At 48.4% G+C, this 127,320-nt stretch overlaps 2 protein-coding genes, 4 long non-coding RNA genes and 1 gene segment (V, D, J or C); 5 read left to right on the top strand and 2 right to left on the bottom strand.

Annotated features, from left to right (window-relative positions):
* The window catches only part of LOC140418866 (Ig heavy chain C region-like), an 11,142-nt gene extending 7,137 nt beyond the window's left edge, over positions 1 to 4,005 (top strand). The window contains 4 exon segments of the C gene segment in view: positions 1 to 53; positions 249 to 557; positions 1,192 to 1,500; positions 3,557 to 4,005. The exon segment at positions 1 to 53 is cut by the window's left edge and continues 241 nt beyond it. Coding sequence covers positions 1 to 53; positions 249 to 557; positions 1,192 to 1,500; positions 3,557 to 3,948 — 1,063 coding nt within the window.
* A 13,056-nt stretch (positions 4,006 to 17,061) lies between these two features.
* Positions 17,062 to 23,751, top strand: LOC140418884 (uncharacterized). The gene is made up of 2 exons (XR_011945388.1): positions 17,062 to 17,276; positions 22,627 to 23,751. It is a non-coding gene; the product is annotated as an uncharacterized lncRNA (long non-coding RNA).
* A 17,618-nt stretch (positions 23,752 to 41,369) lies between these two features.
* On the top strand, positions 41,370 to 68,353 carry LOC140418876 (uncharacterized). 5 transcript variants are annotated; one of them, XM_072502522.1, is made up of 2 exons: positions 41,370 to 41,503; positions 48,688 to 51,180. In XM_072502522.1, the coding sequence occupies exon 2, from the start codon at positions 49,199 to 49,201 to the stop codon at positions 50,168 to 50,170; it is 972 nt and encodes a 323-aa protein (XP_072358623.1). In that variant the 5' UTR covers positions 41,370 to 41,503; positions 48,688 to 49,198; the 3' UTR covers positions 50,171 to 51,180. The 5 variants fall into 5 exon arrangements, 3 of the variants coding, with proteins under 3 accessions (XP_072358623.1, XP_072358624.1, XP_072358622.1); XM_072502523.1 differs by having other exon boundaries at positions 41,376 to 41,455; XR_011945384.1 differs by lacking the exon at positions 48,688 to 51,180 and adding an exon at positions 67,906 to 68,353 and having other exon boundaries at positions 41,381 to 41,503.
* On the bottom strand, positions 64,951 to 73,257 carry LOC140418886 (uncharacterized). The gene is made up of 4 exons (XR_011945391.1): positions 72,997 to 73,257; positions 70,770 to 71,628; positions 67,240 to 69,617; positions 64,951 to 67,166 (listed from the first exon to the last, which is right to left on the bottom strand). It is a non-coding gene; the product is annotated as an uncharacterized lncRNA (long non-coding RNA).
* A 5,101-nt stretch (positions 73,258 to 78,358) lies between these two features.
* On the top strand, positions 78,359 to 82,545 carry LOC140418885 (uncharacterized). 2 transcript variants are annotated; one of them, XR_011945390.1, is made up of 2 exons: positions 78,359 to 78,399; positions 80,703 to 82,545. It is a non-coding gene; the product is annotated as an uncharacterized lncRNA (long non-coding RNA). The 2 variants fall into 2 exon arrangements; XR_011945389.1 differs by lacking the exon at positions 78,359 to 78,399 and adding an exon at positions 78,418 to 78,576.
* A 3,021-nt stretch (positions 82,546 to 85,566) lies between these two features.
* LOC140418867 (uncharacterized) lies at positions 85,567 to 108,265 on the bottom strand. 3 transcript variants are annotated; one of them, XM_072502505.1, is made up of 3 exons: positions 108,197 to 108,265; positions 94,913 to 95,035; positions 85,567 to 92,281 (listed from the first exon to the last, which is right to left on the bottom strand). In XM_072502505.1, the coding sequence occupies exon 3, from the start codon at positions 92,171 to 92,173 to the stop codon at positions 90,887 to 90,889; it is 1,287 nt and encodes a 428-aa protein (XP_072358606.1). In that variant the 5' UTR covers positions 92,174 to 92,281; positions 94,913 to 95,035; positions 108,197 to 108,265; the 3' UTR covers positions 85,567 to 90,886. The 3 variants fall into 3 exon arrangements, with proteins under 3 accessions (XP_072358606.1, XP_072358603.1, XP_072358605.1); XM_072502502.1 differs by having other exon boundaries at positions 94,920 to 95,035; XM_072502504.1 differs by lacking the exon at positions 108,197 to 108,265 and adding an exon at positions 95,352 to 102,328 and having other exon boundaries at positions 94,920 to 95,035.
* Positions 108,010 to 111,196, top strand: LOC140418882 (uncharacterized). The gene is made up of 2 exons (XR_011945386.1): positions 108,010 to 108,237; positions 110,905 to 111,196. It is a non-coding gene; the product is annotated as an uncharacterized lncRNA (long non-coding RNA).
* Positions 111,197 to 127,320: the final 16,124 nt, after the last annotated feature.

The raw sequence follows: 127,320 nt of genomic DNA, 5'->3' as shown, positions 1-127,320 counted from the left end.
AATCAGCTGTGAGGTTCGACACAGCGGCTCAGACAAGAGCATTGGAATGGAATGTAAGTGTTGTGGAATCTGTGAGAAATAGAAAACCTATGATTATCTTCTATAGGGTATTTGTAATACTCTGCATATTCCTGATCCCTGGGAAATCCAGCTTAGTGTCTATTGACCACAAACATTTTTTAAAGCATATGAACTCATTTTGTTTATCAATTTCTTCTGCAAGAAATGTCTAATTGTGTTTCTTGAAGGTCCCAGAATTTATGCTCCAAATGTTCTCCTCACCGTGAGTTCCAGTGAAGAAATCACAAGACAGAAATTTGCAACCATTGTCTGTTCAATCAACGATTTCCAGCCAAAGTCAATGACGGTGAAGTGGCTGAAGAATGGACAACCCATGGGTTCAGGATTTGTCACCTCACCCCCCTGTGAAGTGAACGGGAACTTCTCGGCGAGCAGTCGGCTGACAGTCTCCGCTGGGGAATGGTTCAGCAAAGCGGTCTATACCTGCCAGGTCACTCATCAAGAGGTCACTCAAAGTCGCAACATCACCGCGTCTGGTAAGAGACACAAACAGAGGAAACAATAAATCATCCTGCACTCTGATGTTAATCCAAATCAGGAATTTACTTAAGTTAGTACAAAGCACAGAATAATTTCTAATTTACTGCCATGTAGTTTGTGTTTCATTCTGATGTAAGAGCTGCATTTGGATTGCTCACCATTCAGGACTTGATCAGGATAGAAATAAATGTTTCCCTCAAATTTGAAGTAATTTAGTGAGTGAGGTGGACTCTATGTCAGCTTCATCCTGAGACAGCTGATTATATTTGAGCGGCAGTGGGTGTCTGAAACACTTAACTGATAACAGCTCCGGGGAAAGTGTTGGAAGGTTCATCCAACCTATTTATGGATCAGCCTTCAGTACTGCGTTCCTGAGATCAGGAATGGAATATTGGCATTGGGAATGCTGCAACACTGGTTCGTTAGCATGGTATCGGGACTGACCATATTTCACAATGAGAGTAGTTTTCACAGACCCAACTGGTTTTCCATTGTGTACAGAAGATTAAAGGCGATCATTAGACGTTGTTATTTCGAATTGATTTAGTCCCATGTAGAGTTCAGGCTGAATACCGCTGTCCTGATTCTGAAGATCAAACTTGGGTTCATTTCTACTTTTTTCATTCGCAGATCCTTCCTGTTGCACTGTTGCCTCAGTAACAATACTGCCACCACCAATAGACCAGGTCTTATTGGAGGCGACTGTAACCTTAACCTGCGTCATTTCGAATGCTCCTTATGGAGTCAACGTGTCCTGGAGTGAAGCGAAGAAGCCGCTGAAATCAGAGATTGCCGACCAGCCTGGAGCAGATACTGAGAGCGTGGTCAGCAAATTAAACATCTCGACACAAGCCTGGCTGAGTGGGGCTGTGTTTGACTGTGTGGCGAGCCATCAGGACCTGCCAACTCCTTTAAGAATTTCAATCCACAAAAAAATAGGTGAGCGGTGAGACTGAAGCAATAAGTGAGTCATTGTGTCTATTTCTAGTGTCAGTGCAGCGGTCAGTATTTAGCATTCAGGGTATTTATGGTCCATTCTGATTGGTAATTCCACTAACTAAATACTCGGGGCATTTAGAGTTTAAGGGGGAAATTGATATGCAGATGAACGAACAATGAATTGAAAACAGTGATATTGGGTTTAGATAGAGCGAGACCATAGACCACAAGACTTAGGAGCAGACGTAGGCCATTGGGCCCATCAACACCGGTCCAGCCTGCAGTGAGGTCATGACTGATCTGATGTGATAATCTTCAACTCCTCTTTCCCGACTTATCCCCATATCTCTTGACGCCTTTACTGATTAAAAATCTGTCTCTCTCAACCTTGAACATACTGAACAACCCAGAATCTACAGCCCCCGGGTTAAATAATTCCACAGCTTCACTACTCTCTGAGAGAGGAAATTCCTTCTCATCTCTATTAAATAGGCGAACCCTTACATTGTGATCCTGCTCGCTGCTCCTAGACGCTCTCACAAGGGAGAAGAACCCCTCAGCGTCTATCCTACGAAGGTCCCTGAGAATCATTCATGTCTCGATTAGGTCGCCTTCATTCCTCTAAACTCCAATAAGTAAAACCCAGCCTACTTAACCTCAGCTCATAAGAAAATCCCTCCATACTCGGGTTCAACTTCGTGATCCTTCTCTGGACTGCCTTCAAAACCAATCTGTCTTCCTTAGATAAGGGTACCAAAACTATTCAAAGCATATCAGGTATAGTCTCACTAAATAATAATAATCGCTTATTGTCACAAGTAGGTTTGAATGAAGTTACTGTGAATTACCCGTAGTCGCCACATTCCGGCGCCTGTTTGGGGAGGCCGCTACGGGAATGCCTTGTATAGTTTTAGCCAGACTTCCCCATGTTTATATTCGATTCCCATTGAAATAAATGTCAACATTCAATTTGTCTCCATGTTACCTGCAGAACTTGCTTTTTGTGGTTACTGCACGAGGACCCCCAATTCCCCCGTTACTTCAGCTTTCTCCATCTAAATAATATTCCGTTTTGTTCCTCCTCCTACCAAAGTGTCTAACCTCACATTTTCCAACATTCTGTTCCATCTGCCAAGTTTTTACTCCAGATTAAAGTCCAACAGGTTTGTTCTGAATCACTAGCTTTCGGAGCGCTGCTCCTTCCTCAGGTGAGGAAGGAGCAGCGCTCCGAAAGCTAGTGATTCGAAACAAACCTGTTGGACTTTAACCTGGTGTTGTAAGACTTCTTACTGTGCTCACCCCAGTCCAACGCCGGCATCTCCACATCAAGTTTTTACTCAGTAACTAAAGCTGTCTCTGTCCCTCTGTGGATTTTCTGTAATCCTCACCACTTGCCTTTCTACCTATTTTTTGTCATCTGCAAACGTGGGTATAGAACATTCATTTATTAAACACAGTTTTGAAATTCATGTAAATTACATGTACTGCCGCCCCCCCCCCCCCCCCTCTCTCTCGCCTTCTCGTTATCACCTCAAATAAGGGCAATGCATTTGTCAGGCAATGATTCCCCCTTCACGAAGCCGTGCTGACTCTGTTTGATTATATTAAGTATGTTTAAATGCTCAGCGATTGAATGCGTTATAATGGACTCTAACCGATTCCCACTGACAGATGTTAAGGTCACTGGCCTATAGTTACCTGTTTTTGTCTCCCTCCCCTTTTGAATAATGGTGTTACATTGGCAGTTTTCCAATCTTCTTGGGGTAAGGTGGGGGGAGTCTGGAGTGGAGCTTATACACCAGCACAGAACAGGCGGGCCGAATGGCCTGTTTCCCTGCTGTAGACTTTCTGAAACCATCATATCCAACATCCATAAATTCTGCGGGAAAAGGCTTGTGTCCACCTCAGCTCCGAGCTGGGAAACCGGACAGATCCCAAAGTGGGAAATGGAAACCTTTAAAATCCAACACAAAACACATTTCTCTCACATCTAACCCGCGGTTCCATTGTCTCCGGAATTCCCCATTTTACTGACATTTTTGTACATTTTCTGCAGATCCCAACCCGCGGGAACCGTCCGTCTCTGTCCTCCTGCCCTCGGCTGAAGACGTCTCCGCTCAGAGATTCGTCTCCCTCAGCTGCTTAGTGAGAGGTTTCTCCCCCCGAGAGATCTTCGTCAAGTGGACCGTCAATGACAAGCCGGTGAATCCCGGGAACTACAAGAACACCGAGGTGATGGCGGAGAACGGCAATAGCTCCTTCTTCATGTACAGCCTGTTATCCATTGCAGCGGAGGAGTGGGCCAGCGGCGCTTCTTACTCCTGTGTGGTGGGACATGAAGCCATCCCCTTGAAGATCATCAACAGAACGGTTGATAAATCCAGCGGTAAACCCAGTTTTGTGAACATTTCCCTCGCTCTAATGGACACCGTTAATTCATGTCAATGAGAATCTATGGGTTACATGTCTAACTGAAATAAAAATAATAAAGTATTTTTCCTCCAATTGTGATTTAAATGCACAGCCGCTTAATTAATGGAGCTTCCACTTTGCTGATATCAAATTGGTTTAATGAGACCCGGATTTCTACAGGTCTCGGCCCCAAGTCTCATACAACCAGTGCTCCCAGCTCAGAAACACCCTGGGTTAGAGACAGAGCACAACTCATTCATAACAGAAGTCAGCAAAATATCTTCACTGACTTTCCCCCCTCTGAGAAGAAATCGGACAATTTCCCATTTCAGACAAACAAACACATCATATTGAGTCCTCGGTGTTCCTGCTTCTCCCATTGTCCGTTCCTTTAAAATTGATGTCAGATTTCATTATCATAGAATTTACATTGCAGAAGGAGGCCATTCAGCCCATCAAGTCTGCACCGGCTCTTGGAAAGAGCACCCCGCCCAAGGTCAACACCGCCACCCTATCCCCATAACCCAGTAACCCCACCCAACACTAAGGGCAATTTTGGACACTAAGGGCAATTTATCATGGCCAATACACCTAACCCGCACATCTTTGGACTGTGGGAGGAAACCGGAGTACCCGGAGGAAACCCACGCACACATGGGGAGGATGTGCCGACTCCGCACAGACAGTGACCCAAGCCAGAATCGAACCTGGGACCCTGGAACTGTGAAGCAATTGTGCTATCCACAAGGCTACCGTGTTGCCCCTAATTAATTTAAGATTTAAGTTGCTGTATCATACCCACTGGGAACTGAATTGAGGGTCACACAGAAACATGGACCAACAATCCTCAGTGAAAGAGAGGGGAAAGTGAAATTGTTAATCCACTATACCCCCACTTCACCAGCAGAGAGAGGGGGAGGGGAATTAGTTAATCCACCATACCCCCACTTCACCAGCAGAGAGAGGGGGAGGGGCTTTAGTTAATCCTCTGTACCCCCACCTCCCCAATAGAGGGAGGGGGAGGGGCTTTACTTAATACACCGTCTCCCCACTTCCCCAACAAAGAGAGGGGGAGAGGCATTAGTCTCCCCACTTCCCCAGACAAAGAGAGGGGGAGGGGCATTAATCAATCCACTGTCTCCCCACTTCCCCAACAGAGAGGGAGGGGGGCATTAGTTAACCCACTGTCTCCCCACTTCCCCAACAAAGAGAGGGGGAGGGGCATTAGTCAATCCACTGTCTCCCCACTTCCCCAGACAAAGAGAGGGGGAGGGGCATTAGTTAACCCACTGTCTCCCTACTTCCCCAACAGAGAGAGGGGGAGGGGCATTAGTCAATCCAATATCTCCCCACTACCCCAAACAAAGATAGGGGGAGGGGCATTAGTTAACCCACTGTCTCCCCACCTCCCCAACAGAGAGAGGGGGAGGGGCATTAGTCAATCCACTGTCTCCCCACTTCCCCAACAGAGAGAGTGGGAGGGGCTTTAGTTAACCCACTGCCCCCCCCCCCACTTCCCCAACAGAAAGAGGGGGAGAGGCATTAGTCAATCCACTGTCTCCCCACTTCCCCAACAGAGAGAGGGAGAGGTGCATTAGTTAACCCACTGTACCATCCACTTCCCCAGCAGAGAGAGGGGGGCATTAGTTAATCCACTGTCTCCCCACTTCCCCAACAAAGAGAGGGGGAGGGGCATTAGTTAATCCACTGTCTCCCCACTTCCCCAACAAAGAGAGGGGGAGGGGCATTAGTTAATCCACCGTAACCCAATTCCACGTCAAAGAGAGGAAGAGGGGCATTACTTAATGCACTGTACCCCCACTTCCCCAGCAAAGAGAGGCGGAGGGGTATTAGTTAACACACTGTGCCCCCACTTCCCCAACAAAGAGACGGTGAGGGCTGAGTTAACCCACTGTACACATGCTTCCAACAATGAGTGGAGCGGCATTATTTAATCCACTGCACCCATACTTCCCCAACAAAGAGAGCAAAGGGGCAATACTGACCCATTTTACCTCCACATTCCCGACCAAAAGAGGCGGAAGGTGATGAGTGAACTCTCTGTATCTCCACCTCCAGCAGGGAGATCCCAAAGGCAATTTGCTGAGCTGACCAGAGAGAGGGAGATTATTAACTCAATATCTTCACAGTCTCCAAGCAGGGAGTTTGGAAGTAAACGGATCTCTAGACTAAGAACTCAGATACTGACATTACAAGACGTCATGTAGCTTACTGGCTGAAGGGTTTAAAAGATCATCATGATAACGATGTATTTTTCAGCACCCTTGTTCCTCTTATCCATCTGCTAAAACCGATTCCCCAAAATCCAAATCCAGATGGTGATTGAATTCTCCCTGGGTTTTCAGTGTTCTCTCCTGAGGCACCTCCTTGTATTTTTGCATTCGGTCAATGATGTCAGCTTGCAACTCACAGAAAACACAGTTAGAAGCAGAAAGTTCAACATATTCTACATCGGTATCAATAATACCCACAACTGGAAAAGCTGCAGGCAGCTGATACAAACACACAGACAGATAAAGACACAGACACTACACACACATGCACACAGACCCAAACATACACACGCTTACACGTAGACACAAACACACACATAGAAACACATGCATAAACATACACCCAGGCACAACGAACCACACATATTTTGACACAAAAACACACGCAAACGTGCGCAACAATTCACAAACATGCACATAAACACAAGAAAGCACATGTTTATACACACGCAGACACACGTGCACATACACACACAAATCCACACACAAGCGGCTACACAAATGTACACAAACAGACACATACAACCACATGTCCACACAGGTACACAAACATATGAAACGAGACAAGCAGGCGCACTGAATAATATGAAACACAAATGTAACCAATAACATGAACATTAGCACAATTTCACGATGACATAAATAATTCCACTCAAACAGAGACAATAATCCACACTAACACACTTATGGTCTCACGTGGACACATATTAGCAGACTCGTACGCACATTAACACGAACACACATGAATACACATGGAGTCATCAATACACAGCAATAGATAGTTATAAACAATCATCTACGCATAAATAGCACTGCTGCCTCACAGCACCAGAAACCCGGGTTCAATTCCAGCCTCGGGTAATTGTCGGTGTGGAGTTTACAGGTTCTCCCGTGTTTGTTCCTGTTTCCTCCGTGAGCTCCAGTTTCCTCTCACAGTCCAAAGATGTGCAGGTGAGGTGGATTGGTCATGCTATATTACCCCTTAGTGCCACAACGTTAGGTGGGGATACGAGGTTCTGGAGATAGGACAGGGGCATGCGTCCAGGTAGAATGCTCTTTCGGAGGGTCGGTGCAGACTCAATGGGCCGAATAGCCTCGTTCGGCACAGTAGGGATTATACGATGATGATTCTATGATGAAATACACGCATCAACAAACACACAAACGCACTTATCCAGACACAAACATTAAGACACTGACATGCATGTTGAACGTATAAAGACACATTAACACTTTTATTACTGGGCAGGGAAGTATAAACTTATATTAACACAGGCATTAATATATAAACATAGACTTCAACAGACAAACACACACAATCAAACACTCATATTTACACATTGACAGAAGATAAACAAAGTTCACATACAGACGCTGACACACAAATACACAGATCAATACTCATTGACACATGAACACACACAATGACACTTATAAAGACATCGGGACACACGAATTTCGCATCTACACAGGCACAAAAGATAAAGAACAAACACAAACTTCAGGCAAGGGCGGCACGGTGTCATAGTGGTTAGCACTGCTGCCTCACAGCGCCAAGGACCTGGGTTGGATCCCACTCCTGTGTCTCTGTCCCAGTGGAGTTTGCACATTCTCCCCGTGACCCGTGGGTCTCACCACCACAACCCAAAGATGTGCGTGGTAGGTGGATTGGCCATGCCAAATTGCCCCTTAATTGGAAAAATTAAGTAACACAGATCGATTTCTGAGTGTCACGAACTCAACAGTAGATATGCAATGAAAAATATTTTAAAGAATGAATTAGCAGCAGGAGAAAATGAAACGGGAATATTAAAAATATATCCTGGATTAATAAACAATCTAATTATATTTATTCGGCTCTATCCTCATAGATACCACAGACCACACCTGGACTGAAGACGATGAGGATGATAACGGGAACATCTGGACAACCGCTTCCACATTCATCACCCTGTTCTTTCTGAGCATTTCCTACAGCGCTGCAGTCACTCTGGTGAAGGTGAGAAGATTCAATCCACTCACACTTCAAACTGACAGAAGCCGTTTCAAAAATCAATAAATGTTTGATTGATTAAAAACTCTAACATCAATGTCCCCGATCATAAACATCTGCTTCATCATTTTCTCTCTCTTTTACAGATCAAGTGATCGGTTGACTTTCGGACGCTGTAGATTTTCCTCAGCTGTTTATTATGATCTGTGTGTGACACAAATACAATATCTCCTCTTGGTGACTCTAACAGTAAAATCCTCTCAGTTTATTATTCTGCATCTGTAACTGAGACAATCATGGGCAGTATTTCTGTTTTCAGTTTAAAATGTACGAGATAATTTTGGCTGTAATGTCATTGTAGCTAATCATGTCCCTAAATGTTATGTCTAAATAAGTAACCTATCTCGTACCTTATTTACAACAGTTGCCTTCCCTTTATGTTGAGCTCCTGTTCTCTCTTTCTGGTGTCTGTTACAGTTGTACATACATTTGGCAGCTCAGAGGGCATGTGGTCTGTTCTCACTGTGACCCTCAATCGTTATATTCCCTTTTGTTAACTTCAGAATAAATTTTTGTGTAATATGTTCTCTGAAATGTTAATAAATATTGAATGAAAAATGAAGAAAGTAAGGCTTTGCTGAATTCCTTTCTCTCAGGTCCATCGGCACCGCTCCATTTCCCCGATTACAGTTTTCTCCCCTTTCCCAGACAGATATTTCTCACCAGTCCTATCTGGGATGTGTCTGAACTCAAGGCCCCTCAGCGAAAAAAACACTGCGCCACCAGGCGGCCCATCCGGGTTAAGACACCTTTAGCTTTGCCATGTTTTTGGTAAACTCCAGACAGAACGCCAGCTAAAGAATTCCGCAGATTCACCACCCTCTGAGAAAAGAAATGTCTCCTCATCTCTGTCCTAAATTTGAGACGCCTTATGCTGAGATTATGCCCTCTGGTCCTAGAGTCTCTCACAAGAGGAAACAAGATGATTTTTCAGGCTGTGTAACTGGTTCAAGCTCTTTCCACAGTCAGTTCACTGGAACACTCTCACTCGGGTGTGTTGCGAGGGTCTCGGGGCTTTTCCAGTCACACTGATGTTTCCACAGTCAGTTCACTGGAACACACCCACTCAGGTGTGTGTGTGTCTCGGGGCTTTTCCAGTCACACTGATATTTGAAATCACTTCCCACAGTCAGAACAGACAAGCACATTGACAGTTTGTGATATTTAGATCCTAATGAATTGAGTGACTGTCAGATCTCGATGTTATATTTGGCTCGAGTTGCCCAGCTGCCAATCCTCCCATTCTAATGCCTGAAAAAGAAGTTTACAAAAATGACCACTGTAAGAATGGGATAGAAATTCACAACAGATCATTCTAGTTTCTATCGAACCTTCTTTCCTCTCTTGCTTTCCCCAAGCATGTGGTCCAGTCAAAATAAAAGACCAAAATCAGCTAGAAGTCCCAACAAAAGTGTCACTGCCTGTGCGGAGTCTGCCCGTTCTCCCCGTGTCTGCGTGGGCTTCCTCCGGGTGCTCCGGTTTCCTCCCACAGTCCAAAGATGCGCAGGTTCGGTGGATTGGCCATGCTAAATTGCCCTTACGTTAGATGGGGTTGCTGGGTTACAGGGATAGGGTGGAGTTGTGGGCTTAAGTAGGCTTAAGTAGGGTGCTCTTTCCAAGAGCCGTTGCAGACTCGATGGGCCAAATGGCCTCCTTCTGCACTGTAAATTCTATGATTGTACCTCTATGATTATTTTTTAAAAAATATATATTTATTAAAGTTTTTCAACGCAATTTTTCTCCCTTACAAACAATAACCCCCCCCCCCCCCCCCCCGCCCCTCATAACAACAAAAAAAACGAGAAATCGCGCAGAGCAAGATATATACATGGCAAAATGATATATTTACACAGCTTTGTACACTGGCCCTCACCCGTACATGCCAGTTTCCCCAACTCTTCATGTCATCTCTTTCTCATCCACCCTCCCAAGCAGTCCCCCCTTTCCCTCCTCCCAGGACGTCCCCTCCACCCCACCCCCCAAGGTTGCTGCTGCTGCTGACCGACCTTCCTCTAATGCTCCGCGAGAAAGTCTAGGAACGGTTGCCACCGCCTGTAGAACCCCTGCGCAGACCCTCTCAAGGCGAACTTAATCCTCTCCAACTTTATGAACCCAGCCATATCATTTATCCAGGACTCCAGGCTGGGGGGCTTCGCCGGTCTACTAGGGACACAAACGCCAGAATGCCGGCCTCTTTCGCATCCTGCACTCCCGGTTCGTCCACTATTCCAAATATTGCTAGCCCCCAGCTTGGCTTGACACGGACTTTCACCACCTGAGATATTGCTCCCGCCACTCCTCTCCAGAACCCCTCCAGTGCCGGGCATGACCAAAACATATGGACATGGTTCGCCGGGCTCCCTGAGCACCTTCCACATCTGTCCTCTACCCCAAAGAACCTACTCAACCTCGCCCCCGTCAAGTGTGCTCTGTGGACCACCTTAAATTGTATCAGGCTGAGCCTGGCATACGAGGAGGAGGAATTAACCCTACCTAGGGCATCAGCCCACAGAACTTCCTCGATCTCCTCCCCCAGCTCCTCCTCCCATTTACCCTTCAACTCTTCTACCAGCGCTTCACCCTCTTCTTTCAACTCCTGGTGTATTTCCGACACCTTGCCCTCCCCGACCCATACACCCGAGATCACCCTATCTTGAACTTCTTGTGCCGGGAGCAACGGGAATTCCCTCACCTGTCGCCTCGCAAAAGCCCTCACCTGCATATATCTAAAGGCATTTCCCGGGGGTAACTCGAACTTCTCCTCCAGTGCCCCTAGGCTCGCAAACGTCCCGTCGATGAACAGGTCCCCCATTCTTCCAATCCCCGCCTGATGCCAGCTCTGGAACCCCCCGTCCATCTTCCCCGGGACAAACTGGTGGTTACCCCTGATCGGGGACCACACCGATGCTCCCATTGCACCCCGGTGCCGTCTCCACTGGCCCCAGATCCTTAGCGTTGCCGCCACCACCGGGCTCGTGGTATACTTTGTCGGCGAGAGCGGCAGCGGTGCCGTCACCAACGCCCCCAGGCTCATTCCTTTACACGGCGCCATCTCCATCCTCTTCCATGCCGCCCCCTCTCCCTCCATAACCCACTTGCGGATCATCGCCACATTTGCTGCCCAGTAGTAGCTCCTCAGGTTTGGCAGCGCCAACCCTCCTCGGTCCCTACTGCGTTCCAGGAACCCTCTCCTTACTCTCGGGGTCTTATTCGCCCACACAAACCCCATAATACTCCTGCCTACTGTCTTAAAAAAGGCCTTAGTGATCACGATGGGAAGGCACTGAAACACAATCAGAAACCTCGGAAGGACCACCATTTTGACCGACTGCACTCTACCCGCCAGCGAGAGCGGTAACATGTCCCATCTTTTGAAATCCTCCTCCATTTGCTCCACCAACCTCGTCAGATTCAGTTTATGTAGGGGCCCCCAACTCCTGGCTATTTGGATCCCCAGATACAGAAAGCTCCCCTCCGCCCTCCTCAGCAGTAGGTCCCCTATCCCTCTTTCTTGGTCCCCCGCCTGTAATACAAAGAGTTCACTCTTCCCTACATTGAGCTTATAGCCCTAAAACTCCCCAAACTCCCTTAGAGTCTGCATGATCTCCACCATCCCCTCCATTGGATTCGCCACGTACAGCAACAGGTCATCCGCATATAGCAACACCCGATGCTCTTCTCCCCCTCGGACCACCCCCCTCCATTTATTAGACTCCCTCAATGACATGGCCAATGATTTGATCGCCAATGCGAACAACAGGGGGGACAGGGGGCACCCCTGCCTCGTCTCTCGGTACAGTCAAAAGTACTCTGACCTCCGCCGGTTCATCACTACACTCGCCAGCGGGGCTCTGTAAAGGAGGTTAACCAAATTGATAAACCCTACCCCGAACCCAAACCTACGCAGCACCTCCCAGAGGTCCTCCCACTCTACTCGGTCAAAGGCCTTCTCCGCGTACACAGCTGCCACTATCTCCGCCTCTCCCTCCACCGATGGCATCATTATCACGTTTAAGATCCACCGCACATTTGTGTTTAGTTGCCTGCCCTTTACAAATCCCGTCTGGTCCTCGTGGATTACCCCCGGGACACAGGCCTCGATCCTCGTGGCCAGCACTTTTGCCAGCAACATTGCACCCACATTGAGGAGCGAGGTCGGCCTGTATGATCCACATTGCAGTGGGTCCTTGTCCCGCTTTAGGATCAAAGAAATTGTCGCTTCCGACATTGTCGGGGGCAGGGTCCCCTCCTCTCTTGCCTCATTAAAGGTCCTCACCAGTAGCGGGGCCAACAGGTCTGCCTACTTCCTGTAGAACTCCACCGGGAATCCGTCCGGTCCCGGGGCCTTCCCCGCCTGCATGCTCCCCAAACCCTTGCTCAGCTTCTCCAACCCAATTGGTGCCCCCAAACCAGCCACCTCTTGCTCCTCCACCCTCGGGAATCTCAGCTGATCTGGGAATCATCTCACCCCCTCTTCCCCCGGTGGGGGCTGGGATCTGTACAGCTCTTCATAAAAGGCCTTGAATACCTCGTTTATTTTCATCGCACTCCGAACCGTGGCTCCCCTTCCATCTTTGACTCCCGCTATTTCCCTCACTGCCATCCTCTTACGGAGCTGGTGTGCCAGCATCCGACTAGCCTTTTCCCCATACTCGTAGGTCGCCCCCTGCGCTTTCCTCCACTGTGCCTCCGCCTTCCCTGTGGTCAACAGGTCAAACTCCGTCTGGAGCCTTCGTCTTTCCCCAAGTAATCTTTCCTCCGGGGCGTCTGCGTATCTCCTGTCCACTCTCGAAGTCTCCCCCACTAACCTCTCCCTTTCCATACCCTCTGTCTTCTCCCTATGAGCCCTAATGGAAATGAGCTCTCCCCTGATCACCGCCTTCAACGCCTCCCATACCACCCCCACCCGCACCTCCCCATTGTCGTTGGCCTCCAAGTACCTTTCGATACACCACCTCACCTTCCCACACACCACCTCGTCCGCCAGCAGTCCCACATCCAGCCGCCACAACGGGCGTTGGTCCCTCTCCTCTCCCAGCTCCAGTTCTACCCAGTGCGGGGCATGGTCCGAAACGGCTATAGCCGAATACTCCATCCCCTCCACCCTCGGGATGAGCACCCTACCCAGAGCAAAGAAATCTATCCGAGAGTAGGCTTTGTGTACATGGGAGAAGAAAGAAAATTCCCTGGCCTGCGGCCTTGCAAACCGCCATGGGTCCACTCGCCCCATCTGATTTATAGACCCCCTAAGTACCTTGGCCGCCGCCGGCCTCTTTCCAGTCCTTGATTTGGAGCGGTCCAGTGCTGGATCCAACACTGTATTGAAGTCCCCTCCCATTATCAGGCCTCCTATCTCCAGGTCCGGAATGCGCCCCAACATGCGCTTCATGAATCCTGCATCATCCCAGTTCGGGGCGTATACGTTTACCAACACCACCCACGTCCCTTGCAGCCTACCGCTCACCATTACATATCGCCCTCCATTGTCTGCTACAATAGCGTTGGCCTCAAATGACACCCGATTTCCCACCAATATTGCCACCCCTCTATTCTTTGCGTCCAGTCCCGAGTGGAATACCTGTCCTACCCATCCCTTTCTTAGCCTGACCTGGTCCGCCACCTTCAGGTGTGTCTCTTGGAGCATGGCCACGTCCGCCTTCAGTCCCTTTAAGTGCGCGAACACTCGAGCCCTCTTCACCGGCCCATTTAATCCCCTCACATTCCACGTTATCAGCCGGATTGGAGGGGCTCTCACCCCCCATCCCCCCCCCCCCCGCCCCCCACGCCCGCTGACTAGCCATCTCCTTTTCTGGGCCAGTCCCGTGTCCACGCCTCCCTCACCCTCCAGTCCCCCAGAGGGGGGACCCCCGTCCCGACCACCTCTTCTGTGTCCCATTCCCTTTCGGCCAGTGCAGCAGCAACCCTTCCCCCCCCCCCCTTTCCCGCCTCCCGCTAGACCCCTGTCTAGCTTTTTTGCTCCCACCATGTCACTCCCGTAAGTCAGCTGACGCCTGCTGACACCGGCTTCCCCCGCTGTCCCATTGACCTCCCCGCGTGGGAGTCTCCCAATCCATATGCATTCCTTCGTTCCCCTTCCCGCCTTTCCAAAGCCCGCTCCGCCCCCTCTGGCGCAGCTCCTGTCGCGGCCTTGTCTCTCTCCCCCAGCCGATGTAACATTTCCTGCGCGTGATTGACCTCTCTTTACAACAACCATCACACATCAAACCCCAAAACATCCCCCCCCCCCCCCCCCACCATCACAAACCCTCAGTTAGAGTCCAACTTTTCGGCTTGTACAAAGGTCCACGCCTCTTCAGGCGTTTCGAAGTAATAGTGTTGGCCCTTGTATGTGACCCACAGTCGCGCTGGCTGCAGCATTCCGAATTTCACTTCTTTCCGGTACAACACCGCTTTGGCCCGGTTAAAACCCGCTCTCCGCTTTGCAACCTCCGTGCTCCAGTCCGGGTATATTCGGATCTCTGCATTGTCCCACTTACTGCTCCGCTCCTTCTTGGCCCATCTCAGGACCCACTCTCTGTCCGTGAACCAGTGGACCCTCACCACCATCGCCCTTGGCAGCTCATTTGCCTGGGGCTTCTTCGCCAGTACCCGATGTGCCCCGTCCATCTCCAGCGGCCTCGAAGGAGCCTTCATGCCCATCATCGCCTCGAGCATCGTGCTCGCGTATGCCCGGCATCAGCCTCCTCCACTCCCTCAGGGAGACCCAGGATTCACAGATTCTTTCTCCTCGACCTGTTTTCCAGGTCTTCGAGTCTTCCCGCCCACCTCTTGTGTAGCGCCTCGTTCTGCTCCACTCTAACCGCCAGGCCCACGAGCTCATCCTCATTCTGACTGACTCTTTTCTGTACCTCCTGGATCTTAGCTTCGTGGGCCTTCTGGGTGATCCCAAGCCCTTCAATTGCCGAAAGCATAGGCGCCAACATCTCCTTGCGCATCTCCTCGCGCTGCTCCTCGAAGCAGCGCTTGATGAACTCCTGCAGCTCCCCTTTGTCCCTGGCCGCCGCCATTTTGTTTTCTTCCCCTCGCTTCTCCCATTGCTCCAGTGCCGCTCCTTTGGCCGTTACACTTCTGGTTCGTTTCATAGAAGTTGGAGGGGGACCTCTCTCTTCCCTTCCCCACGGGCTGCGTCAAATAAAAAAAATAATAAAAAAAGTTCCGTTGGGGCTCCTCTAACGAGCCCGAAAGTCCGTGGTAGCAGGAGCTGCCGAATCGTGCGGCTTAGCTCCGCATAGCCGCAACCAGAAGTCGAGAGGGAATCCTTTTGGCAGTGTTCGCTTCACCAGTCTGCCCCAAAAAGTCTATGGAAACTCCTGAAAAAGGTCTGGGAGTCCATCCAGGCGGGAGCTGCCGAATGAGCGACCTACTCCTCCATGGCCGCCACCGGAAGCCTCGTCCCTGCTTCTTCAATGGCCTTGGTAGATCTTTTCACAGTTGTTCCCTCTGCTGCTAGAATTCACCTTTGATAGAGTCAAGTCAGATTGCAGCTTTAAGCTTGCCCTTCCCCCGCCTGCATGCTGGAAGAGGCCGTTTATCCTGTTGCAGCCAAATCTTTTACTGTTTCTGCCGGGTCTGGTAGCTAAAAGACATAACATTCCTGGGGGACACTGTCAGGGGAATGCTGCAGTCTTCTTGCCACACCGGGAAATGTCAAACAAATGCCGTGGGGCCCTGTTAAAGAGCCCAAAAGCCCGTTCCAAGCGGGAGCTACCGAATATGCAACCTAGCTCTGCATAGCCGCACCCGGAAGTCGTACCTCTATGATTATTGAGCATGATGTGGAGATGGCGGCGTTGGACGAGGATGAGCACAGGACGAAGGCTTACAACACCAGGTTAAAGTTCAACATGAAGAACCTGAGGAAGGAGCAGTGCTCCGAAAGCTAGTGTTTGAAACAAACATGTTGGACTTTAACCTGTGATTATTGAACAATCAGCGAGTCAGCCTGAAATCTGCCTCAGAATGCCCGGGTGATTGATGGCAGCTCCGGACCAATAGGAAGAGGAGGGGGGGAGGGCTGGAGGACCCACCAGGAGAAGCAAGCCTTCCAACCAATCGGAGTGAATGAGGGGCGGGGCCCACTGTGATTGAAGCATGCGCAGTGTGGGTAATGGCGCAGGAGAAGGACGCCTTTTTCAGATCGGAAATTGGTAAGAGGCGATAAACAATATGGAGGGAGCGAGAGATCGCGGGGGTGGGCGGAAACGTTGCGTAAAGTTGTTGAAATCGCCAACCTCGGAAAAGTTTACGGGACCCCGTTTGTACCGAGCGGAGCTGCAGCTCCTCATCTTCGGCTCGGGTTAACGGCCGCCATCTTTATGGGATGTGAATCGAGGCGCATGCGCGGTTGTCGTCTTTGTCGGGGGGCGATGTTTCAATGAGTGGGCGGAACTTGTTCCCCATTGGTCAGAATGGAGACAACTTGTCCATCAAACTGGATTAGTCTTTGAGTCCCAATGTCTTATTGATGATGCAAAGCGGTGGCAGAGATGGAAAGGAAAGGAAGCAAATCCTGCTCTCCGGATTTCACTGTCTTATTAGACATTCTGTCCCATGTGTCCAAAGCTCTGCGACTCTGTTCAGTCACATGAAAACCCAGGGCAGAAATTCACAACCCTGAGTAGACGTCACCCTCAAATCGAGGGACTGCTGATGACAAGAGCGTCAGTGTGCAGCGGGGGCCATGAGTGGTCAACCTGGACCCATAAGCAGGAGGAGAGAAAGGTGTGAATTTCTATCCTGGACTGACGGTGATTAATTTTGGAAACTCCTTTTACAGGGGATTAGTAGAGGAGGATTTACACACAGCAAATTCAAACCAGGAGAAATGTTTATCCTTCCTGAATTTCATTTCTGGCCTGACAGTAATACCTTTGGAAACCTCTTTCACACGGGCTTAGAAAGAGATTCGCAGACAAGAAACCCACAACCAATCCTCACATCAAATTCTAACACCACAGTTCGAGTTGCCAGGACCTGGAGATTATCGACCTTTGTGTGTAAGCATTGAGTTCCATATCATTATCACTCACTGTATAAAATGCCTACCTCCTATCTCCCCTGTAGATCTTGTTCACAATCTTAAATCTATGTTTCGTAATCATTTTACAATCTACTGATGGGAGCAGTTTTTAAAAATCTTTTGCTGGGTTTGCTGTTGTTTCTGGTGCCTGGGTCAATGCCGGGTGGTCTGTCTGGTTTCATTCCTTTTTCATTGTTTTGTTGTGGTTGAATCAGCTTGGACCAGTCCATTTAGGATCCAGAACACAATTGAAGTCTCCAAGAATCAATTGATCTGTATCCAGGATGGATTCCAACAATCTTTTTACAAATGTTTCTATGAGATCCCCTCATTAAAAAAAAAGATAGAGAAGCAGAATTGGGCCATTCAGCCCATCGAGTTTTCGAGTTTGCTCTGCCATTCGATCATGGCCAATATATTTCTCATCCCCATTCATCTTGTATTGTAGCTCTCTTGAAATAAATGCGAACATTGCATTTGCCTTTCTAACGGCCAACTTTCCTTTATTGGCCCAATGTTACGAATCGTAATCAGTTCGCAAAGCATAATTTATATGAAGAATATCAATTTCAATGGCGGGTTTATTACACAACATGCGTTGCAGCTCAGAATGTGCTCTCTCCATATGACAGAAGTTCCTCGCACATGCGCAGAGTCCGGCTGTGACTGGAGCATGCGGCGTTCGGGCTGTGATCGGCGCATGCACAGTTCAGGTTGACGCTGACGGTGCGAGGAGCGGGAAAGAAACAATCGAGCGACTTTCAGGATTGGAGCCGGAGGGTGGCCGGGGAGCAATTGAAGCTGCGGAGTGAGCCGGGAGGTTTCATAAATACCCCGTGGAGGCTTCAACACCCGGGGAAAATGTTAACGGTCCCATCTTAAACAGCACCAAACAGAGTGAGAGCTGAGCGGTGACAGGCCCGGGTTACCGGCCGCCATCTTTACAGAGGACAATGCGCCGCAGGGAAGGGGCTGGTTTAGCACAGTGGGCTAAGACAGCTGGCTTGTAATGCAGAACAAGACCAGCAGTGCGGGTTCTATTGCCGTTCCAGCCTCCCCGAACAGGTGCCGAAATGTGGCAACTAGAGGCTTTTCACAGGGACTTCATTGAAGCCTACTTGTGACAATAAGTGATTAATATTATTATTGTGCGCTGCGAGCCTAGACTGGATGCCAACTCTCCGAGATTGACTGACTGGAGTCTCCAGGATTTTATTTTATTCATTTGTGGGAGTCACTGGCTGGGCCAGCATTTATTGCCCATCCCTAATTTTCCTCAAACTGAGTGGCTTGCTCGGCCATCTCGGAGGGCATTTAAAGAGTCAACCACATTGCTGTGGTTTGGAATCGTGTCGGCCAGTCCAGGTAAGGATGGCAGATTTTCTTTTGTATTCATTCACGGGATGTGGGTGTCGCTGGCTGGGCCGGCATTCACTGCCCAGCACTGATTGCCCTTGAACTGAGGGCATCTCAGGGCATTTTAAGGGTCAACCAGCTGACTGTGGATCTGGAATCACCTGTAGGCCAGACCAGGTAAGATAAGAAGATTTCCTTCACTGAAGGACATGAGTGAACCAGATGGGTCTTTGCAACAATCGACAATGGTTTCATGGTCATCTGTAGACTTTCAATGAATTCAAATTTTACCTTCTGCCTTGGTGAGATTCATACCTGGGTGTCTGGCAAATCATTGGGACAGTACAAAATATTTTTGTGACTCTGGAACATGATGAGGAGAGTAAAAATATTAATTTTGGGTCGCTGGAAAATCATTTGGACAGTAAAACAGATTTTTGAACAATTCTCTTAAGTAGATATAAAAACATTGAAAATGGGATGAAGGTTGATTGACTGACAGTCAATCACTGTCCTTTTAAAAATAAATTTAGAGTGCCCAATTAATTTTTTCCAATTAAGGGGCAAGTTAGCGTCTCCAATGCACCTAACGTGCACATCTTTGGGTTGTGGGGGTGAAACCCACACAAACACGGGGAGAATGTGCAAACTCCACACGGGCAGTAACCCAGAGCCGCGATCGAACCTGGGACCTCGGCGCCGTGAGACAGCAGTGCTGCCCTAGTCAAACACTGTCCTGTAAGTAATGAGTCCTTTTGCTTCCCAATTGGCCGAGGAAGGCTGTGTGTCACAAGGATGGATGTGTCGACCGATTAATGGCTGGAGGATGGGGGTCAGGTCATGTGATCAAACCTCCAGGAATACATTTAATTAAAGTTGGCGAGGAGAGAGTGTTGTGAATTTCTATCCTAAACTGACAGTGAGGTTTCTGTAAATTTACAGGACACAGGATGTGGAGATTTAACAGACGGGAATCTCATACCAAAGTCACATTGCAATCTGACAGAGTCACTTGATTCATTAGAACCTGAATATCAGCAACATCTGGGTGTGGAAGGTAAAAGGTTTGACTGTTCTGTCTGTGAGGGACGATTTCAGGTCTCAGTGTGACTGGAAAAGCCCCGAGATTCACAAACCCTGGTTAGACCAAACCTGGAGAACTGTGTTCAGTTCTGGGCAACAAACCTGAGGAAGGGTAGAATGGCCTCGGAGGGAGTGTAGCACAGACTTACCTGAGTGATATCTGAACCCCCGGGGTTAGTTTACAAGGCGAGATTAGACACAAGTGTCAGAGTCAGCTGGCAGCACGGTGGCATAGTGGTTAGTACTGCTGCCTCACAGCACCGATGTCCCAGATTCGATCCCGGCTCTGGGTCACTGTCCGTGTGGAGTTTTCACATTCTCCCCGTATTTGCGTGGGTTTCGCACCCACAACTTAAAGATGTGCAGGCGAGGTGGATTGACCACGCTAAATTGCCCCTTAATTGGAAAAAATGAACTGAGTACTCTAAATTTGTTTTAAAATATTTTTTTTTACAATAAGGGGCAGAGAAGGGCATTCAGTCCATGCTCGCTCTCTAATCGGCACAGTGGTTAGCACTGTTGCTTCACAGCACCAGGGACCCCGGTTCTATTCCCGGCTTGGGACACTGTCTGCGGAATCTGCACATTCTCCCCCGTGTCTGTGTGGGTTTCCTCCGGGTGCTGCGGTTTCCTCCCACAAGTCCCGAAAGACGTGCTTGTTAGGTGAATTGGACATTCTGAATTCTCGTTCAGTGCACCCGAACAGGTGCCGGAGTGTGACGACTTGGGGATTTTCACAGTAACTTCATTGCAGTGTTAATGTAAGCCTACTTGTGACACTAATAAAGATTATTATTATTAACTGAAGCAATCCAGAGTCACTCTCCTGCTCTGTCTCTGTATCCGCACAGCTTTATTTCTCTCAGGTTTCTATCCAATTTTTAAAAAACAATCATTTATTGTGTCTATTTCCAAACTCCATCATCGGCAGCAAATTTAAGGTCATTGCCACTGGCTGTGTAAAAACATTCTTCCTCATACCTCCTGGACCATTTACAAGCATAGACACGGAGCAACGTAGAGAATAGGAGCAGGAGGAGACCATTTGGCCCTTCGAGCCTGCTCCACCATTCATTACGATCAGAACTGATTAGGCTCAATAGCCTAATCCCGCTTTCCCCCATATCCTTTGATCCCCTTCACCCTTAGTGCTGTATCTAACTGCTTCTTGAAAACATGCAATGTTTTGGCCTTAATTAGTTCCTGTGGCGATGAATTCCATAGGCTCACCACTCTCTGGGGGAAGACATTTCTCCTGATCTCTGTCCGAAGTGGTCTACGCCGTATCCTCAGACTGTGACCCCTGTTTCTGGACACTCCCACTATCAGGAACATCCTTCCTGAATCTACTCTGTCTCGCCCTGTTTTTTTTTAACCAGTAATTTAGTGTGCCCAATTTTGTTTTGCAATTAAGGGGCAATTTTAGCGTGTTCAATCTACCTACCCTGTACATCTTTGGATTTGTGGGGGTCAGACCCACACAAACACAGGGAGAATGTGCAAACTCCACACAGACAGTGACCTGGGGCTGGGATCGAACCCGGGTCCTCGGCGACATGAGGCAGCAGTGCTAACCACTGCACCACCCACTTTTTATACGTTTCTATGAGATTCCCCCCTGATTCCTCTGAATCCTAACCGATTCAACCTAACCTGCACATCTTTGAGCTGTGGGAGTAAACCGGAGCACCCGGAGGAAACCCATACAGACATGGGGAGAAAGTGCAAACTCCACACAGTCAGGCTGGGAATTGAACCCAGGTCCCTGGTGCTGTGAAGCAGCAGTGCTAACCACTATGCCACCCCCTGACTTACAACCCAGAGAGAATAGAAAATCCTCATCTCCATCTTAAATGGGTGACCCCTCACTTTGCAACAGTGACGCCCTTGTTCCAGATTCTCCCACAAGAGGAAACATTCTCTCCACATCCACCCTGTCAAGACCCCTATGGATCATATACAGTTCAATCCAGGTTTTACCCCAAACTTTAAATCTGTGTCTGGGCTGCATGTACGATCAGTGAATGAAAACAGTGTTCCTTTGACCACCCGATGGAAATCTGGCATAATCTTGTGTCCCTGAATCAAATCTCCCCTCAATCTCCTTTGCTGGAACCATTCTGGCAAATCTCCTCTGCACCTTCTCAAGAACCTTCAGATCCTTCCTGAAGAGTGGTGACCAGAGCTTTAGAAAGATTCATAGAATAGAATTAGAACCATAGAACTCCTACAGTGCAGAGGGGGGGCATTCGGCCCATCGAGTCTGCATTGATTTTTTGAAGGCCCACACTCCTACCCTATCCCTGTAAGCCCAACGCCCCACCGAACCTGCACATCTCTGGACACAAAGGGACAATTTATCAAGGCCAATCCCCCACCGAACTTTCCCTTCTTTGGACTGATGGAGGAATCATGAACACCGGGTGGAAATCCACGCAGACCCAGGGAGAATCCACACACACAGACATCAAGGCTGGAATTGAACCGAGTCCCTGGTGCTGTGAGGCAGCAGTGCTAACCACCATGCCACCAGGAGCGTAGTTTTGGTATCGATATTACTGTTTATGAAGCTCAAGATCGAATTTGCTTTGTCAACATATTATGTCTTGTAGATATACAAAATCCCTCTTCGCCTCTTTCTCTCTCCTCCCAAAGAGGACAGTTGGGTTTTTATGACAATCCAGCAGTTTTCATGGTCACTTTTTCTTTGATTCAGATTAGTTTCAGATTCCAGCATCCGCAGTAATTTGCTTTTATCCAGCATTTTCTCTTCCAATTTTTCTTAGTGCCGGCCCCACAAATGACCAGATTCATTCAGCTCAATTTCACAACCTGCCTTTGTATTTTTGTGGGTTCTCTCTCACTCCCTATTTTCTGTTTTCAATCAGTTTCACAGGGTGTTCGAAGGGGAGGCTTCAAAGTCCGGAAACTCAAACCAAGCATCACATCGGGTCTGACAGTCCTCAATTTATCATATCCTGAATATCATCGTTCTTTGAACATGGACAGAAAAAGCATCGTTCATAGTGGGGAGAAACCGTACACATGTGTGTGTGGGCGAGGATTCACTCGATCATCAGGCCTCACGAGACACAATTGCAGTCATACTGAGGAGAAACCGTGGAAATGTGCGGTCTGTGGGAAAGGATTCACTTATCCATCCAAGCTGGAAACTCATTGACGCAGTCACACTGGGGAGAGACCATTCACCTGCTCCAAGCGTGGGAAGGGATTCACTGAGTCATCCACTCTGTCCACACACCAGCGAGTTCACACTGGGGAGAGACCATTCACCTGCTCCAAGTGTGGGAAGGGATTTACCATTTCAACCCACCTGCTGAGTCACCAGCGAGTTCACACTGGGGAGAGACCATTCACCTGCTCAGAGTGTGGGAAGGGATTTACTATTTCATCCCACCTGCTGAGACACCAGCGAGTTCACACTGATGAGAGACCGTTTCAGTGTCCAGACTGCGGGAAGTGCTATAAAAGTTCTGGTGATCTGATGAGCCATCAACGTGTTCACACTGACGAGAGACCATTTAAGTGCTCTCACTGTGGGACTGGGTTCAGACAATCATCTGACCTCACTGTACATCAGCGAGTTCACACCGGAGAGAGACCATTCGCCTGCTTCAAGTGTGGGAAGGGATTCACTAAGTCGTCCGAGCTGCAGAAGCACCAGCGAATTCACACTGGGGTGAGACCATTCGCCTGCTCCCACTGTGGGAAGGGATTCACTCAAGTCAACCAACTTGCTGACACACCAGCAAATTCACACTGGGGTGAGGCCATTCACCTGCTCCGAGTGTGGGAAGGGATTCACTCAGTCATCCCACCTGCTGAGACACCAACGAGGCCATAAGTAACCACAGTGCATGGACTTTGCTGTTAACTCACATTCAGGACTGAACCATGTTCATTTGGGTCTCTTTCTGCTGATAACAAACTCCAGACAATTTACAGGGGCTAATATTCTGGCTAAAAGTCAAATAAATTAGATTTGTGTTAAATGCGCAGTGTTGAAACTTTCTAATATCTCTGACACAAGTTCCTTTTGAAGTACTCTCGCTCTCCCTGTCTCTTCCATCCTCACCTCCAACAAGAAGTGTGAGGAGCTTGTGGAGCTTCTTTGTGACTGAGATTGAGTAAATCCGATCAGCTGCTTCCCTCCCTGCCAAGAGCCCACCAGACCAAACTGTCTCTAAATTTCAACTTTCCCGAGCCCTGAACTCACATCTTTCTCTAGTTTCTCACCCATCTCCCCTCGTGCCCTCTCAGAGCTCATCTTGTCCATGAAACTCCACTCCTGCTCCATCAACCCTATTCCCACTAAGCTACTGATGTGTCCCTGGATATTGTCAACATTTCTCTCTCTTCAGGTACTGTCTCTCTGTCCTTCAAATCTGCCATCATCACCCCCTCCACAATAAAACAAACCCTTGACCCTGCCATCCTTATAAATTACTGCCCCATCTTCAACCTCCCTCTCCTCTCCAAACTCGTTGAACATGTTGCCACCTCCCAAATCCTTGCCCATCTTTCCCAGAATTCCCATGTTTGAACCCTTGAATCAGGTCTCTGCCCTGTCACAGTGAAATACAGGAGACAATCAGAATCTTACCCGGAAAGACAGACAATCCAACATGGATATGTTCATAAGACCAGAAGCAAGGGTAGCAGCACAGTCGTTATCAAGACACAACAATATCTGCTTGAGACAGACAGACAACCAAACAACACACATCACACCAAGCTACCGAGACGCATATACACGAGACAGGAAGGGAATTGGAGACGGAAGAACTCAAAGACTCCAGACACATTAACCACAAACAGATGGAATATCTGAGGGCACAACCAGGAGAAACAAAAAGTTCTACCTGCTCCTTAAAATGCACAAACACATAATAATAATCTTTATTATTGTCACATGTAGGCTTATGCAATGAAGTTACTGTGAAAATCACCTAGTCGCTACATTCTGGCACCTGTGTGGGAGGAAACCCACGCAGACATGGGGAGAATGTGCAGACTCTGCGTAGACAGTAATCCAAGTGGGAATCGAACTGGGGACCCAGGCGCTGTGAAGCAACAGTGCTAACCACTGTGCTATTGTCACGGAATTACCACCAGACACCAATCGGATGAGATTGAGAGAGAGAGAATTCGACTGAATGGTAGAACTAACAGTGCGAAAGGAGGTTATTCAGCCCATCAAGCCTGCACTAGCCCTTGGAAAGAGCACCCCACTCAAACCCATGCCTCCACCCTATCCCCATAATCCAGTAACCCCACCGATCCTTTTTTTGGCCAATAAGGGCAATTTAGCATGGTCAATCCACCTAACCTGCACATCTTTGGACTGTGGGAGAAAACTGGAGCACCCGATGGGAACCCACACAGTCACGGGGAGGATGTGCAAACTCTACACAGCCATCCGAGGCCGGAATGGCTGAAGCATCAACACACTGCTCCTCGTAGTTGATGGTACAGTGGTTCAATAAATATAATTAGTAGATTAAAAAGGTGCGTAATGTCAAGTAAAAACAGAAAATGCGAGATTAAACCAACAGGTCTGGCAGCATCATAGAATCCCTACAGTGCAGAAGGAGACCATTCGGCCCATCGAGCTTGCACCAACCCTACAAAAGAGCACCCCACCCAGGTGCACTCCCCCCGCCCCCCCCCCCCCTCCCCCCGCCCTCTCCCCGTAACACCACTTCATCTTTGGACACGAAGGGGCAATTTAGTATAGCATATCCACCAAACCGGCACATCTTTCGACGGTGGGAGAAAACTGGAGCACCCAGACGGATCCCACACAGACACGTGGAGAATGTGCAGTTACCCAAGGCTGGAATTGAACCCAGGTCGCTGGCGCTGTGAGGCAGCAGTGCTAACTACTGTGCCACCATGCCACATCTGTGGCACGAGAAACAGAGGTAACGTTTGTTGTTCCTTGTAACAGTTCTGTAGAAGGGTCAATGGTCTCTAAAAGAGTCCATTGAAGTGAAAATAAAGTGTTTTACTCAGCGGATTGACACAGGAAGAAGATTCAGTCTGTGTGAAGCTCAAACTTCATTCACACAAAGCCCGTAGTCTGTTTGGCTGGAGTATGTCCCAGTCCTTTATTTGGATATCCAAGACATTTATTTTAAAGTGATCAGGATTTCTGCTTCTATGACCCTATAAGACAGCGAGTTCTAGACTCCCACCACTGAAATGATGACCTCCGAGAAGCCATAGCTTTTGGACTTCCGGTTGCGGCTATGCGGAGCTAAGTCGCACGTTCAGCAGCTCCCGACAGAAACTGACTTTTGGGCTCTTTTCAGGGCCCCCAGCGGAATTTGTTAGACAGTTCCAAGTATGGGAAGGTGATAGTAACATTTCCCCGGCACTGTATGGATCGGACCAGGAGTCGAGCGGTGAAAAAAGTAGTTTTGGAGCAGTGAAAAGTGCGAGGGAGGAAAATCAAGATGGTGGCGGGTGGCGACCAGGCAGCGTGGGCGCAGTGGTCGCAGGAACAGCAGGAGTTTCTCCAGCGCTGCTTCACAGAATTGAAGGCAGAGCTGTTGGAGCCAATGACTGCTTCGCTTGTTCTTTTAGAAGATTGTAGTTTAGTCGGGCAGCATGGTCGGCACGGGCTTGGAGGGCCGAAGGGCCTGTTCCTGTGCTGTACATTTCTTTGTTCTTTGATAGACAAGCTGCTCGTGATCCAGAAGGCCCAAGGGGCGGCGATCTGGGAGGTGCAGCAAAAGGCCTCGGAGAATGAGGACGAGATCTTGGGCCTGGCGGTGAAGGTGGAGGCGCACGAGGCTCTGCATAATAAATGGCAGGAGGACTTCCGGTTGCGGTGATGCACTGCTAACCCGCACGTTTCGGCAGCTCCCGTTCTAACGGACTTTTGGGCTCTTTTCGGGAGCCCCAACGGAAATTTTTTCAGACCAAACCCAGTGTGGGGTGACGAAGGAAGGTGCCCCCCCCCCCCCGGGTGTGTGTGGGAAAGACCAGTGGCAGTGGCCAGATTGCGAAAGATCCTTTGGAGCAGCGGCAGAGAAGAGAAGGAAGAAGCAAGATGGCGGCAGATGGAGCCCAGGCAACATGGGGCCCGGACCAGCAGGAATTCCTCGGACGGTGTGTGGAGGAAATAAAGAAGGAGGTGCTGGCGCCGATGTTATCGGCAATCGATGGGCTGAAGGAAACACAAAAGGTCCAGGCGATAGAGCTCTGTGGAGTGAAGGCAAAGGCAGCCAAAGACGAGGATGAGATACAGGGCCTGGTGGTAAAAACGGAGACGCATGAGGTGCTACATAAGAGATGTATCGAAAGGCTGGAAGCCCTGGAGAACAACTCGAGGAGGAAGAACCTACGGATTCTAGGTCTCCCCGAAGGAACGGAGGGAGCTGACGTTGGGGCTTATGTGAGCATGATGCTCCATACGCTAATGGGAGCTGAGGCCCCATCGGGCCCCCTGGAGGTGGAAGGGGCTCACCGGGTCCTTGTGAGAAGACCAAAGGCGGGAGAACTACCAAGGGCGATAGTGGTGAGATTTCACCGCTTCACGGACAGAGAGGCCGTTTTGAGCTGGGCCAAGAAGGTACGGAGTAGCAGGTGGGAGAATGCGGAGATACGAGCGCGGAGGTGGCGAGAAGGAGGGCGAACTTCAATCGGGCCAAGGCAGTGCTTCACAGGAAGAAAATAAAATTTGGGATGCTGCAGCCGGCGCGATTGTGGGTCACGCATCAGGGCAAGCACTACTACTTTGAAACGGCGCATGAGGCATGGACCTTCATCCAAGAAGAGAAACTGGACTAGAACAGAGAGACTGATGTTGGGGGGGGAAACACAAGGCTGTGGTACAGAAGTGTAAATTGGAGGATGTGGGACTATTGGCGGATGAGGGGGTCTGTTGAAGGGTGCGGGGATGTATTGAGAGATACCTGGAGGTCAATGATGATGGCGAGGGCCAGGTGGGGGTAGTATGGGAAGCGCTGAAGGCGGTGGTTAGGGGAGAGTTGATCTCCATTAGAGCTCACAAGGAGAAACAAGAGGGCAAAGAAAGGGAGAGATTAGTGGGGAGATTTTGAGGGTGGATAAAAGATATGCGGAGGCCCCGGACGAAGGACTATATAGAGAGAGGTGAAGACTTCAGACGGAGTTTGACCTGCTGACCACAGGAAAGGCAGAGTCACAGTGGAGGAAGGCACAGGGGATGAGATAATGAGTATGGGGAAAAGGCGAGCCGGCTGTTGGTCCACCAGCTTCGCAAGAGGATAGCGGCGAGGGAGATTGGGGGAGTTAGGGATGAAACGGGAACTAGGGAGCGGAGAGCAGGGAAGGTAAATTAGGTGTTTAAGACCTTCTATGAGAGGCTATATAAGTCCCAACCCCCAGAGGGAAAAGAGGGAATGCAACAGTTTCTGGACCAACTAAGGTTCCCGAGGATGGAGGAGCAGGAGGTGGCGGGTCTGGGGGTGCCAATTGAGGTGCATGAGGTGACTAAAGGACTGGGGAACATGCAAGCAGGGAAGGCCCCGGGACCAGACGGGTTTCCGGTGGAATTCTACAGGAAATATGTGGACCTGTTGGCCCCGCTGCTGGTGAGAACCTTTAACGAGGCCAGAGAAGGGGGGACTCTACCCCCGACAATGTTGGAGGCGACGATATCACTAATCCTGAAGCGGGATAAAGACCCGCTGCAATGCGGGTCATATAGGCCTATCTCGCTCCTAAATGTAGACGCCAAGCTGCTGGCAAAAGTGCTGGCGACGAGGATAGAGGATTGTGTCCCGGGGGTGGTGCATGAAGACCAGACAGGGTTTGTAAAGGGGAGACAACTGAATGTCAATGTTCGACGGCTGCTGGGGGTGATAATGATGCCCCCAGCGGAGGGGGAGGCAGAGATAGTGGTGGCGATGGATGCGGAGAAGGCATTCGATAGGGGAGAGTGGGAGTATTTATGGGAGGTTTGGGTTCGGGGAGGGGTTTGTCAGATGGGTCAGACTCCTATATGGGGCCCCAGAGGCAAGTGTAGTCACAAACCGGCAAAGATTGGAGTATTTTCGGCTACACAGGGGAACAAGGCAGGGGTGTCCCCTGTCCCCATTACTGTTTGCATTGGCAATTGAACCACTGGCCATAGCGTTGAGAGACTCTAAGAAATGGAGGGGGGTGGTTAGAGGGGTAGAGGAACATCGAGTGTCACTCTACGCAGATGACTTACTGCTATATGTTGCGGACCCTGTAGAGGGGATGACAGAGGTTATGCAGATATTGAGGGAGTTTGGAGATTTTTCAGGATACAGGCTAAATATGGGGAAGAGCGAGCTTTTTGTAATACACCCCGGGGACCAGGGAAGAGGAATAGACGCCCTGCCGTTAAGGAGAGTGGAAAAGAGCTTCCGATGTTTGGGGATCCAGGTAGCTAGGAGCTGTGGAACTCTACACAGACTTAATTTGACGCGGCTGGTGGAGCAGATGGAGGAGGATTTCAAGAGGTGGGATATGCTGCCGCTCTCATTGGCGGGCAGAGAGCAGGCGGTAAAAATGATGGTTCTCCCGAGGTTTCTTTTTGTGTTTCAATGTCTCCCCATTCTGATCACAAAGGCCTTTTTCAAGAAAATAGACAGGAGCATTATGAGCTTTGTGTGGGCAGGGAAGACCCGAAGGGTAAGGAGGGGGTTCCTGCAGCGTAGCAGGGACAGAGGGGGACTGGCGTTGCTGAGCCTGGACGACTACTACTGGGCCGCCAATGTGGCGATGGTTTGTAAGTGGATGAGGGAGGGAGAGGGGGCAGCGTGGAAGAGGCTGGAGATGGTGTCCTGTAAAGGAACGAGCCTAAAGGCGCTGGTGACGGTGCCGCTGCCGCTCTCTCCGAAAAGGTATACCACAAACCCAGTGGTGATGGCAACCTTAAGGATCTGGGGGAAATGGAGGCGACACAAGGGGGTGACGGGTGCCTCGGTGTGCTCCCCGATCAGGAACAACCATAGGTTTGTCCCAGGAAAGACGGACGTAGGGTTCCAGAGCTGGCAACGAGCAGGAATTAGGAAACTGAGAGATTTGTTTATAGACGGGACGTTTGCGAGCCTGGGAGCGCTGGAGGAAAAGTATGAGTTGCCCCCGGGGAACAATTTCAGATACATGCAGCTGAGGGCATTTACGAGGCAACAGGTGAGGGAATTTCCGCTGCTCCCGACACAGGGGATCCAAGATAGAGTGATTTCCGGGGTATGGGTCGGGACGGGCAAAGTGTCTGAAATATATCAAGAGATGAGAGACGAGGGGAAGGCGATGGTAGAGGAGCTGAATGGAAAATGGGAAGAAGAGCTGGGAGAGGAGATTGAGGAGGGCCTGTGGGCTGACGCCATAAGCAGGGTAAACTCCTCGTCTTCGTGTGCCATATGACGGGAGCAAGACTGAGCAGGTTCTTCGGAATGGAGGACAAGTGCGGGAGGTGCTTGGGAAGGCCGGCGAACCACACACACATGTTCTGGTCGTGTCTGGCACTGGAGGGGAGTGGCAAAGGTGATCTCAAAGGTGGTGAAGGTCCGGGTCAAGCCAAGATGGGAGTTAGCGATATTTGGGGTAGCGGAAGAGCCGGGAGTGCAGGAGGCGAAAGAGGCCGATATTTTGGCCTTTGCGCCCCTGATAGCCCGGCGAAGGATCTTACTCATGTGGAAGGAAGCGAAACCCCCCGGCGTGGAGGCCTGGATAAACAATATGGCAGGGTTTATAAAACTAGAACGAATAAAATTTGCGCTGAGAGGATCGGCTCAGGGGTTCTCCAGGCGGTGGCAACCGTTCCTTGACTATCTTGCGGAACGTTAAGGGAAAATAGATCGTCAGCAGCATCGGGGGGGGGGGGGGCACTATTTTTTGTTACTTTGTTAGATCACTATATTATTTAAAGAATGCTATTTATCAGTTACTGTACTATTTTTATGTTGATTTGTAAAATGGAAAAATTCTGTTTGAAAACTTTAATAAAATATATTTTTTAAAAAAAGAAATGGCAGGAGAAGTTCGAGGACATGGAGAACCGGTCGAGGAGGAAGAATCTGCGGATTCTGGGTCTCCTGGAGGGAGTGGAGGGGTCGGATGTTGGAGCATACGTGGTCACGATGCTGAACACTTTGATGGGCGCGGGGGCCTTCCCGGGGCCCCTGGAGCTGGAGGGAGCCCACCGTGTCCTGGCGAGCAGGCCCAAGCCCAACGAGCCGCCGCGGGCGGTGCTGGTGCGGTTCCACTGCTTCATGGATAGGGAGTGTGTCCTAAGGTGGACAAAGAAGGAGGGGAGCAGCAGGTGGGAGAATGCAGAGGTCCGTATATACCAGGACTGGAGCGCGGAGGTGGCCAAAAAGAGGGCCGGGTACAATCGGGCTAAGGCGGCTCTGCATCGGAAGGGGGTGAAATTTGGAATGTTGCAGCCAGCACGACTGTGGGTCACTTTCAAGGACCTCCACCACTACTTCGAGACGCCGGAGGAGGCGTGGACCTTTATCCAGGCCGAAAAGTTGGATTCGGATTGAGGGTCGGTTGCGAGGGGATGATGGGAGGGGATTGATGTGATTGTTGTGTTTTGGGGGGATGTTCTGTTCTGTTTGGTCCTGGTTTTTTTTTGGGTGCTGGGTGGGGTAGGGTGAAATGGTTCGTAGTGGGGGTTTGGTGAGAGTGTGGGCGTCGGTGGTTGGAAGAGGGGGCCCCATTGGGCGGGAGGCGAGACGGGAGGCCTGAGGTGGGAGCTGGGATGAGGCCGCGAAAGGGAGCCGCGCCAGAGGGGGTGGGGCCGGCTTGGTGGAAAGCATGGGGAAGGAAGGGGGAGGGGTGGTGCTGGAGAGGAGCGCCCGCTGATGGACAGGAGGGGGGGGGAGATTCTCACACTGGGGAGGTCGATGGAGTGGCGGGGGGCGGCCGGGGTCAGCTGACATACAGGAGTGCTATGGGGGGAGCAACGCAGCTCGGGGGGGAACCTAGCTGGCGGGGGGGGGACTGGGTTGCTGCTGCATTGGCCAAGGGGGAGCTGGAGCCTGAAGCGCGAGTCGGGGTGAGGGTCTGCCGCTGGGGGGAACGGAGAATGTGGGAGGCGCGGGCACGGGGCTGGTCTAGAAAGGGAGATGGCTAATCGGCAGTGGGGGGGGGGCGCAGCCCCCTGATCTGGCTGATAACTTGGAAGGTGAGAGGCCTGAATGGGCCGGTCAAGAGGGCCCGTGTGTTCGCTCACCTGAAGGGACTGAAGGCAGATGTGGTCATGCTCCAGGAGACGCATTTGAGCGTGGCAGACCAGGTTAGGCTGAGAAAGGGGTGGGTAGGGCAGTTTTTCCATTCGGGGTTGGATGCAAAGAATCGAGGGTGGCGATGTTTGTGGGGAAGCGGGTGTCGTTTGAGGCGCTGAGCATCGTGGCAGACAATGGAGGTAGGTACGTGATGGTGAGTGGTAAGCTGCAGGGAGTGCGGGTGGTCTTGGTGAATGTGTATCCCCCGAATTGGGAAGATGCCGGATTCCGGACCTGGAGGCAGGGAGCTTGATAATGGGGGAGGGATTTTAATACGGTACTGGATCCAGCATTGGACCGCCCTCGGTCCAGGACGGGTAAGAGGCCGGCGGCGGCCAAGGTGTTGAGGGGGTTTATGGACCAGATGGGAGGAGTGGACCCATGGAGTTTTGTTAGGCCGGGGGCCAGGGAATTCTCTTTCTTTTCCCACGTCCATAAAGCCTACTCCCGGATTGACTTCTTCGTTTTGAGCAGGGCGCTGATCCCGAGGGTGGAGGACACGAGTATTCGGCCATAGCCATCTCAGACCATGCCCCGCACTGGGTGGAGCTCGAGCTAGGGGAGGAGAGGGACTAGCGCCCGCTGTGGTGCCTGGAGATGGGTTTGCTGGCGGATGAGGAGGTGAGTGGGCGGATCCGGGGTTGCATTGAAAGATACCTAGAGGTTAACAATATTGGGGGGATGCAGGTAGGGGTGGTCTGGGAGGGGCTGAAGGCGGTGATTAGGGGAGAGCTAATCTCCACTATGGCCCACAAGGAGGGGAAGGAGAGGGAGAGGTTGGTGGGGGAGATTTTAAGGGTAGATAGGAGGTATGCAGAGGTCCCCGAGGAGGGACTACTCAAGGAGCGACGGAGCCTCCAGGCCGAGTTCGACCTGTTGACTACCAAGAAGGCGGAGTGCAGTGGAGGAAGGCGCAAAGGGCGGTGTATGAATATGGGGAGAAGGCTAGCCGGATGTTGGCACACCAGCTTCGGAAGCGGGAGGCAGCGAGGGAGATTGGGGGAGTTAGGGATAAAGGGGGGAACATGGTGCGGAGTGCGGTGGGAATAAATGGGGTATTTCGAGACTTCTATGAGTGGCTGACACAAATCGGAGGAGGTCGGAATACTTTTGGCTGTACCGGGGGACGAGGCAGGGGTGCCCCCCCCCCCCCCCCGCTATTTGCGTTGGCAATTGAGCCTTTGGCGATGAGGGAGTCCAGGAACTGGAGGGGGCTGGTGTGTGTGTGTGGGGGGGGGGGGGGGTGGGGAGGAACACCGGGTATCTCTGTATGCATACAGGTATTAGAAGGGTGGGGGACCTGTTTATAGATGGGACGTTTGCGAGCCTTGGGGTGTTGGAGGAAAAGTCCGGCCTCCCCCCTGGAAATGCCTTCAGGTACATACTATATGTGGCGGACCCGGTGGGGTGGGGGGGGGGGGTGGGGGGGATGCCGGAGGTGTTGCGGATCCTCAGGGAGCTTGGAGACTTTTCCGGGTATAAGCTCAACATGGGGAAGAGTGAGCTATTCGTGATACACCCAGGGGACCAGGGAAGGGGGATAGACGAGCTTCCAGTGAAGAGGGCGGAAAGGAGTTTTCGGTACCTAGGGATACAGGTGGCCAGGAGCTGTGGGGGGCCCTACATAAGCTCAACTTGATGAGGCTGGTGGAGCAGATGGAGGAGGAGTTTAAAAGGTGGGATATGCTGCCACTCTCCCTGGCGGGTAGGGTACAGTCGCTGAAAATGATGGTGCTCCCGAGGTTCCTTTTTATATTCCAGTGCCTCCCCATCCTGATCCCTAAGGTCTTTTTTAAGTGGGTCAGCAAGAGCATCATGGAGTATGCATGGGCGAAAAAGACCCCGAGGGTGAGAAGGGTGTTTCTGGAACGGAGCAGGGACAGAGGAGGGCTAGCATTTCCTAATCTGTGTGGGTACTACTGGGCTGCCAATGTGGCGATGATACGCAAGTGGGTAATGGAGGGGGAGGGGGCGGCATGGAAGAGGCTGGAGATGGCGTCCTGTGTGGGCACGAGCCTGAGAGCGCTGGTGACGGCACCGCTGCCGCTCCCGCCGACAAGGTACACCACGAGCCTACTGGTGGCGGCGACCCTCAAAATCTGGGGGCAGGAGAGACGCCACAGGGGGGAGGCAGAGGCTTCGGTGTGGTGTCCGGTCCGAGAGAACCATCGGTTTGTCCCGGGGAGAATGGATGGGGGGTTCCTGAGCTGGCACAGGGCAGGTATTAGAAGGATGGGGGACCTGTTTATAGATGGGACGTTTGCGAGCCTTGGGGTGTTGGAGGAAAAATTTGGGCTCCCCCCTGGAAATGCCTTCACGTACATGCAGATAAGGGCGTTTGTAAGACGGCCGGTGAGGGAATTCCCACTGCTGCCAGCACGTAGGAACCAGGATAGGGTGCTCTTGGGGGTGTGGGTTGGAGAATGCAAGGCTCGGTGATCTACCAGGAGATGCAGGAGGAGGAGGCCTCGGTGGAGGAGCTGAAAGGTAAATGGGAGGAGGAGCTGGGGGAGGAGATAGACGAGGGAATGTGTGCAGACGCCCTGGGTAGGGTAAAGTCTTCCTCTTGCGCCAGGCGTAGCCTGATACAATTTAAGGTTCTGCACAGGGCGCACATGACTGGGGCAAGGGTGAGTCGTTTTTTTGGAGTAGAGGACAGGTGTGTGAGGTGTTCGGGGAGCCCAGCAAATCACGCCCACATGTTCTGGGCGTGCCCAGGGCTGGATGGGTTCTGGAGGGGCGTTGTGAGGATGGTGTCTAAGGTGGTGCATATCCAGGTTAAGCCGAGTTGGAGGCTCGCACTATTTGGGGTATTGGACGAGCCGGGAGTGCAAGAGGCGAAAGAGGCTGATATTCTGGCCTTTGCGTCCCTGGTAGCCCGACGGAGGATTCTGCTACAGTGGAAAGATGCGAGGCCCCCAAGCGTGGAAGTCTGGATCAGCAAAATGGCGGGGTTCATTAAATTAGTGAGGGTAAAATTTGCCTTAAGAGGATCTGTGCAAGGGTTCTTCAGGCCATGGCAACCATTCGTAGACTTTCTCGCGGAGCGTTAGGAGGTGGACAGCAGCAACCCGGGGGAAGGGGGGGTACTTTGTGTTTACTACTGTGTTTATTATCGTTTAATGGGGGCTTGTATATTGGTGGAATACGTGACATAGCTATAAGATGTTTATTTATGTGTTCTTTGTTTTTTCTTATTTCTGTAAGGGTTTCTTATTCCTGTTTGGTTGAAAATATGTAAAAATTTGAATAAAAATATTTTATTTAAAAAAGGATACTAGATATTATAGACTGTAAGATCCACGAACTCTGTCAAGATGGCTGCAACTTAACAGGTTACAATGGACATTAAACTGGCCAATATTCGATTCTCTGACCAATATTTAGTTAAACATGGACCTGAACAAGGAAACTTTGCATCCACCTGTGAAGTTTAAATGTCTCGTTGTATCAGGATTAACCAGCGTTTGAAGAACATGAAATCTCGGGATTGTTGGTCTCCAAGGGCCGTATTGAACACAGGAGAATGAGCTCGAATTGGGACAGAGATAAGCGTGAGTGAGCATCGTAAACTGCTATTGCATCGGGGTATTCTGGGTCCCAGAGTCTTAACCCTGCAGTTAATTGTCAGGGATGCAGCATAATAAACCCTGAACAAAGCAAATGTGTGTGTGAGACGCATCTGAAGCACCAGGAACCAGCTGAACCAGCAGAGCTGAATGTCTCCCAGTGCAGCCACAGTACTGAACTTATTCCAGCTTCCAAGTCCACCTGAGAACCAACCTCCTGGCTATTCATCCACAAGAAGCTTCAGAGCCTCATGAGAATTATTTGTTTCTAAAAACGCTTCACTCCAACTAAAAGATCTGCTCAACAAGACAACAAGCATTGCGCTGGTCAAGGAGACACAGCCTGAGTGAGTGAGACACAGCCAGAGTGAGAATTTGGTAATTTGGTGCAGTGAGGTAACCAGGAAAGGTAAGTAGTTAATCTAATTGTGCTGTTTTTCAGTTAAAAGTGCAGTGTAGATTAGTGTCTGATTGGCTGAAGCTGCCCCACCCTAATTGCTGAGAGGCAGTTATCTGGCAGTCACCTGAGGCCTGTTAAGGGGCACAAAGGTACACATTGTATTCTTCTCTTTGAAGTTTTAGTGTGAGTCATCCTAAAGTCTGTATAAAAGACAGACAGAAAGCGCACTTAGTAAGCATTGCGCTGGTCAAAGAGACACAGCCTGAGTGAGTGAGACACAGACAGAGTGAGAATTTGGTAATTTGGTGTAGTGAGGTAATTCGGTGCAGAGTGGGAGAAGGTGTTTTTTCCCGACTGTTTTGTTCGCTCGCTTTCTTCGGACCTAATTTTGGGAGTCGTTCGGAGGAGGAGGAGCAGGCTCTGTGAGTATAAAAACCTAACGGTAACTTCCTGTTTTCCAGTTTTTTTTCCTAAAGTGACGTCAGAGGGAAGCTGTGATCTGATTGGTTGATAGCAAATATGCCCCAAATTTTTTTAAAAACACAGCTAAACTCGTAAACTTAAATTAAACTAGTTAATTAATCAGTGATGGCTGGTCAGGCGATGTGCTTGAGCTGCTTGATGTGGGAGCTGGCAGATCCCATTGTGAGCTGCAGCGACCACATCTGCAGTAAGTGTTGGCTGCTCGAAGAGCTCCGGCTCAGAGTTGATGAGCTGGAGTCTGAGCTTCAAACACTGAGGCACATCCGGGAGGGGGAGACTTACCTGAACACCGTGTTTCAGGAGGCAGTCACACCTGTCAGAGTAAGTAGTTTAAATCCTGCCAGTGGCCAGGGACAGCAGGGTGTGACTGCAAGTCAGGCAGGTAAAGGGAACCAGCAGTCAGGAACTCAGGAGCCTCAGCCCTTGACCCTGTCCAACAGGTATGAGGCACTTGCTCCCTGTGTGGATGGCGAACAGGGCTGCAGGAAGGATGAGTCAACTGACCAAGGCATCATGGTTCAGCAGGCCATTCAAGGGGAGGGAGTAAATAGGCAAGTTGTAGTTGTAGGGGATTCTATTATCAGGGGGATAGATAGTATCCTTTGTGAGCAGGATAAAGAGTCCCCCATGGTATGTTGCCTGCCCGGTGCTAGAGTGCAGGGCATCTCTGACCGGCTTGAAAGGATACTGGAGAGGGAGGGGGAGGATCCAGTTGTTGTGGTCCATGTCGGTACCAACAACATAGGCAAGTCTAGTAAATAGGCAAGTTGTAGTTGTAGGGGATTCTATTATCAGGGGGATAGATAGTATCCTTTGTGAGCAGGATAAAGAGTCCCCCATGGTATGTTGCCTGCCCGGTGCTAGAGTGCAGGGCATCTCTGACCGGCTTGAAAGGATACTGGAGAGGGAGGGGAGGATCCAGTTGTTGTGATCCATGTCGGTACCAACAACATAGGCAAGTCTAGAAAAGAGGACCTGTTTAGAGATTATAAAGAGCTAGGATTCAAATTAAAAAACAGGTCCTCAAGGGTCATAATCTCTGGATTACTGCCCGAGCCACGTGCAAATTGGCATAGGGAGGCAAGAATAAGGGAAGTTAACACGTGGCTGAAAGAGTGGTGTGGGAAAGAGGGGTTCCTTTTCATGGGACACTGGCATCAGTCTTGGGACAGTGGGGACCTATACCGTTGGGATGGTCTCCACCTGAACCGAGCTGGGACCAGTGTTCTGGCGAAAAGAGTAAATAGGGTGGTCAATAGGACTTTAAACTAGAGATGGGGGGGCGGGGAGGGGAAGTCAGGGAACCAAGAGGTGAAGTAATCAGTGGGAAGCGTAGCTGCTTAGGAATACAAAAAAGCACGAAAAGACAGAACTCAGGAGAGGTTACGATAGTCCCCATCCCACAAAATGTGACACAGTGTATGGAAAGGCTCAGTAAACCAAGGTCCACCACACTAAGAAAACAAAAAGGGACTGTCAATGGAGAATTAAAGGTGCTATATTTAAATGCGTGCAGTGTACGGAACAAGGTAGATGAGCTTGTGGCCCAGATTGTGACTGGCAGGTATGATGTGGTAGGCATCACAGAGACGTGGTTGCAGGGGGTTCAGGACTGGTATTTAAACATCCAGGGATTCACAACCTATCGAAAAGACAGAGAGGTGGGCAGAGGGGGCGGGGTTGCCTTGTTAATTAGGAATGAAATTAAATCAATAGCACTAAATGGCATAGGGTCAGATGATGTGGAGTCTGTGTGGGTAGAGTTGAGGAACCACAAAGGCAAAAAAACCATAATGGGAGTTATGTACAGGCCTCCTAACAGTGGTCAGGACCAGGGGCACAAAATGCACCACGAAACAGAAAGTGCATGTCAGAAAGGCAAGGTCACAGTGATCATGGGGGACTTCAATATGCAGGTGGACTGGGTAAATAATTCTGCCAGTGGACCCAAGGAAAGGGAATTCATTGAATGTTTACAGGAGGGCTTTTTGGAACAGCTTGTGATGGAGCCCACGAGGGTACAGGCCATTCTGGACTTAGTGTTATGTAATGAGCCATACTTGATTAAAGATCTTAAAGTAACTTAGGAGGCAGTGATCATAATATGGTAGAATTCAATCTCCAATTTGAAAGAATGAAGGTAGAATCAGATGTAAAGGTGATACAGTTAAATAAAGGTAACTACAGGGGCATGAGGGAGGAACTGACGAAAATCGACTGGGAGCAGAGCCTAGTGGGAAAGACAGTAGAACAGCAATGGCAGGAGTTTCTGGGAGTAATTGAGGACACAGTACAGAGGTTCATCCCAAAGAAAAGAAAGGTTATCAGAGGGGGGATTAGGCAGCCATGGCTGACAAAGGAAGTTAGGGAATGCATCAAAGCAAAAGAGAAAGCCTATAATGTGGCAAAGAGTAGTGGGAAGTCAGAAGATTGGGAAAGCTACAAAAACAAACAGAGGATAACAAAGAGAGAAATAAGGAAAGAGAGGATCAATTATGAAGGTAGGCTAGCCAGTAACATTAGGAATGATAGTAAAAGTTTTTTTTAATACATTAAAAACAAACGGGAGGCAAAAGTAGACATTTGGCCGCTCCAAAATGACGCTGGTAATCTAGTGATGGGAGACACGGAAATAGCTGAGGAACTAAATAAGTACTTTGCGTCAGTCTTCACAGTAGAAGATATGAGTAATATCCCAACAATTCAGGAGAGTCAGTGGGCAGAGTTGACTATGGTAGCCATCACAAAGGAGAAAGTGCTAGAGAAACTAAGAGGTCTAAAAATTGATAAACCTCCGGGCCCAGATGGGCTACATCCTAGAGTTCCAAAGGAGATAGCTGAATAAATAGTGGAGGCATTAGTTATGATCTTTCAAAAGTCACTGGAGTCAGGGAAAGTCCCAGACGATTGGAAAATCGCTGTTGTAACCCACTCTGTTCAAGAAGGGAACAAGGAAAAAGATGGAAAATTATAGGCCAATTAGCCTAACCTCGGTTGTTGGCAAGATTCTAGAATCCATTGTTAAGGATGAGATTTCTAAATTCTTGGAAGTGCAGGGTCGGATTAGGACAAGTCAGCATGGATTTAGTAAGGGGAGGTCGTGCCTGACAAACCTGTTAGAGTTCTTTGAAGAGATAACAAATAGGTTAGACCAAGGAGAGCCAATGGATGTTATCTATCTTGACTTCCAAAAGGCCTTTGATAAGGTGCCTCACGGGAGACTGCTGAGTAAAATAAGGGCCCATGGTATTCGAGGCAAGGTACTAACATGGATTGACGATTGGCTGTCAGGCAGAAGGCAGAGAGTTGGGATAAAAGGTTCTTTTTTGGAATGGCAACTGGTGACAAGTGGTGTCCCGCAGGGTTCAGTGTTGGGGCCACAGCTGTTCTCTTTATATATTAACGATCTAGATGACGGGACTGGGGGCATTCTGGCTAAGTTTGCCGATGATACAAAGATAGGTGGAGGGGCAGGTAGTATGGAGGAGGTGGGGAGGCTGCAGAAAGATTTAGACAGTTTAGGAGAGTGGTCCAAGAAATGGCTGATGAAATTCAACGTGGGCAAGTGCGAGGTCCTGCACTTTGGAAAAAAGAATAGAGGCATGGACTATTTTCTAAACGGTGACAAAATTCATAATGCTGAAGTGCAAAGGGACTTTGGAGTCCTAGTCCAGGATTCTCTAAAGGTAAACTTGCAGGTTGAGTCCGTAATTAAGAAAGCAAATACAATGTTGTCATTTATCTCAAGAGGCTTGGAATATAAAAGCAGGGATGTACTTCTGAAGCTTTATAAAGCATTAGTTAGGCCCCATTTAGAATACTGTGTGCAATTTTGGGTCCCACACCTCAGGAAGGACATACTGGCACTGGAGCGGGTCCAGCGGAGATTCACATGGAAGATCCCAGGAATGGTAGGCCTAACATACGATGAACGTCTGAGGATCCTGGAATTATATTCATTGGAGTTTGGGAGGTTGAGGGGAGATCTAATAGAAACTTACAAGATAATGAATGGCTTAGATAGGGTGGACGTAGGGAAGTTGTTTTCATTCGCAGGGGAGACTAGGACCCAGGGGCACAGCCTTAGAATAAAAGGGAGTCACTTTAGAACAGAGATGAGGAGAAATTTCTTCAGCCAGAGAGTGGTGGGTCTGTGGAATTCATTGCCACAGAGGGCGGTGGAGGCTGGGACGTTGAGTGTCTTTAAGACAGAAGTTGATAAATTCTTGATTTCTCGAGGAATTAAGGGCTATGGAGAGAGAGCGGGTAAATGGAGTTGAAATCAGCCATGATTGAATGGTGGAGTGGACTCGATGGGCCGAATGGCCTTACTTCCGCTCCTATGTCTTATGGTCTTATGGTCTAAGCCTGCAGCGATATAAAGACTGCAGTCTGCATTCCATTTTCATCATTACAGCTTCAACTTGATCTGTACCTAATTTCTGTGTATGTGTCAGTGAGTGTGAAAGAGACGGGAGACTGAGATGTTCAAACATGCAGGGAAATAGTGTGATGATAAACAACCTTCTATCCGTTAAAAATCACCAGTGAGCCTGCTGCTGAAATGTGTTTTAAAGAAAGAAAAATTAATCTGAGGGTAAGAAAATATCACACAAACATCCTGATAATGGCTGGAAAGTCCCCGAAATGTAATCAAACGCTTTTAATCCCCTTCAGGTAGCTATATAGAGGCTGCAGCATCTCACACTGAATGTAAACGTGACCCACAGACACCTCCAGGCTACAAACAGGAGGTTCAGCCTGGGCGTGGGTGAAACTTTTTAAAAACCTGTTGCAATTAATTGTTCAGGCGGGCACTAGGACCCGGCTGGGAACAGAAACCTGCAGGCCCCGCCCACTAGGTGTTGCATCGCCAAGATGCCAGCGCATGCGTCCTGCTTCCCCAAGATGGCGGCTGTGAACCAGGGCCTGGTCCCGGGAGAGAGCTGACCAGCGGTGATGTGACCTGAGGATCACCACACCTCAGGCAAGGGGCCAGGTTGGGAAGGCGGTGCCTTCAGGAATAACTGGGAAGGTGATGTTTGGTCAGTTGCTGCAGTCTGTGTAGTGAAGGTGCTGTCACAGTGGTGTGAGGTGAGGAAGTACAGGATTATCGCCCAGCAATGATGAATTAAGGGGAATGTAAATCCAGCTCAGGCTGCTTTCAGATTGGAAAGGGAGCTAAGGTGTGTCCTTAGCGCTGGTGAATGTTGTGGCTTTGGCAGTTTCTCTATAAAGTCATTCCCTCCCTCCTTCTACCACCTCTATCTTTACAGTCATAGTGTCTTTCAGCACGGAAAGAGGCCCTTCGACCCATTCATGATCTTTATTATTAGTGTCACAAGTAGGCTTACATGAACACTGCAATGAAGTTACTATAAAAATCCCCTCGTCGCCAGACTGCGGCGCCTGTTCGAGTACACAGAGTGAGAATTCAGAATGTCCAATTCACCTAACAAGCTCGTCTTTCGGGACTTGTGGGAGGAAACCTGAGCACCCGGAGGAAACCCGCGCAGACACGGGGAGAACGTGCAGACTCTGCACAGACAGTGAACCAAGCTCGGAATCAAACCCATGTGCCTGGTGCTGTGAAGCAATAGTGCTAACCACTATGCGACCGTGCCGCCCATAAGATTATTAAATTACTAGCTCTGGATGAATTGAGTCCCAGGATGCTGTGGGAGGAGATTGCTGGGGCTCTGACCCAAAGGTTTAATCCCTCTCTGGCCACGGGGGTGTTGCCAGGGGACTTGAGAACAGCTAATGTGGTCCTACTATTTAAGAAAGATTGTAGAATGGGTGGCATGTGGTGCAGTCAATAGCACTGGGACTGTGGCGCTGAGGACCCAGGTTAGAATCCCGGCTCTGGGTCACTGTCTGTGGAGTTTCGCACATTCTCCCCATGTCTGTGTGGGTTTCACCCCCACAACATAAAGATGTGCAGGTTAGGTGGATTGGCCATGCTAAATTGGCCGTTAATTGGAAAAAAATAATTGGGTACTCTAAATTTAAAAAAAAAAGAAAGGTTGTAGAGATAAGCCAGGGAACTGCAGACTAGTGAGTTTCATGTCAGTGGCAGGGAAACTATTGGAGAAAATTCTGATGCACTCTTATCTCCACTTGGAGAGGTTTGATCAGGAATAGTCAGCATGACACTATCAGAGGTCATGCCTAACAAGTTTGATTGAATTTTTTGAGCATGTGACCAGGTGTGTGGATGTGGGCAGTGCAGTTGATGTAGTTTACATGGATTTCAATAAAGCATTTGACAAGATCCCACATGGGAGACTTGCGAATGACTCAAAGATTGGCCGGGTGGTTAACAGTGAGGTTGAGTGTCTTGGGTAACAGGAAGATATAGACGGTATGGTCAAATGGGCAGAAAAGTGGCAAAATGGATTTAGAATCATAGAATTTACAGTACAGAAGGAGGCCATTCGGCCCATCAAGTCTGCACCGGCTCTTGGAAAGAGCACCCTACCCAGGCCCACATCTCTACCCTATCCCCATAACCCAGTAACCCCACCCAACACTAAGGGCAATTTTGGACACTGAGGGCAATTTAGCATGGCCTATCCACCTAACCTGCACATCTTTGGATTGTGGGAGGAAACCGGAACACCCGAAGGAAACCCACGCGCACACGGGGAGAACGTGCAGACTCCGCACAGACAGTGACCCAAGCTGGGAATCGAACCTGGGACTCTCGCACTGTGAAGCAATTGTGCTAACCACTATGCTACCGTGCTGCCCCTATTTGAAACCTAAACAGTGAGGTGACACACTTTGGAAGGTGTAATGTGACAAGGAAGTATTCAATGAACAGCATGGCACTGGGAAGTTCTGAGCAACAAAGGGACCTTGGCGTGTTTGTCCCGAGATCTCTGAACGTGGAAGGGCAGGTTAATAGGGTGGTGAAAAAGGCATATGGGACATTACTGTGAGCATTTCTGCTCGTCACATTATAGGAAGGATGTGATTGGAGACAGTGCAGAGGAGGTTGCATGGGATGGAACATTTAAATTCTGAAGAGAGGTTGGATGAACAAACAAAGAGCACAGAAACATTCAGCACAGGAACAGGCTATTCGGCCTTCCCAAGGATGCACCGACCATGCTGCCCATCTAACCTAAAACCTTCTACTCTTCCGGGGTCCATATCCCTCTATTCCTAACCTATTCATGTATTTGTCAAGACGTCCCTTAAATGTCACTATCGTACCTGCTTCCACTAGCACCTCTGGCAAGTGAGTTCCAGGCATCCACTACCCTCTGTGTAAAAACAACTTCCCTCATGCATCTCCTCTGAACTTTGCCCCTCACACCTTAAACCTGTGTCTCCCAGTAATTGACTCTTCCACCCTCGAAAAATGTTTCTGACTACATTCTCTGTCCATGCTCCTCATAATTTTGTAGACTTCTTTCAGGTCGCCCCTCAATCTCCGTCATTCCAGTAAGAACAAACCAAGTTTCTCCGACCTATCCTTGTAGCTAATGTGCTCCATACCAGGCAACATCCTTGGAAATCTTTTCTGTATCCTCTCCAAAGCCTCCACATCTTTCTGGTTGTGTGGCGACCAGAATTGAACACAATATTCCAAGTGTGGCCTAATAAAAGTTCTATAAATCTGCAACATGACTAGCCAATTTTGAAACTCAATTCCTCGGCCAAAGAAGGCAAGCATGCCGTATGTCTTCTTGACTACCTTCTCCACCTGCGATGCCACTTTCAGTGACCTGTGGACCTGTACACCTAGATCCCTCTGCCTGTCAATACTCTTAAGGGTTCTGCCATTTAGTGTATATTTCCCTCCTGTATTAGATCTTCCAAAATGCATTACCTCACATTTGGCTCCATGTGCCATCTCTCTGCCCAAGTCTCCAACTGATCTATATCCTTCGGAATCCTCTGACAGTCCACATTGCTATCCGCAATTCCACCAACTTTGTGTCATCTGCAAACTTACTAATCAAACCAATTACGTTTTCCTCCAAATCATTTATCTATACTACAAAAAGCACAGGTCCCAGCACTGATCCTTACTGAACACCACTAGTCATAGCCATCCATTCAGAAAAGCACCCTTCTGCTGCTACCCTCTGTCTTCTATGACCGAGCCAATGCTATACCTATCTTATCAGCTCTTCTCAAATCCTGTGTGACTTCACCTTCTGTACTGCCAAGGGGCTTACTACCTTCGTCAATCATCTCTGTCACTTCCTCGAAAAACCCGATCAAGTTAGTGAGACACGACCTCCCCTTCACAAACCATGCTGCCTCTCACTAATACGTCCACTTGCTTTGAAATGGGCGCAAATCCTGTCTTGAAGAATCCTCTCCAATAATTTCCCTACCACTGATGTAAAGTTCACCAGCTTGTAGTTTCCTGGATTATCCTGTATTTTCCTTTCAATTTTCTGAGTTATCCTATAGGCTTGGGTTTTTTCCATTGGAGCCGAGAAGACTGGTGGAGGAGGGGGGGGGGGGGATGCTGATTGAGGTGTACAAGATTATTAGGAGCTTGGACAGGATGGATAGGGAGCAGCTGTTCCCCTCAGTTGAAGGTGTCACAAGGGGATGCAAGCTCATGGTGAGGGGCAGGTGGTTTAAAGGGTCTTGAGGAAAAACCTTTTTACCCAGAGGATGGTGACGGTTTGGAACGCACTGCCTGGGAGGGTGGTAGAGGTGGGTTATAAAGTACCTGGGTTAACACTTGGCAGGTCATAACATTCAAGGCTATGGGCCAAGTGCTGGCAAATGGAATCAGGTCGGTCAGGTGTTTTGCGAGTGTCGGTGCAGACTCAATGGGAGGAAGGGCCTCTTTACTGTTGCTGATGATACAAAGTTAGATGGCATGATGGACAGCCTAGATGATGGCATAAAATTGCTAGGTGAATGGGCAAAATTGTGGCAAATGGAATTCCATGTAATCGAGTGTGAGGTTATCTGTTTTGAACCAAAAAAGAATAGAACAGAGGGCTTTCTAAATGGAAAGAGGTTAAGTTCAGTGGATGGCAAAGAGTCTGGAGGGTTCAGGTGCATAGATCCCTAAACTGCCAGGAACAAGTGCAGAAAATAATCAAAAAGGCAAATGGAATGCTGGCATTTACAGAGAATCAGAGAATATACAGAGCAGAAGGAGGCCATTCGGACCATCGAGTCTGCACCGGCCCTTGGAAAGAGCACCCTGCCTAAGCCGACACCTCCATCCTATCCCCACCTAACCTTTTGGATACTAAGGGGTAATTTAGCATGGCCAATCCAGCTAACCTGCCCGTCTTTGGACAGTGGGAGGAAACCGGAGCACCCGGAGGAAACCCATGCAGACACGGGGAGAAAGACACAAGAGAGTCACCCGAGGCCGGAATTGAACCTGGGACCCTGGAGTTGTGAGGCAGCAGTGCTAACCACTGTGCAACCATGCCGCCCATCTGGAGGATTGGAATATAAAGACACCGAGGTTGTGCTGCAGCTATACAAGACCCCACTTGGACACCACACCTTAGGAAGGATATTTTGGCCTTGGAGAGAGTGCAACACAGGTTTACTAAGATGATGTGCCAAGACACATGGAATACAGGGGTTAAATTTTGAGGAGAGATTACACAAATTAGGCCTGTTTTTGCTAGAATTGAGAAGATTAAGGTGTGATCTGATTGAAGCATTTAAGATATTAACAGGGAAAGACAGGGGCGATGAAGATAAACTATTTATACTGGTTGGAGATTCTAAAACTGGGATCATTGTCTAAAAATCAGGGCTCGACCGTTCAGGAGAGATGTTGGGAAGAACGTCTTCACACTCAGGGTGGGAGAGGTTTGGAACTCTCTCCCACAAACAGCAGGTGAAGCTGGATAAGTTGTTAAGTTTAAATCTGAGGTAGAGTTTTGTTAAGCAAAGATATTCAGGGATATGGAGTTGGGTCACAGACCAGCCATGATCTCACTAAATGGCAGGACAGACTCAAGGGGCTGAATGGCCTACTCCTGTCCCTATGTGTATTTCTGTGATTCTGAAATTCAGACAACACCATGACAGGGTAAGAATCCGGATTAGAACCTGAGTTTGTCCGAGCTGCAAACCATCCCTCCAGATCCTGGCCCTTCATGGAATTAATGAAGGCCAAGGCAATAGTTGGATTATTGAACGACTTGACAGAGTTGTTGGAAACCATTTTTCGGGTTGCAGGATAAAGCATAACGTAATTCACTCCCCACAGGCTTGAGCTGTCTTTGAACTTCATCGAAGCCTCGTCGCTTCGTTTGTGTTGCTGCCGAAAAGGCCTGGAAGAAGTAAATCCTCACTCCTTCCTGGAGCCAGATGCCACCTCGCCGTTCCCTCTCCAGGACATTCTCACAAGTTGTGGAAGTGAATGATTACAGGCCTGGGATGAAAACTATCCCTCAGCCTCAAAGACCGATGCACCCTTTCTAATTTGAAATGCGCAGGCTTCCCATCCAGCTTGAGAAAACGTGGCCGTCGATCCTCGAAGAACCTAACGGGAGCCTTACCCTCCACACTAAATGGACAGAAAAAAACATCATTTATGGGCAGCACGGTAGCACAGTGGTTAGCACAGTTGCTTAACAGCTCCAGGGTCCCAGGTTTGATTCCCGGCTTGGATCACTGTCTGTGCGGAGTCTGCACATTCTCCCCGTGTCAGCGTGGGTTTCCTCCGGTTTCCTCCCGCAGTCCAAAGATGTGCAGGTTAGGTATCCACCTAGGTGGCCACGATAAATTGCCCTTAGTGTACAAATGAAAGGTTAGGTGGGGTTACTGGGTTACCGGGATGGTGGGGGGGGGGGGAGGTATGGGCCTGACTGGGGTGTTGTTTTTAAGGCGCAGACTCGATGGGCCGATTGGCCTCCTTCTGCACTCTAAATTCTATGATGACCATCTGACAGGCCGACGACTCGGATGTTCTTTCTCTGACCTTCAGTTCTCCAAGTTCTCCAGGACCTCCGCCAGCCACTCGGCTGGTTTTCAAAGGATTGAATTCTTGCCTCCGTCAAGGAGGCATCTTGCTGAATGTTCAGGATTCTCTCCTCCGGATCATCAAACCTCTTCATGGCGTTTTGCAGGTGGTCCTCATGAGCTCACAGATATTGAGTCAGCACACTCCGCCTCTGGTCAATAACACGGATAATGTTGACAGTTATAATTTTTGCCGCCTCCCAGAGAGCCCCAGAGAGCGCGGGGTCGAGAGTCCTCCTGAGGGTCAGGCCGCCATGTTGAAAAGGTGGCTCCATTCCCGCTGAATCCACCTGCGCTGTTTTATTCATGATTTCTTCACTTTTTCCAGCATAATCCTACCAATCCGAACCCTGAAGTCTTCCAGGGACACGATAACAAATATGAATTCAAGGATTAGGTAGATGAGTGCCAGGCAATCAGGATAAGTGTCAGATTATAAGTTAGTGGCACCAGAACCTGTGGAAAAGCAGCTACTCCCACACCCGTATCACATGCCTGACACCTCCCCACCCCCAGACAGATTTCTGATTGATGAGGATGGCGAGTGTTATGCGGAACTGGCAGGTAAATGGACAGAAAGCTGAGATGAAAAATGAAAATGAAAATCGCTTATTGTCACAAGTAGGCTTCAATGAAGTTACTGTGAAAAGCCCCGAGTCGCCACATTCCGGCACCTGTTCGGGGAGGCTGGTACGGGAATCGAACCATGCTGCTGGCCTGCCTTGGTCTGCTTTAAAAGCCAGCGATTTAGCCCAGTGTGCTAAACCAGCCCCTTTACTCAACGATGTGGTGAAGATTTGGAATTCTCTACCCCCAAGGATTCTGGAGCCTCAGTAATCCAAGTATTTTCAAGACACAGGTTGAGAGGTTTCTGGATATTGTAGACGTCGAAGGATATGGGGGATAGTGTCGGAAAACGGTGCTGAGGTAGATCAGCCAATGATCCCATTGGATGGTTCAGGTTCGATGGGCCGAATGGCCGACTGCAGCTAAAACTGTTGTGATCTCCTGGACAGGAAGCTGTGAGCATGGATCTGTCAATCAGCCTGAATCAGCACCTTCAGGAGAATTAGGAGGGTCAATATGAGATACAGCAGAGTGAGAATGGAGGGAGTGTGTGGGATGGAGATTTACATCTTTCGGGGAATAAGAGAGAGGAAAAAATGTGCCATAGAAACTAGAATTGTCTGTTCTGAGTTTCTATCCTGTACTGACAGTGACAAATTTTGTAAATTGTTTTTACAGGATATTAGACGAGGAAGAATTACAGACAGAAATCTCAAACGTCACGTCTCGATCTGACAGTCACTCCCTTCCTTGGAACCTGGATATCATCGGCCTTTGAATCTAGGAGAAATGTTTCCCTGAACTGTCAGCTAAATATTTCAACCATCAGTGTGACTGGAAAAGCACCGAGACCCACACAACACACACCCGGGTGAGGGTGTTCCAGTGAACTGACTGTGGAAACATCAGTGTGACTGGAAAAGCACCGAGACCCACACAACACACACCCGAGTGAGAGAGTTCCAGTGAACTGACTGTGGAAGGATCAGTGTGACTGGAAAAGCACCGAGACCCACACAACACACACTCGAGTGAGAGTGTTCCAGTGAACTGATTGTGGAAAGAGCTTTAACCAGTTACACAGCCTGAAAAACATCACAATATTCAGAGCGGGGAGGAACCGTACCTGTGTTGTGGACGAGGCTTCCACTGATTGTTCAGCCTGGAGAGATGTGAGGAGACCCAAAACATGGAGAAACCGTGGAAATGTGGGGACTGTGGGAAGGGATACAAATTCCCATCTGAGCTGGAGGTTCATCGACGCAATCACACTGGGGAGAGGCCGTTCACTTGCTCAAAGTGTGGGAAGGGATTTACTCAGTTATCCACCCTGCAGAAACACCAGCGAGTTCACACTGGGGAGAGGCCGTTCACTTGCTCAAAGTGTGGGAAGGGATTTACTCAGTTATCCACCCTGCGGACACACCAGCGAGTTCACACTGGGGAGAGACCATTCACCTGCTCTCAGTGTGGGAAAGGATTTGCACATTTATCCACCCTGCAGAAACACCAGCGAGTTCACACAGGGGAGCGGCCATTCACCTGCTCTCAGTGTGGGAAAGGATTTACTCAGTTATCCACCCTGGAGACACACCAGCGAGTTCACACTGGGGAGAGGCCATTCGCCTGCTCACAGTGTGGGAAAGGATTTACTCGGTTATCTACCCTGCGGACACACCAGCGAGTTCACACTGGCCAGAGGCCATTCACCTGCTCTCAGTGTGGGAAAGGATTTGCACATTTATCCACCCTGCAGAATCACCAGCGAGTTCACACTGGGGAGAGGCCATTCACCTGCTCTCGGTGTGGGAAGGGATTCACTCAGTTATCCGCCCTGCGGACACACCAGCGAGTTCACACTGGGGAGAGGCCATTCACCTGCTCTCGGTGTAGGAAGGGATTCACTCAGTTATCCACCCTGCGGACACACAAGCGAGTTCACACTGGAGAGAGGCCGTTCACCTGCTCTCCGTGTGGGAAGGGATTTACTCAGTTATCTCACCTGCAGACACACCAGCGAGTTCACTCTGGGGAGAGGCCATTCACCTGCTCTCAGTGTGGGAAGGGATTCTCTTGGTTATCTCACCTGCAGACACACCAGCGAGTTCACATTGGGGAGAGGCCGTCCACCTCTCAATGTGAGACAGGATTGCATGTTTAATCGCACCTGCAGTGACACCGACAATTTCACAATCGATTACAGGGGTTGGATTCTGTTGTTATTGTTTCTGCTCTACATCCAGGACTGCATTTTGTTCATTCTGACAGGTGGTCAGTGAGGGTGGTCGCAGGGTGATGGAAACCAACTATTTTCTAACATACCTGATAGGTAAAAGAAGGCTATTTAGTATAAATATTAAGCCCCAGTTTTAATACCCATTTTAAAATAAGGATTTCAGCACTCATAATCTCAGGTCATCTCAAAACACATAGCTTCAACTTGCTTCAACAGAGACACGAACCAGCCTGACTTATGCATAATTTCATTGTAGATTAAAACAGCACTTTTACTGAGCTGAGAGGAGAAAGCCATTGTTCTAACAAATACATGTTCAAGACAGTGTGGCATTAAAACACAAGCTGTACCAGTTATCACTCCAAGGACAGGGCAGGCACCATAGCAACATTAAGGCGCTATTGTCCACAATGTGGATAATAGCGAAGTCAGCAGAAGTCCAATTTGAACTGGACTTGATAATAACCATAGAATCGCATTCCATAACATGCACAAATATTCAGACATGAAACATTTAGAACGAATGTTGCACATTGAGGATTGACAGCTAACCGTCGAATCAAATACATTTGATTTTAATCCAAACCAATTAGAACGACATAGAGGTGCAGATAGATGGCTAAAGGCTGATATGATTTCCTATAACCATGATGGTCCGTGCGGCCATCTTTATTCATGAATCACCTATACTTTGATCTAAACTATTCGCTGTCTCTATTTTTCATACTTTCACCTTTCCAGTCTAACTCTTGAAGTAAATGCAAGCTGGTTTGCCGTAAGCAAGAAACCATTTATGTATTATTTTGAAAGTTAAATTCTGTACAAGTTGCTTCTCTTTAAGTCCTTTTGCTAGCCGGACTTATCAGAGAATAAGATTTGAGTGACTCCTAATTGTAATCAAATAGAGGCAATAAAAGATTCTTATTTGCATCCGAGAGGTTTTAACTCAAATTTCTACTGAGTTTTAGTGTCGCAAGCTCCTCACTAAATCCTCATAGTAGATCTCTACAGAGGGTTTCTTTCTGCTGCACTGGCTGGTCTCACCACTTTGCCTGCAGTGGGCTGTTGATCTTTGAGCCTTGTTGCTAATACCTGGCATCAAATTGCACAAGGATCACACAGTGAAAGGATGTTTGGAAGTTTGAAGATATTTAGTTTCCATTTCTGTTTCAAACCCCCCAAAGCGTGCCATGTTGCCATGGAGATGGGCCCTGGTGGTTACATGGTTCCTTTGTTTAAGTTATCTGGATGTCCCTCACAAGGAAAGTACCAGAGTGTGAGGGGCAAGTTGTCTGAGGTGGACTGGGAAACTGATTGGTACAGGGAATACCTCATGTTTAAGGAATTATTACATCTTTATCAGAGGGTCGGTTAGCTCAGTTGTCAGGACGGCTGGTTCATGATGCAGAGCAAGGCCAGCAGTGAGGATTCAACTCTCATACTGGCTGAGTTTATTCATGAAGGCCCCGCCTTCTCAACCAGGCCCCTCGCCTGAGGTGTGCTGACCCTCAGGTTAAATCACCACCAGTCAGCTCTCTCTCTGTCAAAGGGGAGCAGCCTATGGTCCTCTAGGATTTTTGTGACTTTTACTTTGCATATATACAACCAATATAGATTCCTTTAAGGAACAAAAATCCAACAGGAAAAGTGATGCAACCTCAGCTAACATGAAAAGTTAAAAGATTCCATTAGATCGATTGGAATTCAGCAAAGGAGGACCAAGAAACTGATGAGAGCAAACTGGGGAGAAACATAAAAACCAACTGGAAAAGCTTCTACAGGAATGTGAAAAGGAAAAGATTAGCAAAGACCAATGTGGGTCCATTCCAGGCAGAGACAGGAGAGTTTGTAATGGGGAGTAAGGAAATGGCAGAGAAACTAAACAATGTGTGTCTGTCTTCACAGAGGAAGGTACAGAAATTGTCCCCAAAACACCAGAGAACCAAGGGACTGGCAGAGATTAGTATTGGTGGAAAAGTCATACTGGAGAAATTAATGGGATTGAAAGTGAATAAATCCCCAAAAGCTGATGATCTACATCCCAGAGTGTTGAACGAGGTGGCTGCAGGGATCTCTATTCCTCATTCTAAATTCTCCTGACTCTATCTGTAATGGACAAACATTTGTCTGAGCTAAACGTTTCCTTTTTACGTAGCCACAGAAGCTTTTCCAGTCCATTTTTATGTATTTTGCCAGTTCACATTCTATTCTATTCTCCCTTTTTTTCCTTGGTGTCTTGGTCGAAGAACGGAAGTAGATTCTCAGGAATGAATCATCATTTGGACAGGTTCTGAGACAATTAAGTTTCGACTTCCAGGACAGAGCAACTATACTCGTGGAGTGTGATTTTAGATTGCGTAAAAGGGCAAAGTTCTAGTTTATAGTTTAATGTGTAGGTTTCCGAGTTAAAGTAGCTTCTAGTTTGTTTGTTTGTTGTATTCAAAGTCATAAAACTTGGAAGTCCCGTCGTGTGATCCTTTAATTTATTGACTGGGAATTTGACTTTTTATAAGAAGTTGCTGACCTTTATGTGGGTCCTAATCCACAAGTTTTATCTTCCTATTTGAGCCTCGGGCACCTTTCTGTCTCTATTGCTCATGTCAATGACAGCCAGGTGATGGAGCTGAGGGCTGAATTTAGCTGAGAATAACGGGGCCTGCACCCCAGTTGGGGAACTGCCATGGGCATCGCTAATAGAGACAGGAAGGTGCTGGAGGACTGAGTGGGAATTGGACATCCAACTAATCAGGTTTCCGGGGGCGGGGGGGGGGGGGGGGGGGCGGGCGGTGACAGGGCTGATGATGATGTGACCTCCAGGGTTCAGTGCCCCTGTGTCCAAAGCGGGGGCGGGGGGGGGGGGTGTCACGGGAACAGGGTACAGAGGAGCCGAAGGGAAATCATTTGGGACCAGAACATTGTGAACATCCTGTTACTCTGGTTGTCTTTGATCCTCAAGTAATTTTCTGTTAGTTTTTTTTTAACCATGTCCTGTTTCGTCAATAAACTTTTAACAGGAAAATATTTGAATTTGTTGGACTTTTCCTGATTAAATATGTTCACTTTCAGGAAAGTGGGTGAGAGAGGTTAACAGGCTCTTTAACAGAAAGTGAGTCCCTCTAAGGTAATTGGCAATGGAGCCAGAGGGGTAGAGGAGATTTGATTTTTCTTTTGATACAGTGTTTGAAAATGGCGTTCAGGGAATCAATCGTGATTGACTAATTTATCAAGATGCTTGAGGAAGTAACACGGGATGTCAATCAAGGGGTACCTGTAGATGTGCTTTATCTGGATTTCCAGAAGGGAATTCCAAAGGTGCCACATCAAAGGTTAATACACAAAATATGAACTCATGGTGTGGGATCAACATATCAGCATGGATAGAGGATTGGTTAGCGAACAGGAAGCAGCCAGTCGGTATAAATGGGTCATTTCTGGGTGGGTAAGATGTGACAAGTGAATGTCACCACGATCAGTGCTCGGAAGCATTTACAATCTATATGAATGTGTTGGATGATGGGATTGAATGTCTGGTGGCTAAATTTTCTGATGACTCAAAGACAGGTCGGACAGTAATTTGTGACGTGGAATTAAGGACTCTGCAAAGGACTACAAATAGGTTAAGTGAGTGGGCAAAAAACCTGACAGATGGAGCATAACTTGGGAAAATGTGAATTGTCTGCTTTGTCAGGAAGTATGAAATAAAACAATATTTATTTAATTATTTATTTTTTAACAATACAGCGCAGTACAGGCCCTTCGGCCCACGATGTTGCACCGAAACAAAAGCCATCTAACCTACACTATGCCATTATCATCCATATGTTTATCCAATAAACTTTTAAATGCCCTCAATGTTGGCGAGTTCACTACTGTAGCAGGTAGGGCATTCCACGGCCTCACTACTCTTTGCGTAAAGAACCTACCTCTGACCTCTGTCCTATATCTATTACCCCGCAGTTTAAAGCTATGTCCCCTCGTGCCAGCCATATCCATCCGCGGGAGAAGGCTCTCACTGTCCACCCTATCCAACCCCCTGATCATTTTGTATGCCTCTATTAAGTCTCCTCTTAACCTTCTTCTCTCCAACGAAAACAACCTCAAGTCCATCAGCCTTTCCTCATCAGATTTTCCCTCCATACCAGGCAACATCCTGGTAAATCTCCTCTGCACCCTCTCCAAAGCCTCCACGTCCTTCCTATAATGCGGTGACCAGAACTGTACGCAATACTCCAAATGCGGCCGTACCAGACAGGTATCGACATTTAAATGGAGAGAGATTGCAGAACTTGAGTTCTGGGTTATGAAGTAAAAAAAAAAACTCACCACTATTAGAATTCCCCCTGGACCAAAAAGGGTCAATCAGGCATTCTAAATGGTGAACAGGGATTCTCACTCCGACTCCTATGCAGACTTAGGTGGGTGTTATTCGGGTCAGACTAGTGTTTCAACTTATCCCCTGGTATAACCCATATCTTCATAGAAGATTTGATCTACTTCCCACTTAGTAGCTTCGATCCTGGGTCCCGCGTTGCTAAGTAAGTAAAGTAGACTTTGTAATAACCATTGTGGACTTCCGGTTGCGGCGATGCGGAGCTAAGCCGCACGTTTCGGCAGCTCCCACGACAATGGACTTTCGGGCTCTCCAGAGGAGCCCCAATGGAGCTTTCTTTTGAATCAATCCCGTGTGGGAAGGTGCAGTAAGGTCCCCCCTTACAATATATGGCAGAGATCAGCGGTGGAACGACGAGAAAAGAGGCCCTGGAGCAGAGACCAAAACGAGGGGAAAAAAGCAAGATGGTGGAGAGCGAGCAGCGTGGGGACCAGACCAGCAGGAGTTCCTCAAGCGATGTGTGGAGGAGCTGAAAAAGGAGGCGCTGGCGCCAATGCTGTTGGCGATCGAGGGGCTGAGGGAAACCCAGAAGACCCAGGCGGTAGAGCTTCGTGAGGTGAATGATGAAGTGAATACCAACGAGGACGAGATCCTGGGCCTGGCGGTAAAAATGGAGGCGCACGAGGCGGTGCACAGGAGGTGGGCCGAGAGAATTGAGGTCCTGGAGAACAGGTCGAGGAGGAAGAACCTCCGGATTCTGGGTCTTCCCGAAGGAGTGGAGGGAGCTGATGCCGGGGCATACGTGAGTATGATGCTCCATTCGCTGATGGGGGCGGAGGCTTCTCCGAGCCTCCTGTAGCTGGAAGGGGCCCACCGGGTCCTGGTGAGGAGACTCAAGGCTGATAAGCCGCCAAGGGTGATAGTGGCAAGGTTCCATCGCTTCGCGGACAAAGAAAGTGTGCTGAGATGGGCCAAGAAGGGGCGGAGCAGTAGATGGGAGAACCCGGTGATCCGAGTTTACCAGGATTGGAGCGCGGAGGTGGCAAGGAGGAGAGCTGGCTTCAACCAGGCCATGGCGGTGCTGCATAAAAAAAGAGTCAGGTTCGGCCTGCGCGACTGTGGGTCACTTATCAGGACCGACACCATTATTTTGAAATGCCAGAAGAGCCTTGGACCTTTATTCAGACGGAAAAACTGGACTTGAACTGAGGGGATGTGGTTGCGGGGGGAGATGTCGGTTGTATATGGGGTTGTAAATATGCGCAAAGAATACTTCATGGGTGGGATGATGGATGGGGATGTGGCTGGAGTTCTGGTTAAAATTCCTTTTTTCTTTTCTGTAGACGAGATGATGATGATGGGGAATGTGGGCGTCAGTGCTGGAGGGAGGTGAGACTCGGGGATGAGGGAACTGGGATAAGGGCTGCAACAGGAGCGGAGCCACAGGGGGCAGGGATGATTCAGGAAAACGCAGGCTTTTTTCCGCGCCAAAAGCAGGGGGGGATGGAGGAAGGTAAGGAGGAGGAGAGACTCGCACACAGGGGAGATCAATGGGAAGGCGGGGGAAGCCGGGGTCAGCAGAAGTCAGCTGACTCACGGAAGTAATATGGGGGGAGCAAAAGAGCTAGATGTAGATCTAGTGGGGGGGGGGGGAGTGTTTTCTTTAGGGTTGCTGCTGCACTGTCCGAGGGGGAACTGAAAATGGAAGAGGTGGTCGGGACGGGGGTTCCCCGCCTGGGAGACTGGAGGGTGCGGGAGGCGCGAGCACGGGACTGGCCTAAGATAGGTGATGGCTAGTGGGGGGGGGGGGGGTAACCCCCCAATCCGGCTGATCACGTGGAATGTGAGAGGCCTAAATGGGCCGGTTAAGTGGGCCCGAGTGTTCGCGCACCTAAAGGGATTGAAGGCAGACGTGGTCATGCTTCAGGAGACACATCTGAAGGTGGCAGATCAGGTCAGGTTAAGGAAGAGATGGGTAGGACAGGTGTTCCATTCGGGGATAGATGAGAAAAATAGAGGGGTGGCAATACTGGTTGGAAAGCGGGTGTCGTTTGAGGCCAAGAACATAGTAGCGGACAAGGGAGGCCGATACGTGATGGTGAGTGGTAGGTTGCAGGGGACGGAGGTGGTACTGGTGAATGTATATGCCCCGAACTGGGACGATGCTGGATTCATGAAACGGATGTTGGGGTGTATTCCAGACCTGGAGGTAGGGAGCTTGATAATGGGGGGGGGGGATTTTAATACGGTGCTGGAGCCAGCATTACATCGCTCTAGATCTAGGACAGGGTGCTTAGGGGGTTCATGGACCAGAAGGGGGGAGTAGATCCGTGGAGATTTGCCAGGCCTTTGGCCAGAGAATTTTCTTTTTTCTCCCACGTCCATAAGGCCTACTCCCGGATAGATTTTTTTGTTCTGGGCAGGGCATTGATCCCGAAAGTGTAGGGAACGGAGTATTCGGCCAGAGCCATTTCAGACCATGCTCCGCATTGGGTGGAGCTAGAGCTGGGGGAGGAGAGGGACCAACGCCCGCTGTGGAGGTTGGATGTGGGACTGCTGGCAGACGAGGGAGGGTGCGGGGGTGTATCGAAAGGTATCTGGAGGCCAACGACAATGGGGAGGTGTAGGTGGGAGTAGTATGGGAGGCGCTGAAGGCGGTGGTCAGGGGAGAGTTCATCTCCATCAGGGCTCACAGGGTGAAGAGAGAGGGCAGGGAAAGGGAGAGGTTAGTGGGGGAGATTTTAAGGGTGGACAGGAGCTATGCAGAGGCTCCAGATGAGGGAATGCTCAGGGAGAGACGAAGTCTCCAAACAGAGTTTGACCTGTTGACCACAGGGAAGGCAGAGGCAGAGTGGAGGAAGGCACAGGGGGCAATATATGAATATGGGGAGAAGGCGAGTCGGATGCTGGCACATCAGCTCCGTAAGAGGATGGCAGCGAGGGAAATAGGTGGAATCAAAGATGGCAGGGGAACTACGGTGCGGAGTGTGGGGAAAGTGAATGAGGCATTTAAGGCCTTTTACGAGGAGCTGTATAGGTCCCAGCCCCAGGGGGAAAAGAGGGGATGCGGCGATTCTTGGACCAATTGAGGTTCCCAAGGGTGGAGGAGCAGGAGGTGGCTGGTTTGGGGGCGCCAATTGGGGTGGAGGAGCTGGTTAAAGGACTAGGGAGCATGCAGGCAGGGAAGGCCCTGGGGCCGGATGGGTTCCCGGTGGAGTTTTATAGGAAGTATGTAGACCTGTTAGCCCTGTTGCTGGTAAGGACCTTCAATGAAGCCAGGGAGGGGGGACCCTGCCCCCGACAATGTCGGAGGCGACGATTTCTTTGATTTTGAAGCGGGATAAGGACCCACTGCAATGTGGGTCGTATAGACCGATCTCGCTCCTTAACGTACATGCTAAGTTGCTGGCAAAAAGGTTGGCCTTGAGGACTGTGTCCCAGGGGTGATTCACGAGGACCAGACAGGATTCGTAAAGGGTAGACAGTTAAACACTAATGTGCGAAGGCTCCTAAATGTGATAATGATGCCATCGGTGGAGGGAGAAGCGGAGATAGTGACAGTGGAGATGCCATGGACGTGGAGAAGGCCTTTGATCGGGTAGAGTGGGAGTATCTCTGGGAAGTGTTGAGGAGGTTTGGGTTCGGGGGAGGGTTTATTAGTTGGGTTAAGCTCCTGTATAAAGCCGCGGTGATGAGTGTGGTCACGAACCGGCGGAGGTCGGAGTATTTCCGGCTGTATCGACGGACGAGGCAGGGGTGCCCCCTGTCCCCTCTGCTGTTCACATTAGCAATTGAACCTTTGGCCATGGCGTCAAGGGAGTCGGGGAAATGGAAGGGGGTGGTTCGAGGGGGAGAGGAACATCGAGTGTCGCTGTATGCAGACGACCTGTTGCTGTATGTGACGGATCCAGTGGAGGGGATGGTTGAGGTAATGCAGATCCTACGGGAGTTTGGAGACTTTTCGGGCTATAAGCTCAATGTGGGAAAGAGTGAGCTCTTTGTGATCCATCCAGGGAACCAGAGAAGAGGGATAGACGACCTACCGTTGAGGAGGGCGGAAAGGAGCTTTCGATACTTGGGGATTCAGGTAGCTAGGAGCTGGAGGGCACTGCACAAACTTAATTTGACGCGGTTGGTGGAACAGATGGAGGAGGATTTTAAAAGGTGGGACATGTAGCCACTCTCGCTGGTGGGTAGGGTACAGTCGGTTAAAATGGTGGTCCTCCCGAGGTTTCTTTTTGCATTCCAATGCCTCCCAATTGTGATTACTAAGGCCTTTTTTAAGAGGGTAAGCAGGAGCATTACGGGATTTGTGTGGGCGAGCAAGATCCCGCGGGTAAGGAGGGGGTTCTTGGAGCATAGCAGAGATAGAGGAGGGTTGGCGTTGCTCAACTTGGGTGGTTATTATTGGGCAGCCAACGTGGCAATGATCCGTAAGTGGGTGATGGAGGGAGAGGGGGCGGCGTGGAAGAGGTTGGAGATGGCGTCCTGCAAAGGAATGAGCCTGGGGGCGCTGGTGATGGCACCGCTGCTGATCTCGCCGACAAGGTACACCACGAGCCCGGTGGTGGCGGCAACGCTAAAGATCTGGGGGCAGTGGAGACGACACAGGGGTGCGACGGGAGCCTCGGTGTGGTCCCCGATCAGAGACAACCATCGGTTTGTCCCAGGAAGGATGGACGGGGGGTTTCAGAGCTGGCATCGGGCAGGGATTAGAAGAATGGGGGACCTGTTCATTGACGGGACGTTTGCGAGCTTAGGGGCGCTGGAGGAGAAGTTTGGGTTACCCCCCGGGAAACGCTTTCAGGTAAATGCAAGTGAGGGCGTTTGTGAGGCGGCAGGTGAGGGAATTTCCCCTACTCCCGGCACAGGGGATTCAAGATAGGGTGATTTCGGGAGTATGGGTCGCAGAGGGCAAGGTGTCGGCGATATACCAGGAGATGAAAGAAGTGGGGGAGGCTTTGGTAGAGGAGCTGAAGGGTAAATGGGAGGAGGAGTTGGGGAGGGGCTATGGGCTGATGCCCTAAGTAGGGTTAATTCCTCTTCCTCGTGTGCCAGGCTTAGCCTGATACAATTTAAGGTAGTTCACAGAGCGCATATGACGGTGGCGAGGCTGAGTAGGTTCTTAGAGGTGGAGGACAGATGCCGGAGGTGCTCAGGAAGTCCGGTGAACCATGTCCATATGTTTTGGTCATGCCCGGCACTGGAGGGGTTCTGGAGGGGAGTTGCGGGAACAGTATCTCAGGTGGTGAAAGTCCGGGTCAAGCCAAGCTGGGGGCTAGCACTATTTGGAGTAGTGGACGAATCAGGAGTGCAGGAGGCGAAAGAGGCCGGCATTCTGGCCTTTGCATCCCTAGTAGCCCGGCGAAGGATCTTGCGATTGTGGAAGGAGGCAAAGCCCTCCAGCGTAGAGGCCTGGATAAATGATATGGCTGGGTTTATCAAGTTGGAAAGGATAAAGTTTGCCTTGAGAGGGTCTGCGCTGGGGTTCTACAGGCGGTGGCAACCGTTCCGAGACCATCTTGCGGATCTCTTTCTTTTCTTTGTTACGGGGGGGGCGGGGGGTGGGTTTGTTTGTAAGGTGGAAAATATTGTTGAAAAATTCTTAATAAAAATATATATATTTTTTTTAAAGTAATAACCACTGTTTCAGGTTACAACTTTTGAGTTATTTTATTATTATTTTTTCTTTTAAAGGATAAAATCACTTTTTACAGAAAGGTAAAAAAAATCTTTTCTTTGGATCCTCCGGGTCAGTTGTTAGACCTTCAGGTCTGCCTTGGCAATCTTTCTTCTTTAACTTTTGGTTTTCTCCTGATGGATTTGCTGTGCTGCTCGGTTTCTGTGTTCTATCCGTTCCATGTACCGAGGGCAGCTGTGAGAGCTGACTCTGCTGGCTGCTGAATTATTAGGGTTTATGTAGCCCTTTGCGCAGCCTTAGTTTCTATATGACCTTTATTGAAATGTAACTGTCCCTTGCCGACTGTAGCTAATGTGAGCTCCCAGTCTTTGAACCATCTTATTCTGCTTGACAGGTAATGCATTTGTTTTTTGTTTAAAAAAAATATTTTATTAAGGTATTTGAAAATTGTTATAACAGGAACATAAACAATGACATTAACATGGTAAAATAAACAATTCCCCCCCCCCCCCCCCCAGCCCAATCTTCACACACCTCAACCATACAACAACAATCCGTCAACCCCCACCCCACCCCGCCCAGGAATACTGCATCTGCTGACATTTTAATTTTCCCTGAGCAAGTCGCTGAACGGCTGCCACTTCCGGGAGAACCCTAACATTGACCTTCTTAAGGAAAACTTTATTTTCTCGAGACTGAGAAACCCGTCCATGTCACTAACCCAGGTCTCTACACGCGGGAGCTTCGAGTCCCTCCACATTAACAAGATCCGTCTCTGGGCTACCAGGGAAGCAAAGGCCAAGACGTTGGCCTCTTTTGCCCCCTGAACCCCCGGATCTTCCGACACTCCACAGATCGCTATCTCCAGAATGGGCACCACCCGTGTTTTTCGCACCGTGGACATTGCCTTCGCAAAATCCTGCCAAAACCCTCTAAGCTTCGGGCATGCCCAAAACATGTGGACATGATTTGCTGGGCTTCCCGCGCACCTCGCACACCTATCCGCTACCTCGAAAAACTTACTCATCATAACCGCTGTCATATGTGCGCGGTGGACTACCTTAAATTGTATCAGGCTAAGCCTGGCGCATGATGAGGAGGTATTAACCCTGCTTAGGGCATCCGCCCACAGCCCCGCCTCCATCTCTCCTCCTAGCTCGCCCTTCCACTTTCCCTTAAGCTCCTCCACCGGAGTTTCCTCCGCCTCCAAAAGCTCCTGGTAAATATCCGATACCTTCCCTTCTCCCACCCAGGTACTGGAAACTACTCTGTCCTGTATCCCCCGTGGCGATAACAGCGGAAAGGCCGGCACCTGTTTTCTCAGGAAGTCTCACACCTGCAAATACCTAAAACCATTCCCTGCTGGAAATTTAAATGTATCCTCCAAAGCTTTCAAGCTGGGAAAGCTCCCGTCTATAAATAGATCCCCCATCCTTCCAATTGCTGCCCTCTGCCAACTCCGGAACCCGCCATCAAGCCTAACCGGTACAAACCTGTGGTTATTACAAATCGGGGTCCAAATCGATGCTCCCTACACTCTCTTCTATCTCCTCCATTGCCCCCAGATCCTCAGAGCCGCCACTACCACCGGACTTGTGGAGTATCGGGCCGGCGGGAATGGCAGAGGTACCGTTACCAATGCTCCCAAACTGGTGGCTTTGCATGACGCCGCTTCCATCCGCACTCATGCCGACCCCTCCCCCACTACCCACTTCCTAATCATGGCAATATTAGCCGCCCAGTAGTAATTGCAGAAGTTCGGCAGCGCCAACCCACCCTCCCCCCGACTGTGTTCCAGCAACACTTTATTCACTCGCGGGGTTTTACTCGCCCACACAAAGCCCTAAATAATCTTATTTACCCGCTTGAAAAAGGCCTTAGGGATGAAGGTGGGGAGGCACTGAAAGACAAACAGAAATCTGGGGAGGACCGTCAGTTTCATGGTCTGTACCCACCCCGCCAGGGATAGCGGGAGCATGTCCCATCTCTTAAAGCCCCCTTCCATTTGTTCTACCAACCGGGATAGGTTTAATTTGTGCAGTGTCTCCCATTTCCGGGCCACCTGGATTCCCAGATATCGAAAGCTCTTCCCTACCATTCTAAGCGGCAGCTCTCCCAGTCTCTTCTGTCCTCTTGCCTGGATCGCAAACAACTTGCTTTTCCCCATGTTCAATTTATACCCCCAAAAATTGCTAAATTCCCCTAAGATTTGCATTACTTTCCCCATCCCCTCCAACGGGTCCGAAATTTACAAGAGCAGGTCATCTGCGTAGAGCAAGACCCGGTGCCGCCCCCCCCCCCTCCCCCTCCCGAACCAACCCTTTCCAGTTCCTCGAGGCTCTTAATGCCATGGCCAATGGCTCTATGGCCAGAGCAAACAGTAACAAGGAGAGGGGGCACCCTTGCCTCGTCCCTCGGTGTAGTTCAAAATACCCTGACCTCAGCCGGTTCATACGTACTCTCGCTACTGGTGCCTGATAGAGCAACCGCACCCAGTCGATAAAGCCCTCACCGAACCCAAACCTTCCCAGCGCCTCCCACAGGTAATTCCACTCAATGCGAGCAAAAGCCTTCTCCGCATTCATCGCTACCTCCCCCTCCGCCTCCTCTCCTTCTGAGGGCATCATAACATTTAGAAGCCTGCGAATATTGGCTTTGGGTTGCCTGCCCTTAACAAATCTGGTTTTCCCCTATCACCCCCGAGACACAGTCCCCGATCCTTGTGGCCAGTATCTTAGCCAGCAGTTTGGCATCCACATTCAGTAGAGAAATCGGCCTGTATGGGCAGCACGGTAGCATTGTGGATAGCACAATTGCTTCACAGCTCCAGGGTCCCAGGTTCGATTCCGGCTTGGGTCGCTGTCTGTGCGGAGTCTGCACTTCCTCCCCATGTGTGCGTGGGTTTTCTCAGGGTGCTCCGGTTTCCTCCCACAGTCCAAAGATGTGCAGGTTAGGTGGATTGGCCATGATAAATTGCCCTCAGTGTCCAAAATTGCCCTTAGTGTTGGGTGGGGTTACTGGGTTATGGGGATAGGGTGGAAGTGTTGACCTTGGGTAGGGTGCTCTTTCCAAGAGCCGGTACAGACTCGATGGGCCGAATGGCCTCCTTCTGCACTGTAAATTCTATGAAATTCTAAGACCCGCATTGGTCCGGATCTTTCTCCCGTTTCAGGATCAATGAAATTGATGCAACATTGTTGGGGGGAGGACTCCCTTCTCTCTTGCTTCGTTAAATATCCTCACCAGCAGTAGGCTCAATATCTCTGAAAACATCTCATAGAATTCCACCGGGTAGCCGTCAGGCCCTGGGGCCTTGCCCGACTGCATGCCCTCCAGTCTCTTGATTATTTCCTCAATCTCAATTGGGGCTCCCAGCCCCTCCACCAGGTCCTCCTGCACCCTCGGGAACCTCAACTGATCCAGAAATTGCCTCATTCCCTCCACCCCAACCGGAGGTTCCGACTCATATAATTTACTGTAAAAGTCCTTAAACACCTCGTTCACCCCCGCTGGGTCTAGGACAGTATTACCATGTCTCTCTTTACTTTACCTATCTCCCTAGCCGCCTCTCTTTTCCTGAGCTGGTGTGCCAACATTCTGCTTGCCTTTTGCCCGTACTCATAGATCGCCCCCCTTGCCTTCCTGAACTGTTCCACTGCTTTCCCGATGGTCAACAACCGAAACTCCACCTGTAACCTCCGCCGCTCCCTCAGTAGCCCCGCGTCCGGGGCCTCCAAGTATCTCCTGTATACCTGGAGTATCTCCTCCACTAATCTATCCCTCTCAGCCCGTTCTGCCTTTTTTCTGTGGGCCCGTATCGAGATTAATTCCCCTCTGACTACTGCCTTCAAACCTTCCCAGACCGTCGCTGCAGAGACCTCCCCCTTATCATTTGTTTCCAGGTAGATCTGGATGGACTTGTTAACCCGCCCACAGATCGCTTTGTCCGCTAGCAGCCCCACATCCAGTCTCCACAGTTTGCCCTCTCTCCACACTAACCCGTAGATCCACCCAGTGCGGGGCGTGATCCGACACTGCAATTGCCGAATACTCAATATCCTTCAGTATTAGCGCCCTGCTCAGAACAAAAAAGTCGATGCGAGAGTATACCTTGTGGCCATGTGAAAAAAAGGAAAACTCCTTCGTCCTCGGCCGTCCAAACCTCCATGGGTCTACTCCCCCCATTTGTTCCATAAAACCCTTCAATTCCTTTGCCGCAGCCAGCCTCCTCCCTGTCCTGGATTTTGACCGGTCCAATTCCGGATCAATGACTGATCCCATGATCAGGTTATGTGACTCTAAACCTGGGATCTTACCTAACACCCGCCTCATAAATTCCACGTCGTCCCATTCGGAGCATATATGTTCACAAGTACCACTCGCACCCCCTCCAGCTTCCCACTCACCATTATGTACCTACCCCCCTTGTCTGACACGATTCTTCCTGCCTTGAATGCCACTCGTTTGGTGATCATTGAGTCCAGTCCTGAGTGGAACACTTGGCTAACCCACCCCTTCCTCAATCTCGTCTCGTCCGTAACGTTTAAGTGTGTTCCTTGTAGCATTGCCACGTCCGCCTTCAGTTCCCTCAAATGCGCAAACACGCGAGCCCTCTTGACCGGCCCATTCAGTCCGCTCACGTTCCATGTGATCAGCCTGGACGGGGGACTTCCAAAATTGTCACCCAAAAAGCAGAACTAAATTCAAAGCCCACCCCCCCCCCCCCCCCCCTAACAAGGTCCCTGCAAGACAGATAACCTTTAACCATCCACACAGCCCATTATTTCACATAGAGATACTTAAATTTATACAATCCAGCACCACAAATCGCTGCCACAGTTCTTCTCCAAGGCTTAAGTGTCTTTTAATTCACCTCCAGCTTCATTTCTTTAATAAAGGTTCATATTTCGTCTGGCGTATCAAAGTAGAAGTCCCGTTCCTTATGTGTGACCCACAGACAGGCAGGGTACAGCATCCCTAACTTCACCCCCTTCTTAAAGAGGGTCGTTTTTGCACGATTGAACCCAGCTCGCCTCTTGGCCAAATCCGCTCCCAGGTTCTGATAGATGCGCAACTCACAGTTCTCCCACTTGCTGCTCCGTTCTTTCTTGGCCCATCGCAAAACGTGTTCCTTCTCCATGAAATGGTGAAAATGTACCAACATGGCCCTCAGCGGCTCGTTCGCTCTGGGCTTCCTCGCGAGGGCTATGTGCGCTCTGTCCTATTCCAGGGTCCGAGGGAATGACCCAGCTCCCATCAACTTCTCCAACATGTCCGTCACATCTGATCCCTCACTGCCTTCAGGAAAGCCAACAATTCTGAGATTAAGCCTCCTGGACCTATTCTCCAGGTCCTCCAGCTTCTCCTGCATTCTTTTCTGGTGGTCGTTCATCATCGCCACCTTGCTTTCCAGCACGGTTATATACTCCTCGTGCTTGGACAACTTGTGTTCCACCTCCTGGATCGCTCTCCCGTGGGTTTCCTGATTCTGAACCACTTGATCAATCGAAGCCTTAATCGGGTTCAGCGTGTCCTTCTTCAGCTTGGCGAAGCAATCCTCGAAAAACTTCACCAGCTGCTCCGTCGATCACTGTGCCGTCTCCCCGCGGCCCTTGCCCTCCGCCATGCTGTCCCGTGTCACCAGCTCTTCTTGTGTCTCCCTTATAGGACTTTGTCGTCTCACGCGGCCACTTCTGGTCAATTCTCCACACACCGGAGGAGGATTTCTCCTTACTGTCTCACTTTTCACTGATTTATCCCATAAAATCAAAAGAAAAACAGGGGGAAAAGGTCCAAAAGTCTGTTACAGGCGGGAGCTATCAAATGTGCGACCTCCTCCTCCATGGCTGCCACTGGAAGTGTAATGCATTTGTTTGGCAGGTACTAAATTTGTTTGTTGCTTCGTCAGCAGCTTGTCTGATATCTGTCTCTAGTGATGTTTTTTCAGTCTCGATACTGGGTAAGAACTCGTGTTGATCGAGGCAGTTCGCCTCTGCACTTTTAAGGGTCAGCTGGTGTCAGCGGCAGGTCGCCCCCTGTAACTCTAACCTTGTCCGGCTTGGTTATTTGCTAAAAAGGTTTTAACGTCAAAAATGTGAAAATTATGGTATAAACATTCCACCTTGTGTGTTTCTTTATCTGGAAAGCAGTTGTTTCATTTTTAACTAGCGTCAGCAAGGTTTCATGCCTAACATTTATCCCCCAATTTAAACCTAAGATCCTGGCTGTTCCTTTTTTAACTGTTCAGTAAAATAATGCACTTCTAAGGAAGTGTGAAATACTGTTCCCTTTTATATAACTTAAGAATTTAAATTGATCGAATGTCTTTTTAACTTGAAAAACAGGATGAGTTGTCCCGAGCTGTGTTCTTTAATGCCTGTGAAGCTATCTGTATTTCAAACAAGCTGCTGCTGTTATCCCTTTGTGGGACTTATCCTTTACTTTTTAAAATCTCAAGTTTTTCTGGACTTCCATGGTTCAAATGACACATTTTCCCATTTTAATTTACAGGGTACTTTTTAAAGGATGTGACACAACCCGCCTGTCCCACCCTCCCAGGCAGTGCATTCCAGACCGTCACCACCCTCTGGGCAAAAAAGCTTTTCCTCAAATCCACCCTAAACCTCCTGCCCCTCGCTTTGAACTTGTGACCTCTCGTAACTGACCCTTCAACTAAGGAGAACAGCTATTCCCTATCCACTCTGTCCATGCCCCACATAATTTTGTGCACTCGATCAAGTTGCCTCTCAGTCTTCTCTGCTCCAGCGAAAACACCCCAAGCCTATCCAACCTCTCTTCCTAACTTAAATGTTCCATCCCAGGCAACATCTTGTGAATCACCTCTGCACCCTCTCCAGTGCAATCACATCCTTCCTATAATGTGGCGACCAGAATTGCTCACAGTACTCCAGCTGTGGCCTCACCAAAGTTCTATACAACTCCAACATGACCTAATAATAATAATAATCGCTTATGGTCACGAGTAGGCTTCAATGAAATTACTGTGAAAAGCCCCTCTCTGACCTCTCTGCTTTTGTAATCTACGCCTCGACTGATAAAAGCAAGTGTCCCATATGCCATTATCACCAACCTGTTAACCTGCCCTTCAGCCTTCAGTATCTCTAAAGAAACACGTCAAAGTCTCTTTGTTTCTCGGAACTTCCCAGTGTCAGGCCATTCACTGAATACTTCCTTGTCATATTACTCCTTCCAATGTGTATCATCTCGAACTTTACCAGGTTAAATTCCATCGGCCAATTTTTACCATTTTGACCATCCCATCGAGATCTTCCTATAACCCAACACACTCAACCTCACTAGTAACCACCCGGCTAATCTTTGTGTCATCCAAGCGTACTGATCCTAAAACCCCCACCACATAGTCACCGATGTCATTTATATCCATGACAAACCCATCACAGATTCCTGTGGTGCGCCACTGGACACCGGCCTCCAGTCACCAGGAAACCGTGTACAAGGAAGGCCCAAAATGGCCTGGGTGGATAATATCAGAATGTGGACTGACCTCTCGATGGGACAGGCAGTGAGAGTAGTGGAGAAATCAGTGGAGAAAGATTGATCAGATTGCCAACACTCGGAATGAGGATGTAAGACAAGACGCCTCTAGTCGTTGGAAAAACAATATTTACTATCCAGGTTAAAATTAATTTACTATTTCTGCTTTTGCAGATCATTTTAGTGGAAACATGCACTCCCAGGCTGAAAGAACATCGACTGGAAGCAAAATTGTAAAACCGGCCAGTCCAGCAGAAACAGCCCCTTGTCCACTTCACCAACTGTCAGAGTGAACATAGTTCAGCCCTGGATGTGATGGGTGGCATGCCGGCACAGTGGTTAGCACGTTGCTTCACAGTGGCAGGGACCAGGATTCGATTACCAGCTTGGGTCACTGTCTGTGGAGTTTGCATGTTCTCCCCGTGTCTACATGGGTTTCTTCCAGTTTCCTCCCACAAGTCCCGAAAGACATGTTTCTTAAGTGAATTGGACATTCTGAATTATCGCTCTGTGTACCCGAACAGGCGCCGGAGTGTGGCAACTTGGGGCTTTTCACAGTAACTTCATTGCAGTGTTAATGTAAGCTTACTTGTGACAATAATAAAGATTATTATTAACAACAGCAGAATCCAGCCCCTGTAATCACTTGTGAACTCGCTGGTGTCTCAGCAGGTGGGAGGAATCAATGATTCCCCTCTCACACTCGGAGCAGCTGAACGGCTTCTGCCCAGAGTGAACTCGCTGGTGCTTCAGAAAATTTGAAAATCAAGTGAATCCCTTTCCACACACAGAACAGGTGAACGGTTTCTCCCCAGTGTGAACCCGCTGGTGTGTCAGCAGGGTGGATGAATGAGTGAATCTCTTCTCACACATGGAGCAGGTGAACGGCCTCTCCCCAGTGTGAACTCGCTGGTGTGTCAGCAGGGTGGATGAATGAGTAAATCTCTTCTGACACATGGAGCAGGCGAACGGCCTCTCCCCTGTGTGAACCCGCTGGTGTGTCAGCAGATGGAATGAATCACGGAATCGCTTCCCACACTCCGAGCAGGTGAAAGGCTTCAGTCCAGAACAAACTCGCTGGTGTTTCTGCAGATTCGAAGACTGAGTGAATCTCTTCCCACACACAGAGCAGCTGAATGGTCTCTCTCCGCTGTGAACTCGCTGGTGGGTGAGCAGGATGAATAAATCACGGAATCCCTTCTTACACCCTGAACAGGTGAATGGTTTCTCCCCAGTGTGAACTCACCGGTGTGTCAGCAAGGTGGAGGAATCTTTAAATCCCTTCCCACAGTCACAGCAAATGAACGGTCTCTCCCCAGTGTGAACTCACTGGTGTCTCAGCAGAGTGGATGAATTAGTGAATCCCTTCCCACATTGAGAACAGATGAACAGCCTCTCTCTGCTGTGAACCCGCTGGTGTGTCAGCAGAGTGGCTGACTGAGCAAATCCATTCCCACACTTGGAGCAGATGAACGGCCTCTCTCCTGTGTGACTGCGTCGATGTGTTTCCAGCTCAGATGGGGTTCTGAATCTCTTCCCACAGACCCCACATTTCCACGGTTTCTCCAAGGTGCCGGTGTCCTTATCTCTCCAGGCTGGACAATCAGTTGAAGCCTCATCCACACACAGAGCATGTGTGCGGTTTCTCCCCTTTGTGAATGGTGTTATAATTTTCATCCTGTGTAACTGGTTAAAGCTCTTTCCACAGTCAGTTCACTGGAACACTCTCACTCGGGTGTGTGTTGTGTGGGTCTCGGTGCTTTCCCAGTCACACTGATGTTAAAATGCCTGATGGTTTTCACGTCCAAATGAATCGAGTGACTGTCAGATCTTGATGTGACGTTTGTTCTGAGATTTCTGTCCCCAAATCCTCCCCTTCTCATATTCTATAAAAGGAGTTTACAAATGACATCACTGTAAATACAGAAGAGAAATTCAGAACAGACAATTCTAGGTTCTCTGGAACATTCTTTCCACTCTCATTCCCCAAAACTCCGTCTCCCACATTCTCACTTATCTACACCTCCCAATTCTCCTCAATGTGCTAATTCATGTTGATCAATAGATCAATACACACCGCTTCATGTCCTCGACACAGAGACCATAACATAGAAAATAAGAGCAGGCCATTCGGCCCATCAAGCCTGCTCTTCCATTCAATAAGGTCATAGTTGATCTGATTGTTTCGTTAACTCCACTATCCTGCGTGTCACCCACACGGTAGCATTGTGGATAGTACAATTGCTTCACAGCTCCGGGGTCCCAGGTTTGATTCCTGGCTTGGGTCACTGTCTGTGCGGAGTCTGCACATCCTCCCCGTGTGTGCGTGGGTTTCCTCCGGGCGCTCCGGTTTCCTCCCACAGTCCAAAGATGTGCAGTTAAGGTGGATTGGCTATGATAAATTGCCCTTAGTGTCCAAAATTGGCCTTAGTGTTGGGTGGGGTTACTGGGTTATGGGGATAGGGTGGAGGTGTTGACCTTGGGTAGGGTGCTCTTTCCAAGAGCTGGTGCAGACTCGATGGGCCGAATGGCCTCCTTTTGCACTGTAAATTCTATGAAAACCCTCGACTCCCTTTTCGATCAAAACTCTAACTGGGCCTTGTATATATTTAATGATGCAGCCTCCACTGCTCTCTGGGGAAGAGAATTGCAAAGACTAACCACCCTCTGAGGGAAGACATTTCTCATCATCAATGGGGGACCATTTAATCTGACAATCTGCCCACTCCCTCTTGAATCCCCCATGAGGGGAAACATCCTCTCTTCATCTGTCAAGATAACACAGAATCTGACGAGCTTTCATCAAATAATTTTAGAGTACCCAATTTTTTTTTTCCCAATTAAGTGGCATTTTGGCATGAGCAATCCACCTACCCTGCACATCTGTTGGGTTGTGGGGGCGAAACCCACGCAAACACGGGGAGAATGGACACTTATTTATTGAACAGATATCCGGAATATTAAACTCCGGCCCAGTTACAGGAGTTACTAACAGCAACAAAAACAAATGAAGGATGTGATTAACACCAGAATCTAACCTCCACATTCACTTGTGAACTCGCTGTTGTGTCAGTAAGTGAGATAATCGAGCAAATCTCTTCCCACACACAGAGCAGGTAAATATCTTCTCCCCTGTGAGAATCCGTTGGTCACCAGGTCAGACGATGAAATTAATCCCTTCCCACACACAGAGCAGATGTACGGCCTCTCCCCGCTGTGAACTCGCTGGTGTTGAATGAGGTGAGACGACCGTCTGAATCTCTTCTCACACTGAAAACACCCAAACGGTCTCTCGTCCGTGTGAACAAAGTGGTGTTTAATTAGACCTGGTGAAATTTTAAAGCATTTCTCACAGTCAGAACATTTAAAAGGTCTCTCATCAGTGTGAACGCGCAGGTGTAACTGAAGGCTGGACATCAGAGTGAATCCATTCCCACACACGGAGCAGGTGAATGGTCTCTCCCTGGTGTGACTGTGTCGATGAGCTTCCAGCTGGGATGGGCAAAGGAATCCCTTCCTACAGTCCCCACATTTCCACGGTTTCTTCGTTGTGCAGACGTCCTTGTGTCTCTCCAGGTTGGACATACAGTTCCTCGTTCACACACACAATACATGTATGGTTTCTCCTGAATGATGTGATTTTTTTCAGGCTGTGTAACTGGTTAAAGCTCTTTACAGTCAGTTCTCTGGATCAATCTCACTGGGGGGGGGGGGGGGGGGGCTCGCTGTTTTTCCAGTCATACTGATGTTTGAAATCTTTTCCCATAACAGAACAAAGATTTTGCCTCCCACATTCAAAGCGTGATGATATTCAGGTCCCAATGAATCGAGTGAGACCGACAGATGTTGATGTGATGTTTGGTTGGAGTTTCCACCTACAAAACATCTCCTAATATCCTGTAAACAGAGTTTACAAAAGCCATCACTGTCAGTACAAGATTGAAATTTAGAACAGACAATTCTAGTTTCTCTGGAACATTCTTCTCTTGATCCCTCAAACATGTTGTCCAATCAAACTAAAAGAGCCCGAAATATGCAAAACAGCTTTACCAAGAGCAAAGGAAATCATCCTTGTGAAACCAGAATGTTTTTACCAGTGTTTATGAGACACACTGTACCCTGAGGTACCCACTGATGGTGAAGGTTATGAACCGTACTGGTGGACACGGCATGCTCCTTCCCCAGACCCACCCAGACACAGACATGACCATGGACGAGAGGCCGGCAGCCCTTATGAGGGAAGATAAGGAAGTGGCTCTGAGGCCACAATCAGTTCAGCCATGGTCTTATTCAATTGTGGAGCAGGCTCGATGAGCTGATTGGCCTACTTTGCTCCTATTTCTTATATTCAGCCGGTGTCACCCTCACCACCATGCGACTGACTCAACCAAGTCCAACAAATTGCTGTTTGAGTCAGGCTCCAAAGAAGATCCTCTGACTTACCTAGTCCCTTTCACACTGGGCAGCCAAAAATTAGGAGCATGCGGCTGAAGTGTAACCAAACATTGAGGAACAGACCCTTCAGGTAGCTATACCAGAGCTGCAACCTTTCACACTGAATATATAATTGGCCCATGGACTCGTTGAGGCCAAAGACATCACCTGCAGCCTGCTGAATAGACTGGGAGGGGGGGAGGGCTGCTCATGGAGCAGTGTCCCTGCCTCTGAGCCAGAAGCTCCGGATTCGGCTCCTACCCCAGGACTTGATGACCAAGGATGGTGTGTTCATAATCCGGTCAAATAGGTTGAGTGTGTCAACCTACAAATACTTCCAAACATGCCAATGTTTGGGTTAGGTGGACTGGCCATGCTCAATTGCCCTTTGTGTCCAAAACATGTTAAGTAGGGGTTACTGTGTTACGGGGATAGAGGAGATACATGGGCTTCAGTAGGGTGCTCTTTGTGATGGCCGGTGCAGACTCAATGGGCCGAATGGCCTCCTTCTGCACTGTAAATTCTATGATGATTCTGGAATGTCTGACGGTAAGAGTGGGAGAAACTCCTGGTCAGCCACGCTTGCTGTTGTGTGGGGCACCACTCAAGGTATAAGCACGATATAACGAAGTAGCAACCAGTTCCAGGAGTTATTAGCTGTGGAAACCGATGAAAGTCCGCCTTAGTGCACGACCGGGAGTGGGAAGACAATTGGAAGTATGGCGGTTTAGGCACGAGGACCCAGGTGCGAACAAAGACGCTGAAGCTCCGCCCACCAAGAAACCAGCGCATGCGCTCTCGCCCCGGTGAATCAAGATGGCGGCCGGTCACCTTGCCCTTTTTCCGGGATAAGACCCAGAACTGCAAACGAGGGACCCGCAGATTCGTATTCGGGTCTTGAGGCCTTCAGCAGGTGTTTATATACCCTCCCCGTCCAGGCACCGGCTCCCTCCCCGTCCATCCACGGATCCAAAATTCCTCCGCGTTTCCGCTTCTTCACCAGTTTGGAGATCCGACTGACAAGAGACTCAGCATCGCCAGCAGTGCGCCTGCTCCAACACTGGGCGGTATTGCGCCTGCGCACTACGCTCCTGTGGTGTGAATAGAGGACATTCCCCACCGCGGGGCATACTGGGCAAAGTATCCGCCATTGAAAGTTTAATTCAGTGACCAGTGAATGTTTTTATTTTCATGGGGTGCGCTGCGGCAGAAATCAATGAAATTAGAAACAAATTATACAGACCACCTAGATAAAATTCTCATGATTGAGTGGATCCTGAACTGTGGAGGGATCTAAACAAGACACTGGGAATCTTAAAGTACGAAGGCACCAGAATTTGATTTCTATTAAAGACGAATAATGTTATCTTAACTATTGTCAGGGCAGAAAAGTAAAACATTTTCCAAATAAATATCGAAAATAGATACAAAATGAGGAATTATTAAGCTCTACTTGTTTCTAAAAAAATGAAAGATCTAATAAAATATATATATTTTTAGATATCTTTCTATACCCTTTTCTCTCACGGATTCATCTGATTTCATTTTGAGATTATCTCTGTTTGCCCTCAGTGGTTTCCTGTTAGTTCCAGATTCTCACCAGTCTCTGAGTAAAGAAATATCAAGTGGAAACATTCTCTCCATATCTACCCCGTCCAATCCATTGATCATTTTAAAGATCTCCATCAGCTCACTGTTAACTCTTCCTTTTTCTAATGAAATAGACCCCAATATGTTCATTTAAAAAAATAAATGTAGAATACCCAATTCTTTTTTCCAATTAAGGGATAGTTTAGCGTGGCCAATCCACCTAATCTGCATATCTTTGGGTTGTGCGGATGAGGTCCACACAGACAAGGGGAGAATGTGCAAACTCCACACAGACAGTGACCTGGGGTCATGATCGAATCTGGGTCCTCAGCCCTGTAGGCAGCAGTGCTAACCACTGTGCCAGCATACAGTCCCAATCTGTTCAATCTATCCCAGCAGCTGTAATTGTTTTAGTTTACAAAATTCCTCAGTCAGTCCAGGATAGAAATTCAGGAGGAGACAGCCATTTTTCTTGGTTTGTATTTGCTGTGTAAATCCTCCGCTTCTAACCCCCTGTAGAAGGAGTTTCCAAACTCCAACACTGTCAGTCCAGGAGAGAAATTCACAACATTCTCTCCTCCTGCTCTGGGTTTGGCACTGGGACATTTCCTCCCGAGAGCTCTTGGGGCAACTGGGAAAGTGGTAGCTTCTCATTCGGGGTTTGAAGTATACACAACATGTTTCCGGGGTCTCTCCGCTGGATCAATTGGTTCCTCTGCCCCACAATCCCCCTATTTACCCATTGTGGACTTGAGAGAGAAGCATATGTCTCTAGTCTTGACTGACACCGTACATGCTCAAAACACTGCTCAAAACATGCTCAAAAATCCACATGGAGGCCCGACCGGGCCTACTTCAAGATCCGACCCCAGGAGCGCCCAGTGTGGGAACAGACCATGGGACCCAGCCCAACCTGCCTCAGGAAACCCCTGCCCACGACCCAGGACCCCCCAAATGGCGGCGACCCCGCGCAAGGGCCGGAACGTGCTGCAAGGTATTCCCGTGCCCGCAGAACGCCGGGACCCATCCAGATCACAAACATGCCCCCCTAGCAACCCCTCTACCTCAACCAGTGCCCGGGACCCTGCCAGATGTGACCCCAGATACGTAAACAGCGCCCTGATCCCCGCCAGCGCCCTGGACCCCGCCAGACGCAACCACCCACCTTCCACAAGGTCAGACTTCTCCCATCGGATCCCAGGATCATCCAGCAGCAGCCGCCGACCGAGAAAGCGAGGGAAACACGGCGGTCTGCAGGTTAGACTGAAGCAACGCGGTTTCAGGACCCCTCTCCCCAGCACACACCTGGCAAACGTCCAAGCGAACGAAAACAAGCTGGATGAACTTAACGCCAGACTTACCTCTCAGAGGGAAGTAAGAGACTGCTGTGAGCTCTGTTTCACAGAGACGTGGCTCACCCCCGCCTCACCAGACTGTGCCATACAACCTGAAGGCTTCTCAATTCACCAGGCGGACCGCACGGCATCATCAGGCAAAGCGAAGGTTGGGAGGGTTTGCCTCCTCATCAACTCCTCCTGGTGCTTGGATGTGGCGACTCTGGTGACCTACTGCTCCCCAGACCTTGAATACCTGACCGTGAAGTGCCGCCCATATTATCTTCCACGTGAGTTCACTTCAGCCATTATCACAGCTGTCTACATCCCACCCCAGGAAGAAGTGAGGAAGGCACTGGATGAACTATACACAGTAATAAACAACTACGAAACAGAACACCCGGAGGCCTTGTTCATCTTGGCCGGAGACTTCAACAAGGCAACCTCAAGAGTGTACTGCCAAAATTCCACCAGCACATCTCCTGTCCCACCAGGGGCGACAACACTATTGACTACTGCTACTCAAAAATCAAGGGCGCCTACCGTTCCATCCCCCGACCGCACTTTGGGAAATCAGACCATAAGACGGTGCTCCTTCTCCCGGCATACAAGCAGAAACTCAAGCGGGAGAATCCAGCTAAGAAGGTTGTGCAGTGCTGGTCCGAGGAGACAGAAGAGCTCTTACGTGACTGCTTAGAGACAGTGGACTGGTCCATATTTAAGAACTCAGAGACCAACTTAAATGAACATGCCACCACCATCACAGACTTCATCAGCAAATGTGTGGATGACTGCGTGCCAAAGAAAGCAGTACATGCGTTCCCCAACCGGAAACCATGGCTCAATCGCGAGATTGACTCCCTACTGAAGGACAGATTTGAGGTGTTCAAGGCAGCCGACCCTGACCTATACAAGAAATCCAGGTACGAGCTCCGCAAAGCCATCCGAAATGCCAAGAGAGAATATCAAACCAAGCTAGAGTCACAGACAGATTCTCGGCGGTTGTGCCAAGGACTAAGCAACATAACGGGCTACAAAGCGAAGTCGAACCGTATCTCTGGCAGCAGTGCACCCCTCCCCGATGAACTCAATGCATTCTATGCTCGGTTCGAGCAGGTAACCAACAATCCACTGGCGAATGCCCCACCAGCCCATAATTCACCCATACCCACCATCACAGCTTCCGAAGTCAGATTGGCCTTCCTGAAAGTGAACCCTCGGAAGGCGAGAGGCCCGGACGGGATCCCTGGTCGTGCACTCAGAGCCTGCGCGGCCCAGCTGGCAGAGGTATTCGCGGACATCTTTAACCTGTCCCTACTCCACTCCGAGGTCCCCACCTGCTTCAAGAAGACCACCATCATACCGGTACCAAAGAAGAACCAGGCAACGTGCCTCAATGACTACCGACCAGTGGCCCTGACGTCAGTCGTAATGAAGTGCTTCGAGAGGTTGATCATGAAGCGCATCACCTCTATACTCCCAGAACGCCTTGATCCACTGCAATTCGCATACCACTCCAACCGGTCCACATCAGACACCATTTCCCTGCCCCTACACTCATCCCTAGAGCATCTCGAAAACAAGGACTCCTACATTAGATTCCTATTTATTGACTACAGCACTGCCTTCAACACCATAATCCCAGCCAAGCTCATACCAAAGCTCCAAAACCTAGGACTTAGCTCCCCACTCTGCAACTGGATCCTCAATTTTCTGACCAACAGACCACAATCAGTAAAAATGAACAACAACACCTCCTCCACAATAGTCCTCAACACCAGCGCCCCGCAAGGCTGCATACTTAGCCCCCTACTCTACTCCCTGTACACACACGACTGCGTGGCAAAACTTGGTTCCAACTCCATCTACAAGTTTGCTGACGATACGACCATAGTGGGCTGGATCTCGAATAACGACGAGTCCGAATGCAGGAGGGAGATAGAGAATCTAGTGGAGTGGTGTAGCGACAACAATCGCTCCCTCAATGCCAGCAAAACTAAAGAGCTGGTAATTGACTTCAGGAAGCAAAGTACTGTACACACCCCTGTCAGCATCAACGGGGCCGAGGTGGAGATGGTTAGCAGTTTCAAATTCCTAGGGGTGCACATCTCCAAAAATCTGTCCTGGTCCACCCACGTCGACGCTACCACCAAGAAAGCACAACAGCGCCTATACTTCCTCAGTAAACTAAGGAAATTCGGCCTGTCCCCATTAACTCTTCCCAACTTTTACAGATGCACCATAGAAAGCATCCTATCGGGCTGCATCACAGCCTAGTATGGCAACTGCTCGGCCCAGGACTGCAAGAAACTTCAGAGAGTCGTGAACACCGCCCAGTCCATCACACGAACCTGCCTCCCATCCATTGACTCCATCTACACCTCCCGCTGCCTGGGGAAAGCGGGCAGCATAATCAAAGATCCGTTCCACCCGGCTTACTCACTCTTCCAACTTCTTCCATCGGGCAAGAGATACAGAAGTCTGAGAACATGCACGAACAGACTCAAAAACAGCTTCTTCCCCACTGTCACCAGACTCCTAAATGACCCTCTTATGGACTGACCTCATTTACACTACACCCTGTATGCTTCATCCGATGCCAGTGCTTATGCAGTTACATTGTATATGTTGTGTTGCCCTATTATGTATTTTCTTTTTTTCCTTTTTCTCTCATGTACTTAATGATCTGTTGAGCTGCTCGCAGAAAACTACTTTTCACTGTACCTCGGTACACGTGACAATAAACAAATCCAATCCAGTCCAATCCACTGGGTGGAAGCACGTCTGCACACTGCTCTGCTATGGTATGGATGGGGGACACTTCCCACCAGGGCAGGTTCAATTCAGGCATTCAAGAAGGAATTCGATGATCATTTGAAAATAAACATTGTGCAGTCATGTGGAGAAGGCAGGAGAAATGGCACTAATTGAAATGCTATTTCCAAGAGTCAGACATGACTGGCTGAATGCCCTCCTTCTATGCTCTGATAATTTTGTGATTCTGGGTAGTTTTTTGTGTTATTTCAACTAATCCCAGAACAGCACTCTGGCAGAAATCCAATAGACTGGGGTTCGACAATTGATTGCTGATTTTATTTCTGGGGCCTTAGGCTGCAATTCCACACGGATCTCAAAACATCATTTACCATGCAGTAATATTGACATTTAATGGCGGTGCTATCACCCATCATTCCCCGCGGCCCAGACTGCTCCCGATTTTCACTACTGGAAACACTGCGCAGCCGCGTTATTGGAGCATGCGCAGTGTAGTTAAATATGGTCGCCCGCGATGATGTCGGAGCAACATCAGGTAAGAAAGGAGTGGAGCCGGAAGGTGGACGTGGAAGAATAGAGTCTGTTGTGGGCGGGAAGAGTCGTATCTCCAAACTGGTGAAGAATCCTGTACAGGCCGCATAATAACCCAGTGACTGCACATTTACACAGAACGGGCAACAGATGCAAAGCTGAGGCTGATGAAAGGCCGGAGGTAACGGCAGCCATCTTGAGGGGAGGCAGCGGGTAGCAGTGCGCATGCGCGGTGCTCCCTGTCTTGCCAGCAGGAGGAGAGAATGTTGTGAATTTCTCTCCTGGACTGACGGATGGATTCTGGAAACTGCTTTTAAAATGAAAATCGTTTATTGTCACAAGTAGGCTTCAAATGAAGTTACTGTGCAAAGCCCCTAGTCGCCACATTCTGGCGCCTGTTCGGGGAGGCTGGTGCGGGGGTTTACAGGGTTTAGAAGGGGAGGATTTTCTCACAACAAACTCAAACCAAGAGAAAACGTTTTTTCTTCTAAATTCTATTCTGGACCGACAGTGATGATTTTGCATATTGAATCTCTGCACCCCCCCCGCCCCCCCCCATCACCACCACCACCACCAATCTCGAATGGAATGTCAAGACATTAATGACCTGTCTGAAATTCATTCTGTAAATGGTACATTACTTACCTAGAACATTCCATAAAGCTCCCTATCCACGATTCTAGGCGGCCAGTGTGTCGGTGCAGAATCAGCCTCTGCTGCGAGCATGTGTGATCTGGTGCTGCTGACAAAGTGAACACGGGGGAAGGGAGGTTGGAAAGTGCTGGTGAACAGAAGGGGGGGCCTGGAAACTGTGGGAAAACGTGTGGGGTGGGCTGGAAACCATGGGTGAACACAAGGTTGGAAGGCGGCCTGGAAACGGGGTGAACATAGGTGGGGGGAAGGAGCTGGTAACTGGATGGATTGGATTTTGTTTATTGTCACGTGTACCGAGGTACAGTGAAAAGTATTTTTCTGCGAGCAGCTCAACAGATCATTAAGTACATGGGAAAAAAAAGAAACTACATAATAGGGCAACACAAGGTACACAATGTAACTACATAAACACTGGCATCGGGTGAAGCATACAGGGGTGTAGTGTTAATCAGGTCAGTCCATAAGAGGGTCGTTTAGGAGTCTGGTAACTGCAGGTGAACGCAAGCCTGGGGAGCCTGGAAACTGCAGGTTACCATTGTGTGTGTGTGTGTATGTGGTGGTGTGGGGGGGGGGGGAAGTGGAGAGGGGGGGTTGGGGGGGGGGAAGTGGAGAGGGGGGAAGTGGAGAGGGGGGGGTTGGGGGGGGGGAAGTGGAGAGGGGGGGTTGGGGGGGGGGGGCAAGTGGAGAGGTGGGAAGACATTTAAAAACAAAATGAAATACAGAGGGTTCAGAAAACTGGGTGAACATGAGAGGCAGGTTGCTGAAACCAGGCATGGAGAGTGGGAAGTCTGGAAACTGCTGTCAAATGAAGTGGGGGCCAAGGGAAACCTCAGGTTTCCCCCAGCCCACCCTCTAGGATCTTGTTCAGGCTCTGGGTAAAACAATTTCTTCCTCAAATCCTCCCCCATTTCTTATCAAACCATAAATCTGTTCTCCAAGCCCTCGACCCATCAGCTAATGTAAACTGCTTTTCTTTTGTCACCTAAACCTGTCATCAATTTGTACAGCTCCATGAACCCACTCCTCAACCTCCTTTACACCAAGGAGAACAACCCCAACTGCTACAAGTTGTCGCTAAATTCCCTCATCCCTGCAACTATTCTGGTAAATTTCTTCGGCACCTCATCCTTCTTCATGTCCCCCTCCCCATGTCTCAAATCAGACAATACAATCCTGTACTATACACATTTTTAATCTACAATATACACATCCATAGTCTAGCAGCTTGCATGAAGCTTGTCAGGTCTCTATATCCTGGATAGGAAGTGGTGAGTATGGACCTGTTGATCAGCATGAATTGGCATCTTTGGAGAATTTGGAGGGTGTATTTTCCACAGAGCGAGAGGGAAATGAAATGAAATGAAAATCGCTTATTGTCACAAGTAGGCTTCAAATGAAGTTACTGTGAAAAGCCCCTAGTCGCCGGATTCCGGCGCCTGTTTGGGGAGGCTGGTACGGGAATTGGACCGTGCTGCTAGCCTGCCTTCAAAGCCAACGATTTAGCCCACTGTGCTAAACAGCAGAGTGAGTGAGATGGAGATTTACAGCTTTGAGGAAAAAGTGATTAAAGAATGTTCCGTAGAATCCTGAATTGTCTGTTTTGAATTTCTGTCTTGCACTGACATTGCTGACTTTTGTGAATTCCTTTTTCAGAATATCTGAAAGTGAGAATAACCAGACAGAAATCTCAAACCAAACATCACGTCAAGATCTGGTAGAGTCGCTCAATTCATCAGGACCTGAATCTCATTGGCCTAAGGCTCTAGAAGGGGTAACGTTTTTTTGTTCTGTCTTTTTTGAAATATTTTGTGACTGAAAAAGCCCTGCGACACACCGGAGAGAGTGTTTCAGTAAACTGTCTGTGGAAAGAGCTTTAACCAGGAATACAGCCTGAGAAATGTCACACCATTCGCAGTAAGGAAAGACTATACACTGGTTCTGTGTGTGGACGAGGCTTCAACTGATCATTCAACCTGGAGAGACACGAGGACACCGGCACCATGGAGAAACCGTGGAAATGTGGGGACTGTGGGAAGGAATCCCGTTCCCCATCTGAGCTGGAGATTCATCGGCGTATTCACACTGGGGAGAGGCCATTCACCTGTGAGTGTGGGAAGGGATTCACTCATTTAAACAACTTGCGGACACACCAGCGAGTTCACAGTGGAGAGAAGGCATTCACCTGCTTTGTCTGTCAGAAGGGGTTCACTCACTCATGGAATCTGTTGACACATCAGCGACTTCACACTGGAGAGAGGCCATTCACCTGCTCTGAGTGTGGGAAGGGATTCAGTCGGACATGCAGTCTGCAGACACACCAGCGAGTTCACACTGGGGAGAGACCATTCATTTGCTCTGAGTGTGACAAGAGATTCACTCAGTTACCTCACTTGCTGACACACCAGCGAGTTCACACTGGGGAGAGGCCATTCACCTGCTCAGTGTGTGGGAAGGGATTCATTGAATCATTCACCCTGCAGATGCACCAGCGAGTTCACACCGGGGAGAGGCCATTCATCTGCACTGAGTGTGGGAAGGGATTCACTCAGTCATCTAACCTGCTGACACATCAACGGGTTCACACCGGGGAGAGGCCATTCATCTGCTCCTTGTGTGGGAAAGGATTCACTCAGTTATCCCATCTGCAGACACACCAGCGAGTTCACAAGTGATTACAGAGAATGGATTGGGCAATTATTGCTGCTGTCAATCACATAAATTACTCAATCACAAAAGGATATTTGGGAGGGAAAAGGTATTTGGCTTGCATTTCTGTTTGGAACACCAAGTTGCCTTAGAGATGGACTGTGGTGGTTAGAAAGATTGTTTGTTTAATTTAGCTGGGTGTTTCTACAAAGTTTTGTGGGGAAAGTTGGTTGAGGTAGATTGGGAAGCTACATTAAAAGCTATGACAGAAGACGAGCAATACCTAGCATTTAAGGGATTAATACATAATTTACAACAAGTGTACATTCCTTTAAAGAACAAAAATCCAACAGGAATAGAGATGTAACCGTGACTAACCAGAGAAGTGAAAGTTTGCATTAATTAAAGGAAGAGGCTCAGGAGGGGCTGTTTAGCACAGGGCTAAATCACTGGCTTTGAAAGCAGACCAAGGCAGGCAAGCAGCACGGTTCAATTCCCATAACAGCCTTCCGAACAGGCGCTGGAATGTGGCGACTAGGGGCTTTTCACAGTAACTTCATTTGAAGCCTACTTGTGACAATAAGCGATTTTCATTTCATTTAATTTTCATAAAGCAACCAAAAAAGCAACAAGACCGAGGATTGAGAGCTTTTTAGTATTTAGCAAAAGAGAACCAAGATACTGATGAAGAAAGAGGAAACCGAAATGAGAAAAAACTAGTGAGAGACATAAAATCTGACTGTAAAAGGTTTGATAGATATGTGAAAAAGAAAAACATGTGTGTTCATTACAGACAGAATTAATAATGGTGAATGAGGCAGCAAAAATAAACAATCATTTCTGTAGAAAAGCCATATGTGACTCAAAATGTTTACTGTGTTCCTCTTTCCACATATACTGTCTGACCTGCTGAATTTATCTAACATTTCCTGTTTTTATTTAGTGTTAAACAAATGTGTGTCTGTCTTAACCCAGGAATTTACAGAAATCATCCCAATGATACTCGAGAACCAAGTGCATGAGGAACATAAAGAGATTAGTATTAGGAAACAGTAGTACTAGAAACATTAATGGGATTGAACATTGATAAATGCCCTGGCCCTGAGGATCTACATCCCAGAGTGTTGAAAGAGGCGGCTGTAGAGATGGTGCATCCATTGGTAATCAACTTCCAAAATTCTATGGATTCTGGAATAGTTCCTCCAGTTGGAAGGTGGAAAATGTTCACTCACTATTGAAGGAAGGAAGGAGAGAGAAAATGGGGAACTGCAGACCTGTTAGCCTGATGTCAGTCTATTCGAAAGGATGTGAAAACGGCACACTTGGAAAATAGCAGAGTCAGTGTGGATTTATCAAAGGGAAGCTGTCTATATCAGTGATTTGGATGTTGTGACATGGTACCACAGTGGTTAGCACTGTTGCTTCACAGCGACAGAGCCCCAGGTTTGATTCCCTCCTTGGGTCACTGCCTGTGTGAAGTCTGCACGTTCTCTCCGTGTCTGCGTGGGATTTCTCCGGGTGCTCAGGTTTCCTCCCATAAGTCCCGAAAGGCATGCTGTTAGGTAATTTGGATATTCTAAATTCTCCCGCTGTGTACCCGAACAGGAGTCGGAATGTGGCAATGAGGGGATTTTCACAGTAACTTCATTGCAGTGTTAATGTGAGCATACTTGTGACAATAATAAAGATTATTATTGAGGATCAGTTGTAATGTTTCCAAGTTTGCTGCTGACCTAAAACTCTGGAATTGTGTGATGCGAGGAGGGTCAGATTTTTAGATACTAAAAGCATCGAGGTGACGTGGAGACAGTGCAGGAAAATAACCTGGAGGTAGATCAGCCATGATCTAGTTGAATGGCAGAGTAGGCTCATAGAATCATACAGTCCCTACATTGCAGAAGGAGGCCATTCAGCCCATTGAGTCTGCACCAACCCTCCAAAACAACACCCTATCGAGGCCCAAGCTCCAGCCCAATACCCGCAACCCTACCAAAACATTTGGACTCTTCCAGAGGCAATGTAACACAGCCAATCCACCTTACCTGCACACCTTTGGACTCGAGCGGGCAAAAGGTCTGCTCCTACCCTCCTGTTTCCTCTGCTACTCAAAGGCAGTTTTTTAAAAGTTCATTTACGGGATGTGGGCATTGCTGGTTAGGCCAGCATTTATTGCCTGACCCTAGTTGCCCTTCAGAAGGTGCTGATGAGTTGTCTTCTTGAACAGCTGCAGTACTTGACGTTAGGTAGGAGGAGGAATCAAGCGGGCTGCTTTGTCCTGGATTGAGTTGAGCTTCTGGAGTATTTATTGGAGTTTCACTCATCCAGGCAAGTGGGGAGAATACTATTACACACTTGACTTGTGCCTTGTGGATGATAAGCTTTGGGGGGGTCAGGAGGTGAGTTACCGTAGGATTCCTAGCCGTTGACCTGTACTGGTAGCTGCAGTATTAATGTGACTAGTCCAGTTCAGTTTCTGATCAATGGTACCCCCCAGGATGTTGATTGTGGGGGATTCAGCAATTGTAATGCCATTGAATGTCATTACAATTGAAGGGGCGATGGTTAGATCCTCTCTTGTAGGAGATCATCAGTGCCTGACACCTGTGTGGCACAAATGTAACTTGCCACTTGTCAGCCCGAGCCTGGATATTGTCCAGGTCTTTCTGCATTTGGGCAAGGGCTGCTTCATTATCGAAGGAGTCGCAAATGGTGCTGAATATTGTGCAGTCATCCGCAAACATACCCACTTCTGATCTTATGATGAAGGCAGGTCATTGATGAAGCAGCTGAAGATGGTTGGGCCGAGGACACTACCCTGAGGAACACCTACAGTGATGTCCTGGAGCTCGTGGTTGGCCTCCAACCATCACAACCATCTTCCTTTGTGCCAGGTACGACTCCAACCAGCAGAGAGTGTTCCCCTGATTCCCATTGACTCCAGATTAGCTGGGAGTCCTTGATGCCATACTCGGTCAAATGCTGCCTTGATGTCAAGGACTGCCACTCTCACCTCACCTCTGGCATTCAACGCTTTTGTGCATGTTTGAACCAAGGCTGTAATGACTGCAGGAAGACATCAATAGACTGATCAGCCGGCCAGAAAAGTAGCAAACTGAGGTCAATCCAGAGAAGCGCGGGGTAATAAATACATTTGGGGAGGACAAACACGAGGGAAGGAATATGAATGGTATGATAGTGAGGTGTTGAGGGACAGAGGGGCATGAGAGTGCAAGTCCACAGATCCCTGAAGGTGACAGGAGAGGTAGATACGATGATTGTAAAGGCAGAGAGATACTTTGTTATTCACGGGGACATAGAGTACTACAGCAGGGAATATTCCCAGCAATTTCTATTGGAGGAAAGACCTGAAACCCCTCTCTCCACAGATGCTGCCAGAGCTGCTGAGTATTTCCAGCATTTTCTGTTTTTATTATAAGATCAGGGAGGTTATACTGGAGCTGTCCAAAACACTAGTTAAACCACAGCTGCATTACTGAGTACAGTTCTGGTCACCACATTGCAGGAAGGATGTGTTCATACCAGAGAGGATGCAGAGGAGATTGACCAGGATGTTGACACAAATGGAGAATTTTAACAATGAGGAAAGATTGGAGAGGCCGAGGTTGTTTTCTGTGGAACAGAGAACACTGAGGAGAGATTAACTGAGGTGTTTAACATTCTGAGGGGCCCTGGATAGAATGGACAAGAAGGATTTATTTCATTAATAGGTCAATAACCAAAGGGTTTAGATTTAAAGTAATTAGCAACGGATTGGGAGTGGAAGGGGCATAATGGATCTCTGTGTCTATTCGGAACCCTGGATATGTGTTATCCCTTCTCAGTTCCCAAATAACAGAGGTCAAGTCTGTGCTTTTTGGCAAAGTCCAGTTGAACTTTATTTGTCAGCTGTGCCACTTGTTTTTAATACAAAATTTAGAAAAAATCAACAACTAGCCCTGCAGTAAGCTAGTCAGATTAATTGTCTTTAGCGAATACAGAAGTTGAGTTTTCATTTAAATCATAATACACCAGATAAAATAACTGGGTAATTTTGATTAGCAAAGCGAGCAGCAAAGGTTTCATAAATAGATGGAGTGAGCAAGAAGAGAAACCGAACAGAGCAACAGAAGCACTTTTCCATTCCGGTAAGTGATTCTTAAGAGAATTGTTATCTCAATGTCTGGCCTTCTTTTTATTGCTGATTGGCTTTAACTAATTTATAATTCATCAATTTGACCAAAGTGTCTATCCATCAATTTAAGAGATATATGTATTTGAGTATGTTGGCGGAATTCTCCCATTCCATCGCTTGCCAATTTTCCAAATTATTGACACCTGCATCTCAACATTAATTAGAAAAAAAACAGCCTTCAGGGCATTATGACCTTAGACTGTCTATTACCATGGAAACGAGACTGTCCGTGCTGGAAAAGCAGCAGCATACAATGGGGTCTTTTAGCTAGTTGGCGTCACTGACCTTGCTTGTCTCAAGCAATTTGCAAATGTTAAAATCTAGGTTTAATGAACGAAAACTAAAGTGTATGATCTGGATTAACCCTTAATGGGTATCCAGCTATTGTTGCACTCAAATAATGCTTCATATGCTTCCTGAGTTCTCATTTAACTATTTTACCGTTATCATCTATAGGTAACTAGAAAGCCCATTTCTATCAGTCCCCCCTTTTGATTCTTCTAAAGATTAATAAGATGAATCAAAATAACGAATAGAAGTTAGGGAAGAAATGTGATAGGATAGAATTAAGCGCAGGGAGGAACTCATTTGCGTTTTCTTTAATGGTTCACTTGTTTGAGAACAGCCATCAACACTGGAACGGGCAAAGCTTTGCAAGCGTTACAAGCATTCTGGACGTATTTTATGCAAAAAAGTGATTATATAGTACAATAACAATTCAGTAATAATGGAAGTTAATTATATGATTGCAGTAATAATTGGGTAATAATGCAGTAATGACAGTTCAATAGTAGGAGCCTGGTTCAATGTCATGGGCTGGTGGTGCAGTTGGACAACTATGAACCACTTTGATTGTTGGGGCATTATGGGTAGCCATACATTGGGCAATGCATCTGATCGGCAAGATCACTACCTAAATGACAAACCCAAAAATGAAAAATGAGAGAAGTCCCTGAATGATGGAAATTCCTGTGCTACCCACCCATCCAGAGAGCCATCCCCTAAGAGGGGTGTCAGAGAGTTGTTAAAGTTTCCCAACTTCTTCTGGAATATGTGCTGACAAGCTGTTGATTTCTTCCGAATTATCTGGGATGTAGGTGCAACACTCTGCACCAATCAGGGCACAGGTGCCACCTTTCTCGGCTAGCACATAGTCAAGTGCCATCCGATTCTGTAAAGCCACAGTTCGATTGGCTAGCATCTCGGCTGAAATGCTACTGAGAGCTCGGGCAGTGTCATTGGCTATTTCCTCGAAGGCTGTGGCCAATTTAATGTATTCTCTGCTCAATACGATGATGCCATAGGCAGGGATGAGAGCAGAAAAGAATTTCTCAGCCCCTGTGATCTCGCGTTTAGACCTCGTGATGATAGTGGTCAGTTGATATTTCTCAAACTGTGGGATGAAAGGTCCATGTTTTGAGTCTGCGTTTATAGCATCGGCTAGGGAAAGGGAAACGAATGGCGGATGAAGGGGACAATGAATCATAAATAGCACGCTCCTCTGCAGCTCACTGGGAGCCAAGGGTCTGCAGTATTACTGTAATAGGTGCCATTATAGGTAGAATATTGGGCAACCACTTGTGGGTATCAATATTCTGTACAATTTGTCCCATCGGTGTGATTATTAGATATCCTTTTAAAGTCGATGGGATTCCCTTCATGTCCAGAGACCACTACCTTGTGTCATGAGTGCACTCTGTACTGGCACTCACATCCAATAATATTCACATTTACTGTATCCCACATTCCATGCTCTATGATTATAGCCGATTAAACAAATGGTCCCAGTATGATTATGACCAGTTGGGAAGGTTACTTGGGCTGGTTTCTGTTTCCGATCAGAGACATGTTGATACCATCCCTTGAAAGTATTTACTGGGCGGCCTGCAGATCGCCATCTCTTAACCTCATCGTTTATCATTTCTTTGGTTCTGGTGTCTCCACATTGGGGAAGGGAAGAGTCGGGATTTTGGAAAATGTACCATTGTTCCATTTGGGATAAAGTAAAAGGAACAGGCTGCAGTGGGATAGCTGTTTGGGAATTGGTAGGGATAGAAGAACACACCCAGCAATTAGAGACGTTAAAGTCACTGGCATAGGTATAGGACATGTAAAGGAACGTGTTAACATTGAACTCCTGGGTAAGGCCTGCTGGGCCAAACACATAACTGAAAATCAATATTATGGCAAACATTTTTACAGATTCTGATTTTGGTAAGCGCGCTTCACATATGACGCGTGAATCCTTGATTTCTTTCTTTGGAGTTTCACGGCTGACTGGGTTGAGAGTAATATCTGGTAGGGGCCTTCCCACTTGGCTCCTAATGGTTTGTGCTGAATTTGTTTTATGTAAGCGGATTCGACGGGCACCAAGTCGTGGCCCCATCAGGAGGATCGCCCCACTCCATCGAGGCCTGAAAGCATTTGTTAAGTTTTGACAATAACTAAGTAAAGCATCACTCATCACATGACAGTCTGTCTTTCTTAAGTCAATAGTTCCTGCCAGGGACATGGGTCTACCAGTGATGACCTTAAATGGGCTTAGTTTGGAGTTGCTCTGATACTGCACAAACCTAGTGGCAGGGCTTGAATCCAATTCATGCCTTCTTGGTTGTATCTGGACAATCGTTCTTTTAAAGTCCGGTTCATGCGTTCCACTTGTCCTGATGATTCTGGATGATCAGGGCAGTGTAGATTCCAATCGATGTTCAGTAATCTGCACACCTCCTGGCAAACAGCAACTGTAAAGTGGGTTCCACTGTCTGAGTCAATCTAGCTGGTACTCCCCATCTGGGAATATAGCCTTTGCATAGGACTTTGGATGTATGGGTGGCTGTAGCCCTCCTGGCTGGAGCAGCCTCTACCCATCTAGAGAACTTATCCACTATTACAAGGAAGTCAGTGTATCTTTGACATGTAGGAAGGGTGATGTAATCGACCTGTATATTCTGGAATGGTCCTGCAGGGGCAGGAGCTTTTAGCTGAGGCATTGATGTTATAGGTCGTAAGTTGTTCTTTTCACAGGTTACACAGCAGTTTGATACCAATTGTGCATATTTTTTGAATCCTTTGCCACACCAACTTTTCTGGAATCAAGCCATCATCTGTCCTGGGCCAGAAATGGCAAAATGGCATCAGTGCCTGTGGTGCAACTGGTTTATCAGTCTGAACTTGTCTCCAAATATCATCACCATACAACTGGATACCTGAGTCTAACCATGACCATTTCTCTTCTTGTGCCGAGTCATGTTGCATTTCAAGTAGATCTTGCAATAAATCGGTCACTCCCAATTTGTAGATGTGTCTTGGTTCTGCTGAAGAATCCCACTGGGAGGCAGCTTCCTTCGCTACTCTGTCTGCAAGGGTGTTTCCTTGTGCTTCTATAGTGTTGTCTTGAGTAATGGCAATACCATTTAGAATGGATACTTCTTTTGGCAAAGCTATGGCTTCTCGGAGGTCATCACTTCAGTGGTGGGAGTCTAGAACTCGCTGTCTCATAGGGTCCTAGAAGCAGAAATCCGGATCACTTTAAAATAAATGTCTTGGATATCCAATTGAAGGACTGGGACATACAGGGCAATCGACTGAGATCTGCAAAATAGGATTTAGCCGAATAGTTCCACTTCAGCCAGCACTCACACAATGGGCCAAATGGCCTCTATCTATACCAGAACTTTGAGGTTTTTACTCTGATAGTTGGAGTTTGTTTCTGATGATAATAACCTCTAAGGGACTGGAGTTTAACATTCTCGATATTGGTGAAATAAATCAGCTGTTTTAAACACGTTGTAGATTTTTGTCTTTCCCGCCTGAGTGTTTAACATCACCTGGCTGGAGCTCAGAAAGGACAATCTCACCTCATAGAATCAGAGAATTTACAGTGCAGGAGGCCATTCGGCCCATTGAGTCTGTACCAGCCCTTGGAAAGAGCATCCTACTTAAGCCCACACCTCCACCCTATCCCCGTAACCCCACCTAACCTTTTGGACGCGAAGGGCAATTTAGCATAACCTAACCTGCACATCTTTGGAGTATGGGAGGAAACCGGAGCACCCGGAGGAAAGCCACACAGACACGGGGAGAACGTGCAGGCTCTGCACAGACAGTGACCCAAGCAGGAATCGAACCCGGGTTCCTGGCGCTGTGAAACAACAGTGCTACCCACTGTGCTACCGTGCCGCCCTTGCTTCCAAGCTCCCGGATTGTCTGTCTTCTCTCCGGGTAAGATTCTGTTTGTCGCTTGTATTTCACTGTGGCAGGGCAGAGACCTGATTGAAGGGTTCAAACATGGGAGTTCTGGGAAAGATGGTCAAAGATTTGGGAGGTGGCAACATGTTCAAACAGTTTGGAGAGGAGACGGAGGTTTAAGATGGGGCAGTAATTTGTAAGGATGGCAGGGTCAAGGGTTTGTTTTATTGAGGAGGGGGTGATGATGGCAGATTTGAAGGACAGAGGGACAGTGACTGAAGAGAGAGAAATGTTGACAATATCCGTGGATACAGGGGAGTTGGCTGATCAGTAGCTGAGTGGGAATAGGGTCGATGGAGCAGGAGCTGGGTCTCATGGACAAGATGGGCTCTGAGAGGGCATGAGGGGAGAGAAACTAGAGAAAGATGTGGGTTCAGGGCTCAGGAAAGGATGACATTTAGAGACAGTTTGGTCCGGTGGGCTCGTGGAAGGGAGGGAAGCAGCAGAGACAGCTGATCGGATTTACTCAATCTCAGTCACAAAGAAGTTCCACAAGCTCCTCACACTTCTTTATGGAGGTGAGGATGGAAGAGACAGGGGAGAGTGAGAGTACTTCAAAAGGAACTAACCTGTGTCAGAGATATTAAAACGTTTCAACACACTGCGGATTTAACTCAAATCTAATGTATTTGACTTTTAGCCAGAATATTAGCCCCTGTAAATGGGCTGAAGTTTGTTATCAGCAGAAAGAGATCCAAATGAACATGGTTCAGTCCTGAATGTGAGTAACAGCAAAACCCATTCACTGTGGTTATTTGTGGCCTCGTTGGTGCTGCTGCAGGTGGTATGAAATGGTGAATCCCTTCCCACACTCAGAGCAGGTGAACGGTCTCTCCCCAGTGTGAATTCGCTGATGTACAGTGAGGTTAGATGATCGTCTGAACCCAGTCCCGCAGTGAGAGCATCTAAACGGTCTCTCGTCAGTGTGAACACGTTGATGGCGCATCAGTTCCACAGGACATTTATAGCACCTCCCGCAGTCTGGACATTGGAACGGTCTCTCGCTGTGAACTCGCTGGTGCTTCTGTAGGTTGTAAGACATTTTGAATCCCTTCCCACACTCTGAACAGGTGAACGGTCTCTCTCCAGTGTGAACTCGCTGGTGCTTCTGCAAGTCAGATGACTGAGTGAATCCCTTCCCACACATGGAGCAGGCGAATGGCCTCTCTCCAGTGTGAATTCGCTGATGTACAGTGAGCTGAGATGAGTGTCTGAACCCAGTCCCGCAGTGAGAGCACCTAAACGGTCTCTCGTCAGTGTGAACACGTTGATGGCACATCAGTTCCCCAGAACTTTTATAGCACTTCCCGCAGTCTGGACATTGAAACGGTCTCTCATCAGTGTGAACTCGCTGGTGTTTCTGCAGGGTGGATAACTGAGTGAATTCCTTCCCACACTGGGAGCAGGCGAATGGCCTCTCCCCAGTGTGAATTCGCTTATGTACAGTGAGGTGAGATGATTGTCTGAACCCAGTCCCGCAGTGAGAGCACCTAAACGGTTTCTCGTCAGTGTGAACACGTTGATGGCTCATCAGATCCCCAGAACGTTTGTGGCACTTCCCGCAGTCTGGACATTGAAACGGTCTCTCATCAGTATGAACTCGCTGGTGACTCAGCAGGACGGATGACTGAGTGAATCCCTTCCCACACTTGGAGCAGGTGAATGGTCTCTCCCCAGTGTGAACTCGCTGGTGTGTGGACAGATTAGATGACTCAGTGAATCCCTTCCCACACTTGGAGCAGGTGAATGGTCTCTCCCCAGTGTGAACTCGCTGGTGTGTGGACAGATTAGATGACTCAGTGAATCCCTTCCCACACTTGGAGCAGGTGAATGGTCTCTCACCAGTGTGACTGCGTCGATGAATTTCCAGATGGGATGGGGAAGTGAATCCTTTCCCACAGTCCGCACATTTCCACGGTTTCTCCTCGGTGTGACTGCATTTGTGTCTCGTGAGGCCTGATGATCGAGTGAATCCTCGTCCACACACACAACACGTGTACGGTTTCTCCTCACTGTGAACGATGCTTTTTCTTTCCATGTTCAAAGTACGATGATGTTCAGAATATGATAAATTGCAAACTCTGTCAGATCCTGGTGTGATATTTGGTTTGCATATCTGGACTTTGAAGCCTCCCCTTCGAACACCCTGTGAAAACAGAAAATAGGGAGTGAGAGAGAACCCACAAAAACACAAAGGCAGGTTGTGAAATTGAGCTGAATGAATCTGGTCATTTGTGGGGCCGGCACTGGGAAAAAGTGACCATGAAAACTGCTGGATTGCTGTAAATACCCAACTGGCCTCTTCGGGAAGAGGGAGAAAGAGGTGAAGAGGGATTTTGTATATTTACAAGACATATCAAGGGAGTAGTTGGCAAAGCAAATTCAATCTTCAGCTTCATAAACAATAATATTGATACTGAAACTATGCTTCTGGTGGCACGGTGGTTAGCACTGCTGCCTCACAGTGCCAGGGACTCAGGTTCAATTCCGACCTTGGTGACTGTGTGTGTGGAGTTTGCACTTTCTCACCGTGTCTGCGTGGGTTTCCACCCGGTGCTCAGGTTTCCTCCCACAGTCCAAAGAAGGGAACATTAGGTGGATTGGCCTTGATAAATTGCCCCTTAGTGTCCAGCGATGTGCAGGTTAGGTGGGGCTATGGCGTTACAGGGACAGGGTAGGGGTGTGGGCCTAGGCAGGGTGCCCTTTCAGAGAATCAGTGCAACCTCGATGGGCCGAATGGCCCCCTTCTGCACTGTAGGAATTCTATGGCTCTAATTCTATTCTATGAATCTTTCTGAAGCTCTGGTCACCACTCTTCAGGAAGAACAAAGAACAAAGAAAAATTACAGCACAGGAACAGGCCCTTCGGCCCTCCCAGCCTGCGCCGATCCAGATCCTTTATCTAAACCTGTCGTCTCTTTCCAAGGATCTACTTCTCTGTTCCCCGCCCGTTCATATATCTGTCTAGATGCATCTTAAATTATGCTATCGTGACCGCCTCTACCACCTCCGCTGGCAAAGCGTTCCAGGCACCCACCACCCTCTGCGTAAAAAACTTTCCACGCACATCTCCCTTAAACTTTCCCCCTCTCACCTTGAAACCGTGACCCCTTGTAATTGACACCCACACTCTTGAAAAATTTTGTTGCTATCCACCCTGTCCATACCTCTCATAATTTTGTAGATCTCAATCAGATCCCCGCTCAACCTCCATCTTTCCAACGAAAACAATCCTAATCTACTCAACCTTTCTTCATAGCTAGCCCCCTCCATACCAGGCAACATCCTGGTGAACCTCCTCTGCACCCTCTCTAAAGCATCCACATCCTTTTGGCAATGTGGCGACCAGAACTGCACGCAGTATTCCAAATGTGGCCTAACCAAAGTCCTATACAACTGTAACATGACCTGCTGACTCTTGTACTCAATACCGCGTCCGATGAAGGCAAGCATGTTGTATGCCTTCTTGACCACTCTATCGACCTGCATTGCCACCTTCAGGGTACAATGGACCTGAACTCCCAGATCTCTCTGTGCATCAATTTTCCCCAGGACTCTTCCATTGACCGTATAGTCCGCTCTTGAATTAGATCTTCCAAAATGCATCACCTCGCATTTGCCTGGATTGAACTCTAACTGCCATTTCTCTTCCCAACTCTCCAATCTATCTATATTTTGCTGTATTTTCTGACAGTCCTCCTCGCTATCTGCAACTCTATCTGAATGTGAAGGTTCTTGGAGAAGATGCAGAGGAGATTTACCAGAATGGTTCCAGCAAAGGAGGTTGAGGGGAGATTTGATTCAGGGACACAGATTATGCCAGATTTCCATCAGGTGGACAAAGAAACTCTGTTTCCATTCACTGGTCATACAAGCAGTCGGGACACAGATTTAAAGTTTTGGGTAAAACCTGGATTGAACAATATAAGATCCTGAGGGGTCTTGACAGGGTGGATGTGGAGAGGATGTTTCCTCTTGTGGGAGAATCGCGAACGAGGGCGTCACTGTTGCAAAATAAGGGGTCACCCATTTCAGATGGAGATGAGGATTTTTTATTCTCTTGAGGGTTGTAAAACTTAGGAACTCACGTCCTTAAAAGGCAGTGGAAGCAGAGTCCTTGAATATTTTTAAGGCAGAGCTGGATAGATTCTTGATGAGCAAGGGGGTGAAAGGTTATCAGGGGTAGGCAGGAATGTGGAGTTGAGGTTAGAATGAGATCAGCCGCAATCTTATTGAATGGTGAGCAGGCTCGAGGGGCCGAGTGGCCTGTTCCTAGTTTGTATGTAAAAGGTACAGGAGATATGAGGTGATATGAGATGTATGTTTTGACACAGCGAGCGGCAATGGCCTGAAACTTGCTGCCTTGGAGAGAGTTTGAAAATAAACACAATGAATGATTTGATTTCAAAAGGAAATTTGATGGACATCTGAGGGAAATTACCTGCGAGGACACAGGGAGAGATCAGGAGAATGGCACTGACTGGATTGCTCCAGAGAGCTAGCATGGACTCAATGGGCCGAATGCCATTCTCTGTGCCAACATGTCTCTGAATCCTTTGTGTAATCTAATTTTGTAATTTAACCCCGGGGGGGTTCAGATATCACTCAGCTAAATCTGTGCTACACTCCCTCCGAGGCCATTCTATCCTTCCTCAGGTTTGTTGCCCAGAACTGAACACAGTTCTCCAGGTTTGGTCTAACCAGGGTTTGTGAATCTTGGGGCTTTTCCAGTTACACTGAGACTTGAAATCTTCCCTCACAGACAGAACAGACAAACCTTTTACCTTCCACACCCAGATGCTGCTGATATTCAGGGTCTGATGAACCTAGTGACTCTGTCAGATCGCGATGTGACGTTTGGTTTGCGTTTCCCGTCTGTTAAACCTCCACTTCCAGTATCCTGTAAATTTACAGAAACCTCACAGTCAGTTAGGACAGAAATTCACAACATTCTCTCCTCGCCAACTTTGATTAAATGGAGGTTTGATCACATGACCTGCCCCCATCCTCCAGCCATTAATCGGTCAACACATCCATCCTTGTGACACACTGCCTTCCTCGGCCAATTGGGAAGCAAAATGACTCATTACCTCACAGGACAGTTACTGACCTAACGATTTTCCAGACACCCAGGTGTGAATCTCACCAACGCAGGGAGCGGAGTTGGTGTGAACTCGGGGAGAGGAGCTTCGGAACAGTAAATATAAATAACTTACCTCAGGGATTCAGGGCAGCACGGTAGCCTTGTGGATAGCACAATTGCTTCACAGCTCCAGGGTCCCAGATTCGATTTCGACTTGGGTCACTGTCTGTGCGGAGTCTGCACATCCTCCCCGTGTGTGCGTGGGTTTTCTCCGGGTGCTCCAGTTTCCTCCCACAGTCCAAAGATGTGCAGGTTAGGTGGATTGGCCATGATAAATTGCCCTTAGTGTTGGGTGGGGTTACTGGGTTATGGGGATAGGGTGGCGGTGTTGACCTTGGGTAGGGTGCTCTTTCCAAGAGCCGGTGCAGACTCGATGGGCCGAATGGCCTCCTTCTGCACTGTAAATTCTATGATAATCTATGATGATTCACGGCCTAGTCGGCAGGGAGAGGCGTTGGCCCGGATCCGGGGAGGAACGGCAAGTATAAATAACTTACCTCGGGGATTCATGGCCTTGTCTGCAGGGAGCGGGGTTGGTGCCAATCCGGGGAGGAAGAGCTTCGGAACAGTCAGTATAAATAACTTACCTGTTGGGTATCTGGACTGGGGGAAAAAACTGAAACGTGACATTAGAGTAATTAACTAAGTCGGGGAGTAACTAGGAGATTAGTAACTAGGAGATTGCTGATTTTTATCTATATCAACGATTTGGATGAGAATGTACAAGGCTTGATCAGTAAGTTAGCAGATGACACTAAAATAGGTGGTATTGTAGACAGTGAGGAAGGTTATCAGAAATTGCAGCAGGATCTTGATCAGCTGAGGAAGTGGGCCGAGAAATGGCAAATGGAGCTCAATACACATCAGTGCGAGGAGTTGCATTTCGGAAAGTCAAATCAAGGTAGGACTTTCACAGTGAATGGTAGGACCTTAGGGAGTATCGTGGACCAGAGCGACCTTGGAATTCCGGTGCACGGTTCTCTAAAGGTGGAGTCACAGGTAGACAGGGCAGAGTTTGTGGCATGCTGAACTTCATCAGTCAGGGCATTGAGTATAGAAGTTGGGAAGTTATGTTGCAGTTGTACAGGACGTTGGTGAGGTCGCACCTGGAGTATTGTGTTCAGTTTTGGCTGCTTTGCTGACAGAAAGATGTTATTAAACTGGAGAGAGTGAAGAAGAGATTTACAAGGATGTTGCCCGGACTCAAGGGACTGAGTTACAGGGAGAGATTGGACAGGCCAGGACCTTTTTCTTTGGAGCGTAGGAGACTGAGGGGTGGTCTTATCGAGGTGTGTAAGATCATGAGAGGCATGGATAGGGTGAATACGCTCAGTCTTTTCTCAAGGTTGGGGAATCAAGGACTCGAGGGCATCGGTTTATGTTCAGAGGGGAAAGAATTAATGGGAACCGAAGGAGCAACGGTTTTACACAGAGGATGGTACGTATGTGGAATGAGCTGCCAAAGGAAATGGTTGAGGCAGTGACATTGACAACATTGAAAAGGCATTTGGACAGATACATGGATAGGAAAGGTTCAGAGGGATATTGGGCCAAATACAGGCCAATGGGATTGGCTTAGGTGGGCTTTTTGGTTGGCATGGACCAGTTTGGGCCGAAGGACCTGTCTCCATACCATAGATTCTATGAACCCCAAGTCTCTTTGGACACCCACTGTACTTAACCTCTTTCCATTTAGAAAGTACTCAGTTCGATCTTTTTTTGGTTCAAAGCAGATAACCTCACACTTGTTTACATTGCTACAGTGTTGCTCATTCACCTCGTCTGTCAATATCTCCTTACAATTTTATGCTATCATCTAGGCTGTCTACGATGCCACCGAACTTTGTATCATCAGCAACAGGCAGAAGAGGCCCTTCGGTCCATCAAGTTTGCATCGACACATGAAAAGCCTGACCCACCTACCTAATCCCATTTGCCAGCACTTGGCCCATAGCCTTGAATGTTATGACGTGCCAGTCTTCATCCAGGTGCTTTTTAAAGGATGTGAGACAACCCGCCTCTACCACCCTCCCAGGCAGTGCATTCCACACCGTCACCACCCTCTGGGTAAAAACATTTTTCCTCAATTCCCCCCTAAACCTCCTGCCCCTCACCTTGAACTGGTGTCTCCTTGTGACTGATCTTTCAACTAAGGGAACGACTGCTCCCTATCCACCCTGTCCATGCCCCTCGTACACCTCGATCAAGTCGTCCCTCAGCCTTTTGCTCCCACAAACACAACCCATGCCTATCCAACCTCTCTTCATAACCTAAATGTTCCATCCCAGTCAACATCCTGGTGAATTGCCTCTGCACCCCCTCCAGTGCAATCACATCCTTCCTATAATGTGGCGACCAGAACTGCACACAGTACTCCAGCTGTGGCCTCATAATAGTTCAATACAACTCCCAACATGACCTCCCTGCTTTTGTAATCTATGCCTCAATTTGATAAAGTGTCCCGTATGCCTTTTTCACCACCCTATTAACCTGCCCTTCTACCTTCCGAGATCTATGGACAAACACGCCAAGGTCCCTTTATTTGTCAAACTTCCCAGTGTCATGCCATTAGTTGAATGCTTCCTTGACAAATTACTCCTTCCAAAGTGTGTCACCTCAGACTTTTCAGGGTTAAATTCCATCTGCCACTTTTCTGCCCATTTGACCATCCCGTCTGTATTTTCCTGTAACCCAAGACATTCAACCTCACTGTTAACCACCAGGCCAAGCTTTGTGTCATCCACAAAAACTGATCCTTCCCCCCCACATAGTCATCTATGTTGTTTATATAAATGCTGAATAATAGGGGGCCCAGCACAGATCCCTGTAGTACGCCACCGGTCACTGGCTTCCAGTCACTGAAGCAGTTGTCTGTCATCATCCCCGGATCACAGCTATGCCAATTTTCAATTCACATCATCAAATTACCCTGTATCCCATGTGCATTTGCTTTCTTTTTCTGGGTCTGTACTCGTTGGGAGTTTCGAAGGATGAGGGAGATCTTATTGAAACTTACAGAATACTGAGAGGCCGAGAGAGAGTGGGCGTGGAGAGGATGTTTCCACGAGTGGGAAAAACTAGAACCAGAGGGCACAGCTTCAGACTGAAGGGAAGATCCTTTGAAACTGAGATGAGGAAGAATTTCTTCAGCCAGAGGACAGTGAATCTGTGGAACTCATTGCTGTGAAGGCTGGGGAGACCTGTAGCCACGTAAAATGGCTGCTTCCCGATTAATTTGGCCAAAACCCGATTTAAAATGGCTAACCGGAAAGGCTGATGGGAAAAGCAGGTAACAAGACACAAACGGACAGCTGCAGGCAGAATATCATATTCGGCTCTGGGGAAGTCGGCCCAGATCGATACTCAGGACTATTAACAGCCCATCAACCAAGACATCTGCAGTTATACTCAGGACTATTAGCAGCCCATCAACCCAGACATCTGCAGTTTAATCGGCTATCCCCGGAAACAATTGCAACATATTAGCAATTGAATACCGGGCCAGACATGTCGGCGCCTGCAGTGGCCGAAACAAAGGCAGGTGAACGACCACCCCCCGATCGGGGAATCGCCTCGCAATTGGACGTATCGAACCCAGTGATTGGGAACAAGTCCAATCACTTGGGACTCAGGGTCAAGGGCCGCCCCGAGAGGCGGGAAGCCCCTGGGCCCTATAAAGTGAGGGGCCAAGTTCAGATCTCTCTCTCTCTCCCTTCTTCGCCTGCTCGAGACCTTCGCAAGAACACCAACCAGCAACTGTAAGTTTGAATCCAGCGATCGCTATCCGATAAAGACTCCTAGCCATCGACCTGTATCAGCCTTTTGAATCCCGCGGGCCAGATCCGATTGGATAAGCCATTCGTTTCCCTGACCTGGTGGGCTCTTCCTAAAGTTAAGTATTGGCCAGTAGTGATAGGTTTATTATATAGATAGTAGTATTATTGTATAAACATTACTTGTTGTATATAATAAATGACCGTTGATTTCAATCTTACTAAGCGGTGTACTGACTTATTAATCATAACTTGAACTTGAACCACGTGGCGGTATCAGAAAGATACCTGGCGACTCGTGACCAAAGGTGACGTAATCAGAGCTAATAAACTAAGGCTAAAAAGAGCAACAGTCCAAATCAGAGTGTCGCTAAGACAGAGATAGATAGTTCTTGATTAATAAGGGCATCCGGTGAATAAGGAGAAGGCAGGAGAATGAAGAAGAGAAACATATCAGCCATGATTGAATGGCGGAGCAGACTCGATGGGCCGAATGGCCTAATTCCTTTTTAAAAATAAATTTAGAGTATCCAATTCATTTTTTCCAATTAAGGGGCAATTTAGCGTGTTTAATCCCCCGACCTTGCACATCTTTGTGTTGTGGGGGCGAAACCCACACAAACACGGGGAGAAAGTGCAAACACCACACGGAGAGTGACCCAGAGCCGGGATCGAATCTGGGATCTCGGCGCCGTGAGGCTGCAGTGCTACTCACTGCACTACCGTGCTGCCCGGCCTAATTCTGCTCCTATGTCTTATGGTCTTCCAAGTCTCCCATTGGGATCTTGTCAAAGATTTGCTGAAGTCCATGTAAACAGCATCAACTGCACTACCTTCATCTACACAGCTCGTCACCTGCTCAAAAAATGCAATCAAATTTGGTCAGCATGACTTCCTTCTGACAAATGCTGACTATTCCTGATCAAATCCTGCCTCTGCAAGTGGAGATAGATTCTCTCCCATAGTTTCCCTACCACTGACGCAAGACTCACTGGCCTGCAGTTTCCTGGCTTATCTCTACAACCTTTCTTAAACAGTGGGGCCACATTAGCTGAACTCCAGTCCTCTGGCAATTCCCCCGTGGCCAGAGAGGAATTAAAAATTTGGGTCAGAGCCCCTGCAATCTCCTCCCGCGCCTCCCACAACAGTCTAGGGCACAACTCATCCGGACGTGCAGATTTGTCCACTTTTAAACCTGCCAACAGCTCCAATACCTTGTCACTCCCGATGTTAATTTGCTCAGGAACTTCAGTCTCTGCCTGAATTCCATATCTGCCTCCTCATACTCTTGGGTGAAGACAAATGTGAAGTGTTCGTTCAACACCCTACGTCAGACTGCTGTTCATAGACTACAGCTCCGCCTTCAACACCAATAGCCCAACAAAACTAATAACCAAACTCTGCAATCTTGGACTTGACCCTTCCCTGTGCAGCTGGATCCTTGTCTTCCTCACCAACAGACCGCAATCTGTCAGGATAGGTAACAGCATCTCCTCCACAATAGTCCTCAACACCGGGGCCACACAAAGATGTGTGCTCAGTCCTCTACTGTACTCCGTATACACACACACAAGACTGTGTGGCAAGCTTTAACTCCAATTCTATCTATAAGTTACGAATGATACGAATATGATGGATCGTACCTCAAACAACGACGAGTCAAACTACAGAAGGGAGAAAGATCACTTGGTTGCTTGGTGGACAGAAAATAACCTCTCTCTCAATGCCAGCAAAACCAAGGAACTGATCATCGACTTCAGGAAGTGTAGTACGACACACGCTCCCGTCTACATCAATGGCTCCGAAGTGGGAATGGTCGATAGCTTAAAGTTCCTGGGGGGTCACCATTACCAACAGTCTGTCCTGGTCCACTTACATTTATGCAACAGTGAAGACAGCCCAACAACGTCTCTACTTCCTATGGAAGCTAAAGAAATTTGGCATGTCCGCATCGACTCTCACAATCTTCTACAGATGTGCGAAAGAGAGCATCCTATCTGGCTGCATCACATCACAAGAAACTTTTTTTTTTTAAAATCACAGCAGTCCAGATGGTGTCTAACCAGGATTTTATATATCTCAGTACTTCTCCAGTCACACAGATACTGGAAATCTTTACCTACAAACAGAACAGATCCGAAGAAATAGGAACAGGAGTCAGCCGTTCAGTCCTTTGAGCTGCTCCACCATTTAATAAGATCACGGCTGATCTCACTCTCACTAAGTCCACTTTCCTACCTTCCCTCAGTAATCCTCAATTCCCCTACTGATTAAAAACAGATCGATCTCAGCCTTGCAACTGATCACGGACTCGGCCTCCACATGTCCTGGGCTAAATAATTCCAAGATTCACCAGTTTGGGAGAAGAAATTCTTTCCTCATTTGGCAGTCCCTCCAAACCCAGGATCACCCTCGTGAACCTCTTCTGTACTGCCTCCAATGATAATATATCTTTCCTGAAATAAGGGGACCAAGACTGTACACATTATTCTAAATGTGGCCTCACTGGAAGCTTGTACAGTTTTGTGCAGCAACACAACTTTGTGTGTAGACCCCAGCCCCCTTGAAATAAAACATGCAGGACAAGGCTAAAAAGATGGCCTCTCCTCCTAGAATGTCCAACAAGGGGAAACATCCGCTCTACGTCTACCCCGTCAATCCCCTTTAGCATTTAATGTACCTCAATTATATCTCCTCTCATTCTTCTAAACACCAGTGAGTATTGGCCTAAACTGCTCAAATCTCTCTTTACAAGACAATCAATCGAGTGAACCTTCTCTGAACCGCCTCTAATGCATTTATGCCATTGTCCAAGGGACAAAATCTGCATCACTCCCAATGTGGTCTCACCAACGCCCTACACAGTTACAACAGCACTGCCCTACTTTATACTCTATTCCATTACCAATGAACGCCAACATTCCATTTGCCTTCCTTATTACCTGCTGCACCTGCAGACTGTCTGCGATCCGTGCACAAGGGCACCCAGATCCCTCTGTACAAAAGCATTTTGAACTTTCTCTTAATTTAGATAATAAGTTGCTTTATTATTCCTCTGAGCAAAATGGATAACCTCACACTTATGCAGGTTAAATTCCATCTGACACAGTTTGACCCACTCACCTATTTCTCATTTCCTCATTGCAGCTTGCTTTCCCACCCATTTCAGTGTTAGCTGTAAATTTGGCTATCGGAAGACCAAAAGACTGTAAGACATAGGAGCAGAATTAGTCCACTCGGCCCATCGGGTCTGCTCCGCCAATCAATCATGGCTGATATTTTCTCATCCCCATTCTCCTGCCTTCTCCCCATAACCCCTGATCCCCTTATTAATCAAGAACCTATCTATCCCTGTCTTAAAGACACTCAGTGATTTGGCCTCCACTGCCTTCTGCAGCAAAGGGTTCCACAGATTCACCACCCTCTGGCTGAAGAAATTCCTCCTCATCTCAGTTTTAAACGATCGTCCCCTTAGTCTGAGATGGTGTCCTCTGCTTCTAGTTTCTCCTACAAGTGGAAACATCCTCTCCATGTCCACTCGACCCAGGCCTCGCAGCATCCTTAAAGTTTCAATAAGGTCCCCCCTCATCCTTCTAAACTCCAACAGACCCAGAATCCTCAACCGTTCCTCATACGACAAGCTCATCATTCCAGGGATCATTCTTGTGACCTCCTCTGGACCCTCTCCAAGGCCAGCACATCCTTCCCAGATACAGGGCCCAAAACTGCTCAGAATACTCCAAATGAGGTCTGACCAGGTACAACCTCAGAAGCACATTCCTGGTCTTGTATTCTAGCTCTCTTGACATGAATGCTAACATTGCATTTGCCTTCTTAACTGCTGACTGAACCTGTACATTAACCTTAAGAGAATCATGAACAAGGACTCCCAATTACCTTTGTGCTTCTGATTTCCTAAGCATTTCCCCATTTAGAAAATAGTCTATGCCTAAATTCCTCCTTCCAAAGTGCATAACCTCACACTTTTCCACATTGTATTTCATTTGCCACTTCATTGCCCACTCTCCTAGCTTGTCCAAATCCTTCTGCAGCCCCCCCTGCTTCCTCAATACTACTTGTCCCTCTACAGATCTTTGTATCATCTGCAAAATTAGCAACAGTGCCTTCACTTCCTTCTTCCAGATCATGAATCGTACATTCTATCTGTCCCATAGTCATTAATTTAGACTGTAAATAGTTGGGGGCCGAGGACCGAACCCTGTGGCACACCACTAGGTACAGCTTGCCAACCAGAAAAAGACAGACGAGCCCTCCAAGACCCCTCACACCTGTGTTATTCTCTCTTCCATCGGCAGAAGCTACAAAAGTCTGAGAACACGCACCAACAGATTCAAAAACAGCTACTTCCGTGCTGTTACCAGACTCCTGAATGAGCCTCTTATGGACTGAACTGATCTCTCCAAGCATCTCCTTGGGACGGTCAATAGAGAATTAAAGGTGCTATATTTAAATGCGCGCAGTGTACGGAACAAGGTAGATGAGCTTGTGGCCCAGATTGTGACTGGCAGGTATGATGTGGTAGGCATCACAGAGACATGGTTGCAGGGGGTTCAGGACTGGCATTTAAACATCCAGGGATTCACAACCTATCGAAAAGACAGGGAGGTGGGCAGAGGGGGCGGGGTTGCCTTGTTAATTAGGAATTAAATTAAATCAATAGCACTAAATGACATAGGGTCAGATGATGTGGAGTCTGTGTGGGTAGAGTTGAGGAACCACAAAGGCAAAAAAACCATAATGGGAGTTTTGTACAGGCCTCCTAACAGTGGTCAGGACCGGGGGCACAAAATGCACCACGAAATAGAAAGTGCATGTCAGAAAGGCAAGGTCACAGTGATCATGGGGGACTTCAATAGAAAGGTTATCAGAGGGGGGATTAGGCAGCCATGGCTGACAAAGGAAGTTAGGGAATACATCAAAGCAAAAGAGAAAGCCTATAATGTGGCAAAGAGTTGTGGGAAGTCAGAAGATTGGGAAGGCTACAAAAACAAACAAAGGATAACAAAGAGAGAAATAAGGAAAGAGGATCAAATATGAAGGTAGGCTAGCCAATAACATTAGGAATGATAGTAAAAGTTTCTTTAAATACATTAAAAACAAACGGGAGGCAAAAGTTGACATTGGGCCGCTCCAAAATGACGCTGGTAATTTTGTGATGGGAGACAAGGAAATAGCTGAGGAACTAAATAAGTACTTTGCGTCAGTCTTCACAGTAGAAGACAGGAGTAATATCCCACCAATTCCGGAGAGTCAGGGGGCAGAGTTGAATATGGTAGCCATCACAAAGGAGAAAGTGCTAGAGAAACTAAGAGGTCTAAAAATTGATAAATCTCCGGGCCCAGATGGACTACATCCTAGAGTTCTAAAGGAGATAGCTGAAGAAATAGTGGAGGCATTAGTTATGAGCTTTCAAAAGTCACTGGAGTCCGGGAAAGTCCCAGAGGATTGGAAAATCGCTGTTGTAACCCCCCTGTTCAAGAAGGGAACAAGGAAAAAGATGGAAAATTATAGGCCAATTAGCCTAACCTCGGTTGTTGGCAAGATTCTAGAATCCATTGTTAAGGATGAGATTTCTAAATTCTTGGAAGTGCAGGGTCAGATTAAGACAAGTCAGCATGGATTTAGTAAGGGGAGGTCGTGCCTGACAAACCTGTTAGAGTTCTTTGAAGAGATAATAAATAGGTTAGACCAAGGAGAGCCAATGGATGTTATCTATCTTGACTTCCAAAAGGCCTTTGATAAGGTGCCTCACGGGAGACTGCTGAGTAAAATAAGGGCCCATGGTATTCGAGGCAAGGTACTAACATGGATTGACGATTGGCTGTCAGGCAGAAGGCAGAGAGTTGGGATAAAAGGTTCTTTTTCGGAATGGCAACCGGTGGCGAGTGGTGTCCCGCAGGGTTCAGTGTTGGGGCCACAGCTGTTCTCTTTATATATTAACGATCGAGATGACGGGACTGGGGGCATTCTGGCTAAGTTTGCCGATGATACAAAGATAGGTGGAGGGGCAGGTAGTATGGAGGAGGTGGGGAGGCTGCAGAAAGATTTAGACAGTTTAGGAGAGTGGTCCAAGAAATGGCTGATGAAATTCAACGTGGGCAAGTGCGAGGTCTTGCACTTTGGAAAAAAGAATAGAGGCATGGACTATTTTCTAAACGGTGACAAAATTCATAATGCTGAAGTGCAAAGGGACTTGGGAGTCCTAGTCCAGGATTCTCTAAAGGTAAACTTGCAGGTTGAGTCCGTAATTAAGAAAGCAAATGCAATGTTGTCATTCATCTCAAGAGGCTTGGAATATAAAAGCAGGGATGTACTTCTGAAGCTTTATAAAGCATTAGTTAGGCCCCATTTAGAATACTGTGAGCAATTTTGGGCCCCACACCTCAGGAAGGACATACTGGCACTGGAGCGGGTCCAGCGGAGATTCACACGGATGATCCCAGGAATGGTAGGCCTAACATACGGTGAACGTCTGAGGATCCTGGGATTATATTCATTGGAGTTTAGGAGGTTGAGGGGAGATCTAATAGAAACTTACAAGATAATGAATGGCTTAGATAGGGTGGATGTAGGGAAGTTGTTTCCATTAGCAGGGGAGACTAGGACCCGGGGGCACAGCCTTAGAATAAAAGGGAGTCACTTTAGAACAGAGATGAGGAGACATTTCTTCAGCCAGAGAGTGGTGGGTCTGTGGAATTCATTGCCACAGAGGGCGGTGGAGGCCGGGACGTTGAGTGTCTTTAAGACAGAAGTTGATAAATTCTTGATTTCTCGAGGAATTAAGGGCTATGGAGAGAGAGTGGGTAAATGGAGTTGAAATCAGCCATGATTGAATGGCGGAGTGGACTCGATGGGCCGAATGGCCTTACTTCCGCTCCTATGTCTTATGGTCTTCTCTACTGAGTAGTCCTACACTCCTTATGCTTCATCCGATATCTATATCTATGTATTTACATTTTGTATTTATCGTATGTCCTATGATTTTCGTGCATGGAACATTCTGCCTGGACTGTACCCAGAACAATAATTTTCACTGTACCTCGGTACATGTGTGGATAAATCTAATTCTAATCTAAATCCAATATAATCTAATCCCCACTCTCTGCTGTCTGTCGGTTAGCCAATCCTCTATCCAAGCTAATATATTACCTCTCAGCCCCGTGAGATATTACCTTGTTTATTACAAAGAAAAGTACAGCACAGGAACAGGCCCTTCGGCCCTCTAAGCCTGCGCCGACCATGCTGCCTGTCTAAACTAAAATCTTCTACCTTCCGGTGTCCATAATCCTCTATTCCCATCCTATTCATGTATTTGTCAAGATGCCCCTTGAACGTCACTATCCTCCATCCTCCCTGCTTCCTCCACCTCCTCCGGCAGCGAGTTCCAGGCACCCACTACCCTCTGTAAAAATACTTGCCTCGTACATCTCCTCTAACCTTGCCCCTCGCACCTTAAACCTATGCCCCCCAGTAATTGACCCCTCTACCCTGCGAAAAGGTCTCTGACTATCCACTCTGTCTATACCCCTCATAATTTTGTAGACCTCTATCAGGCCGCCCCTCAACCTCCGTCGTTCCAGTGAGAACAAACCGAGTTTATTCAACTGCTCATCATAGCTGATGCCCTCCATGCCAGACAACATTCTGGAAAATCTCTTCTGCACCCTCTCTAAAGCCTCCACATCCTTCTGGAGTGTGGCAACCAGAATTGAACACTATACTCCAAGTGTGGCCTAACTAAAGTTCTATACAGCTGCAGCACGACTTGCCAATTTTTATACTCAATGCCCCGGCCAATGAAGGAAGCATGCCGTATGCCTTCTTGACTACCTTCTCCACCTGTGTTACGCCTTTCAGTGACCTGTGGACCTGTACACCTAGATCTCTCTGACTGTCAATACTCTTGAGGGTTTCTACCATTCACTGTAAATTCCCTATATTAGATCTTCCAAAATGTATTGCCTCACATTTGTCCGGATTAAACTCCACCTGCCATCTCTCCGCCCAAGTCTCCAAACAATTTAAATCTTGCTGTATCCTCTGACACTGGGGCTGTTTAGCACAGGGCTAAATCACTGGCTTTGAAAGCAGACCGAGGCAGGCCAGCAGCACGGTTCAATTCCCGTAACAGCCTCCACGAACTGGCGCCGGAATGTGGCGACTAGCGGCTTTTCACAGTAACTTTATTTGAAGCCTACTTGTGACAATAAGCGATTTTCATTTCATTTCAGTCCTCATCGCTATCCGCAATTCCACCAACCTTTGTGTCGTCCACAAACTTACTAATTAGACCAGTTACATTTTCCTCCAAATCATTTATATATACTACGAACAGCAAAGGTCCCACCACTGATCTCTGCGGAACACCACTGGTCACAGCCCTCCAATCAGAAAAGCTCCCTTCCATTGCTACTCTCTGCCTTCTATGACCTAGCCAGTTCTGTATCCACCTTGCCAGCTCACCCCTGATCCCATGTGACTTCACCTTTTGTACCAGTCTGCCATGAGGGACCTTGTCAAATGTCTTACTGACGTCCATATAGGCAACACCCACTGCCCTACCTGCATCAATCATCTTTGTGACCTCCTCAAAAAACTCTATTAAGTTAGTGAGACACGACCTCCCCTTCACAAAACTGTGCTGACTCTCGCTAATACGTCAACTTGCTTCCAAATGGGAGTAGATCCTGTCTCGAAGAATTCTCTCTGAGGTTGTTTGTGGAGAGAAAGCTGCGGATAGTGAGAGTGGAGAATGTTCTTGTTTCACATTCTGCTCTGGGGCCCCACTGGGGTTTGTAAACCCCGCCCCCGACCTCTCACCTGACACCTCACAATGCGCGGAGTGATTGACGGCAGCACTGACCAATTGGCAAAGAGTGGGCGGGTCCAGAGGACCGGTCGGGAGTGACTGGCCCTCCAACCAATCAGCGTGAATGTGGAGGCGGGACTGGGCTGAGTGAAGCATACGCAGTGTGATTAATGGCGACAAAGAAAAAGTTCTTTCTCGGATCCACAATCCGTGAAGGTGGGAATGGCGGGACGGAGGGAGAGCTGGATCAGGCGGGTCGTTCGACACGCTTCGTTTTATCTTAACCGAAAATCCGGAAAAATAACCTCCCGGTACCTGGGGATCTGAGCGGGAGCTGCAGCTTTCTCGCAGACAAGGTGAAGCAAACGCCATCTTTCTTTGGCGCTGGCAGACGTGCGCATGCGCCTTCTCAATAGTGGGTTACTTGCAGCAGTGGGCATGCGCTATCGGCATCCTTGGATGGATCACTAGCGACAGTGCGCATGCGTACCCACCATCTTTATTGGGGCATGAGCAGCAGAGCTCAGGCTCAGTCGCCATCATTGTTGGGGGCAACATTTTTGAAACGTTTCTTCCTGACAGAATGTCCATCAAATTGTTTCACTCTGAGTTTCAAATTCCGATTCATGGGGCAGAATATATCCAGGGCTGTGACAATAATTCGAATTTATATTGTGACTTGAACAGAATAAAACTTTTAAGACTTAAGACTTTCAGAGAAACGTTACAAAGTAACAATTGACACTGAGCCACAAGAGGAGATATTAGCTTTTAAGGACAATCTTAACGGAGGAAAGTGAGTCAGAGAGTTTTAAGGAGGAAATTCCAGAAATTGAGGCCTTGGTAACGGTGGTGCGATTAAAATCGGGAATGCTGAAGTGGCTGGAATTAAATGAATGCAGAGATCTCAAAGGGGTGTATGTGGAGGAGATTACAGTGATCAGGATGATCATTACCATGGAGTAAAAGAATGAGAAATGTAAACTTTTTGTGCCTTTTAAAAGGAAGCGTTTGTAGATCAGTGGGCACAGGGGCTGGTGTGAGTAAGCACATGGGTAGCAGTGTTTGGGATGGGATGGAGGGGGTTGCTTAATGTTGGAGTCCAGCTGCGAGTGCGTTGGAATAATTTGTTTGAGAGGGAACAGAAGAATGGATGATGGTTTCTGCAGCAGATGAACAGAGACTAAGGCGGAGTCGAGCTATGTTCCTGAGGTGGAAATCGGCAATCTTGGTGATGATGTGGATCTGTGGTCAAGAGCTTATCTAGGGGTGAAATATTTCACCATTTCAGGTTGTGAACAGTCTGCTTCAGCCTCAGACATTTGACAGGGATGGAATTGGTAACAAGGGAGTGGAGTTTCTAGTGAGGATGAAAGGGAATGGGTTCAGTCGTGTCAATATTTAAATGGAGGAAAGTTCTGCTCATCCAGCACTGGATGTCAGACAAGATCGGACAGTGTGTGTCTTGGAAAGCAACTTGCAGGTGGTGATGTTCACATACATCTGCTGTCCTGCTCCATCCAGGTGGTGGAGGTTAAGGGTTTAGGAGATTCTGTCAAATTGAGATTCAGTTGCTGGTCCATTGCTTCCTGTTACCCTCACTCCGTTCTCACTCTCTCTCCCTTTCCATCAATCTTTTTGATTCTCTCTCCCCTACTACTCACTCTCTTTCTCTCTCACTCTGTTTCTCACAAGGTTCTCTAGCCCAGAGGGTTGTGGATGATAATAATAATCATTATTGTCACAAGTAGGCTTACATTAACACTGCAATGAAGTTACTGTTAATTGAATATATTTAAGGCTGAGATGGTGAGATTTTTGGGCTCTCAGGAAGTCAAAGGACGCAGAGAGCTCACGGGAAAGTGGAATTGAAGACTGAGATCAGCCACCATCGTGTTCAATGGCAGAGCAGGTTTGACGGGCCGAATGGTCTACTTCTGCTCCTATTTCTTGTGTTCTTGCAGAGGCCTGAATCTTGTGTGGGCTCAGACCGGGTGGCAGGTTCCCTTCCCTGAAGGCCATTAACAAACTGGTTCAAAAAGTTTCAACAGTTTTCGTGGTCACTTTTTCCCAGTGCTGACCCCACAAGTTACCAGATTCATTCAGCTCAATTTCACAACCTGTCTTTGTGTTTTGTGGGATCTCTCTCACTCCCTTTTTTGTTTTAACTCAATTTCACAGGGTATCAGCAGGGAAGGATGTGCAATTGGGAAACTCCAACCAAGCGCCACATCAAAATCTGACAGTCGTGTAACTGATCGTAACCTAAATATCATCAGATTTTGAACATGGAAGGAAAAAAGCACAGTTCACAGTGGGGAGAAACCGTACATGTGTTCTGTGTGTGGACGAAGCTTCAGCCGATTATCTGGCCTGTCAAAACTCAAGCGCAGTCACAGCAGGGAGAAACCATGGAAATGTGGGGATTGTGGCAAGGTGTTCAATTACCCATCTGACCTAGTAACCCATCGACACATTCACACTGGAGAGAAACCTTTCATCTGCCCCGAGTGTGGGCGTGGATTCACTCAGACATACAGCCTGTTGATGCACCAGTGAGTTCACACTGGGGAAAGGCCTTTCACCTGCCCCGAGTGTGGGAAGGGATTCACTCATTAATCCCAACTGCTGACACACCAGCAGATTCACAATGATGAGAGACCTTTTAAATGCGGGATGTGCTTTAAAAGTTCACGGGATCAGGTGTCCCATCAAAGAGTTCACACTGATGAAAGACCGTTCAAATGCCTCGACTGTGGGAAGTGCTTTAAAAGTTCCGGGGAACTGGTGTCCCATCAACATGTTCACACTGACAAGAAACCATTAGGGGCTGGTTTAGCACACTGGGCTAAATAGCTGGCTTTTAAAGCAGACCAAGGCAGGCCAGCAGCACGGTTCAATTCCCATACCAGCCTCCCCGAACAGGTGCCGGAATGTGGCGACTAGGGGCTTTTCACAGTAACTTAATTGAAGCCTACTTGTGACAATAAGCGATTTTCATTTCATTTCATTTTTCATTTCAGGTGCTCCGACTGTGGGACTGGGTTCATAAGATCATCTCAACTCACTCTACATGAGCGGATTCACACTGGGGAGAGACCATTCACCTGCTCCCAGTGTGGAAAGGGATTCATTCACTCAGGCAACCGGCTGAGACACCAGCGGGTTCACAAGTAACTGCTGTGATTGGACTTTGCTGTGAATCACATCCAGGACTGAACCATGTTCATTGGACTCGGGTTTGACTCATATTTATAAACGCTAATCCAGTTATAAGGGATAATATTCTGGATAAAAGTCAATTATTTAACACAAGTGTGTTTTGAATCTTTTAACATCCCATCACAAATTAGTTCCGTCTGAAGGTCTCTCTCTCTCCCCTGTCTCCTCCATCCTCACCTCAAGTGTGTGGAGTTCATGAAGCTTCTTACTCACTGAAATTGAGACAATTTGATCAGCTGCCTCTGCTGCTTTCCCTTCTTCCACTGGGCCAAACTGTCTCTAAAATTCCACATGGTCTGAGCTCTGAACTCATCTTTCCCTAGTTTCTCTTATACCATCTATCCTCCTCAGAGCTCATCTTGTCCATTCGACCTGCCTCCTGCGCCAGGGTCCTGGGTTCGATTCCCGGCTTGGGTCACTGTCTGTGCAGAGTCTGTGCGTTCTCCCCGTGTCTGTGTAGGTTTCCTCCGGGTGCTCTGGTTTCCTCCAACAAGTCCTGAAAGACATGCTTGTTGGGTGAATTGGACATTCTGAATTCTCCCTCTGTGTACCCCAATGCCGGGGTGTGGCCACGAGGGGATTTTCACAGTAACCTCATTGCAGTGTTAATGTAAGCCTACTTGTGACACTAATAAAGATTATTTGATTATTATTATTTAACCACATTCTCACAAAACTACTGACCATTCAACTTCTCCATGTTGTGTGATATTGTAAATAGTTCTCTCTCTTCGTCCTGTCGCTCATCTTTAAATGCACCATCATCACCCATCCGAAAACAATATTTAACCCACCATCAGTGCAAACTACCACATCAAAACCTCCCTTTCCTCTCCAAGTCCTTGTACTCGGTGTTCCCCAAGGATCTATCCTCAGCCCCTCCTATTTCTCAACTACACGCTGTCACTAGGGGACATCATCCCAAAGCACCGTGTTAGTTTTCACATGTACACTGACAACACCCAGCTCTACCTCACCCCCATCCATTCCTCCACTGTTACTAAATTATCAAACTGCTTATCCCACATTCAGTAGTGGATGAGCAGAAATTTCCTTCAATTAAAAATTGGGAAGACCAAAGCCATTGTCTTCAGTCACCATTCGAAATTCCGTTCCCTAAATCCCGAGTCCATCCCTCTCCCTGGGAACTGTCTGAGGCTGAACCACACTCTGCACAATCTCTGTGTCAGATCTGACCCCAGGATGAGTTTCTGACCCCATATCCACACCATCACTAATATCAGATATTTCAATCTCCATAATGTCATCTGCTGCTGAAACCCTCATCCATGCCCCTGTTACCTTTAGACTTGATTCCAAGACATTCCTGTCCAGCCTCTCCCATTCACCCCACATGGAAACATGAGCTCATCCAAAATTCTGCTGGACGTGTATTTTCTCACACCAAGTCCTGTTCACCAAGTCCTGTTCACCATCACCCCTGTGCTCACTGACCTACACTGGCTCTGATTAAGCAAAGCCTCCATTATAAAATTTGCATTCATGTTGTCAAATTCCTCCGTGGCCATGAACATCGTCAGCCTTTAACCATGGAAGCAAAGAGCCCTGTTCAATGTGGGGAGAAACAGTTCACGTGTTCTAAATGTAGATAATGTTTTAGCTGATGGTCTGACCTTTCAAACGATATGTAGTCTCGCTGGGAGAAGCTTTGGAAATCTGGGGACTGTGAAATAAGATTTAGTCAGACTTGGAGATTCATCGACCTATTCACACTGAGGAGTGACCGTTGATGTTCTCCGTGTGTGGGAATGGATTCACTCAGCTAACCAGCCTCACTTCTTCATGGTCAATCTGTGCAGGACTGTTACCAAGTGCAATGTATCTTTCCTGAGGTTTGGTGCCCAGTACGGAACACAGTTCATGCAGCAAGTGCGGAAAAGACAGCAGGAATTTCTCTAATCTGTGATTTACAAGGAAACATTCCAGGTTCCCAGCAGTTATGTTACTTCAGTAATTTCCGCATTCTCCATTAACTACCCTGCCTGTTAATTCTATTATTTCTGATAGTTCCATTATTGTAGCTGTAAACATCATGCATCAGAATTTAAGAGTAGTGAGGTCATGAGTCAGGTTTCAAAGTTGCAGGAAGGTGGTTTAAAGTGTGTCTTCTTCAATGCCAGGAGCATCCGGAATAAGGTGGGTGAACTTGTGACATGGGTTGGTACCTGGGACTTCAATGTTGTTGCCATTTCGGAGCCATGGATAGAGCAGGGACAGGAATGGTTGTCGCAGGAGCCGGGGTTTAGATATTTCAGTAAGCTCAGGGAAGGTGGTAAAAGAGGGGGAGGGGTGGCATTGTCAGTCAAGGACAGTATTACGGTGGCAGAAAGGACGTTTGATGAGGACTCGTCTACTGAGGTAGTATGGGCTGAGGTTAGAAACAGGAAAGGAGAGGTCACCCTGTTAGGGGTTTTCTATAGGCCTCCGAAAAGTTCCAGAGATGTAGAGGAAAGGATTGCAAAGATGATTCTGGATAGGAGCGAAAACAACAGGGTAGTTGTTATGGGGGACTTTAACTTTCCAAATATTGACTGGAAACTCTGTTCGAGTACTTTAGATGGGTCCGTTTTTGTCCAATGTGTGCAGGAGGGTTTCCTGACACAGTATGTAGATAGGCCAACGAGAGGCGAGGCCATATTGGATTTGGTACTGGGTAATGAACCAGGACAGGTGTTCGATTTGGAGGTAGGTGAGCACTTTGGTGATAGTGACCACAATTCGATTACGTTTACTTCAGTGATGGAAAGGGATAGGTATATACCGCAGGGCAAGAGTTATATCTGGGGGAAAGGCAATTATGATGCGAAGAGGCAAGACTTAGGATGCATCGGATGGAGAGGAAAACTGCAGGGGATGGGCACAATGGAAATGTGGAGCTTGTTCAAGGAACAGCTACTGCGTGTCCTTGTTAAGTATGGACCTGTCACGAACTTCCGGTTAAAGGCGGGCGGGAGGCAGCCGCGTGTTGGAGGGCTCCCGTTTGGGAACGGCATTGTCGGGGGTTAACGCCCGGTCCTAGGGCCAGTGAAGGCAGTAAAAGTCGGGAGACAGCACAGAGGAGGGGAATGTCGAAGACCAGCAAAAAAAGCAGCTGAAAGTCCGTCGGGGAGTGGAAAGGTCACCGCGGGGTCAGTAAAGAAAATGGAGGCTGGAGGACCAAGGGGAGGCCACATTGCTTACGGCTGAAGAAATAACTAAGGTGATGGCTGTGGAATTCGAAAGGCAGTTTGCAAAATGCATGGAGACAGTGCGGAAGGAGATGAGGGAGGTTTTGAGTGCGCTGGTGGAGGAGGCGATTTCCCCGGTGATGACGGCGGTGGCGAGTGCAGTGGCGGATGTGCAAGAGCAAGGGGAGGCGCTGAAGGAAGTGGAGGAGACGTTATTGCAGCACGGTGATCAACTTGCCTCGATGGGGACGGAGATGCGGAAGGTGATGGACATTAACAAGGATCTGCGAGGAAAAATGGAAGAGCTGGAAAACAGATCCAGGCGACAGAATTTGAGGATTGTGGGGCTGCCCGAAGGAGTTGAAGGACCGAAGCCGACTGAGTATTTTGCCGTGAAGCTGGCAAAACAATTGGGGGAGGGGGAGGATACCTCCCGATATGAACTGGATCGGGCTCATCAGTCATGGAGGCCTGTACCAAAGGCGAGTGAGCCGCCAAGGGCAGTGACTCTGTGCTTCCGTAGGTGCAGTGTGAAGGAGAAGGTCCTGAGCTGGGCCAAGCAGAAGCGGGTGGTGCAGTGGGCTGGAGCTCGTATACGTGTATACCAGGACATAACGGAGGAACTGGCGAGGAGGCGGGCTGCCTTCAACTGGGTGAAGAGGGCACTGTACATTAGCAAGGTGCAGTGGGGCATTGTATATCCAGCGAAGCTGAGGGTGACTTATAAGCTCAGGGACTTTTATTTTGGAACGGCGGAAGCAGCGGAGGAGTTTGCGAAGGCAGAAGGACTGTGGCAGAACTGACAAATTGAGAAATGGCCATGTGCCGATGTAACCTCATGACTGTATTTTCTTCTTTCTTGTTTCACTGCGTGCGGGTGTAGGGGCTAAAGGAGCCAATGTTGTATATATTTGGACAAGGGAAGGGATGGGACTTTCACTCGAAATGAGGGCTCTTTGGGGTGTAGGTGGATATGCGGGGTTTGTGTGCTCAAAGGGGTTCTCTGAGCTTTCCTAGGGCCGGGCAAGGGGGAAAGGGACCCGGGCGGGGGCCTCCACGCTGGCCGGTTTAAGCCGGCCAGTGAACGGGAGTGAGGTGGGGGGATGGGTTGCGGCCATCGGAGCCTGGCAGAATAGGGTCCGAGTGGTCTAGCCGGGGTGGAAAGTTGGGGGGGAGGAACCGAGGTTGGGAGGAGGAGTTTTACAAGAGGCAGTGGACGGGAGGAGTTTTACAAGAGGCAGTGGACGGGAGGAGCTGAAGACTTGGGGGGGGGGGGGGGTGTACAACTCTTGGGTATCATGTACGGTACTCTTTCAGAGGCTGGATGGCGTTGAGTGTAGGGTGGGGGGGGGGGGGGTGGACTCCATAGGTCAATGGTGACCATGGGCGGTCCCGGACTCCTTTTTCTCCTTTGTTTTTTGTTTCCACCGTGGGAGGGTTTGGTTTATTGGATGCTTACATTGACAGGTGGGCCGTTGTTTGGGGTGGTGGGAGGATGGGATCATTGGTATTGTTAAGGGGATTGATTTTGTATTTGTTATCATTTACTCCTAAATTTATAATGTAAATTTTTGAAGGAAAATGTGAAAATGTAGAATAAAAAAATATATATTTTTAAAAAGTATGTACCTGTCAGGCAGGGAGGAAGTGGTCGAGCAAGGGAACCGTGGTTTACTAAAGCAGTCGAAACACTTGTCAAGAGGAAGAAGGAGGCTTATGTAAAGATGAGACATGAAGGTTCAGTTAGGGCGCTCGAGAGTTACAAGTTAGCTAGGAAGGACCTAAAGAGAGAGCTAAGAAGAGCCAGGAGGGGACATGAGAAGTCTTTGGCAGGTAGGATCAAGGATAATCCTAAAGCTTTCTATAGATATGTCAGGAATAAACGAATGACTAGGGTAAGTGTAGGGCCAGTCAAGGACAGTAGTGGGAGGTTGTGTTTGGAGTCCGAGGAGATAGGAGAGGTGCTAAATGAATATTTTTCATCAGTATTCACACAGGAAAAAGACAATGTTGTCGAGGATAATACTGAGATTCAGGCTACTAGACTAGAAGGGCTTGAGGTTCATAAGGAGGAGGTGTTTGCAATTCTGGAAAGTGTGAAAATAGATAAGTCCCCAGGGCCGGATGGGATTTATCCTACAATTCTCTGGGAAGCTAGGGAGGAGATTGCTGAGCCTTTGGCTTTCATATTTAAGTCATCTTTGTCTACAGGAATAGTGCCAGAAGACTGGAGGATAGCAAATGTTGTCCCCTTGTTCAAGAAGGGAAGTAGAGACAACCCAGGTAACTATAGACCAGTGAGCCTTACTTCTGTTGTGGGCAAAATCTTGGAAAGATTTATAAGAGATAGGATGTATAATCATCTAGAAAGGAATAATTTGATTAGAGATAGTCAACACGGTTTTGTGAAGGGTAGGTCGTGCCTCACAAACCTTATTGAGTTCTTTGAGAAGGTGACCAAACAGGTGGATGAGGGTAAACAGTTGATGTGGTGTTTATGGATTTCAGCAAAGCATTTGATAAGGTTCCCCACGGTAGGCTACTGCAGAAAATACGGAGGCATGGGATTCAGGGTGATTTAGCAGTTTGGATCAGAAATTGGCTAGCTGGAAGAAGACAAAGGGTGGTGGTTGATGGGAAATGTTCAGACTGGAGTCCAGTTACTAGTGGTGTACCGCAAGGATCTGTTTTGGGGCCACTGCTGTTTGTCATTTTTATAAATGTCCTGGAGGAGGGCGTAGAAGGATGGGTGAGTAAATTTGCAGATGACACTAAAGTCGGTGGAGTTGTGGACAGTGCGGAAGGATGTTACAAGTTACAGAGGGACATAGATAAGCTGCAGCGCTGGGCTGAGAGGTGGCAAATGCAGTTTAATGCAGAAAAGTGTGAGGTGATTCATTTTGGAAGGAATAACAGGAAGACAGAGTACTGGGCTAATGGTAAGATTCTTGGCCATGTGGATGAGCAGAGAGATCTCGGTGTCCATGTACATAGATCCCTGAAAGTTGCCACCCAGGTTGAGAGGGTTGTTAAGAAGGCGTATGGTGTGTTAGCTTTTATTGGTAGAGGGATTGAGTTTCGGAGCCATGGGGTCATGTTGCAGCTGTACAAAACTCTGGTGCGGCTGCATTTGGAGTATTGCATGCAATTCTGGTCGCCGCATTATAGGAAGGATGTGGAAGCATTGGAAAGGGTGCAGAGGAGATTTACCAGAATGTTGCCTGGTATGGAGGGAAGATCTTGTGAGGAAAGGCTGAGGGACTTGAGGCTGTTTTCGTTAGAGAGAAGAAGGTTAAGAGGTGACTTAATTGAGGCATATAAGATGATCAGAGGATTGGATAGGGTGGACAGTGAGAGCCTTTTTCCTCGGATGGTGATGTTTAGCACGAGGGGACATAGCTTTAAATTGAGGGGAGATAGATATAAGACAGATGTCAGGGGTAGGTTCTTTACTCAGAGAGTAGTAAGGGCATGGAATGCCCTGCCTGCAACAGTAGTGGACTCGCCAACACTAAGGGCATTCAAATGGTCATTGGATAGACATATGGACGATAAGGGAACAGTGTAGATGGGCTTTAGAGTGGTTTCACAGGTCAGCGCAATATCGAGGGCCGAAGGGCCTGTACTGCGCTGTAATGTTCTATGTTCTAATCTGTTCTATTGCTCACTCTGGTTTAAGTTTATGTTGCGGTTAATAACAGACAAACTCTGTCCTCCCACCGATCTGATTAGAGTTTCCAATGAGTCGATTCTGTGGAATGGAATGTCTTATCAGCGTTTCCACGGTGACCTGTCTGCAGTGAAGGAATGTCTTATCAGCGTTTCCATGGTGATCTGTCTGTAGTGAAGCACCTGCTTGAGTTTCTAACTCAGACTAAACTTCTCTCTCCCATAACACACATTATATCAGACATTGGATGTCAATGTATTTCAGCCATGTTATGTTAATGTCTCCAAAACCCTAAAAGGAGTTTCAGATACACAAACTTTTAAATGTGGGAGGACAAGTTGATAAAGTGTCTCAAAAACACATGGGATCCAAGGTTTTATAATTCTGGGTGTGGGGTACAAAAAGGACAGAGGTCATGTAAATCTGTACAATCATTGGTTAGACTGCAGTTCAAATATTAGATCAGGTTTTGGGGATTTTACACCAGGAAGGATGTGAAGGCCATGGAGAGGGTGTAGAAGAGATTCACTGAGATGATCCCAGGGAAGAGAGGCTTTAGTTTCCAGGAGAGATTAGAGAAACTGGGGCTCTTTTCATTCGTACAGAGGCTGACTGGAGATCAGAGGGAGGGGGGTTCATTCCAGCCTTGGGTGACTGTGTAGAGTTTGCACTTTCTCCCCGTGTCTGTGTGGGTTTCCTCCGGGTGCTCCGGTTTCCTCCCACAGTCCAAAGATGCACAGGTTAGGTGGATTGGCCATTCTAAAAGATTTCCCCTGAGTGTCCAATGGTTCGGTGGGGTTACATGGATAGGGTGGAGGAGTGGTCCTCTACATTGGCCCATCAAACGCTCCCATGATAGGTTTTGCACAAGGTTGGATACAATGTAAATGTATCAGTGGTTAGCACTGCTGTCTCACGGCGCCGAGGTCCCAGGTTCGATCCCGGCTCTGGGTCACTGTCCGTGTGGAGTTTGCACATTCTCCCCGTGTTTGTGTGGGTTTCTCCCCCACAACCTAAAGATGTGCAGGGGAGGTGGATTGGCCACACTAAATTGCCCCTTCATTGGAAAAGATGAATTTAGTACACTAAATTTTTTTTAAAAATCAATTCTACTAGTTACATCCTCAAAATTGAAGTTTCCCTTCATAGATCCATGCTGAATCTGTCGAATCCTGCCACTGTTTTCTAAGCGCTCAGCTATAAAATCTTGATTATGGATTCAACAATTTTCCCCACTTCCTACATCAGGCTTCCTGGTCTATAATTCCCTGTTTTCTCTCTCCCTCCCTTTTTTAAATAGTGGAGTTACATAATCCACCCTCCAATCTGCAAGAATTGTTCCTGAGTCTGTAGAATCCTGGAAGATGAGCACCAATGCATCCACTATTTCTCGAGCCACTTCTTTAAGTACTTTGGGTTGCAGATTATCAGGCCCTGGGAATTTATCAGCCTTCAATTCCATCTATTTCCCCAACACAATTTCTCTACTAATATTGATCTCCTTCAGTTCCTCCCTGTCAGTTCTCATAATTAATTTTGGCTAATCCAGCTTTTTATAAATGATGCACGATCAATAACCTCAGAAACGAGATTGGGGACATTTGAAGGCTTTAATACACCAGATGTTTCCCCCAGCTGCGCAGGTACAGAAGAAAGTGGCTGGGGCGGCACGGGCTCTTATACCCCGCCTTGCAAGGCGGAGCTAACATACAAGCTTAACTAATGGGAACAAGTACATTCTCCACCAATGGTATTCCGGCATTACTAGGTACCGTAATCCTCCTAACACAGACTACCACATTCACCCCCTGTAAAAAATGAGTCCGGCGGGGGTGCTGGCTTCGTATTACACGTGGTAAAAGTGGTAGAAGTTACAGTTATGAAGGTACGTAATGCCTCCGTACAGTGTTTTGCCTCATTACATCTTAACTATTTACAACAGTAATGTACATTTCAAAAGGAAGCAATTAGTTGATCGGGGGCCCTGGTCATCCTCTGCGATCGCTGTAGCCTTGGTGGTGATGCCGGTGGAGGTTCGGGCGTCTGTGACTCCAGGAATGTGGTTTTGGCTTCTGTGGTAGCTTCATCACCCCTTGACGTGGCTGGTGGAAGGGCCGACTGACTTGGGAAGGGGGCGGCTGTGGGGTGCGCCGGTGGGCAGGGCCTAGACGGGGCCTGTGGAAGAACCGATCCACCTGGGAAGGGGGCGGCTGTGCGTTGCGCTGGTGGGAGGGAGGGTGGGACTAGTCGCGGGGGATCCAGTGGTGTGGGGATCCAGTGGGCGCTAGGTCCCGTAGGGAGACCGTATCCTGTTGGCCGTCGGGGTACGCCACATAGGCGTACTGAGGGTTAGCGTGGAATGATGGACCCTCTCGATCAATGGGTCCGATTTGTGCACCCACACGTGTTTTCGGAGCAGGACGGGTCCGGGAGCTGCCAGCCAGGTCGGGAGCGAGGTCCCAGAGGAGGACTTCCTGGGGAAGACAAGGCGACGTGCATGAGGTGTTTGGTTGGTCGTGGTATAGAGCAGTGACCGGATGGAGTGGAGGGCATCCGGGAGGACTTCCTGCCAGCGGGAGACTGGGAGATTCATGGGCCGTAGGACCAATAGGACGGTCTTCCAGACCGTTCCGTTCTCCCTCTCTGCCTGTCAATTTCCCCGGGGGTTGTATCTGGTCGTCCTGCTCGAGGCAATGCCCTTGCTGAGCAGGAAATGACGCAGTTCGTCGCTCTTAAAGGAGGACCCCCTATCGCTGTGTATGTAGGCGGGTAAACCGAACAGCGTAAAGATACTATGGAGGGCTTTTATGACGGTGGTTGCGGTCATGTCAGGGGATGGCGAATGGGAACCGGGAGTACTCGTCAATCACGTTCAGGAAGTACGTCAGGAAGCGGTCGGTGGAGGGGAGGGGGCGTTTGAAATCCATACTGAGGCGTTCAAAGGGACAGGATGCCTTTATCAGGTGCGCTTTCTCTGGCCTGTAGAAGTGCGGCTTGCACTCCGTGCAAATTTGGCAATTCCTGGTGGCTGTCCTGACCTCCTCGATGGAGTAGGGCAGGTTGCGGGTCTCGATGAAGTGGAAAAATCGAATGACCCCCGGGTGGCAGAGGTCCTCGTGGAGGGCTTGGAGGCGGTCCACTTGTGCATTGGCACATGTGCTGCGGGATAGGGCATCAGGAGGCTCGTTTAACTTCCCGGGATGATACAAGATCTCATAGTTGTAGGTGGAGAGTTCGATCCTCCACCGTAAGATCTTGTCGTTTTTTATCTTACCCCGCTGTGCATTATCGAACATGAAAGCAACCGACCGTTGGTCAGTGAGGAGAGTGAATCTCCGGCTGGCCAGGTAATGCCTCCAATGTCGCACAGCTTCTACTATGGCCTGGGCCTCCTTTTCGACTGCGGAGTGGAGGATTTCGGAGGCCTGGAGGATGCATGAGAAGAAGGCCAAGGGGTCTGCCCGCTTGGTTGAGGGTGGCCGCCAGAGCTACGTCAGACGCGTCGCTCTCGACTTGGAAGGGGAGGGACTTGTTGATGGCGTGCATCGTGGCCTTTGCAATGTCTGCTTTGATGCGGCTGAAGGCCTGGCGGGCCTCTATCCACAGGGGAAAAACTGTGGATTTGATCAGTGGACGGGCCTTGCCTGCACAGTTGAGGACCCACTGGGCATAGTAGGAAAAAAACCTAGGCAGCGCTTCAGGGCCGTGGAGCAGTGCGGGAGGGGGAACTACATAAGGGGGCGCATGCATTCAGGGTCGGGGCCTTTCACTCCATTACGCACTACGTAGCCGAGGATGGCTAGGCGGTCTGTGCTGAACACACATTTAAGATTGTTATACGTTAGGTTAAGGATTTTCGTGGTTTGGAGGAATTTTCGGAGGTTGGTGTCGTGGTCCTGCTGGTTGTGGCCGCAGATGGTGACATTATCGTGGTATGGGAATGTGGCCCGTAAGCCATACCAGTCAACCATTCAGTCCATCTCTCGTTGGAAGACCGAGACCCCTGTTAGTGACACTGAAGGGAACCCTTAAGAAGTGGTAGAGCCGCCCATCTGCTTCGAAGGCAGTGTATTTGCAGTCACTAATGCGGATGGGGAGCTGGTGGTAGACGGACTTAAGATCCATCGTGGAGAAGACCTTGTATTGCGCAATCCTGTTGACCAGGTCGGATATGCGGTGGAGAGGGTACGCGTCAAGCTGCGTAAACCTGTTGATGGTCTGACTGTAGTCGATGACCATCCTATGCTTCTCCCCGGTCTTTACAACCACTACTTGAGCTCTCCAGGGACTGTTGCTAGCCTCAATGATGCCTTCCTTCAGTAACCATTGGACCTCTGAGCTAATAAAGATCCGGTCCTGGGCACTATACTGTCTGCTCCTGGTGGCGACAGGATTGCAATCCGGGGTGAGGTTCGCAAACAGGGAAGGCGGATCGACCTTGAGGGTCGCGAGGCTGCGGACAGTGAGGGGGGGGGGGGGGGAGTATAGGGACACCGAATTTGTAAGTTAGACTTTGGAGGTCGCACTGAAAATCCAACCCTAGGAGTGTGGCTGCGCAGAGATGGGGAAGGACGTAGAGTCGGTAGTTTTTGAACTCTCTTCCTTGAACTGTGAGGTTAGCTACACAAAACCCCTTTATCTCTACTGAGTGAGATCCGGAGGCCAGGGAGATTTTTTGATTAATGGGGTGGACGGGGAGAGAACAGCGTCTTACCGTGTCGGGGTGTATGAAGCTCTCCGTGCTCCCAGAGTCGATTAGGCAGGACGTTTCATGCCCATTGATAAGCACCGTCGTCGTAGCAGTCAAGAATGTTCGGGGCCGAGACTGGTCCAGGGTCACCGAGGCTAATCGTGGCAGCAGTTGGATGTTCTCTTCGGGCAGTGTGTGGTCAGCCGAACTGGGGTCCTGGGAGTCCATCCAAGATGGCGGCGCCCACGGGTCGCACATGGCTGGGGGTGCACAGAATGGTGGCGCCCATCCATCGCACGTGGTGTCCGCGGGACAAGATAGTGGCGCCCGGAGGCCACACGTGGCCCTGGAGGGGGAAGATGGCGGCGCCCGCTGGCACACGGGGTCCGTGGAGAGAGTTGTGGTGGCGGTCCGTATTCGCCTCCGGAGACCGCAGCGACCGCCCGGGCCTGGAATACTGCCACGAAGTGGCCCTTTAGGCCGCATCCCTTGCAGATAGATGAATGGGCCGGACAGCGCTGTCGGGGGTGCTTGGCTTGCCCGCAAAAATAGCAGCGGGGCCCTCCGGGATTGCCAGGCCGTGTCGCAGCACAAGCTTGTGGGGGATGGGAGATGCCTCGGGGTTGGCTGCGGGAGGGTTCCACGCTGCCCAGGGGGCTGCCGCACGGTCGGGGATGTAAGCGCGGGCATTTCGGGAGGCCACATCCAGGGAGCCGGAAAGAGCCCGTGCCTCCTTGAGGCCTAGTGTCTCTTTCTCCTGCACTCGCTGGTGGATTTGGGAGGACAGCATACCTGCAACGAAAGCATCCCGGATCAAAAGTTGTGTGTGATCGCTCGCCGAAACTTGTGGGCAGCTGCAGTTTCTCCCCAACACCAGGAGCGCACGGTAGAATTCTTCCAGTGATTCCCCAGGGATTTGTCACCCTTTCGCTAGCCGATGTCGAGCGTAGACCTGGTTTACAGGGCGAATATAATGTCCTTTCAGCAGCTCCATTGCTGCATCGAAATCGTCCGCGTCCTCGATGAGGGTGTAAATACTAATGAGCTAATTTTACCAGATTTCTGGGCTCACCCTCGAGTGCAGGACTAGAAGTTTCTGTTCTCCCGTGGGTGTGTTTTCGGCCGTTCCGAGATATCCGTTGAAACACGCCAGCCAGTGCTTGAAGGTTGCCGCTGAGTTTGCCGCGTGGGGGCTGAGTTGCAGACACTCCGGCTTAATTCGAAGCTCCATTCTTTTAAATCTAGCGTATTAAATTGATGCATGATCAATAACCTCAGAAACTATATTGGAGACAATTGAAGGCTTTAAGACGCTAGATGTTTCCCCCAGGAGCGCAGGTACAGAAGAAAGCTGCTGGGGCGGCATGGGCTCTTATACCCCGCTTTGCAGGGCGGAGCTAACATACAAGCTTAACCAATGGGAACAAGTACATTCTCCACCAATGGTATTCCGACATTACTAGGTACCTTAATACTCCTAACACGTCCCTAGTAGCCCGGCGCAGGATCCTACTCATGTGGAAGGAGGCGAAACCTCCCGGACTGGAGGCCTGGGTAAATGATATGGCGGGGTTCATTAAACTGGAGCAGATAAAGTTTGCCCTGAGAGGATCGGCTCAAGGGTTCACCAAGCGGTGGCAGCCATTTCTCGACTACCTAGGGGAACGTTAAAGGGAAGACAGATGACCAGCAGCAGCAACCCAGGGGGAAGGGGGGGAGGGGGGGGGGGTTTAGTTTAGTTTAGGTCAAAGATAATGGGGTTTTGTTACTTGTGTATTGTTAAAAATTTCTGTATTGTTATTGTTGCGTTTGCTTTGTAAGAGGGGAAAAATTGTTGTTTGGCAAAAAAAATTCAATAAAACATATTTTAAAAAAAAAAAAATACTTCTAACACAGTCTACCACAATAAGATATGAGCTAGTTTCCCTAACTTCTTGATTACATACCAGAGAAGACACACTGAAACTGGTAAAATTAGCTCATTAGTATTTACTTGAATAAGCACGCTGCACGTCATTCAATTACATTCCTTATCCTCAGCAGAGCCGCTAATTCTAAAATACTAGGATATAACTGGGGGCCGGTTGAGCTCAGTTGGCTAGACAGCTGGTTTGTGATGCGGAATAAAGTCAACACCGCAGGTTCAATTCCTGAACCAGCTGAGATTATTCATGAAGGCCCCGCCTTCTCAATCTGACTCCTCGCCTGAGGTGTGGTTATCCTCAGGTTAAATCACCACCAGTCAGCTCGCCCCCTCAAAGAGGAAAGCAGCCTCTGGTCATCTGGGGCTCTGGCGACTTTAATTTACTAACAAATAAGACTATGTACAAATCATTAAAGTGACAGATCGTGCTTGGATTTGAAGATTCTCCAGCTCTCCCTTCGCCTGTATCCATCTTGTGGATCGTTCTAATTCAGTATTATTTCTTCCAAGCCTCCAATTGTCCAAACTCAATTCCCTTTTCCTTCAATTTTACTCCTGTTGACCATAACCAGTGTTTTCCGTTCTGTCCTGATTGGAGTATGAGTCAATGCCTTGATGATTTTAAAATGTTTTCTCCTTTTACGGTCACATTTTTAAAAAAAATTACGGAATGTGTGTGTCATTGGCTAGGCCAGCATATTGCTCATCTCCAGAAGCCCTTGAGAAGTTGGTGGTGAGCTGCCATCTTCATCTGCTGCAGTCCCTTAGGTGTGGGTACACCCACTGTGCGGTTATGGAGGGAGTTCCAGGATTTTGACCCAGTGCCAGTAATATATATTTTCAAATATATATATTTCCAAATAGGAATGGTTAGTGATTTGGAGGGGAACTTCCAGGTGGTGGCGTTCCCAGGTATCTGCTGCCATTCTGCTTCTAGATGGCAGTGATCCTGAGTTTGGAAGCTGCTGCCTAAGGAGCCTTGGTGAGTTACTGCAGTGCATCTTGGAGATGGTACACATACCTGCCATTTTTCATACGTGGTGAAGGGAGTGAATGTTTGTGGATAGGGTACCAATCAATTCTTTGTCCTTCTTGAGTGTTGTTGGTTCTGCACCCATCCAGACAAGTGGAGAGTATTCCATTACATTCCTGATGTGTCTTGTAGATGGTGCACAGGTTTTAGGGAGTCAGGAGGTGAGTTACTCGCTGCAGGATCCTAGCCTTTGATCTGCTCTTGTAGTCACAATATTTATGGCTAGTTCAGTTTGGTTTCTGGTCAATGGTAACCCCCACGATGTTGACAGTGAGGGATTCAATGATGGTAATGCTATTTAATGTCAAGGGGCAATAGTTTAGATCCTCTCTTGTTGGAGATGATCATAGTCTGGCATTTGTGTGGCACAAATGCAACTTACCACTTGTCTGGATAAACCTAGATATTATCTCGCTGCATTTGGCCATGGACTGCTTCCTTAACTGAGGAGTCGCAATTGTGCAGTCATCAGCGAGCATCCCCACTTCTGACCTTATCATGGGAGTACGGTCATTGATGAAGCATCAGCTGAAACTAGTTTGGCCTAGGACACTGTTTGAACATGTCTGGGATTCATTCTTCAATGAATTTCACAAAGCATTTCTGAATTAGTTGTTTTATATTTGACAAATCACATCTGCACACTCACACCGATATCCTCACATGAGGCTACAAGGGCTCCATCCAATGCAGACAATTCAGAGACTTTCAGGTGATCTCATATTAAAACATAGAATTGTTTAAGTCTAATTGCAATCAACCAATCCACCAGTGTTTGTAAATAGTTCACTCGATTGTTTTAGTTTGAACAAGACTGAACAATTAGGGAGGACAGGAATTTCAGATGGTAAATTGAAATACTTTAAAAAATATATATATACATAGCGATACAGAAGGAAAAGGGTAAACTGATCGATACAGAAGGAAAAGGGAAAACTGATCGATACAGAAGGAAAAGGGTAAACTGATACATACAGAAGGAAAAGGGTAAACTGATCGACACAGAAGGAAAAGGGTAAACTGATCGATACAGAAGGAAAAGGGTTAACTGATCGATACAGAAGGAAAAGGGTAAACTGATCGATACAGAAGGAAAAGGGTAAACTGATCGATACAGAAGGAAAAGGGTAAACTGATCGACACAGAAGGAAAAGGGTAAACTGATTGACACAGAAGGAAAAGGGTAAACTGATCGACACAGAAGGAAAAGGGTAAACTGATCGATACAGAAGAAAAAGGGTAAACTGATCGATACAGAAGGAAAAGGGTAAACTGATCGATACAGAAGGAAAAGGGTAAACTGATCGATACAGAAGGAAAAGGGTAAACTGATCGATACAGAAGGAAAAGGGTAAACTGATCGACACAGAAGGAAAAGGGCAAACTGATCGATACAGAAATAAAAGGGTAAACTGATCGACACAGAAGGAAAAGGGTAAACTGATCGACACAGAAGGAAAAGGGTAAACTGATCGACACAGAAGGAAAAGGGTAAACTGATCGACACAGAAGGAAAAGGGTAAACTGATCGACACAGAAGGAAAAGGGTAAACTGATCGATACAGAAGGAAAAGGGTAAACTGATCGATACAGAAGGAAAAGGGTAAACTGATACATACAGAAGGAAAAGGGTAAACTGATCGACACAGAAGGAAAAGGGTAAACTGATCGATAGAGAAGGAAAAGGGTTAACTGATCGATACAGAAGGAAA

This window comes from Scyliorhinus torazame, chromosome 5 (genome assembly GCF_047496885.1).
Source record: "Scyliorhinus torazame isolate Kashiwa2021f chromosome 5, sScyTor2.1, whole genome shotgun sequence".
NCBI classification, from domain to species: Eukaryota; Metazoa; Chordata; class Chondrichthyes; order Carcharhiniformes; family Scyliorhinidae; genus Scyliorhinus; species Scyliorhinus torazame.
This window is presented reverse-complemented; position numbering and strand designations above follow the sequence as displayed.

What these genes read in the sequence shown, in the direction of transcription:
- LOC140418867 (XM_072502505.1), bottom strand. Translation starts at nt 92,173, where the DNA reads ATGGAAAGAAAAAGCATCGTTCACAGTGAGGAGAAACCGTACACGTGT.
- LOC140418876 (XM_072502522.1), top strand. Translation starts at nt 49,199, where the DNA reads ATGGAGAAACCGTGGAAATGTGGGGACTGTGGGAAGGGATACAAATTC.